General features: G+C 42.4%; 1 protein-coding gene across 1 annotated transcript; it reads right to left on the bottom strand.

Moving 5' to 3' along the window:
• Positions 1-5,246: 5,246 nt before the first annotated feature.
• On the bottom strand, positions 5,247-100,188 carry LOC115470780 (dipeptidase 2-like). The gene is given in 15 exon segments (XM_030204306.1): positions 5,247-6,436; positions 9,346-9,481; positions 18,289-18,364; positions 41,018-41,102; positions 43,132-43,294; positions 43,604-43,617; positions 47,942-48,011; positions 56,423-56,451; positions 56,453-56,479; positions 56,481-56,556; positions 78,513-78,522; positions 78,749-78,878; positions 80,257-80,383; positions 88,658-88,895; positions 99,713-100,188. Coding segments are annotated over 15 exon segments (1,422 nt in total). The 5' UTR covers positions 99,768-100,188; the 3' UTR covers positions 5,247-6,250.
• Positions 100,189-112,957: the final 12,769 nt, after the last annotated feature.

Below are 112,957 nucleotides of genomic sequence, written 5' to 3'. Positions count from 1 at the left end.
CAAACAATCTCTTCTGATTATACTGCACCACCAGTAGATTGTGAAATACACAATTGCAGCTTTGTTTTGCTGTCCTAAAAATTCAAAAAAAGCATACAAAGCAATTTGCTGGGTGAAGTCTAACAAAATGTATCTTTAAAAAACAGCTTCTTCAATAACTGCTGCTTACTTAGGGGGTCTTTTACTTAGGTGCACTGGCGCTTTTAGTGCATGTTAAAAATTGGTTCACACTAAATGCTAAAGACACCCATAGGAATACATTGGCGGCTGTAGCATTTAGTGCGCACCTAAAAATGCCAGCACGCCTTAGTAAAAGACCCCCTTAACTCTCTATGTTCTAGTATTTGCTAGTCTTATCCTTCCAAGCGTAATAAAAGGAATGCTATTGTCAAAAAGCATATTCAGAAATTACCTGGATAAAGGAATTTAGAAGTTAACACTGCCTATAGAACTAATATTTCCCAGACTTTTGGAAATATTACTGTTCGGTTCCCTCGGATTAGAGAAGCTATTCTTCACTCAGTCCTTGGGGCGCACCTAGTCCCTTCAGATTTTCAGAATATCCGCAATGAATATGCATGAGAGAAATTTCCATGCACTGCCTCAATTGCATTCAAATCTAACTCATGAATATTACTTGTGGATAACCTGAAAACCCAATGGGACAAGGTGTGCCCCGGGTTGAGAATGTCTGAGGTGGGCTTCTCTGGCTGAAGCACAGCCCAAGGCAAAGTCAAGGAATTTTACAGATTGAGAATTTAAGGGATAATCCTTTAACTGGCACCTGGCAGGAGCCTGTTCTATAAGGGAAAATAGAGGGGCATAATCGAACGGTGCCAGCCATCTATATGGCCGGCGCCGCAAACAGCAGTCCCGAATCGTATTATTGAAAAAGATGGCTGGCCATCTTTCGTTTCGATAATAGGATTGGGTCTGGCCAAATGTCAGAGATGGCCGGGTTTGAGGTGGCCAGCATTGGTTTTCGCCGATAATGGAAACCGATGCCAGCCATCTCAAACCCAGCTAAATCCAAGGCATTTAGTCATGGGAGGGGCTAGCATTTGTAGTGCACTGGTCCCCCTGACATGCCAGGACACCAACCGGGCATCCTAGGGGGCACTGCATTGGACTTCAAAAATTGCTCCCAGGTGCATACCTCCCTTACCTTGTGTGCTGAGCCCCCCCAAAACCGACTCCCCACAACTCTACACCATTACCATAGCCCTTATGGGTGAAGGGGGGCACCTACATGTGGATACAGTGGGTTTTGGGGGGGGGGGTTGGAGGGCTCCCATTTACCACCACAAGTGTAACAGGTAGGAGGGGGATGGGCCTGGGTCCACCTGCCTAAAGTGCACTGCACCCACAAAAAACTGCTCCAGGGACTTGCATACTGCTGTCACGGAGCTCGGTATGACATTTGAGGCTGGCATAGAGGCTGGCGAAAAAAGTTTTTTGTTTTTTTTTTGGGTGGGAGGGGGTTGGTGACCACTGGGGGAAGTAAGGGGAGGTGATGCCCGATTCCCTCCAGTGGTCATTTGGTCAGTTGGAGCACCTTTTTGAAGCTTGGTCCTGAAAAAAAAGGGACCAAGTGAAGCCGGCGAAATGCTTGTCAGGGCCAGCTTTCTTTTTTTCATTATCGGGCGAAGCCGGCCATCTCCTGACCATGCCCCCATCCCGCCCCTATCCCTCCTTCGTTACCCTACTGACACGCCCCCTTGAAGTTTGGCTAGCTCTGCGATGGAAAGCAGTTGGCGCCAGCCAAAATCGGCTTTCGATTATACCAATTTGGCCGGGTTCAGGAGATCGCCGGCCATCTCCCGAATTGTGTCGGAAGATGGCCTGCGATCTCGTTCGAAAATAAGATGGATAGGCACCTACTTTATTTTACAGCATGGGTGGGCAACATCAATCCTTGAGGGACCACAAACCAATCTGGTTTTCAGGATTTCCCCAATTACTATGCATGAAATCATCTATTTGCAAAAATCTTCAATATCCCAGCACTATAGCACATTAACTTTCAATCTTAGACAGTACAACATAACCAAACCACTGAACCATCAGAGATGACTCATTTCACATGAACCACAGACCAGGGCTAGTCTTTCTTCCTCATCAGTTTAGTACTATGTGGATATGGTATTATGTTGTGAAAGCACTTCTTCCAAAAATTTTTACTTTATTTTATAAAACTTTAAAATGTATAAAGAGCTTAGTGGCTCTGAAATTTGATGGCTGAAACCAAACCTCTCCCCCCATCCTGCGATCAATCTCCATTACCCTCATCTCACCAGACCACCTGTAGACCCTACCTGGACCTACCTTAGGAATCCCTGGTGGTTTACTGCCCTCTTTGGGGGCAGGAATGAATCCCACTCTCTTTGCGAGACTGCCTCGGGAGGTCCTGGTCACCATTGCGATGGAGCAATGGCATGGGGCAAGAATGAATGGGATTTGTTCCTGTCCCCAAAGCAGAGACTAGACCACCATGGATTCCTAAGGGAAGCCCAGGGGAGGGGGGATGTGGAGAGTGAGGTGTGGGCTCAGGAGGCGGGCTTTTTTGGTCAGGGATGGGGGTGAGGCAATTTCAGTTTCTGCTGAAACCGATGGCTAATTGCAGTTGCAGATTCAGTTTTGGCTGAAATCGATTATCCTAGATTCAGTCAGGCTCTACATTCAGTTAGTATGTGCTACGCTTTAGCAAAAGGCCCCTGACTAATTGAAAAATGAAATAAAATAAAAACAAGCCTCTGTTGGTAACTATGATACTAGTATTATTTAAAAGAAAAAAACCTGAACTGAGGCACCTAAGTTAGATTCCTAAGGAGATCATTTTCAAGGTCATTTTTGCACAGAAAATAGTGGTACATATACTGAAATGGCTTTTTATACCCAGTCTTAGGCAGGTAAAAAAAAGTAGGTGCATGGTTTATACACTTGTTTTTACCTATGATGAGCAGAGATGTTTCTGGGGGCAGGGTTAAGGATTTTCAAATGTATGAGCATAAAATTTCTTGAAAAATTTGTGCATACTTATGGGGTATATGTACTGTCATGAGAGATGGGGGGGACCCCCAGTTAGACCCTCTTAAGTGTGCCTACTGTCAGATAACTTAGGTATAGTCCACCCTAGGACCATTAAGGTGAACATTAGGAACCTGCTCAGGTGGTAGTAACTGATCAGGGATGGCTACGTGGGTGGTGGCAGGCTAAAACAGAACCCATTCTGAAGTTGTTGAGCCCGTTCCCTGAACAAAGGAACACTGAGAAATGAAACTGAAAGACTGATCTGCATATGTTTTGCATAGGCTAACCAACTTGATGTTGACCTATCTTTTAGATCCTGTTAAAGGCCAGGGAGCCTACAGGAGTAGAGTGGGAATGTCCCAAGCTGGAGAAGACCCAGAAGGTGTGAAGTACTGAGAATTCAGGTCCTGGGAGGGAACCCTGACCAGGACCTAACAGCCAGGGAAGCCAGAGAGTCAGAGCTAGATCTCTCCTTGTTCAGAAGTGAGATGTCTCTTGGGGACATTAGTGGACCTTTTGAAGATTATCGTAGACCCAACTCGGTTGGAGCCTTGGCTTACACCTTTGGTAGGAGGTGGCTTATGTTGGAACCCTTGGCCTATACCTTTGGTAGGCAGTGGTTGTTGTGGAGCCTCAGCCTACACCTTTGTTAGGTGGCATCTTCTCCATAGTACTGAATAGGAGCTTTAATGCTGCACACATTTCAGCAAGATAATTTTGGAAAAGGAAGAATGAAATACTTTCCCTTTGAATCTGTTTTAACTTCAGCACATGCTAGCTATACCACTTGGAAAGCCTGTTACACATTACTCCCCCCCCCCCTTTAGTGCTTACTTAAGATCATAAATTTAGGCCTGCTCTTCCATTGTCTAATTTTATTATACAAAGTTTAAATGCCTAGTGCTGAAAACCAGTGCTAAGCTTTCAACTTTTCCCTCCACTCTAATTCTGCCTCTGTGATCATTCACTTTTACTAAAGCGTATTAAGTCATTAACGTGAATTAGTGTGCACCCCAGCAGCATGACAGTGTGCTCTAAGTCATTTATTAACTGATAAATGTGGAATGGTGCGGGGACAATTAACCCCCTAATTCTATAAAAGTTTCCAAAAATTGTCCACACAATTTAATTGAATAGAGGCTTTTTAACAAGCAATTATTGGTGCTAATTGGAATCAAGTTGTACCTGCATAAATATGTGTGTGATCTGTGCCTAAGTTTTACTCGTGTCCCAAAAATGGGGACATGGAAATGGGAGAGTCATGGGTGGAGCAGGGTGGATCATGGGAGTGTTTCCAGTTTCATGTGCAACTATAGAATAAGGGGGTTACATGTGTAAATTTAGTTGGGGGTATTTGCACCATACCTGTATTTAAGATCTATTCTATAAACTGTGCATAACTTTAAGCACTGCTTATAGAAGAGTGCTTTTTTTCAGCGCCATATATAGAATTCACCCCTTAGAGAGCAATTCTATAACAGTATACCAATTTTAAGTGCCCAGAATGTGCCTATTTTTAGCTTGTTCTACAAAGAAAAGTATATGCCTATTTTTCTTATACACGGTGTCCAGAAAAAGTGTGACCTCCATCATTTTTCCAAATAACCCTAAAACGTCCTACTGCAGCAGAAACTTCTGCCTGAGTACTTTATTTTTTAACAGGATGGAGATCCAGTGCATCGACCTCGCAAAACCGTTGAGCTCTTAATTAATGAAACCTCAAACTTCATTGAACCAACAGCTCAGTGGCAACAAAGACTTCATGAAGGTGTCAAGGTTCAAGGAGGATACTCTGAACACAAATTAGGAATTAATTTTAAAAAATCCCATTATCCTTAGGGCCCTGTTTACTAAGCCGCGCTAGAGGCGCTTTAGCGTTTTTAGCGTGTGCTGTGTAGACACCCACTATATTCCTATGGGTGCCTACACAGCATGCGCTAATTTTGTCCACGCCCTAAAAGCGCTAGTGCACCTTAGTAAACAGGGCCCTAAATGTTTAAACAATTGCAAAGTATTTTGATACTATTTTCCAGATACCATGTAGAATGTTAGCCATAACCGGTTATATACACGTGAACATTTATGCCAACCACAGAGCCTACTTTATTTATTATTTTTTTTGTTACATTTGTACCCCGCGCTTTCCCACTCATGGCAGGCTCAATGCAGCTTACATGGGGCAATGGAGGGTTAGTGACTTGCCCAGAGTCACAAGGAGCTGCCTGTGCCTGAAGTGGGAATCGAACAAATTCTACAATTTGGAATAGATTCTATAAATAGCGCCAAAAAAGCAGCGCTGAAAAATATAAGCTGTGAGCGCTATTAAATAAATGGATCAGCATTCTTTATAGAATAGTGCTAAGCACATAACCGATGCTGAAAGTCTATTCTTTAACAATGCATGTAAATTCTGGGAATGCCCCTGCCTATACCCCCTTGAAATTATGTGCTATAGGAGTTCCATGCACAGCATTATAGAATACAATGTGTGTGCAACTCCCAATTAACACCAATAATTGATTAACAGCCAATTATTGGTGCTGATTGGTTCATTAATTATGTTGCATGTGCAGATTGGCTATGCATGCTGAAATGCGTGCAAAACTTTATTCACCATCTATAGAATCCGAGGGTGCATAAGTGTGTGTCCTGCCCATGCTCCACCCAGACCCCTCCCATGTGAACACCCATCTACAAGACTGGCACATATAGAATAGTTCATCGCAAGATTGTTGTGATCTGTGTGCATAAGCGTCCACATATGCACCTAAATGACTAGAATACCACATTTACAAACATATTTGCCACCTAAATCTAGGTGGCTCCTTATAGAATTAACCCCTTAATGTGCAGTGCAGTACCATATGTTAACTGTTAATAGAGTAGATGATGTGGATAGATGGTGTTAAGTGCTTCAACATTATTTGCAATGTATTAACTGATAATGTATTTGCAATTTATGTCAGTAAGTGTATTGTCCCTGCGCTGTTGGGAAAGATGATGAGTATACCCCAGCGGTTAATTCAGAGGCTTTTCTGATTCTGCAGATTCAAAGTTAGGCTTCTAACCCCTTTAAAAATCAGCTTATATCTATTCCCTTTTTTTGTACTTAGAATATTTTTTCACATATTCCATGTGATTTGGGTCATGAGGGTAATTAATGCTTATTTTACAGCATTCTTACTTTATAAGTCATCCAACACTGAACAGAGAAGAAAAGTTACCAAATACACACTAGGACAATGAAAAGAATTAAACTGAAATACAGTTTGCTGGTGTATAAGGAAGGTGTTTTGTTTCTGAGAGATTTTCCATACTGTTTGAGATTTAAGCGGCATGGATTCTCTACTTCTTTGGTTGGAATTTCCACTTCACTTGGCTTCAGTGATGCACTGTTGTTACGCACCTAGAAAAAAAAAAGACAAAGTATTATTAAAGGTTCCTAGCTCCTTCTTCCTTAGTTTTGCTCATTAAGGGGGCCTTTTACAAAGCCGTGCTACTGTTTTTAGCTCTCGGTAAAAATTACTGGCGGTCAACACTGAGATAATGGGCATCTCAGTGTTTAACGCCCGTTGATTTTTACCAAGAGCTAAAAATGCTAGCGCGGCTTTGTAAAAAAAAAAAAATCCAAGGGAAAAATGCAAGAAAACAAGACATTGGGATATATGAGGGGGCCAGCATTCTTAGTAGACTGGCCACACAGACATCTCAACAGAGCAGTGAACTTCACATAAAAGGTCCCAGATATGCATCTCACCATTACCCCCTTATATTGTATGTTAAACATTCTGTTTCCAGCTGTACACCACTACAGGAGTAGACTAGTGTTTAGAGTACCAGCCTTGACATCCAGTGGTGGCTGGTTCAAATCCCACTGCTGCTTCTTGTGTTCTTGGGCAAGTCACTTAACCCTCCATTGCCTCAGGTACAAAATTAGATTGTGAGCCCTCCAGGGACAGGGAAATACCCAGTATACCTGAATGTAACTCACCTTGGGCTACTACTGAAAAGGAGTGAACAAAATCTAAATAAATACAATAGCCCTTTTTTCCTGCAGGTGTCACCTATATGTAAGTACTATAAGGTTTTGGAGGGCTCACACTTTCCACCGCAATTGTACCAGTTAGAGTGGGATTAGGGCCTGGGTTCCCTTCTCGAAAGTCCACTCCACTGACCACTAGTCTACTGCAGGGAACTGCTTGCTGCTCTAATAGGACTGGCCATAACATCTGAAGCTGTCATGGTATGTACTGTTTCTTTCACATCTTTGGGGGATGGGAGGAGGTCAGTGACCACTGGGGAGTAAAGGGGACACATGGCTTAAGCCCTCTACTGGTCATTTTGTCATTTAAGGCACTATTTTGTGACATAGGCATGATTGAAACAGGTCTAGACCAATACATCTAACTTTTAGCCCTGGACATTTTTGCTTTGTTCCATTATGGCAGAAAAATGTCCAAGTTTTGGGAACATCCAGATCCCGCTCCAACCCCCCCCCCCCCCCCAACATGCCCCCTTGTGATTTAGATGCACTGCAGAGAAAACGTCTCAAAGCCACATTTCAAAAATCACAACTTGGATATTTTTCAGAGAAAAATGTCCAAATGCCACTTTATACTATTTTTGAGACATTTTTCTCTTGTAAATGAACCCCTCCACATTCCAGCAATCTGAAATCCAGAAACAAAAATTCCTTCACTGTGTGGTTCTATCAGCTGTCTCCCCAGTACCTCTGTAATATGCACACTGAATACATTCCAGGAATTATGTGCCAAAAAAATGAATATAGTGAACCAAAATGATACAACATATTAAACAGGACAATATTTGAAGTATTCTGGAAATATATATACAATTATTTAGCACAGATGTGTAAGTCCTCCAGATATAGGAAAATACCTACTGCACCTTAATATAACTCTCACTGAGCTACAACTGAAAAAGGCATGAACTAAATCCAAATCCAGTACCAGGCATACTGTGAAGTAATACAAAACCCAACAAAAATCACTTAGGACCTATAGAGCAATTCTACCATAACACTAACTTTCAGGAGTCACCGTAAATTGCAGTGGGCAGAACATCATCAATATACCTATTGGAAAGCTAAACAAGCTGGATTAGTACAGATCAGTCCTACATAGACACTCAGTGCTAACAGAATACCCAGCCTTTTTCATACATGATCACAAGTAGACCCTCATCAAGTATAGAATAAGTAATCACAAACTAAAAATAGAAATATGTAAACAACAATTAAACTGAATCCTAAGAAGACAGACTCTGCATACAATGCAAAACCAAAGAAATAGAAACAGTGACACATCCCCTTGTACTGTGGAAAATCTAGAGAGCAGATGTAAATTTCAAAAAACTAAGATATTTCAATTGCTACATTAAAAATTAGCAAATAAAACAAAAAAACAACAAATAAGGTGATATCTTCTTATTTGACTAACATAACATTATTGGCTAGCTTTCGGGGGCCAAAAACTCCTTCTTTAAGTCAGGATGAGCATACTGTTACAGCAGTATCCTGTACTGACCTGGAGAATTAGGTTTTGGTCTCCGAAAGCTAGTCACAACAATGTATTTAGTCCAATATAAAGGTGTCACCTTATTTTTTTATAACCATTTATTAACTTTTTAAATGGACTAACATGGCTGCCACATTACTTCATCCTAAATTTAAAATAAAATTATTTTTTCTACATTTGCTGTCTGCCCATTTAATTTTTCTAATTGTGTTGGTCCTGGTCTCTGGTTACTGCTTCCCTGTTTTCTTTTAACTCTCTTTCCATGGGTCTCCTGTCCATGTGTCATTTTTTTTGTTCTTCTGTCTTCTTCACCTCTTCCATAACAACTAACATCAACACTAATCTGTTCCTTTCAGCTTTCTTCCATTTTTTGTTAACTAGCCTTCAGATTTCATTCATATTATCCAGCCTTCCATCTCCCTCTTTTTACTGCACCTACCTACAGCTTTAAATCTCTTTTCCTCATTTTGGCCCTCCCATTCTCCTTTCTCTTATTCCCCAGTCTTTCACTAGCTTTTTCCTCTCTCCCACTGCCATTCAGCATCTCCGCTCTCTCTACCTCTGCCATCCAGCATCTCCTCCTTTTCTGTTTCTATCACCTGCCATCCAGCATCTTCTCTCTCTCTCTCTCTCCCACCACCATCCAGCATTGCATCTCCCCTCTCTACCCCTACCATCTGATCTGAAATATTAAGGATTTATGTGTTCCATTAGAATTTAGAAGCTATTTAATCATTGGATCCATGTATCTTACACTATAGGATTTTTTAATCCTTACTTTTTCAATGTTCTTGAAAACACGAAGAAAGTTTGTCCTCAGTACTCCCTTTAATTCCTCCTCATTCCAGCTTCGATTCAGAAGCTCCTGGATTAAAACAGGATACTTTGAAACATCTTCCAGGCCTTCAGGAAACCTTTAAAGAGAGTTTCAAAATATGCCACATATTCTATTATTTACCAAGACTCAGTATCAAAGAAGTAGAAAGTATATTGAGATCATTTAGCATATTTATTTATTTTTTTAAATTTATATGTACAATACATCATCCCCTTGATATTCAGCCAGCAGCGGTCAGCATTCTTTTAAAACACTGATCGTCGTGGGCAAAATTATCTCTCAATATTCAGTGCTCAGCCATGTCCGGGCACTGCCACTGAATATCGGGGGATAATTTTGGGCAGGTTTGGCTCCATAACTTATGTGGGCCCAGATAATATTCAGTCAGGCCCTGCATAAGAGTTATGTAACCTGGCTGAATATTGGGCCAGGACCAGCATAAGTTTTAACAAACGTTTTTTTTAAAAAAGGTCCCTGGAGCCCTCTCTCCCCCCCCCCCCAACAATACACCCTCCTTCCCTCCCCCCTCACCAAAAAGAAGCCCCCCCCCCAGAACCTCCCCAATCCCCCAACCATCTAGGTAGTCCCCCCCCCCCCCCAGGCCTACCTATATCCCTAGTGATCCAGCAGTGGTCAATGGGGGGCAGGATCACAGCCCCCTTGCTCCTGCCCCTTGCGGCGCTGATGCAAAAAGGCTGCTGAAGCCTCTCACAGCAGCTTGCTGTACTTCCATGTAGTACAGCAATTTTGCAATGGTGCTGCAAGGGGCAGGAGTGAGGGGGCTGCTCTCTGCTCCCAATGACCACCACTGGACCACTAGGGAAACAGATAGGCCTGGGGGGCCTACCTGGACTGGGGGGGTTTCTTAGTGGTGAGGGATGGAGAGAGGAGGAGGAGGAGGGGGTATTGTTGGGGGGATGGGAGGGGGCTCCGAAGTTTGTTTTTTAATAAGTTATGCAGGGGCCAGCAGGAATATTCAGTGGCACTCTCCAGTTAAGTGCCGCTGAACATCCCCTCTTAGGCAGTGGGCAGGAGAGACCCCTGCTTGAATCACTTTGAATATCAGCCCAAATGCATAATCAAAGTCCTAACAACATAAGAATAGCCATACTGGGTCAGACCAATGGTCCATCTAGCCCAGTATCCTGCCTTCAACAGTGGCCAAGCCAGGTCACAAGTACCTGGCAACCCAAATTATGGCAACATCCCATGCTACATATCCCGGGGTAAGCAATTGCTTCCCCATATCTGTCTCAATAGTAGACTATAGATTTTCCTCCAGAAACTTGTCCAAACCTTTTTTAAACCCAGATACGCTAACCGCTGTTACCACATCTTCCGGCAAAACGTTCCAGAGCTTAACTGTTCGTTGAGTGAAAAAATATTTCCTGTTATTTGTTTTAAAAGTATTTCCATGTAACTTCCTTGAGTGTCACCTAGTCTTTGTACTTTTGGAAAGAGTAAAAAATCAATTTACTTCTACTCGTTCTACACCACTCAGGATTTTGTAGACCTCAATCATCTCCCCTCATCAGTCTCTTTTCCAAGTTGCCCCCCCAGTCTACCCGACTCCCCTCCTCCCCCCCCCCCCCATTGCACTGCTGGCTATGCCCAGAGAAAGAGCCTGCTAAAAATTTTCCAGCACACCACTGGATAGGGGATTGGCGATTGAAAGAGGGAAGAGAGGGGTGGGATTAGGAATTTGGAATGTTGTTGAATTGGAACAATTTGGGTGGGTGTGGGTTGTGGAGGGTGCTTTTGGGGGCTATTTTTGTAGTGAAGTGAATTGTGTCAGCGTTGTCATTCTGAAGTGAAAACAGGGAGAGCTCATTCTGTTGGAAGGATTTGCTGGGCTGTCGGTGTTGGAGCAGGAGTTGGCAGTTCAGAGCAGCAGGGCCGTGCTGACCCGGTAAGCGAGGTAAGCATGGCAGGGGGGCGCTTCCCTCTGGGGGGCACCGCCGCACCATGCTCACCTCGCTCGCCCTCCCACAACATTCCTTTTCTTTTTTTTCTTTTTAAATTTACCTCCGTGGTGGCGGTTCCGGCAGCGCAGCGTCAGGGAAGGAGGCGGCGCTCCCGACGTCTCTAGCCTTCCCTTCGCTGTGTTCCACCTTCTTCTGACATCAAGGATGATGTCAGAAGAAGGCGGAACACAGCGAAGGGAAGGCTAGACGTCAGGAGCACCGCCTCCTTCCCTGACGCTGCGCTGCCGGAACCGCCACGGAGGTAAATTTAAAAAAAAAAAGAAAAGGGATGTTGGGGGAGCGAAGAGGGTGGGCAGTTGAAACAATGGGAGCGGGGGGGCAGGGGAGAAATGATAGCATGGATGCGAAGGGGGAGGAGAAGAGGGCGGGCGGGCCAGGGTGGGACATGGGAGAGAGAGGAGCATGGATGCGAGGGGGGGTCATGGAAGGGAGAGAGGGGACTTGCTGGAAAAGGATGAATGGAGGGGGCAGGGGACAGAGGAGCATGGATGGGCATGGATTGGGAGGGCAGGGCTCAGGGAGAGAGGGGAATTGCTGGAAAAGGATGAATGGAGGGGGCAGGGGACAGAGGAGCATGGATAGCCATGGATTGGGAGGGCAGGGCTCAGGGAGAGAGGGGAATTGCTGGATAGGGATGAATGGAGGGGGGCAGGGGACAGAGGAGCATGGATGGGCATGGATTGGGAGGGCAGGGCTCAGGGAGAGAGGGGAATTGCTGGAAAAGGATGAATGGAGGGGGCAGGGGACAGAGGAGCATGGATGGGCATGGATTGGGAGCGCAGGGCTCAGGGAGAGAGGGGAATTGCTGGATAGGGATGAATGGAGGGGACAGATGGGCATGGATGGATATGGATTGCAGGGCAGGGCTCAGGGAGAGAGGGGAATTGCTGGATAGGGATGAATGGAGGGGGCAGGTGACAGAGGAGCATGGATGGGCATGGATTGGGAGGGCAGGGCTCAGGGAGAGAGGGGAATTGCTGGAAAAGGATGAATGGAGGGGGCAGGGGACAGAGGAGCATGGATGGGAGGGCAGGGCTCAGGGAGAGAGGAGAAATTGCTGGACATAGAGGGGAGGGAAGAGAGATGAAGGAGATGAAATGAGGGAAAAGGAAGAGAGGAGAAAAACTGCACATGGATGAAGAAAATAGGCAGAAGCTGAGGACCAGAAATGAAGAAGAAAGGAGGAAAGGAAAGAAATAAATGGAAAGGAAGCCCTGGAAACGGAGTTAAGAGGACAGATAGCAGGAGAATCAGATACTGGGCCAGCATGATCAGAAAAAGAAAGTCACCAGACAACAAAGGTAGAAAAAAATCATTTTATTTTCATTTTGGTTTATTCTATAAAGTATGCCTAGTTGCGAGGACAGGTGCTCTGCATATTCTATAATCTGCATGGGAATTTTGGTTTATTCTATAAAGTATGCCTAGTCATTTTTAGTGTTTGGAATATATCCACTTTGAGAATTTACATCTGCTGTCTTATTTTGCAATGTATAGCAATTCTTTCTAAGAATATTGCTGACAATTCCTGTCAGTGTGGCAAGTGGTGAGCGATCATTTTCACGGAGGGGGGGGGGGGGGGGGGGGGGGGGCGCCGCCGCCACCACCAACTGATAGTCTGCAGGGGGGGCGCCAACTGATAGGCTGCAGGGGGGCACCAGAGACCCTAGGCACGGCCCTGCAGAGCAGTCTCACTTCTGGTCTGAAGAGTTGTGGGGGCAGGAAGTTGTGAGGTGGTTCTTCTTCACTACACTGCTACATGCTGGAATTTGGTATACTTTTACATTTACTTATTCAGGGAATTGCGAAGGAAGCACCTGTGTTAATCTGAAACGTGAGTTACTCCGGTTGCGGAGGTTGGGGATAGCTAGTTGCTTGGGTTTTCTGAGGTGTGCTTGTTGTTTAGGCATGGTTTAATGGTGCCCAGGAAGTCGGGGGGGGGGGAGGGGAGGGGGAGTTAAGGCTTCAGGGAAAAGTAAAAGTAAGTCTGTGAGCAAGAATGGGAACCAGTGTACAATGCCTAAAAATGTGCAGCATTTAGCTAAAGGTATGGCAAAGGGTAATTTGTCAAAAGGAAAAGCAGTGAAAAGGAAGAGAAGTGCTAGCTTTTCAGGTTCTTTGAGTCAGAGGTCTGCAGGTTCTTATAACAGAGCAGGAGACAGTACTGCTGGTAGGTAGGTGTGCAGTCAGTTTGAATTTATCTCTCAGTTCAGCAGTTGATTTAAGAAGAGGACAGGATTCTGTGTCTTTCCAGAGAGAAGTGATGCGTGCAGTGAGCTCTATGATACAGCCTACTGGACATGGTGAGTTAGATATTATGAAGGATCCAGGTGAGGGTGAAAGTGGCTTTGGAATCGGGGTCTGTGGGGGTGGGGGTGCATATGAGGATTTGAGTTTGGGTAATGGAAGGCGGCGGGTAGAGGGAGGGACGGTGGGTGATGGGAGGCATAAATGTTTACAGCAACACTTGAGGGATAAGAAATTTTTGTCAAGGTTGAAGCATATGGTGAAGAGATTAGAAATGCAAAAGAGGCAGTGGAGTCACTTTGAAAAATCCTATGGAAGTCTGGGAATTTTTGGATTTTCGGGATTCTTCTGCGTCATCTGCTGATTTATCTTAATCTGGGGAGGATGTTAGGATGAGGAATAGTGATGCTGGTAATCAGTCTGTGGATGTGGGGGGGTTAGAAAGGATTTCACATGTGGGACATACTTTGTGTGAGATTGCACCCTTAGATTGTGTAATATCCCAAAAATGGCAACAAGTTTGTGTGAAATGAACAAGTAAATATTACTGACAAAGTAACCGAAGATTTGCGAGCTTTATGAGATGTGTTTAGTAACAGACAAAGAGCTCCTTTTACAAAGCTGCGCTGCCAATTAGTGGCACAGAAGCACATTCTATTCCCATAGGCTTCTTCACATTCAGCATGCCGCTAAATCGGCAGCGCAGCTTTGTAAAAGGAGCTCTTTGAGGGGCATAATCGAATGCGAACGCCCATCTCCATGGATGTCTATCTCTGAGAACGGGTATGTGAAGGGGCGGGACAGACCGTATTTTCAAAAAAAATGGGCGTTCCATCTTTTTTTTTCGATAATACAGTTTGTGCCGGGCAAATGCATTGGATTTGTGCGGATTTGAGCTGGGCAGTTTTTGTTTTTCAGCGATAATGGAAACCGAAGGCGCCCAGCTCAAAAACGAACAAATCCAAGGCATTTGGTCGTGGGAGGGGCCAGGATTCGTAGTGCACTGGTCCCCCTCACATGCCAGGACACCATCCAGGCACCCTAGGGGGCAGTTGTAACATTAAAAAAAAGTCAAATACCTCCCAAGTCCATAGCTCCCATCCCTTGGGTGCTGAGCCCCCCAAATCCCCCCCAAAACATGGCTGAAGGGGGGCACCTACATGTGGGTACAGTGGGTTTTGGGGGCGGTTTAGAGGGCTCCCATTTACCACCACAAGTGTAATAGGTAGGGGGGGTGGGCCTGGGTCCATGGGTGAAGTCCACTGTACCCACTAACAACTGCTCCAGGGACCTGCATACTGCTGTGATGGAGCTGGATATGGCATTTGACGATGGCATACAGGCTGGAAAAAAAAGTTGTTAAAGTTTTTTTTTTTGTGGGAGGGGGTTAGTGACCACTGGGGGAGTCAAGGGTGGTCATCCCCGATTCCCTCCGGTAGTCATCTGGTCATTTAGGGCACTTTTTTGGGACTTGTTCGTGAAAAAAAAAGGGTGCAAAAAAGTGACCTAAATTTGCGCTAAAAATGCCTTTGTTTTTTTGATTATTGGCCGAAGGCGCCCATCTCTCCTCGGCCGATAAACATACCCCAGTCCCGCCATTACCACGCCTCCGACACGCCCCCGTCAACTTTGTTCGTTCCTGCGACGGAGTGCAGTTGAAGATGCCCAAAATCGGCTTTCGATTATACCGATTTGGGCACCTTTGCGAGATGGGCGCCTATCTCCCAATTTGGGTCGAAATCTGGGCGCCCATCACTTTCGAAAATAAGGCTGCTAGTCTGTTACTAAACACATCTCATAAAGCTTGCAAATCTTCTGTTACTTTGTGTGAAATGAACAAGTAAACATTACTGACAAACTTGACCAAACAAATGTTTACTTTCAGACTCACAATAACAGACATGAGAAAGTTTAATGTTGATCCCACCAATTAAATTGCTATATTTTGCTATAGTGGAATACAGTAATGGTTTTAGGATATCCTTCACACATAATTTATTTGATAAGAAACAGCATTCTCATACCCAGAACAACATGTTAATAAAAAAAACCTTTCATTTATTTTGGGAACAAATGAAAACAAGATTTAAAAACCACCTATCATGCTGGTTTGTAAAAGGAGCCCAAAGTAAGTAACGCAGAACATCAATTAAGACCTGGCACTGTAATTGCATGAACTGAAACCTGGGGTTGAGCAACCGCAGGGAAAGTGGTGTGAGCACCACAAGTATTCTTGGTTTCCAGCTAATAACAAGTAGAAAGGTAATTTTAAGAACAAAGGAATGGAAATCCAGTTGAAAAGACGATAATATCAAAAAATTGTGGTTAGCAACTTCAGAAGACAAGCACCAAGGCATTAAGGACCTCTTATCAAGCCGCACTTGCAATGCTGACAGAGCCCATTCAAAGTGACCGGGTTTTATCAGCATTGCTGCACCGGGAAAGGATGATGCAGCTTGATAAAAGAGGCCCTAAGCTGGTCAGTCTGCCATAAGCATAAACTTTCAACTTGAGTGTATTTATAGCTTTATATAAACAATAAATGCCATCTTTCAAACTGTATACCTATGGATAAACAAAAACATCGAAAAACCCGAAACGTCTGCTCTGAAGAGTAATGTCTAGTGTTCTTCCTCTAAATTTCAGACTTAATCTCTTTCCAGTGACTATTTCAGGTCTACTTTTTCGATATTCAAACCTCAGGGCCCTGTTTACTAAGCAGCATTATAGGCGCATTAATATTTTTAAAGCATTTTAACCATGTGCATGCCTACATTATCCCTAGAGGCACGTACATGGTTAGTGCAAGTGCTAAGTGTAGGCACGCTAAAATCACTAATGCACCTTAGTAAACAGGGCGCTTAATATCTAAGCAATCGCTGGGCTTTGAGAATTATAGCTTACTAGTAAAAAAGGCCCATTTCGAAACTCTATGAAACGGGCGTAAGCAAGGTAAATTCCCACCCATCCTCCCTTCCTTCCCTCCTGAGTTCCATACCCCTCCCCCTCCCTCCCGAGTTCCTTACCCCTCTCCCTCCCTCCCTTCCTTCCTTCCTTCCTTCCTTGCTGAGTTGCAGAACTCCCTCCCTCCCAGTTCAAGTGCCCCACCCAAAGCACATCCACACACCCACCCCCACCCACACACATGTCCCTCCCTCCCAGTTCAAGGGCTGTCAAGCCCCTCCCACCGTGTTCCAGACTACCCCCTCCTTCACATTCAAACCCCCCTCCGCTTTAATGTCCCCTGCACCCCCCTACTGCGACCCTTTGTACACCACCCTTTCCTCCAAAATACCTCCCCTGAAGCCGTCGCGTACCTCTGCTGAGCTGACGGATCAAGTTCTATTCTTTCTCGGCTGCGGGGAGTGGCTTCATGATTAAGCATCAGTGGAAGTTTCTGTGCGTGCGTCTGATGTCAGACGCACGCACAGAAACTTCCACTGATGCTCAATCATAAAGCCATGCCCCACAGCCGAGAACAGAACTTCGGATCCGTCAGCTCAGCAGAGGTACGCGACGGCTTCAGGGGAGGTATTTCGGAGGGAAGAGTGTTGTACAAAGGGTCGCGGTAGGGGGGTTCAGGGGTCATTAAAGCAGAGGGGGATTTTTGAATGTGAGGGAGGGGTATTCTTGGACGCGGTGGGAGGGGCTTGGCTGCCCTTGAACTGGGAAGGAGGGACATGTGTGTGGGTGGGGGTGAGTGTGTGGATGTGCTGTTGGGGTGGGGGGTTTGTTGATGCGCCAAGCAGGGGGGGGGGGGGTGTTGCACCACTCCCTGCCACTTGCTCTGAAGTGGCAGGGAGCGGCGCAGTGACAGCTGATTCCCAGGCAAGGGGAGGAGTAGGGAAACACGCGGAGCATGTTTCCCTACTCCTCCCCTTGCCTGGGAATCAGCTGAGAATGTGGGCAGAGCTATTACGATGCCCACAGACACCTCTGGCTTCAGGCTTCACTGCAAGGCTGCCGGTTTCAGAACGTTGGAGGTGCTTTTTATTATATAGGATGTTTTCAGAAAGTTCTCATCTAGGGCTATATTTGTTGTTGGAAATTTTAAAAATAAAATAAAATAATTTAGCACAGTCAGTGTACCCACAACCTTCTGTGTTAAAGAACCAAACCACCAAGCTAGTCAGTCACCCCCCTGTTTACAAAGTCATGCGGCAATGCCAACACAGCCCATACTTGTGGATGGAAACAAAAAATTTCTGCCGCTAAAATTTTAGGCTTTAATTTCTTTTCAGTGGCTATTTATTTGAGGTCCATTTTTTCGATTTTCAAATAAATCATTGGGCTCTGTGAATTACTACTAATCTTTTCAGAAAGCTCTCATCCACGGCTACATTAAAAAAAAATCAGTGCTTTAGCTTTAATTTGATTTTTTTCATGTACAGTGTTATCACAGTTCACACAAAGTCAATGTCTGAGTTTGTAATGTTCTATTGTTTAATCCCCCCCCCCCCCATTTTCATGCATCTAATGGTTATAGCTCTAGGGGGAGCCACACAATTTGGGGGGTCCACATATATTATAGTCTTGCGCTACTGCACAAACTATGATTAATGTGCCTGTATTTTGAGATCTGTGAATTCTGAGTAAAAGATTTCATCCATTCCATACAATAGACCTTGGAGTACTAAATCAGTTCTCTTACCCATCTGCTCCATCATAGTCTCCACCAATTCCTATCAGCTCTGCTCCAGCAATTTTCTTGATGTAATCAAAATGATCTGGTAAAATACATTGAGCGGTGTAAATTCATGATAACAAGAAGAACCAAAGAAGTTAATTTATAGCAATGTCTTTTAAATACAAAAACAAAACTTTCATTCCATCAAGTTAGACAGATTTCTATAAGTCATCAATTTTTTTTGTATACATTTGAAAGCTTATTTGTTTGAGAAGGCTTTCCAATAAAGAGCAATGTTTGATAAAAACTGCTGCTAATGTTTATTTTTTATGTTTGTGTTGGTGTGTTTTATGATTTCAACTACAAAGGGTAATGCTTTCTGGTGTGTTTTTACTTCTGTTTTATGTGGATAATAATATGTATGTTGTATTGTAAGCCACTTAGAATCTTGATATAAAGTGAGATACAAAATTTTTAAAAATATGAAATTGTAGAGAATGATGTCGTAGATTATTTGGAAAATGGAACAACAAGTGAAAAATTGCAGGAAGATCTTAGAAAACTGGAAGACTGGGCATCCAAATTGCAGATGAAATTTTAATGTGGACACATGCAAAGCGATGCACATTGGGAAGAATAATCCGAATCATAGTTACCTTATGATAGGGTCCATCTTAGGAATCAGCACTCAAGAAAAATATCTAGGTGTCATTGTAGACAATATGCTGAAATCTGCCCAGCATGCAGTGGCGGCCAAAAAAGCAAACAGGATGCTAGGAATTATTAGGTAAGGGATGCAAAATAAGACCAAGAATATTATAATGCCTCTGTATTGCTCTATGTTATGACCTCACCTTGAGTACTGTGTTCAGTTCTGGTCGCCGTAGCTCAAAAAAGATATAGCAGAATTAGAAAAGGTTCAAAGAAGAGTGACCAAAATGATAAAGGGGATGGAACTCCTCCTGTATGAGGAAAGGCTAAAGAGTTTAGGGCTGGGAGGGGATATGATTGAGGTCCATAAAATCCTGGGTGGTGTAGAATGGGTAGAAGTGAATCGATTTTTCACTCTTTCAAAAAGTACAAAGCCCAGGGGACACTCAATGAAATTACATGGAAATACTTTCATAACAAATAGGAGCAAATATTTTTTTTCCACTCAAGGAAGTTCTGGAACTCACTGCCAGAGGATATGGTAACAGCGGTTAGTGTATCTGGGTTTAAAAAAAGGTTTTGACAAATTCCTGAAGGAAAAGTCTATAGTCTGCTATTGAGATGGGCATGGGGGAAGCCTTTTTGCCCCAGGATTGGTAGCATGGAATGTTGCTAATAATTGGGTTTCTGCCAAGTAGTTGTGACCTGGATTGGCTACTGTTAGAATCAGGATACTGGGCTAGATGGACCATTGGTCTGACCCAGTATGGCTATTCTTATGTTCTTATGTAGAGCTTCACTTGTCCTTCACTATTACCAAGTATTTTCACACACACACACACACACACACACACACACACACACACACACACACACACACACACACACACTGTGGTTTCTACATTCCTCCCTCTCCTCAAGTCACTTCACTGGCTCCCTATCCATTTCCGCATACAGTTCAAACTCCTCTTATTGACTTATAAGTGCATTCTCTCTGCAGCTCCTCAGTACCTCCCCACTCTCTTCTCTCCCTACACTCCTCCCTGGGAAACTCCGTTCACTGAGTAAATCTCTCTTATCTGCACCCTTCTCCTCCATTGCTAACTCCAGACTCCGTTCCTTTTATCTTGCTGCACCATATGCCTGGAATAGACTTCCTGAGCCGGTACGTCAAGCTCCATCTCTGGCTGTCTTCAAATCTAAGCTAAAAGCCCACCTTTTTGATGCTGCTTTTAACTCCTAACCCTTATTCACTTGTTCAGAACCCTTATTTTATCATCCTCACTTTATTATTCCCTTATCTCTTGTTTGTCCTGTTTGTCTGTCTTAATTAGATTGTAAGCTCTGTCGAACAGGGACTGTCTCTTCATGTTCAAATGTACAGCGCTGCATACATCTAGTAGTGCTTTAGAAATGATAAATAGTAGTAGTAGTAGTAGTACTATATAGCTCAAAAGATTCCCTGTTTACTTCTACCTCTCCTCCTGGGGAAAGTGGTTGGGACTCAATAGTGGTGTCCCTAGACCCTTCAAGAGAGGAAGAGAGATTGGATTCCAGCAGGATTCTGATTGAATCAGGAGGTGATCACTTTATCAAAAAGAGAGTAAACACTCTTCTCGTTTTGTGAAAATGACCCAATTTCCTGGGATTCTATCACGCCTAGCATTCCGTGCTGAAATCCAAGCATATTCTATAAACAACACACGTAACTTATTGACTTATCAAACCAATCAGCATTTTAACAGTACTTAACAAGCATTATGAGCACTAATTGTCATTATAAGAATTTACGTGCACAACTTGCTAAACATTCTGTAACACACAGCGCCTAAATTCTAATGCATGGATCCAAAAAGGAGTGTGGTTATAGGCAGGGAAATGCGCATTTTGTGGGAGTTCCAAAATTTGCATGCACTGTTATAGATTATGCCCCTCTGTGCCTAAATCTACGCACCAGCATTTACACCACATTTCCCTAGGTATCAATGGATGTGCATAGTTCTAGACGCTGAGATATCAACTAAGCATATTCTATGTACTGCACCTAAATCTAGGTACCGCTTAGTGTTTCTGACTAATTGCCATAGATTTCATGATTGTAAACTATATATTGTGCCTTAGAGTTTTTTTTGTTTATTGATATCAATGGAGTGAAATAGCACATAGTCAAATTTATTTACCCTTTTACAATACTGCAATAAACCTTTAGGTTATTATTGAAAAGCACCTACTTATATATTTATTTTAAAATATTTATTACCCACCTATCTATAATAGTTCTAGGTGGTTTACATCAAAAATATTCAAACATTGACAAGACACAAGCAGATATATACAAGAGATCAAAGCATAAGTGTTAGTTTTGGGGCTTGCAGGCAGTATATATGAAATTATCGAAGGAGTGTACATTCTTCTGTCTCTGGAGGGCACACAATCTAACGCCCCCCTTTTTTTACAAAGTCATGCTAGTGGTTGTTGTGCGGTAATTCTGACACAACCCATTGAAATTGAATGGGCTGTGTCGGCATTACCGCACTGGTAGCCACTAGCGCAGCTTTGTAAACAGGAGGGTAAGTTTGTACATGAAGCAATTGAGGATTTAGTGACTTGCCCAAGATCACAAGGAGCTGCAGTGGGATATGAACCATCTCCTCTGGTCCTCAGCCTGCTGCTCTAACCATTAGGCTACTCCTCCACTGGACCTCCAAGGAGGTAATTCTATAAAGAGATTACTAACATTTATGTAAATGCCAAAATTTGTGCATATGTATCAAAAACACTTCATTTGTTCTGTGTTCAACATCACTCATATAGCAAAACTAGAAGGAAAAGCCTCAGAAAATTCAGGTTTTTAATCTTTTGAGAACCTGTCAGCATCGATTACAGGCAAAAACCTTCCTTTATCAACTCCTAATTTTTCAAAATTATTTTTCTTAATAATGATCAAATACTTAGAGGGTCTTTTACAAAATGGCAGTAAACCTGATGTGGGCTTACCACTCACTGTTCCAGAACTACTGCCAGCCCAACGTGGCTGCTGGTGGTAGTTGCAACTGGAGCATGCACCATTTCTGATGCTCCGTAAAAAATGTTTCTGTAGCAGGGTGTGAACCCAGCAGTAATCGGACATCACCGCACGCTGTCCGGTTACTGCTGGTTTACTGTGGGAACCCTTACCACCTGCCTCAGGGGTCACAGTAGTGTTTGAAAAGGATTCACTGAATGAACAAGACAGCACAAAGTCTCAAGATACTTGAAACCACAAGACCAACATGAACTGCCAGCACCATGCAGCTCAAGCTTGCAGAGAGCCGTGTTGTGGTGGGGAAGCAGGAATCCCACGGGTTCTTCTGCAGCTGAAGCCAGGTGAGGGGAAAAAAGACTAGATATAGACTAGGGGGGAGGGTACATGAGAGAGACTGGGTAAAGGCTGAGGGGGTACATGAGAGAAAGCAAAGAGAGACTGGGTGACTAGGGGGGTACATTGAGAGAGAGAGACTGGTTGAAGGCTGAGAGGGGACAATGCACCATCGTATTTTGCCACTATTTGAATAAACATGCGGCAAAATATGATGGTGCATGTTTTGGCCCTCCAAATGTTATAAAATATAAAATGTGGCCCTTGATAGAAAAAGGTTGGACAAGCCTGGCTTTAAGGTTATGAGACAACTTTGTCTTTAAAAATTGACCCATTTATTTTTAGAAGAACCCCAAGTATTGTGGCTATGTGACATAACTAATGGGCTCTGCAACGTGCTTTCCAGCCCTGTTGGAAATGACCCAACGTATACAATAAATATGCTAACTCAGTTAGGGTGTTGTAAAATTCAGAGACTTGCTAGCAAAAAGAGAGGCCATCATGCATTATAGGTTAGGAAGAGAGGTGTGCAGAAAGAAATGTGCACTGACTTCCATTTATTATTTCAGTGTTTCAGTTTAGTATGCATTTACATGAAATAATGTGCATTGTTTAGTGTTAGCATGTGTTATTTAATTTTTAGAACACATTTAGTACAGGCAAAATCAAATAGCGGGCATTAAAATTAATTGAAACCAAACCAAACAAAAAGGCAAATCCCAAGTAGAGAAGGCACTTTTAAAAAGCCATGTTTCCAGCTGCTTCCCGAAACTTGTCCGATGGTGAGTGGCAGAGAGAGTTCCACAGTGCTGGAAATACCCGTGGGAAGGCCCTCTCTTTGTTAGTTGTGAGTCTTTAATCTCTTTGTGGCAGTGTTATTAGGCACATTTTTGGCAATCACCACAAAATGACTTGACTCCAATCTACACCAGAGCCAACTTATACAGATCCCTTCAATTCGATTATTTTTAATCATATTATCATCATTGATTATTATATCTTAACCTGCTCTCAATTGTATGTTATGTATTATCATTCTACTGTCCCTACTTACCTGAATTCTTACACATTAATCTGTAACATTATGCCAAACCTCTTACTCTGTTAAAAGTGATGCCTTTGGAACATAATGTAAGCCACATTGAGCCTGCAAATAGGTGGGAAAATGTAGGGTACAAATGCAGCAAATCTAATATAATAAAACGCACCGTGAACATTCTGAGGACAAAGATTCTGAAGTCACAGCACACGATAAAGGGTTCATGGTTTCATGGTGGTGAAGCCATCCGACATAACATGGACCTATCAGAAGGGGCTTGCCCACTAACAAAGCAGAACTGTTACCAGGCAACGGAATGCGACATAGAACTCACCTATCAGAAGAAAAAAACAGAAGAAGGGAGGAGCATTCAGCTGTAGAATGGCTCATTGTCTGAGCAGCACAGAGAGCAGACGAACGCCGCTGGAAACAGAGAATATCCCAGAACTGGGTATGTACACAAATATTGTTGTTGGACCCGGGGAAACAGGAGTACAGCGTGCCCCTCGCCATCTGCAATATGCGCCGCTACCTGCAAAAATTAAACCCAACCTAGCCTGCATCACAGACTGACCCAGGCGGGGGGGAGGAATAGGGAAACTTCCCTACTTCTCCCCAGCCTAGGATTCGGTACAGACTGGCTGGCAAACTGCTTGAATATACAAAACCGCTAACTCCTTCAATATACAAAACCGGAGGCAACAAAGAAAAAAAAACATTATCACGCACGTGCACATAACTGGAACACCTCCCCCCCTTCACCTTCTCACGAACCAAGCAACCCAGAATGTGCAAAACCATCCCCGCCTCAAAAAACCCGTCACCCACCTCGAGGATGCACACACCGCGCTGCTTCCTGCTGCGCATTCGTCCTGCATTCCTCCTGCATCGTTCCTACGCTGCTGCCCTATAACGAACCGAAAGAGTGGCGTACTCTCCCTTCCGCAAACCACACCACCCAAAACAAGATGCCGCTGCTTGCCACAAGGACCAAAAATACCGTTAAAACCGACGGCCCCAGACAGTGCTGCTCTCCCGCCAACCAACAAAAAACATCCCCGGCATAAGGCAACCCCTAACCCACCTCAAGGATTCCCCGACCTCAATCACCCCGGGAAAAGACAGCGCCACTTCATACAGTGCTTTTCTCTTCAAAGGAAAGACTACAGGAGAAAAAAAAAAAAAAACCTACATGCTAGCACCCGTTTCATTTGTTTCGGAAACGGGCCTTTTTTACTAGTAAATAAATAAAAAGGCAAATGGCAAATATCTGTAATACCCCATGGGAATGGGTATTACTAAAGTAATAGATGTTTCCAAAGCCCTGGGGGGATGGAGTGGTAGGATGTCTCAGGGTAGGAGGAGGCCCAGCCCATGGGGAGTAGTTTAGAATAGAATGCAGAGTGGAAAGATTTACCCTTATCATGAATGATAGTGTCACCCACCTGTCCTGCGAACAACACACAGTTCAATTATCCCTCTGATATGTAGTCGTGTGAACCGAGGTTTACTGTGTGCAGCTCACAAAAAGGCAAAGTGAACATAAACAAACATCATCCTGAGAAAGATGTTACCGGATGAATGCATTAAAGATAAGTATTAATTTTTGTAAATAGAAACAATTTGATTTACATTAATCCAAAACCACAAACTCTGGAAAAGAATAAATATATTATTTATTTTAGTGCAAATTAATGATTATATTGCACCTGGTAATTCATAACTATTAGTAAAAGTTGAATAGCATAAATTATCAATGTCTCAATATCCTACTGGATCCAGCTATTACACTCTAAAATATGTTTTTCCTTTCAATAGGACTTAACAGAATTACATACAATCACAGGCAAGTATTACACAGCTACTAACACATCTTGCATGAATTATCTTAATATTTTTCCCTTTTGAGCAATTTCCACTTCTTTCTTTTTCTTATTTATTTCCCATAGGAATTTCTTTAAAGGTAAGTATCCAGGGTCACGTGACGCTATGGTGAAGAGAGGTTGCAGGTGAATCTCTCTCCGAAGCCTGCCTGAGAATCCCCGCATTTAAAGGAGAATTAAACCCTTCTAATTTGCAATAATCGCTAGAAAAGGACCCAGGGCAACAATCTGGTCGAGCAGAACGAGAGAAAAACTAGATATGGCGACGAAAGCAGCCCAAAAAGAAAGACAGAGGGGAAGGACGGCCGAAGACAAAATGGCGACGGCCTTCCCCGAAACAAATCCATCGGTGTCTTCGGCGTGGGTGGCTGAGATCACCTCCGAATTAACGGGGGTGATGGAAGATCTATTAGATCGTCGGCTGATTCCACTTGACCAAAAATTGGATACTAAATTGGAACAGTTGAACACGAAAATAGAGGATTTGACTAAGGAATGTATAGCGTTCCAAACTACAGTCAGCGAAGTGGAAAACAGGCTGACGGGAGTGGAGGACTCTCAAAAAACTGTGCAGAAAACGATATCCGATTTGGAATCTAAAATTGAGGATCTGGAAAACCGTTCCAGACGGAATAACATCCGATTGGTTGGCTTACCTGAAGCGCTCGGGGGAAAGCAGCTGGAGAGGATTCTGGAACAATGGCTGACCAAAAGTATTGAATTTCCAGCAGAGCTTGGTCCTTTAAGAATTGAACGTGCGCATCGGCTGGGAGTTCGCCAGATGAACGCTGTTAAGCCACGAGTAATTATCTGCAAAGTACTCAATTTTATGCACAAACAATATATTTTGCAGGCAGCAAGATCAAATAACTCTCTGACCTATGAAAAAGCAAAAATACTCTGCTTTCAAGACTACTCAGCAGGTATTGCAGCCAAGAGAAAAGCGTTTTCTACCGTGTGTTCAAAATTATTTGCTTTGAAGATTCGTTTTAGCCTGCAATATCCGGCTACATTGAAAATAACACATGGGGGCAAACTACGTTCATTCACATCTGAAAGGGAGGCAAAAGACTTTATTGCGCAGATAGAACACTCGGATAAGGCTGTTCCTGAGGATACAGAACCTGTGTGAGCCCGAAAAGAACGGCAGCTACGAGGCTGGGCGAAATCTAGCTCTGGATGCGATTAACTATATTCAACAAATTTGAAGCAGGAGAACTCTTAAGGGGCAGATACCATTGAGAGACTCTGGCACAGATGGTGGTAGAACTGCTATTCGGTTTTGTTGGTATTTAATTCTTTATGTTAATACTGTTATGATGGTTATGCTCAATATAAAGGGGGGAGTTTAAGAAGGGGAGTATACTTAGAAGTTTAAAAGGTTGGGAAATGTTAAAATGTTAAAAACGACATAATAAGGTTCTAGAAGAATTAAGAACTAACAGTAATAAGGGGAGAAGGTGGGTTAGCGTTAAAAAGTGACGGCTTCATATAAGGAAGCACATGGTAAAGGGAGACGGGGAGGGAGAGGGAGGGATATGGGAGGGGGGGATTGGAAGCGGAGAGAATTGATGTGGAGGGTTAAATATGTCAAAGAAATGGAAGAAAAGACGCGGTGTACCATAAAATGCATTAACATCAGACTAAGAGAACAGCTAATATGTGATGAGATGGGGAGCCATAGGCTGGGATGGCTTCTCATGAATTTAAATATGAGTTTGTCAATTAAGGATAATGTGAACTTATATTACACAGGATGATTAAAATTGTCACTTGGAATATAGGTGGTATACACTCCCCTATTAAAAGATCTAAAATCTTACAGCATTTGCAAAGACTAAGGGTAGACATAGCGATACTGCAGGAAACCCATTTATCTGATGAAGAACACGCAAAGTTGGTTAAATGGTGGGTGGGAGACTGCATTGCTTCACCAGCGGTGGGCAATAAGGGGGGTGTGGCCATCCTTATCAGGAAAGGAGTGGTGACCCAAATTCATAATCAGCATAAAGATACAATGGGTCGCTTTGTGTTTTGTAAGGTTACTATTGCCAGGAAAAAAATAATTTTAGGTAGTGTGTATGCCCCAAATACATTGGACCTTAAATTTTATAAAAAAGTAACTACAACCATTGCCAACATGGAGGCCCTACCGGTGATAATGGGTGGGGACTTTAATATGCCATGGAATCCACAAATTGATAAATCTCATCCATCAAAGGCACGAGGGGAAAGGAACACTAGAGGTTTACCTGACATGTGCAATACATTAGACCTTTTAGATGTATGGCGCACGTTGCATCCAACAGAGAGAGAATATACACACCAATCAAGGGCTCATCAAACCCATTCTAGAATTGATTACCTGTTAGTGTCACGCAAGATTTTTACCGATATACATGAAGTAGAAATTGGCCCTTGTGTGATTTCAGATCATGCCACAGTTTGGATGACTTGGCAATTGGGAGATAATAATTCTCAAAGAGGGGGAAATTGGTCATTTCCTAGTTACCTTTATAAAAGCGGGAAATTTAGAGAATATTTAATAGCTAAATGGGAGGAGTACAAACACTTCAATGAAGGATCAGTACTAGAGGCGCCCACGTATTGGGAGGCAGCAAAGGCAGTCATCCGAGGGGAAATTATCAGCTATGTTAGCAATTGCAAAAAACAACGTGATAGAGAATTATTGAGATTAGAAAAACAACTTTTACGCTTGAATACTCGATATGGGCAGAACCCGGCTCCAAAGATACATAAAGAAATAATCTCAGTCCAAACAGAGATAAATGCAGTGCTGCATGAGAGGGCAATAAAGTCCCAAAGTTATTATCGTTTCCAACTTTATAAACATGGGAACAAAAGTGGTAAATTCCTGGCTAAACTGATTGCACCACAATCAACAGCAAGACACATAGGTGCTATTAAAGGCAAAGACGGAAAACTAATAAACAAGGATGAAGAAATCAATAAAATTTTTCAGGTTTACTACCAACAGCTCTATAGTGCTGGGGAGAGTCAGGGTTTACAGAATGATCTTTACTTGCAAAATATTGAAACCCCTTTGCTAAGACAGACAGAACTCCAACAATTGAACGAACCCATAAGTTGTGATGAAATTGTTTGGGCAATTGGACAAAGCAAATTGGGAAAGGCACCCGGACCTGATGGCTTAAAAGCCGAATTTTATAAATTGTTGGGAGAAAACATAGCCCCCATATTAACTGAGGTATTTAATGAATGGGTGATGAAGGGGAAGTTACCGGAAAATCTTAATTTGGCTCAAATTATAGTGCTGCCAAAGCCTAAGCGCGATGCGCAGCATGTATCCTCCTACAGACCTATTTCACTACTGAATTGTGAAGTCAAATTATTTGCAAAAATATTAGCCAAGAGACTAGGGGCGGTACTACCAAATTTGACACATGAAGCACAGGTGGGGTTTGTGCAGGGTCGATCTGTAACTAAGAACTTGCGAAGTATTTTACTATCTTTAGAACATCTTAAAGGGTCTGCAGAAAATGCTTTATTGGTCAGTTTTGATGCCGAAAAGGCATTTGATCGTGTGGAATGGCCTTTTTTATTTTCAGTTTTAAGTAGATATGGGTTTTCGGGATGGTTTGTACAAGCAATTAAAGCACTATATACCACCCCTAGAGCACGGATCATGGTAAATGGAAAGGTATCGGCAAATTTTGAGATCACGAGAGGGACACGCCAGGGATGTCCACTCTCCCCGTTACTATTTGCATTATACTTAGACCCGTTGATACGAGACATAATTTCAGTAAGATCCATTAGGGGAGTGGAGATTGGATCGATGAAATTTAAAATTGCAGCATTTGCGGATGATTTGCTGGTAGCACTTACTAACCCAAAGACATCACTTGCAGATCTTCTAGAAACAATTAAGGAATTTGGAGATCATTCAGGATTCAAATTAAATTTGGATAAGTCAGAAGCCCTGGCGATACCAGTTAATACCAAATCTCTTTGGAGAGCAGAATTCCCGCTGAGATGGGTAGAGGGTTCTTTTAGGTACCTGGGAATTTTGCTTGCTTCTCAGACAGGAGACATATACAGCCTAAATGTCAATAGATTGTTCAGTCAAACAGAACAACAGCTGGCAACCTGGAAGATGTTACCGGTGCCACTAATAGGTCGAGTTTGTCTCATACGAATGGTAATATTACCCAGATGGCTATATGTATTACAAGTCCTGCCATTGAGATTATTACAGAAAGATATCAAACGATTCTATCGAATGGTAGGACAGTTCTGTTGGGCAAAGAGAAAGGCTAAACTGAAGTTGCAGTTGATGCTGGGGACCTGGCAGCAGAGTGGATTGGGATTGCCTAATTTACAATACTATAATCTGGCAAGCCTGTTGCGGTTAGTGAGAGATTGGATTTTTTCTGCAAACACACACACCCCGCTAGAATTAGAAAAGATATATTTTAGTCCCTATAATATGGTGACCTTGCTGCATCTCAATAACAAATCGGTGCCAAAGAAATTTAAGGGTAGTATAATACTGACTCCTCTACAAGAGGCATGGAAATACTTGGGGGCAAAACTGGGGGGACAACCGAATATGACAGAACTGTTGACCATAAGGGGGAACCCGTTGTTTACGCCAGGATTGGAAAATCAGGTGTTTCGGAGGTGGGCAAGGAGAGGGCTCACATGTCTAAAAACGATAATAGATTTAGAAGGGAAAATTAAACCTCTAAGTCAATTAATACCCACTGACGCTGCAAACTGGGAGGATGTGTTTGGGTATGGTCAGATAAAACACTATATACAGACACTTGATGCAGAAGAGCTTAAGTTTCAATTGGGGGAGAAAATTAAACAGTTTTATGATGAAATATCAGAGGAAGCCCCCACAATTTCGCAGCTCCACAAACAATTGTGGACTTTGAGGTCAGATAGAGATTGGTCACAACTTCGCCGTAGGTGGGAAGCAGATACAAAAGTAGATTTATCTAATTGGGACATAGCAGCATACATTCGGAACATCCCTAAACTGATTAATGGAGCAAATTATAGAGAATGTGCATTTAGAATAATACACAGAGCATACTTCACACAACGCCAGTTCTATAAAGTAGGAGGGATTGACACACCAACCTGTATGAAATGCACACTGGAGGAAAACTCGTTCTATCATGCATTTTGGGAATGCACAAAAATACAGTTTTTTTGGGAAAAGATACTGGCATTTATGAATTCAATCATTTCACGTACTATAGTGGGCACTTCAGTGCAATTACTATTGGATTGCCCAGGAGCATTCCGTGGCCTTACGGCAGATGAAATATTGTTAAGTCGCAAATTATGTTTGGTAGCCAAAAAGTGTATTTTGCAATGTTGGACTTCGGATAAACCCCCAGATTACTGGCAATGGCGAAATCAGGTGCATCTTTTAATGACATGGGAAGCAAGAAATGCAAAAGGCTCATGTCGTGGGAAAAAATGCTTCCTTAAAGTTTGGGGGCCTATGCTGGATACCTTAACGCAGAGAGGCCGGAGTCTTGTACTCAATAAGCTTTGATAATATTATAGAATAATGGTACACATACCTGAACTCATAAACACAATGTAACTATTAATGAATATCAGGGGGGAGAGGGTGGGGGGGAAGAAGGAAGGGGAGAAGGAGGGGGGAATATAAAAGATGCCTGTGATGTATATTTAACAAAACACCCCCCCCTTAAATGTACGTTTGGCTGTTAATGAGCATGTTTGGGAGGGTAGGCAAAGGGACCAGGGGAAGATGCATAAAACTATTGATGATGGAATTTATTGATGTATACAAGTTAATATGCTGTATTACTTATAATGCCCAATGATAGATGTACTGGCAATGTTAAAATGTTTATAATGTTGAATCATCAATAAAAACAGTTGGGAAAAAAAAAAAAAAAAAGGTAAGTATCCATTAATATTATTTCAAACCAATCATATAGCCAAGAAATAATTTAACTATTTTAGATTTTCCTTTCCTCAGATTCTCAGTTCCATAGAGTAAGTATGTATATGGAATGTGAATGCAAAGTGTGTGTCTCTCTCTCTCTCTCTCTCTCTCTCTCTCTCTCTCTCTCATTCACAGTACATCTCAACCTTTCCTCACATTTATTCATGTTCACTTACCCCTCATTTCACACTCTCACTCATTCTCCCAACCCATTAGCATACCCTTACTAATACCCACCAATTGCCAAGTACTCACTATTCGCTTGAAATTTCCACCCCATTTCTCCTATGCATAATTCCCTGCTCCCTAACACTCTCCCATTCAATCATCAAGTCCCAGTCATCTTCTGCTCTGTTCCCCTTCTTCCATCCCTAGACCTATTCTGCTCTGTTCCTCTTCTTTCCCCATCCCATCTTTTTTCTTTTCTGTTCCTCTTCTCTCACTAGTACCATCCACTTTCTGCTATGTTCATCTCTTTCCCTTTCCCACTCCCATTTATCTTCTACTTTATTCTCTTCTCCCCCACCCTCCATGTTCCATCCATCTTCTGTGTTTTCCAGGGTCTCCTGCCTATTTGATATTTCTCCTCACTCCCTGCCCACCATCATTTTGTGTTCCTATCTGTCCTGTCCTGCACCTCCCCTCTGTGTTCCTGTTCCTCCCCCTGTCCAGCTTCTCCTCCTCACTTCCCTTTCTCTGGGTCCAGCATCTCTTCATCTATCTCCCCTGTCCCCTCCCCATGGAATAGCATCTCTCTCTCTCTCTCTCTCTCTCTCTCTCTCTCTCTCTCTCTCTCTCTCTCTCTCTCTGTCCAGAGTCCAGTTATCCTTATTTTTCCTGTAGTACTTAGCTGGAAGCCTTCTGAACTTTGGATCAATTCTTCTTCCCTGGTAGTCTCAGCTTTGTCTTCATCTAACCCTGTACTTTAAAAATAAACGGAGAGAGTCTGCCTCCCTGCAGCGTATGTACTTTAATATTTGCCTGCTGCTACTGGAACCTCAACTGTATTCTAAAATAAGAAAAATAAAATAAAGTCTCTGAGTCTTTTCTTTTTCCTGACTTGTCCTAACAAACATTTATTTCTTTTCCCTAACTACGGAAAGAGCAGTTGTTGAATACTTGCCATATAACACTGACCATGCCACTCACACACCAGCATGCAGAATTCACTCAGCCCTAAGAGATTTTTATTTCAGTTACCCCTTCACTTTTACCCTTCCAACATTAAATGGCTGTCCAACCTGTTTGGTACAGACTTCAAATCCCAAATTATGAGTTTCTGATAACCCCTTTTCTAAAAAACTGTTATTTGTTCAGGAGATTCCTTTAGAATTTTTATCATATCAATTTCTGTTAATATCTCTTAAGCCCAATGAAAGATCATTAACCTTTAAGGCTTCTCCACATTTGGTTAGAATAAAATAATTTTAAATGTTCTAACTATCTCCCCCCCCCCCCCCCTCTAAATAATACAGGAAGTCTTCACTGACCCCTATGAGACACAGCCATTTTCCTCTTGCAGTTAAGAAATCACAGACTTCCTCAGGTTACAATAAAATCTTCTTATCCTTCTAATATTCTCAATCAGAGTAACCTCAAACAGTCTTTTATTATTATTTCACTCAAGATTTGTTACCAATCTCTCTCTCACAGACCTCATACACACAGCCACACAAAGAAGTAGGTCTTCTCTCATGGAAATCTTCCGTTGCTCTCTCCAAACTGTCACTAAGCAGATCTCTAACACAGTAGTGCAATCAGGAATCTCTATTTGAGACCATATTTCCATACAGGAATTCCATCAGGTATTTTAGGATAAAAACAATATATAAACCCTTTGTTTTGGACTCAAACTTCACAATTTATGTCATAGCCATGGCCTAATGTTTATTCTCTAAAAATTCCCAAGAAAATTGAACCTTAAATACCCAAACTAGAACCCTTCAAAAATGGACTCATTTGCATGAATTCTAAGCTTCAAAACCTTATAGCTAATAAGTAAAAGTTTCCAGCATCTGAAATCTAATCTTGAAATGCATGCAATCCCCTTTTAAAATATATTTTCAGTATTTTTAAACTTGCCAGTGTCAGTGCAGGTCTCCATTGACACTACTGCGCATGCTTCCCAAAGCCTCCCTCAGCTCCCAGATGCCAGGTACTAAATAAATAAATAAAAAATTCTTCCCCTGGTTACAATAGGACGGAGGGGAGAAATGTTGGAATTATGCCCATGAGGGAGCTCTTCGGTTGCCTGATAGTCCCCTGCAAAGAAACCAGGAAGAGAAAAGAGGAATCCTAAGTGAGGAATGTGACCCTTGGCCGTAAAGGAGGGTTGTGGCTCCTGAAAACAGTAACAGGGATACTGTGTTTGCTACAGGTGGGCAAAGGAGAGATCCAGTCCTGAAGCAGGGGATCGGAGCTAGGGACAGCTCAGTCCCAGGACCAGGGTAGATCCAGAGGGGGTCACCGCTGGAAGAGGTTCAGACTAGAGGAGAGTCTGGACTTCAGAGATGTGCTGAGAGGAAAGAAACAGCCACTGAGAATAGGCATGGACAGGGCAAATAGATAGATAGATAGATAGATAGATAGATAGATAGATAGATAGATAGATAGATAGATAGATAGATAGATAGATAGATAGATAGATAGATAGATAGATAGATATGGGATATGCTGGACATGAACCCAAATGACAGGACTGCTATGGTAGCCTGACAGTTATGAGCAAAGCTAGGCCTCACAGTACAGGTCAAGAGGGCAAGTCACTGAGAAGCAAGTTAACAGGAGTGACAAAGAATCTCATGTCCTTTTCTGCTTCTGAAAGAGCAAAATGAGCTGACATGGGGAAATAATAGAAATATGCTTTGCAGGAGAATATGGTTTATAACTTTGCTAATCTAAGGGGAATTTTCTGTTAACCACGGAAGCAGGTGGTGGAGAAACAGAAGTATGATTGCTGGGAAGATGATTTTGCAAATCAGGATGACTTTGCTGATGTTAAGTAAAAATGCTATAACATGATGAATCTGCAATCACATTTTGATGAATCTGCAATCCCAATGAAAGCTGCTATAACACGATGATTTTGCATTTCCAATGATAAGTCTACGGGACATGAAGTTATAAAAGTTAGAATCATGGACCAAAGTAGCCAGAGAACTAATGTCAGTGGTCACGTTTGTGTCCCGGTTAGTCTCTCATATGAGAATTGATTGTATTACTCAGCCTGTCTGATTACATTCTGTATCCTTGATTGGTAAGTGGAATAAATAATTATTCTCATATATCCGTAGCCTTCTGAATCTTTTTGTCTCCTCACTTACTGGGTGATAAGTGCATTATTGCCTGGAGTGGTGGACACTGTAGGCGATGGGTAATTAGTAGTTTATTACTTGGGGAGGGCAAAAAGATAATACGATAGATAGATAGATAGATAGATAGATAGATAGATAGATAGATAGATAGATAGATAGATAGATAGATAGATAGATAGATATTTGCTGCCCATGAGGTATCCCTGTAAATATATCTGAGAGGAAAAGTGATATAGGATTTCTCCTGAGGAACACCAGAAGGATTGGATCTAAGTTGGAGTTTAAATGCTGTTTGGACTCTTTAGTAAAAGATTGAAGTACTGCCTGTTTCAGAGTTAGAAGAAATAAACTGTTTGAGTTTGCATAAGTTATGTCTATAGTGTATCTTTCAACACGAGGGTACAAGTGCCTCTCAAACCCCTGGATCGCTATTCCGAACCATAGACCCATTCCCAAGCTCAACTGCAGGTGAACTGTGATGGATGAGTGAGGTGAGAGTGGGCCTGAATGTGAAACTGACGTGAACTGAACTAATCTGCTTTGTGGCCCGAGGCCGGAGTTAGTGCCCGGGTGAGACCTGGGTTACATATTGTTAATATATGGCCTAGCTTTAAGGCTACCACTGGAATAGTGATGGCCAAAGCTATGCAGCCAAGAACAACTGGGAAAAAAATACTGACTAGGCCAAGAACAAGCAAGTGAATTAATATTTGAGAATCTGCTAAGAGCAGGTCTGAATAATGACTTCTGACACAAATTGGTACAATTTTTAAATCAAATATAGCATCTGTAATGAAAGATCAGATGAATAAAATGGAGCTTATTAGTTTTGGTATACAATGATACAGAGGTAATACAGAGTTCATGAGAAAGGTATGAAAAGTATTGCAGCCGGAAGATGTGAAACTGTTATTCTCAACGCTTCCCAAAACATGTTGATAATTAGCAGTAGCTGAGAACGGAAGGAGGTGGGTACATCAGATAGCAGATCGCATGGGAAAGTATGATCTCAGAAATTGCGAATATTAGGAGCTAGGTATCTCACCATTCACTTCTATGGAGAAGATAGAGTATAAAAGAGGGGAGATTTTGGCTCAGTTGAGAGTCTTCTCCGAAGCTTCTGTCAGACGGCGAAGCCCTGTGCGGCTGAAACCAGAATCTGATGTCTGTATTTGTATCAACTTGAAGACCTGTGTTTGGGTAAGAAATAAAATGTATCTATCTATCTAAACCTATCTCTGTCTTTATTTTTATTGATTCTATCTTCTCTTTACCTTACATTTAGCCTACAAGGTAGATCATATACAGTGACACTCTTATAAACATCTGTCTTTGCAGAAACTTAGACAGATGTTTAATAAGATTTATGTGGGAACATAAATGGCCCAGAGTATATCTAGATCCAGAAAACAAACAGAAAGCAGTAATTATGGGAATTAGTTTCAATTACGGCTCCTAATGCCACCCCAGAATAGACCTTGTGATTGGGTGACAATGGAGGTCAGAGAAACTATACAGAATCTGTTATATGAAATAAGTACCTTTAGTCCCCCGTGTGACGGAGTCAGAAAGAGGTCTATAAGAAGAGGTAATTAAAAACAGTGGTGAGTCCCGAACGCTGACAATACTCGCTGACCTTCTTCATCTTCTTTTGAACGCAAGAGGGGATACTTCATTTTGTGCGTTCAAATGTTCTCTGTTTCTCTCTGTCACTTTATTTTCCTTCTCTCTTCTTTCTCTCATACTCACCTGCCTCTCCCTACCGCTACTTTCTGTCCTTCTGCCTCACACAGACAATATTTTGTTCGGTTTTTCTCACCCTCTTTCTTTCTCCTATCCTGTCCATCTCTTTGATTTGCGTGATGTGCGCAAGACTGTGCTTGTTGTGTGAATGATGCATACCAACGAATCCAGGCGACTGCGATTTGGGGTTTGCTGTAAGCTTATTTCAATGTTCAAAATCTTTGGATTGGTCTTTATGCTAGCAATTCTCGCTTAACAATCCTTAGAGATTGCGCATTTTCTGCTTCCAATCACACCCTGTGTTCTGTCTTAATCCCTCCTTTTCAAATCCCTGTTCCCTGTTCTTATCATGTATTCTGTTCTTTCTTCTTCTGTCGACCTTATTTTCCTCCCCAACCCCTTTTCCTGTTCTCCTTCATCCTAACTTCTTCTACCTATCTCTCCTATTAGTCCCCTGGGTCTAATCCTGCTCTTTTCTCTTCTGTATGTTTCCCGTATCGGGGGAAGTCCCTTTATTCTAGGAGAACAGCACGCTTTCAAATTGCTCTCTCTCTTAAATCCTTTTGAATTCTCTGTTCTTATAACCACTCCTCAAAACTGACAGCCCCCACCTTTCCACATCTGCTCTTTCCTTCACTCTATTCCTCCTCATTCGTTCTGTTGGGCTTTTTTTTTTTCCCAGCTGAAAACAGTAATTACGGTGTTCAGCTTTGTAGCTGCTTACCGTCGTCCAACTGCTGTTTTCCTCTTATCTAATCAGTTCCTTCAGTCTTCTGAACTATGCTTTCTCTCTAACCACTCAGCCCGCAGCCCCCCCTTCCTGTCCACACTTTTCTCGGCTCTTTTTCATAGTGCAGCATGAATAACTGCGTAGTATCTCTTATTCCGTTCCTTTTCCTTTTGTATCTTTGTGTGTTTGCACTCTGTCTGAATTGTATTTTTGTGCGAACTATACTGTTCCGTCTCTGCTTTTCTTATTTCTCATTTCCACCTGTCAAAATCTTTATTATTTACTGCGTAGTTCCACTGATTGCTTTTTTTCACAGCTGCTCAGTCCTGTGCTCTCACCCCACCCCATAGCCATTTTTCTTTCCTTAAAGTCCAATCTGAATCCCTTCCTCCACAACATTTTGTTCTTGTCCCCCTTTTTCTGCCACAATAATCCTCCCTGCCTCCTCTCTGATGCTCTACCGACTCCTACACTATATGTCTGTGGTCCGTGTAAAATTTATAAGGTACCAATTGGGGTAACTTAATACCTTACATACACCTTTTTGGCTTCTTGTGCAAACCAGAAATCATTTTTTTTTATTTTTTGATTTCCTAGAAAATTTTTCTTTTTCCTTCTCCGTCCCATGTGGTGTGAGTTTTGATTCTCTTTCCGGAACAAAGCTTATTACATTACTAGTAACTGTCATATTTGATATATACTCCCTCTTGGGCTTCGAATCTGCCTTTGTAAATCTATTTAAACTCGCTCGAAGAGGTGTAAGTTCTAAACCCCTTTTTCTCAAATTTTTTTTTTAACATCCTTATCCAGGCTTCCGAAACTGCCATTTCTTTCTGTAGCTTTTAAAGGTTTTCCCTAACAAGTGCTGTAGTTCACTATCTCAAGGACATGAGAGTCTGGGAAGCTTGCCCACTTTAGCTGCCTTATCAGTCCAGCACTGCTTTGGCAGAGGAGGCTCTACAGTTCACTTTTAAAAGCGAAGAAAGTGATTTTTTTTTCCCTCTCCCCCTTTTCCGTTCGTTTTGTCCCTGTTCTATACTGAAGTGACACAGATATTCTTTTTAACTTCTCACTGTCTATCCTCTGTCAACTGTATTGCTCCTGAATCCATCTTTCATATCTTTCCAATCCGGTTTCCCCTCGAAATTGGTGGACTTATGCAAGGGTCCTTCCCTTAACGCCGAGGAGATTATCTGATTCTCTGGTTGTCTCCCACTCCCAAAATTGCTGAACTTTTGGGCGTTGCCCTCTATTTTATTTCATTTCCCTTAAACAATACACCGTCTGAGACTCTAATGCTTTCTCATTCTGTCTCTGAGCCGTGATTTTAACCCCGAGACAGGTTTTTCTTTCTTTTTGTGCTGCAAGTGACGGTTTGATAGACCTTATCGTGCCACACCTTCAAACATACATTACTTGACTTACCCTTTAAAAACCGGCTCTTTCCTTCTTTGTCCTAGTGGCCCCCCCCCCCCATGACTTATACTGTAAATGGTATTACTCACTTCCTAGATATATGTCTTAATAGTCCACTATAATGTATTTCTTGCTGAATGCTTAACCAGCAGTATTTTAGGAAGGCTGTTGCATATTTTGTTTTATTGTTCTATTTAAATGATATCATATTGTGCGTGGTTTCCAAGGCATATTAGATACAGACTCTTTCTGTAAAAATATTTGTGCTCAAATCTTCATAACTTTTACTTCCGTGATGGCTGCGCTGGTCCGCTGCTCATCTATAATCTTTACATGTTTATAACACTAATCTTATCAGCCATACAAGAAATATTAAGCTACGTATACCAAAACTGTTCCTTCCTGTTCTGCTCTACCACCTTCAAGCTTTCCTTTCATAGTTTGCTGTATGAGGCAACCTCATACTTGCTATCCACTTATTAGTGCTCATGATTGGATGCCAATGATGAGTACTAGTAAGGTCCAGGAATCCCGACCTGTTTAAGGATTCTGAATACCTACAACCTTAAACCCTGCAATCAGAGTACTATTTGTTGAGCCCATAACAATGCTTAATCAAAACCATTATTCCTTCCAAGGACCACTGAGACAGATACATTGGATTCTCTCCCCATGCACTATGCTACAGATACATTGCTATTACCCGCATACCTATATTTCATGGGATTTTGTAAATGAGCTCATGGATTAGTCCCATTCATAAAAACATTTCTCGCTACAGGTTTGAGTAAGTCTCAACCGAAAACTAAACCAAATTGTACCAGTTGATCTTAAGACTCAGATAATTTTATGGCCTCATAGAATACCTTCTGGAATGGATGGTACCAAGGTACGTTAACCCTGGTGTCACCCTATGGGATAGGGTGAAGAGGGGAATGTTAATATATGGCCTAGCTTTTAAGGCTACCACTGGAATAGTGATGGCCAAAGCTATGCAGCCAAGAACAACTGGGAAAAAATACTGACTAGGCCAAAGAACAAGCAAGTGAATTAATATTGAGAATCTGCTAAGAGCAGGTCTGAATAATGACTTCTGACACAATTGGTACAATTTTTAAATCAAATATAGCATCTGTATGAAAGATCAGATGAATAAAATGGAGCTTATTAGTTTTGGTATACAATGATACAGAGGTAATACAGAGTTCATGAGAAAGGTATGAAAATTATTGCAGCCGGAAGATGTGAAACTGTTATCTCAACGCTTCCCAAAACATGTTGATAATTAGCAGTAGCTGAGAACGGAAGGAGGTGGGTACATCAGATAGCAGATCGCATGGGAAAGTATGATCTCAGAAATTGCGAAATATTAGGAGCTAGGTATCTCACCATTCACTTCTATGGAGAAGATAGAGTATAAAAGAGGGGAGATTTTGGCTCAGTTTGAGAGTCTTCTCCGAAGCTTCTGTCAGACGGCGAAGCCCTGTGCGGCTGAAACCAGAATCTGATGTCTGTATTTGTATCAACTTGAAGACCTGTGTTTGGGTAAGAAATAAAATGTATCTATCTATCTAAACCTATCTCTGTCTTTATTTATTGATTCTATCTTCTCTTTACCTTACATTTAGCCTACAAGGTAGATCATATACAAGTGACACTCTTATTAAACATCTGTCTTTGCAGAAACTTAGACAGATGTTTAATAAGATTTATGTGGGAACATAAATGGCCCAGAGTATATCTAGATCCAGAAAACAAACAGAAAGCAGTAATTATGGGAATTAGTTTTCAATTACGGCTCCTAATGCCACCCCAGAATAGACCTTGTGATTGGGTGACAATGGAGGTCAGAGAAACTATACAGAATCTGTTATATGAAATAAGTACCTTTAGTCCCCCGTGTGACGGAGTCAGAAAGAGGTCTATAAGAAGAGGTAATTAAAAACAATATGGTTTAGCTGTTGTCTGCGGTAAAGAGGGATATAGTCAAAGCCTTGTTATTTAGTTTACTCTGAATCTGGAAAATTTGGTCTCATTGCATAAGTTACCAATTAAGTTACACATTATCAATCCTATAACTTCCAGTGTAACACACAACACTTATAAATTTGAAAATATCACAACTTTCCATACATAATGTCAATCTAAAGAAAAATGGCATGTCAGAGAAAAAGAAGGTTACACTGGTATTCACTACCTGGAAATGATCACTGAGTATTTTTTTCAGGCATATCAGGTGACTGCTGAATTAATCTGTTAAGAAGTACATTCGGGTTTCCTAAATCTTCCTTAGTGACCTCACTAACCCCCCTTTTTACAAAGCCACACTAGCGGCTGCCACTGCGGTAATGCCAACACAGCCCATTACCACGTGGCTTTGTAAAGGGGGTGGGGGGAAGCTTTCAGGACATCCACAATGCATGTACCTAATATAAATTTGCATATACTGAACCACCATTCTATTCAAATTATATAAAGTGTTCATTGTGGCTATTCTGAAAAGCCTGTGGGTTTAATAGGGAAGGTTTAGGAAATCTAGCTTTTTTTACTTTTCTGTATCTGATTCTACCTAAGTGTTGAATTCTGAATGTTGTCTGATAATCAGTTCTTTTAACAGATTAGACTAATTAGCTTCATACCTGCCACACTGGCAACAGTAGCCGTCTTGTTGCAAGCCACAAATTCTGAATGGAAATTTATCATCACAAGGCCTTTATTCTTTTTCTGCAAGAAAAAGGGCAAATAATGAGTGACTGTTTCTGGATGAAAAATACAGTGTGTATACAGCTGGCACCCAATGCCTATGAATAAAAGATCAGAAATGTATGTTTTCATAGTTTTTCCACGTACTTCATCCATGAATAGTAGACCCCTGTATATGAGACTGAAATGACACCTATTAGTTGATGACAGTCATCTTGTAGAGAGGAATCCAATGATAACACATTAATCCCCATACTAACCCTTGGATTTTATAAATAGTGCCCAAATTTGGGTACGATCCTGAGATCCATATGCTAATAAATTAATGAGCCATTAATCAATAATTGGCTAACAATCAATTATTGATATTAATTGGCACTAATTTGGATTTGTACACAGATCCGGCTATGCATGATCCTACAAAGACCCACGCCTACCTCTCACATGCAACCCAAAAGAGACGTGGTTATGGGATAGGCATGGGCAGGTCAGTGGCATTCCAAAGAATTACGCGGTGTTTAGAATTTGGGAGTTGTGTACCCAAGTTGTGCGTCAGAATTTACACAAGGTTTTAGTTGGTGTAACTCCTCGTGCCCAAAGTTGGGCACCAGAAAACATACTAAGCTCTATTCTAAAAAGAGTACTCAGCCCAAAGTCGTTTTTATAGAATAATGCTAAGGGCTAGATTCTATGTATGGTGCAGTAGCGTAGCTACGTGGAGCCATGGGGCCTGGACCCCTGTAGATTTGGCCCTGGACCCCCCTGCCAATGACCCTCTCGACCCCCCCTCCCGCTGCCAACCCTCCCCCACCGCTGCCATGGGTTACCTTTGCTGGCGGGGGACCCCAACCCCCACCAGCCAAGGTCCTCGTCTTCCGGTGCAAGGCTTCGTTCTGTTTCTGAGTCTGATGTCCTGCACGTACAGACTCACAGAAACAGAACAAAGCCTTGCAGATCAGCCAGCGGCCTGGGCATCTCTAGCGTTTAGCGCACACTTATCATTAGCGCGAGCTAAAAATGCTAGCGTGCTTTAGTAAAGGGATCCCTTATTTCTTTCAATGGTGTGAAATCTAATCCAGTATTCACTAAAAATCAGATATTGATGAGATATTTCTTTCCCCTTCTCAGCATGAAAATGCAAAGTTCCCTATATTTCTAACTGTAACAGATATTTTTAAGGAATTTGTTTCTCATAGCCTAGGTTAATAGGCAAGAAGGCACCTATTTTTTGCCATTTTAAATACACATGGGGTCCTTTATTAAAAGGTGTTAAGTCCTTTGCACACAGCACGCTGTAACAGGTTACCGCACAAATGAATTAAAGTGTTTTGCAGTAGTTTAGCTGTTACTGTGTGTTATATGTGTATTACTAGAATTTTTCTTAATTTTTCTGTAATGGGGTGTGGTATGAGTGGAGAGTGCATGTGGAAAGGATAGCCAGTTAGCACATTATATTTAGGATTCTATATATTATGCTAAGGTTTCTGTGCAGAAATCAAAGTGTATTCCATAACAACGCACATAACCTAATTGGTTAACAAGCCAATCAGTGCTAATAATTGCCAATTATCAAGCAATTATTGACACTAATTGGCATTAATTAGATTTTACGTGCAGAACTGTCTAAGCGTATTCTATAGCGTGCTGCATGTAAATTCTAAGTTGCATAGTTGAAAAGGGGGCATGGCCATGGGTGTGGAATGGGTGGGTCTACAATCTATGCGCGTTGTTAAAAATCACCCAGTCCGCACCTAATTTAGGCGTCAGCATTTACACCAAGTTTTACTTGGCATAACTGCCCCTGTATGCATTCAGTGCTCATACTTTTATGCCTGATCAGATGTTGATAAGATATTTTACATGCATATATTGACACATATGTCCTAAAATGACTTTATGAAATTGCCATAATAAATATTCTGAAAGAAACTGGGGCAAATAATTATTTCATAGCATCAAGAAAGAATATGATACATTAGCACATAAATAGGAATATAACATCAGATATATGTCATGGGTATAATATAGCTAAATCCCATAGGTTACTCACTAAGCTGTGTAGTATATCATCTGGAACATTTCTGTGATGTGGACAAACTCCAAAGGCTGAAGAGTGACTGAATATAACTGGTGCTTCAGAGATTTCAAGAACAGCTCTTGCGGTGGAGGCAGAGGTGTGTGATAAATCTATTATCATTCCAAGTCGTTCATTTCTTTGACCACTGTCTTTAAAAAAAAGGGCACAGTATATTTATTTATTTAATTTATGATTGCTCGACATACCACAGATATCACAAACTGTGCCGGCAGGTTTTGCGACCTCATTTTGGGTCCCAACCCACAGTTTGGGAAGCTCTGCGATAGACTGTCTTGTGTCAAGCTACAGTATAAAGCAGTATTAAAAATGCCTTATTCAATTAAATGCACTTCTTGGAAAGTTTTCAGCAGGTCAATCAATGAACTGAAAATGTTTCTGCACTAGCAGTGATTCATATGAATTCTGCCAATTTCATCTTAGTGACTTTTTCACAAATTCCTCATTTCACTGAATGGAAGCATCAGGGTATTTCAAATACTTTTTTTAATACCATGCAATTCTATGTTAATTAGTGGAATTCCTTATAAATCAATAGAATTTCATTTCTTGTTCAAACTGTCACGATTGTGGTCTGAGAGGGCTTCCCAATCCTGTTTTGGTGACCCTTCAGCTAATCAGGATATTGATCATCTTTATCCTAGAAGGTTTTCATATAACACTTGCATGGTTTACAGTATATTCCCCGTTCTAGATGGAAACTACTGAAAATATCACTAATCCTAAATTATTATTATTATGCCACTGTTTGTAATAGGATATTGATCCTGGTATGGAACTGCTGGCTCTGTGATCATGCAACGCACTGATATGTGGATACCATGGATCTGAATCCTATGTCAGACTGACTGAGTATCGTGATACTGTGGAGGCAAAGTTCACAGCCCCTGAGGGGAGGGAGTTTCACATACCGTGTTTTGGAAACACTCAGTGCCAGATGCACAAAGGTCCCCATTAAGAATCCCTCTGTATTTCCAAATCGGTAAAAATTACCGATTTGGAAATACAGAGGGATTCCCAAAGAGAATCGCATGCAAATAACTGCTCGTTACTTTTGCGTACAGGCTTATTTGCATGTGATATACGGGAAGCCAGTTGGCCAGCTGAGCATGTGCAGAGCAGCCCATCACTAAGCGTGGCTGTTCTGCACATACCACAGACTGCTGTCATACATGCAGACAAGCAGCATGTACAAAAGCAGTAGAGGTAACCTTTTTTTGTTTTTGTTTTTTTTTCTGTTTTAACTGGTATCTTTAGGAGCTCCATGATGTTCCCTCCCTTGCGACCAGGAGCAGTAGTGTGAACCAACAGTGCACATGCGATAGCAATTTCCCACCGTTGCTTAATTGCTTGCCATGCCGCCAATGTTTTTATTGCCCAAAACTATGTGGTTGAACTGCAGAACGTCTCTCTGGGCTGTCAGCAAGCTGTTGATTATAATGCAAATCTTCCCCGCTAGTTTGCTGGAGCTGTCAGCTGCATATATTTTTTAACTCATGGCAATTTTAACAAATGGAGCTGCTGGTGAAACTGAAAATGTTGATTAACAGAACAAGCAAAGACCTTATACAAGCACTGTCCTTCATGGCTTTTATCCTTGTGGACAATCAGGTTTTTAAAACTGGCAGATCATAGTGCTTCATTTTTTTTTTTTGAAATAAAAAAAAGCTTTTTTAAGGACAGTTCAAGCAGAGGCAGTTGGAACTTTTGAACTATCAACAGCACGTGTCAGAAGCCGTTCCTTTGCCTTCTGAGCACCAGTACAACAGACTGTCCACAGCTCTCAACAACCCCAGCTAGGCATTACCAATAGCTCCAGACCTCCCATTAAATTTTCCATGGTAAAGTTAGGGGCTGTTTTGTGCATCGTTCGGAAAATGGATATGTATTGCATTGCATGCACATTTGAATAGTAATTAGTTCATTGGAATAACTTTGTATTCCATTTTTATCTGCTACCATGACATGAAAATAGTTTGGAGCAGGGCCGCTGAGAGGGGGGACGGGGGGGGGGCAAAATTCCCCAGGCCCAGGCTTCCAAGCGGGGCCTGGTGCTGGGGTCTCTCTCTCTCCTGTTCCTGACGAGATCCGGGTGATCGCATCCTGACAGGAGCAGGAGCAGTGGCGTAGCCACAGGTGGGCTTGGGTGGACCAGGGCCCACCCATTTATGGCTCAGGCCCACCCAACAGTAGCACATGTTTAGTGGTAACTGGTGGGAATCCCAAACTTCGCCAGCTGAAGATTTCCCCCTGATGGTAACAAAATCGCTACTCTCCACGACACCGGCACCTGCGCATGCTCAGTTTTCAGTGCATTACTGCTGCCAAGGTGGAAAGAAGCGTTTTCCCACCAGCTGAGTTTTTTTTTTTGGAGGGAGGAAGAACACTTGCTGCCCACCCAATTCTTGCCGAGGCCCACCCAAAATCTGTTGTCTGGCTACGCCCCTGAGCAGGAGAGAGAAAATTCTGGCACCGGGCCCTCCTTGGAGGCTGGGGAGGACCCGGAGGACCAGACAGCAGGCTGGTGGGGGCAGGGCACCCTGCCAGCAGAAAGATCTTCCACCAGAACTGCTCTTCTTCACAGTCTGCCACATTGCCTTCCAAGCTGCTGATTTTCCCCTCAGGCCACACAGCACAGTGAAAAAGAGCAATGCTGGAGGAAGACTCTTCTGCTGACAGGGCCTTGGGATCCTCGCCAGCCACGGCATTTACAGTTGCAGTGGGCGGGGGGGCAACGGCAGTGACAATCCTTGGGGGTGGGGCAGCAGTGGTGATCCTGGTGGGGTGGACCCAGTGGCGGCCCTGCCCTGGTCCCAGCTCAGTCTCTCGGCGGCCCTGGTTCGGAGAACCCTTTTGTGCATGTCTCACAGTACTCCTTGCTCGCTAAACCAGCTAGAACCAGTTTAAAAAGCATATTGGTTTTGTGCATCTCAGCCTCAGTGCCAGAGCTAAGATCCCCTTGTTGGAACTTCTTAAAGATCCCTAAGAAATTATCCCAGGCCAAAGGCCATAACTGGGATAAGAGAGAGGGGGATAACCTCTGGCCACTTGTAAATGAAGTTTGGGGAAATTATAGCTCAGGAGCACTCTAAGCTGAGCAGGAGTCCTCCAACTGCATTGCTGCCTCTGTGTGAGTGTGGGGGGGGGGGGGGGGGGGGGGTTTTTGTGTTTTCAATGACTAGAGAAAGACAGGTTCCCTGGAGTCCTGCACAGCTTGCTTGTTCCTCACTACTGAAAATGTGATAGTGAAACAGCACCCCCCCACTGGCAGGACTGTATGTGGAGGACTCTTGCTCAGCTTAGAGGGAACAATGCTCAGGAGAGTCCAGTTCTGATACAACTGCATATCCAAAGTTGATGGAGAATGCCTGGATGGAGTGGAGGGGGGAGGGAGGGGAGCTAAGCCCTGTGTTCATAAAAATACACACTTTAATATTAAAAAGTATCATCAGTAGAAAAGTATCCTATATAATAAAACGCACCTCCAACATTCTGAAGCTGACTGCATGGCTGAGGCATTCCTGCTCTCTCTGTATCCATCTCCTGAATTGACATCACATACTTCCGGGTTCATCACAAGCAGAAGTGACCAACCACACAAGGTTTCTCAGCTTCAGAATGTTGGAGATGCATTCTATTAAATAGAATTGGTCAGTTCCTTGAAGCACAGCCAGAGCTCAGCATCCTGCACAAAATTGCCTGGTGGGCAGTTTTACCGCCCAATTGGGCGGGTTTTCGCCAGCGGCAGCGGGAAAATTTCGCCGGCCGCGGGATGTGGTTTTTTGGGCGGTTTTCCCGTCACCGCTGTGCAAGTTCGGCGGTTTTTTTCCGGGGCTTCTATTGGTCCAATTCGGTCCAATAGAAGCTTTTCCGGGGCTTCTATTGGTCCAAATTGGACCAATAGAAGCCTTTCAGGGGCAGAGTTGACATCAGGACAACGTAGGGGGCGGGGCTAGTGACGTGGGAGGCGGGGTTAGTGACATGGGAGGTGGGGTTAGTGATGCGGGACGGGGTTAGGTGATGCGGGGGCGGGGTTGGTGACACAAGGGGCGGGGTTCGGTGACGCGGGAGACGGGGATTGGCTACGGGCGGTTTTTGGGCGGGTTTACGGCTCGTTTGGGGCTGGGAAAATTTTTCCCAGCTGGCAACCGTGATCCTGCACAGTAACACTCAGACACCAGAGAGAGAGGGGGGGGGGCCTGACACCAGAGAGAGGGAGGGAGGGGGGCCTGACACCAGAGAGTGGGGGGAGGTATCTCTGTCACACACACATACTCTCTCTCTCACACACTCTCTCTCTCTCACAGTCAGTCTTTCTCTCTCTCACTCTCCACACTGTCTCTCACACACTCTATGTCTCACACTGTATCACATTCACTCTCTATGTGTCACACAGTCACTCACACACTCACTTGGTCTCATACACTCAGTCTCACAGAGAGTCTATGTCTCACACACACTCTCTCTCTCGCACACACTGTATCTGTGAAACACACTCTCTCTCTCTCTCACACTGTGTCTCACATATGCACTTGCACACACTCTCATTCTCACACACACACTCTCTCTCTCACACAGACACACGCGCACCCAGACTCACTCTCTCTCTCTCTCACACACACTCGCACATTCAATCTCTCTCTCACACACACAGTCACTCTCACATACACTCTCTCAAACATACATACTCCGAGGAAAACCTTGCTAGCGCCCGTTTCATTTGTGTCAGAAACGGGCCTTTTTTACTAGTTAATAAATATCTTACTTTTCCAAAATCTGTCAGACTGATATTCCTTGGATAAAAATTGTGTACACCAACTGAAGAAGTTTCTGCCCTGTAAAACAACGGAACAAGCACATAAAATGTACTTTTAAAGAGCCATTAGTTTAGATAACATTTTATGGAAGCAGAAAATAAACAAAGACATGAAGCAAATAAAATGATTTCCTGCCTAGCAAACCTTAAGTGGTGAAATAGGTCCAGAAGTTTCATGAACTGAATGAAAATCTAATAGTTCATCAATCTGCTTCCCTGCTAATGTTTCATGACTGTACTACTAAATTATCTAGACTGCTCTATTCCATTTGCAGACATTCATTTAAACGGGGTTAAAAGACATAATGATGAGGGTATATTTCATTCAATTCTGTAAGTGGATGCTCCCTTTTAGGCTGCGTGGGAGCACCTTTCTGTAAGGCATCTGGGCACCTGGATTCTGTTGTAGAATGAAGGAGTGGTGTAGGAGTGGAGGAGTGGCCTAGTGGTTAGAGCACCAGTCCTTACAATCCAGAGGTGGCTGGTTCAAATCCCACTGCTGCTTCTTGTGATCTTGGGCAAGTCACTTAACCCTCCATTGCCTCAGGTACAAACTTAGATTGTGAGCCCTCCTGGGACAGAGAAATATCCAGAGTACCTGAATGTAACTCACCTTGAGCTACTACTGAAAAGGTGGAGCAAAAATCTAAATAAATTAAAAAAAATATATTAGCTTAAAACTGCATTAGTGTGCACCCATTTACACCAGCTCAATGGCAGGTATAAATTGTGCACACCTGCTGCAAGGCAAGTAGCTTACAGTATTTTATAATTTGCATTCATAAGGGACAGCCCAGCAAATGACTCTCTCATAGTAGAATTGGAAAAGGTAAGCGAAGGGGCGACGAAAATGATAGTGGGATGGGACCGACTTTCCTATGAAGAGAGGCTGGAAGGCTAGGGCTTTTCAGCTTGGAGAAAGAGACGGCTGAGGGAGATATGATAGAAGTGTATAAAATAATGAGTGGGAATGGATCGGTGGTGGGATGTGAAGCGACTGTTCACGCTATCCAAAATACTAGGACTAGAGGGCATGAGTGTTGAAGCTACAGTGTGTAAATTTAAAACGAATCGGAAGAAAATTTTTCTTCACCCAACGTGTATTAGACTCTGGAAATTCGTTGCCGGAGAACGTGGTACGGGCGGTTAGCTTGAGGAGTTTAAAAAGGGGTTAGATAGATTCCTAAAGGACAGTCCATAGACCGCTATTAAATGGACTTGGAAAAATTCCGCATTTTTAGGTATAACTTGTCTGGAATGTTTTTACGTTTTGGGGGAGCGTGCCAGGTGCCCTTGACCTGGATTGGCCACTGTCGGTGACAGGATGCTGGGCTAGATGGACCTTTGGTCTTTCCCAGTATGGCACTACTTATGTACTTATGCTCTGCCTACATGTATGACACCTCTCAACTGGCAATTAATTAATGAATCTATTGTGGATCAAGCTCTCATATCACTACAGTTCATTCCCACCATCTCAATTCTTCACCACCACACTTCTTCCATCAATAGCTTAATACATATGCAATCTTCCTTTTTCTTTTTCTTTGTGACCCAATAATTTAAAGCTGAGCTGGCGCTGAAACGGCGAAAGGGGCCAGTTCCTTGAAACAGCCCTATGATAGGGCGAAACGTGCATGTCGAGGGCGATAACATCAGCCCCTGGGTCCCAAATATCTCACTAAGATGAGTATGTGATCACTTACATAAATAAGATATAAATAAATAAAGGAGTAAATATATAGAAATAAGGTGAAAAATGTGAATCAGTGAAGAAATATGTGCAGGTTCTATCGCCATTATTGATTCTTGGCGGTGTGCACAACTGAGGTCACAAAGAAAAGAAAAAGGAAGATTGCATATGTATTAAGGTATTACTGGAAGACGTGTGGTGGTGAAGAATTGAGGTGGTGGGAATGAACTGTAGTGATACATGTATGACACAGCAGTACTTATATGCATACTTAAAGTGACACATTTTGTTCATTTACTTGTGCAAGACATGTATAATATGCACATTCATTTATAGAATTGCCTTTTATGTATGCACAAGGTCATTTCTTTTGTATAATCTCAAATAGCAGAGGTGTGTTAGCTGTAAGAACACAATTATCCTTATTTCCTGTCCACGTAGCTAGCCCAAACTGCAAAGATTTTTAAATGATTTTGCCACAAGAAAAGTTCATGCATTTCCTAATGATATCTGTCCATATTCTGGAGACAGTTATATTCTTAGAATAATATGATTGTTTTTGTTTGTTTATTTATTTATATATTGGGATTTATTCACTGCCTTTATGAAGAGATCCACCCAAGTTGGGGTACAGCAGGTCCTGTTTAACATAAAATTTACAATAGTAAAATGACCAAACATAATACAATAAGGAGCCCTTTTACCAAGGTGCGTAGAGCTATCGCATGGGTAGTGTCATTACCTCTGGGTGTGCCCTGGTGCCCTGCAGTAGTTCTGGATTTGCTGCACACCGTTTCCTGTGCTAGAAAATCATTTTTAGTGCGGGCGCGGGAGTAGGCGTTCCAAGCAGTAATTGGGCAGCATGGGTACATTGCAGCATGCTATCCGATTACTACACAAGTAGCGTGTAAGCCCTTACCACTTACTAAATAGGAGACAATAAGCATTCAGGTGGTAATAGCGCTGCGCTATTTGTAAATTAGCATGTGGCCATTAATGGAAAAAAAAACTGAAATTTGCCCATTTTACAGCTGTGCTACCCACATGCTAAAACTACCACCAGCCTCTTTTAGCATGGTCTTAGTAAAAGACCCTTAAATGAGGTAAACTTGGAAATCTGGTATCAGTACAATACAAACAATACCATAATAGATGGCATGGAAAAATATTCAATTAACATAGATATAATACAGTGTCGGCATAATACCAAACAAACAAACTAATAAGCAAGCAATACAACATTCAATAACATAGATAAAATGTTAATGCTTTCTATCTAGCTGAAGGGGCCAAGTGCAGATGTATAGATGGGGACAAAATGGGTAGTACAGAGTCAATTGGGATAAATAGATGGGTGGCTCAACTGAGGCAAAACCTTTGTATGGTTAAACAAGATATGAGGAACTGGTCTAAATTACAGGGTGTGAAGCAAGTTAGTCCAGGTGCGGAGTGAGTGTATAGTCAGCCACCACATGTATTGAAGGCTTATGAAAATAGCCAGGCTTTCACCTAAAGTAGAGGTAGTCTCGAGTTAACTCTTTGTTTCATTCTCATACCTATAACATTGTAAGGTCTCGTATATATATTGCTCAGATGGGAAGCAGTTCATGGAAACATGAAATGAAGATGACAATCTAGAATTTAGGAAAGAATTGCAAAACTATACTAAGATATGCTCAAAAGAGAGAAAATGGAGAGGAAAATACTTAAGCAAACAGAAAATTCAGCAGAGAAAGCTGAGAGAAAGCATCTGCTGCTTACAGCAGAACTGTTAAAAGGATGTCTATATGGTGTCCATACTATAAAGGAAAGTAGGAACCTACATTAGTAAAGCAGGTATACACATGTCTATAGTTTAGGCATGAACATTTATGCCAGCCAGAGAGCTGATGCATGTGCTCCTGCTCAAACGCCAGAGATACATACGTATCTTTTTCTAGTATTCTAGAAATTACAGGCCCGATATTCAGCCAAGGGCGATCAGCATTTTGCTACCATTGGCATTAAACCCAGAAATTCAATGCCAAAGCCATGTCCAGGCTTCAACTTTGAATTTCTAAGTGCAGACAACCAGCTAACTCAAAGCCAGTTAAATGCGATATTCAGCACTTAACCGACTATGAAGAACCACATAAAGATAGGATTGCTTCTTATGCGGTTTATGTTATCACACTTAACTGGTTAAGTGCTGACCCTGGAATGCAACCAAAATAACGGGGCATTTTTACTGGCTTATCCACTATCTGGTTAGCCTCAGACAGGTGATTTAAAAGGCCAGGAACCTCTCTTGGCCATTTAAATTATTTTGAATATCAGGCCCTACAGGATATATATGTGTGAGACCTGCCAGACTGTGCCTATGTAAGATATGTGTATAATTTTAGAATAGCACATAGGTGAATTTTTGGCTTTTATGCATATATGTGCACACATTCACATATATGCCATTTTTCTAAATATTTACACACATAATTGGTATGTACATGTTGGTACCTATTTTATAGAATTATCCCCATTGTCCCCCAGATTCTATAAATGGTGACTACAGTTGTACATGAAAATCAGTGTGCATAGCTGATTTGCATGTGCAACTTAATTGTTTAACAAGTAAATCAGTGCTGAAAATTGTCCACTAACAAGCAGTTATTAACACTAATTGGCATTAATTAGAATTTAAGTATACAACTTTCTAATCATATTCTGTAAAGCGATGCGTGTAAATTCTAATGGACGGATCACAAGAGGGGTGTCACAATGTCAGGAATAGCAAGTGAGCCCTTGTGCTGATCCAGAGACCAGCAGTCAGAAATCCCAATACTTCACCCACAGTGACCACCGTTCCACAGGGGTTCAGGTGGCCAGCAGGACTTAGGAGAGGGACTGACAAGAGGACTCAGGAGGCAGGAACAGGCAGAAATCTAGGCAGGCAGCAAACCATCAGAGGTCAGGTCGAAGCGATGGTCAAGACAGGTGGCAATCCAGTAGAGGTCAGGTCCAGGCTGAGGTCGAGGCAGGCAGCAATCCAGTAGAAGTTGGGTCCATGCTGTGGTCAAGGCAGGCAGCAATCCAGTAGAAGTCAGGTCCAAGCTGTGGTCAAGGCAGGCAGCAATCCAGTAGAAGTCAGGTCCAAGCGGTGGTCAAGACAGGTGGCAATCCAGTAGAAATCAGGTCCAGGCAAAGGTCAGGAGAAGAACCAGAATGCGTCAGACACCAGGAACGAGTAGCTGAGGCAAAGAGAAGAGGGAATCTCCTGGTTTAAAAAGGGAAGGCATCTGACGTCAGGATAGCAAGCCCAGAGTGTAGACGCGCACGAATGTAGGCACATACAAACATAGGCATGTACAAATGTAGAAGTCAGAAGGGAAGTATTAAGTACATTTGAGGGGAGAACATCTGACTCCATGCTTGATGTTCCAGGTACGTGACAAGGGGTTTGTGGACACTGGAGGGTTATGGGCATTCCTAAGAATTACACACATTGTTATAGAATATGCCCGATCTGAATCTGTTAAGCACAGGCATTTACACCTGGTTACTGTTGGTGTAAATTGTTACACTTAAATTTTAGTCACAGGGACAGACTTGTATTCTATAATCTGTGAATAACTTTAGGCGAAGTTATAGAATAGTGGCTAAGCGTGTTTTTTTCTTCACTGATTTTTTAGGTGCCAAGTAGAATTTGTTTTTTATATGCTTACAGGTCCACAAGAGCAGCCATAGGAATTTCTGAGAAAATTCTGGAAATCATGTTCCAGTAAGTTCTCTCAGGACAACACCATCAATTTGTGTAGCTGGTAAACTGCTGGTCTTTCTTTATAGAATACATATTACAGGCATCCAACTTGATTTTCCATGACACGCATAGAATATGTTTTGTGAATGTTGTTTCGTCAAGATCACACGTCTTCATCCTGATATTTTTGTCATAATCTTGTACCTGTTACTTATATCAGAGCAGACATTCAATTATTGAGCACGTGAAAAGCAATTCTATAACTGAGTCAATGCAGTTGCATGTGCTTTGTGTAAGTGCACTACGTGTTATTCTGCACGGAAGCACATAAGTGTTTTAGGGCACAATGATCAAATATCCCAAAATGCACAGTACTAGTTAGTATATATATGATATTATAATTGCAATCATGCAATATGAAACATTTATATAAACAAATATGTCATCCTCCAAATTTTATAGTCCTAATTCTAGTGAGCTGTGTAAATAACCAAGATGTAGTTTATTTGCTAAAATTAAAGGGCCCCTTTTATAAAGGTGCACTAGCATTTTTAGCGCTTGCTAAAAATTAGTGTGTCTAACCATGTAAATACCCATAGGAATATTATGGGCATCTATATGGTTAGCATGCACTAAAAACGCTAGCACATCTTTGTAAAAGACCCCAAAATAACTTACTTCACACATCCTTAGGGATATTGTTCAAAAGTTTGGATTTCATATTATCTAGGCTGAGCATCATGTAATTTCCAGCCTTGACACAGTGAGGTCACTGCAAGGCATCTTTGTTGTGACAAACATAATGGTGTAGATGGTGTGAAATGGACTAGTAGTTCTCTCAAGTAGTTAGGGGCAGCTTGATTCAGGCACTTGAAAAAATGAATATAAGAGTGTAAATGTAATTCTTGTGGCCATTGGGAGCAGTGTCTCAGCAGGGCTGAGACATGTCTTCTGACCCCAGCCCCCATCAACAACTCGGAAGCTTTTGACAGTGTCTGTCAACAAAATAAGGAAAGATTTGCCTGTGCTAAATCCATGATAACTCATCCCCATTAGCCATCTCCTTCCCATGTTACAAATCTATCATTCTAGAAGCTACATTTTAGAACAGTAGAGATGAAACTTTAGGCTGCATTTCAACGTTCCTTTCAAAGTAGGGCCCCTAAGTCCTTTCCTGTGATCTTTCTGCTAGTGTGATTGTAGATTCTTGTTGTCATATTCTCCTGGGCAAACCTATCTTTGGACATACTTGGATGCTTATTTATTCACCCCTCAAATGAGTTAATTCCCCCCCACAAAACCCTATGGAGTTTCTCATAGTAATTTGAAGTCTTCAGGCCATCATAAGTACCTTTGTCCCTCTTTTGATAGCACAGGGTCTTCATACCACTCTTCAGGGTATATTTACTAAGGTGCGCTAGCATTTCTAACGCACCTTTAAAGTTAAGGTGCATTAAACGCTAATGCACCTATACATTTCTATGGGCACGTTAGCGTTAACATGCATAAACCATTTACATGCGTTAAAAACACTAACGCGCCTATAGCGCACCTTAGTAAACAAGGCGTTGATGTCTTATAGGGATCCTTTTACTAAGCTGCGGTAAGCACTAATGCATGCTTACTGCAACTAACAATGCCTTACCACAGGGCACATTCAAGTGTCCAGCAGTAATTTGATCTGCATATGCCTAGTGAATACATAGGAATATATGGGCATCTCTAGCATTTAGCGCATGCTTATTTTTAACACGTACTATAAACATTAGCACGCCTTTGTAAAAGGAGCTCTTAATTAGCTCCAGTGATTTAATTATTGGAGTTAAGCACTTAATTGGCACTAATTATGATTTGAGTGCCAATCTGGCTATGTGCTATTCCTTAACAATGGGTACAGGTAGTGGTAAGTGCTCACCCAGTAATTTTTTTTGAATTGCTGCACTCTAATGCTAACAATAGCGCTCGGCCATATATTGAAAAAATAGAAATAAGCCCTCTTTCACGGCTGGAGTAAAAATGGGCTTAGTGCATGGGAGACACATGTAAGGGCAGTTAAGCCTATTTCTTAACGCAACTTAGAAAAAGGACACCTTAGCACTGCGTAGTACAAAAAACAGAAGAAACCAGTCTTCGCAAAAAAAAAAACACAAAAAAGCAAACAGCGAAGATGACTAACAAAGCAAAATAATCAAAAAATTAAAAACAAGAAAATAACAAATTTATATTTAAAAATACAAATACATAAAAAGTAAAAAAATGAAAAGGACAACACTTGTTCATAAAAAAATTAAAACACTTTATTAGCCAAAGGATAGCAGGGAGAAAGGGACTCGACACAGCTGTGTTTCGGCCATACAGGCCTGCGTCAGGAGTCTCTCACCGTGTGTTGATTTTTAACTCTATCCAATTGTAAAGGGAATATCTGTGTCTCTTTTTGAACTATAGCGTTAAATAATCCTTGAAAACAAAGTCAAGCATAAACCATCAGAGTAGCGTCTCGTCTCTGTAAAGTCACCTTAGCACTGCACCACAGCACCTCAGCCTTCTTTTCTCACTTTCTAAATGAATGTCCATTTACTGATTTTAATTGCTGATTTCCTGGCATTATACCTTGTATATGTCAACACTAGTAAATGGTTCACAAAGTTTTCTGGAAGCAGGAAGATAAGATCCATAGGCCACACTAGTTTGATAAAAGTGAAGTAGATATCTTCAGAAACCCACTTATTTTTTCAAATATCTGTAGCTACTACTTTGAACACATTATATTTTTTTACAATCTACTGCAACCCTTTCACGGTTAGTTTTCTTTAAAGCTCTATAGTCAGCATACATTATCTGAATCCACCTCCTGGACACAAGTAAGAACAATAGACAGCTGAATAATGAAAAGTAAACATATAAATTCTTAATCTTGTTCCTGTCATAAAAAGTACCTGCACTTTGTAACTGTGCTTCCTTATTGTTAATAACAGAGAAAGGAAATGCATGTTTCTGTGTTTACCATGGAGTATTGCATGTGTGTGTTAAACCTCATATACCGAACCCCCAGATCATAGAAACATCCTCAGAGCTCCCAGACTGCTGTCAATGGAATGGCCTCCTTCAATTCCAATTAAACAAGCGATTTTATCACTCCTCTGCAATACCTAGGATGGGAAACAAAAAAGCAAGGTCATTATCATGGACTAATGCAGACAGAAAGCCAGTGTAAAAACATTGTGTTAAAACCCAACGCACAGTTTGCAAATGGAAGTACCCCTGTAGCAAATAAAGCATTTCTCCCATTAATCAAAGTCTGAATCACCAGATCATTTTCTATGGAGATTTGTTTCCAATTCTGGGATAATTTTATATTAGGACACGTATAAATGCTAAAATTCTATAACCTGCACATGTAACTTGTCTGACACCCCCCACCCCCACCACCACCACCACCACCCAAGCTCCTCCCAGGTCCACGTATTCTGGAATTGAGCGCACAACTTATAAAACAGTGACGAAGGGCAGTTATGTGCATAATTGCTATATGATGCCAATTATAGCCAATAATTGGATGTTAATTGGAGTTATATTACGAGCACAACTGACATGTTGGGCAGACTGGATGGACCGTGCAGGTCTTTATCTGTTGTCATCTACTGTTATCTATGTTTAAAGTTCAAACAGACACTTATTTTATAAGGGCAACATAGCTGTGTAGCTTTATAAAATAGATTTTAAACAGGTGAAGGAGGAGAGTGATAAGTTGGGAATAAAGATTGGACTGGTTTAGTTGAAATTGGCATCTTGTATTTACTTTACAGTTATGCTTCTCTATTTTGTATTCTGGATGTCATTAATAAAAATGATTGAAACATAAAATAGATTTTAGAACAAGCACAAACTGAAATGCACACATTTGCACCTGCTTCAAAGCTACAGATGTTCATTTGTGCATTTCAGTTTGTTAGTTGTAAAGTCTCTTGTGTGAACCCATGTATTTTGTAAATATATGTATCCCCTTCAGTTCTCCCTGTTCACCTCAATGGGTGGCAGTAAGGGCTTCCCCCCTCCACCAAATGGCCAGGCAGCAAGTGCTTTACTTGCTGCCTGGCCATTTTCTGTAGGTAAGTGAGATTTCCCTTTTATCAGCTTCGGTAATAAGGGATCTTGGCGCGCATTTGACGCCAGCGTCGGCCCCCTTTTGCCACAGCTTGGTAAAAGGGGACCTCGAATAGTTAGATAGATGAGCTATACATTAAATGAAATAAATATGCTGTGCCTGAGCTCCACTGCAATTTCAGAATCATTCTGGGAGTAGCAGAATGGGTCAGGCAGCTCTTTGTCTCCAGAGAGGGATTGTACAGCGACAGAAAGAGCTAGGCCGACAGAAATAAAATAAGCTTTAGGTGCCCTTTTACAAACAGGTGGTAGGCAGTTACCATGTGAAATGTAATGCTAGCGTGACCATTATCACTCTAGCATTACATTTAATTACTGGCCTTTTCTGCTTCCTTTTGTGCATCATGATATTATATTCATTAATACTTTGGAAGTAGACTTTCCTGCATAAGGGGCAAAAAAAAGAAATGTGTTGTCTGCTCAGGTTTTTAATAATACAAGACTTTCAAATGGATCTTTAGGAAGACACAAATATAGCACAAAACGTAGAATGTAAGAAATGCCTTGTAAAAGTCTTCACACCCTTGTGCATTTTTTTACATGCTATTGTCTAAAGAATGCAATTCAAAATTCATTAAAGCAGGGCTTTCCTCTGCTTAACACACTCTCTGCTCTTTCAACATGAAATATTTTTAAAAAATTAAGAAACCAAATTGGCTTGATTGTGTAAGTCTACACACCCTTTCTTAGGAAATTCAAATTTGCTTCATTTCCAATTATTTGCCTAATAAGACAAATAATTTAAATAGAGCCCATGTGTGTCTGAGCAAAGTTGTCAAACAGACTAAAATATTCCTGGATGAAGAATTAAGCTGTCTGTTGTATGGAGCAAATTTGAAGCAGATGTCTAAATATGATGAACACATAGCTGCTGAAAGAACTCAAGGGTAAAGTTATTCAAGGGTAAAGCTTAGGGGAAGGCTATAAAAAATTGTTTGCTGTGTTTGAATATTCCATAGGGCACTGTCAAGTTCATCATTCTAAAACAGAAACTGCTTGGCACCAGAAAGACACTGCTCCAATCAAAATATTCCTCCAAAGTTATTTGTAGCATTTGTTTCCCACATTTTCCCACCAATTTGCAGGCTCAATGTGGCTTACATTTACCGTGGTGGCAATTGCCATTTCCGGTTGGCAGAATTACAAATGGTATTGCATTAAGGTGCGTACATACATTGTTAAGAAGAATGCATTATGGTACATACATTGTAGAGAAGAATACATTATGGTATCATAAATAGCTTGGACTGTAACAAGTGATAAGAGATCGGTTCTGTCTAGTTCATGATCAGTCTTATTATTTATGGTTAGGATGGTTGTTTATGGTATGCCTTCTTGAACAAGTCAGTTTTCAATAGCCTTCGGAAGGTAGTTAGGTCTTGTGTTGTTTTTATGGCCTCCGGTAGTGCGTTCCATAGTTGTGTGCAGATGTAGGAGAAACTGGTTGCGTATGTGGACTTGTATTTAGTCCTTTGCAGTTGGGGTAGTGGAGATTGAGGAATGTGCGTGCTGATCTTTTTGTGTTCCTAGTAGGTAGGTCTATAAGGTCTGACATATAGGCTGGGGCTTCTCCATGTATGATTTTGTGGACCAGGGTGCAGACTTTGAATGCAACTCATTCCTTTAATGGAAGCCAGTGTAGTTTTTCTCTTAGGGGTTTGGTGCTTTCGTATTTCGCTTTCCCAAATATGAGTCTGGCTACTGGTTTTGAGCAGTTTGAAGCTTCTTAATAATTGTTTCTTTGCATCCGGCATAAATGGCATTACAGTAGTCTAGGTGGCTTAGCACCATTGATTTTACCAGGCTGCGGAATATTTCTCTAGGGAAGAAAGGTTTGATCTTTTAAGTTTCCACATTGAGTAGAACATTTTCTTTGCTGTATTTTTCGCATGGTCTTCGAGTGTGAGATTTCGGTTGATTGTGACTCCCAGAATTTTCAGACTGTCAGAGACCGGAAGGGTGTAATCTGGGGTGTTTATGGTGTTGTGTCTAGTTGTATTGTATTGTGAAAATAGGATGAGACATTGTGTCTTTTCTGCGTTTAGCTTTAATTGGAATGCGTCCGCCCATGAATTCATTATTTGAAGGCTGTGTTTGATTTCATTTGTGATTTCGGTTAGATGATGTTTGAACAGGATGTATATCGTGACATCATCTGCATAGATGTACGGGTTGAGTCCTTGGTTGGATAGCGATTTGGCTAAAGGTGTCATCATTAAGTTAAAGAGGGTTGGTGAGAGCAGTCATCCTTGTGGTACTCCACATTTGGGTTTCCATGGTGTTGACGTTTTTGATTTTGAAATCACTTGATAAGTTCTTGCTGTTAAGAAGCCTTTAAACCATCTTAGTACCTCCAATCCTAAAGTAGTCTAGGATGTTCGAGAGTATTTGGTGGCTGACCATGTCGAACGCACTGGACATGTCAAATTGTAGGAGCAGCACATTGTTTCCGGTTGCAATTAATTGTTTAAATTTGGTTATGAGAGTGGTTAGCACTGTTTCAGTGCTATGGTTGGATCGAAATCCTGACTGTGATTCATGTAATATTGTGAATTTGTTTAAGTAGTTAGTGAGTTGTTTGGTTACCATACTTTCCATTAGTTTGACAACCAGGGGGATGGATGCTACTGGTCGATAGTTGGTTGTGTCGTTTAATTTTTTCTTTAAGTCTTTGGGTATAGGTGTGAGTAGTATGTTTCCTTTGTCCTTGGGGAAAAGTCCGTGTTGTAGCATGTAATTCAAGTATGACATAAGTTCTGTGATGAAGCATTTGGGGGCGGCCCTTATTAGATTGCTGGGGCAAATATCCAGTTTGGAGTGGGTTTTGGAGACTTTGTTGATTGCTTGAGTGATGGTTTCTTCGGTTAGTATATCGAAGTTAGTCCAGATTCGATCTGCTGGGTATTCATCAGGAGTTGGGCCAAGGCAATCCATAAATTTTTCGTGATCAGTAGTGTTAAGTGGTAGCGTGGATCTTAGTTTTGTAATTTTCTCATTGAAGTATTTGGCGAGGTTGTCTGCCAATGGGGTGTCTGTGCTGGTTGTGGTAACTGGTGTGGTGTCTATTAGCTTATGCACGAGTTGGTAGAGTTTATGTGTATCTTTGAAATCAGGCCCTATTTTGGTTTTGTAGTATGCTCTTTTAGTTTGTCTTATTGAGTATTTGTATTTTCTTTGTAGTTGTTTCTAAGCATCTTTTATTTTTTTCCATGCTCGTTCAAGTCTCCTAACATGTGTTTTTAATAGTTTCAGTTCTTTGTTGAACCAAGGTATTGAGTTTTTTCTTCGTGTAGTCCTTTTTTGTAGTGGTGCAATTTTGTCTAGTGTGTTCCTACGTCTGTCGTCCCACTTTAGTAGAAAGTGTTTGGAATCTGTTTATGCTGTCCATTCATTTTTGTAGATCTCTTGCCAGAATGTTACAGGGTGAATTTGGCCTCTCGTTGTGTAGGTTTTGGGTTCTTGATTGGTGTGCGTACCTTTTTTCCGCCACTGTAGGGTAAGGTTTAGTTTATAATGGTCTGACCATGGTATCTCTGTCCATTTTGTATCTGTTAGTGTGAGGTTTAGGTCTGAGGATAATTTGTGTGTGATGAGGTCAATTGTGTGTCCTTTGACATGGGTTGCTTGCATGCTAAGCCAGCTAAGGTCCCATAACTGGAGGAAGTCCTTGCATTCGCATACATTGGTAGCATTAGAGTCCTCTAGGTGTATATTTATATCCCTAATTATGATTAGATTGGAGTTAGATACACAGGTGTTCGATATAAAATCCATAAAGTGTGATTGGCATTCTTGCCAATTGCCTGGTGGTCTGTAGAACAAAGCCACATTTAAGTTGTCAATCAGGTCAGTCCTCTCCATCGGTGAACGCGGGCTCACTCTATGCCGGTGGAGTGGGAGCCATCAGTCAGTAACTGGGGCCTGGCTGCCACGCGGTCCTGGATGTACCTGTAAGGTAGCCTTATCCGGCTCCCAGCGATGTCCCGACTCGGGCCAGGCGATCGAGAGGTAATGTAATGCACCCTCACTGTGGACCTCAGGATCTTACCAGACTCTGGTGTGAGGTGCTACAAGTAAGGTCCTAAGCAGGAGGGTGTACAATTCACTAACCTCGTCTCCAGGTCTCACAGGCCAGGAGAGGAATAAAACTAATTTTAGGATTTAGATGTTTGTCGCCCCCAAAATTCAATGGCACCAACACAGGCTGGTAACAATTTACACTTTGCTTTATTTGAAAATAACAATTATTCTAAACTATACTGGATATTCAAAAACACATTTGTACTAAATTAATAATACAAGTTCTTTCCCCCCCCCCCCCCCCCCCCCCAAATAAACAGCAATATGATTAACACGTGTTATTCTTTTTCTTTACAGGCTAAATTTCAACCACAGCTAAATGAGATATCTCAGATAAGTGCTTTTCTTTTTCTCTTCTTAAAACACTAATGTTAACTGATTCCTTTTTCTTAATAGTTTTTACTGTTCCGGTCAAGAATTTGATTCTTTCTGTTTTCTTTTTATATCTTTCAGGACTCCCGCCCTTCAACAGGAATTCAGGAACACCAGGTAAGTATAGACCCTTAAATGTTTTTGTCCCCGAATCACTTAGCTGTTTTCCTTGATGTGAATATTTCTCAAAAGCGCTGCGACCTTTCTTGCGTGGGGGCCCAGTTGGTCACTCTTCCAGATCCTTCTTCGTTCTGCTTTTCCAGTTCTCTTGCTCTTCTCCCTAAATCTTTCTTAAACAACATAAAAGGAAGAAAACCCTACCTCCCTGATTGATTTTCCATTCAATTTCCCTAGGTGTCAGTCAATGCACACACACACACACACTACCCTAACCCTTCAGTACATCCAACATACCTCTCAATCACCAAACAATCACTAACAAATCTAAATCTATTTTCAGTAACCCTCACTTCAATCCCATTCCTCACTCACCCAAATATTTTATTATTCCTCACTATCCTTCAACTCTTGCACTTTAGGGGCCTATGCAATCACTCAAACTCAGACATCCTGCTGGACACAACCTCTCCGTCCGGCAGCTTCAGCTCCTCTGCCCAACTGTCAGCTGCGCCATTGCCTAAGCAAATGAACCATGGCCAGAGTTCTGGAGACCCCTAGCCAATCAGCTGTCCTTCCCAAGGTTCCATTTTTTTCTGCTGACCAACGGAACCCTGGGCAGCACAACTGAATCTCCATTTTAACCTTTATTTTTCCCATTGAAATCAATGGAAAAACCAAATAATTTAAAGAAAACCACTCAAATTTAACACCAAATTACCCCAAATTTTCCCCAATAACTACACTCCTCATTCCCTATTAAATCATGTTTTTAAAATTTAAATTTAACCATTTTTTACGTCCGCCCCATAACTATCCTCCCAAAAACCCCTTTAAAAATCTCGAATTTAATTAAAATAAATCTCAAAAATTCAAACAACCCCTTCTTAATCTATCCCGTAGAATTCAAAAATTTAACTCTCAATTAACCCCTTTAAACTAGCCCCCCTCAAAATCACCCCCTAAAAATATTTAAATTCAAAAACTAACCCCCCAGAAAAATTCACAAAAATTCCCCGACCCCAAATCTGAAAACAAAATTCAAAAAACTTAACCCCCTGAAATTTTAAAAATAAAAAACGCAATTTACACATTTTAAAAACAAACTAATTAAAATTCCGGGCCAAAAGACCCCTTACCTTAAAGCGGATTTTCTCCACACGCAAAGACTCCCGTTGGTTCCGGTCCCACTTGTCCCAGTCCAAAAACGGAGTGAAAATAAAAAACGAGGCTAAAAACCACCATTCTTCTGGAGCTCCGTCCTAAAAATCGAGGCCCAGGCTTCTAGGCCTCACTGGAGCTTTGATAAAATGAGTTGGTGTGTGCTCCCGATTCGTGCATGAGGCGCGTGCCTCACGAGAGCACGCCTGCACGTTTTTCTCTTCGCCAGCCACCAACAACACCATCACTGCCTCCACTCGCCTCTCTCCCGCTTGCTTCTCCTCGGGATGGTCCCACGATGCTGCCTCCCACCGGAGCCCCGGAACATCCGCTGCGCTGCCTCCTGCAGCGTCCCGGCCCTGACCGTGCCTCACCAGACCCCATAATGGCCTGAAACTGGCCGCGAACCCCCCCCCCCATGAATGACGCCGTTTTCCCCCCCTTGGTGCCACACAGTACCCGGAGCGCTCCTCGCGCTCCAGTTCACATCTTCAGGCCCTGGAAACTCGCGGCACCGCTTCCTGCAGCTCTTTTCCGACATGCCCAATCCTGGGCCCCCAAAAATCGAGATGCTGCCTTCTGTGGCGCCGCTCCCCGCAGTGCCTCTCTCCTCCCATGCTCTCTTTTCTTGCACTCCCGATCCGGCCCAAAACAAACCCCGAAGCCTCGGACCGCCCAGGAAGCTCCTTCAGTGCTCCCGCCTCTGAAACGGCCCCACGAACCAGGCCCAAACAGCCACAGCCCCCAAGACCGACTCCGAATGCCTCTGCTGCCCAGGCATCCATCAAAACAGCCCCCAGAGCCCCCAGGTAAGTAAAAAAAATATATATTATTTTAACCCCTAGGTTACAGTAATTCAGGATCTGCGGTATCAATTGCTCCATGCTTCAGCGATTTCGGATCAGTTTTGGGCCGATCCAGCATTCGCTTAGGGTCTTCGGAGCCAGCTGCTCCTGCAGCCACCTATATCGTGGCCATCTTCAACAATTTACTTTGCTTTCTGGGGTTTTTTTTACTAATCTGTTTTTTTTACTGTTCAAGACTCTTGAGGCTTGATGACTTAAGGCCCCAATATCTTGAAGTATAACCTTGGCACACCAATCACCCGAAATCTCTATTATTTTTATGAAGTCTCTTTTATTGAATAAATCACTGCTAATTTACTCACAGATAGATGTTCTGAGGTGCTGCTCCAGGACACAGAGACTCCTTAATCTGAGAGCTATTGGGGGTGAAGATCTGAAGAGAGGTAGATATATTGCAGGGGGGGAAGGATAGTTGAACAGGTAGAAATGGTCCAAAGCTGGGTGACTAGAATGTGCAATATCTTATTAGAGAGGAGATATTTTCAAGGTAAAAAAAACCAGGTTCGTTACAGGGAGTTTCAGCAGGACAGAGCTGTCTGGAATGAGATGGTACATGCTCCATGTCTCTGGCTAGGTGGTCCGAAAGCCTCATGGCTGAAGGGACAAAGAGGTGTGTTAGAAGCTAGAAGCTGTGGGTTAAAGAAACTGCTGTGAAAGGCCATGGTGAGGCCTAAAATTACTTTCAAAGAACCATGGAGGTCTCTGGCTGAAACTGGGAAAAATGTTGTTCAAAAATGTCAAGATTACTCTACAAACATGACCCATGGGTGGCCAGAAAGAAAGGGTAAAGGGATTTTGGATTTAGCTCATGCCTTTCTCAGAAGATCAAGTTGAGTTACATTCAGGTACAGCAGGTATTTCCCTAAACCCCAAAGGCCTTATGATCTAAATTTGTGTCTAAGGCAACAGAGAGTTAAGACCCCCTTTTACTAAGGAGTGATCACATTTTTGGTGCATTCCTATGGGCATCTCTAACATTTAGCGCACACACAATTTTAGTAAAAGACCCCCTAAGTGACTTGTCCAAGGCCTCAAGGAGTTTTAGTGGGTCTTAAATCTACCTTCCCTGGATCTGTGCCCACTGCTGTTATCATTGGGCTACCCTTCCACTTCTCAAAGAAGCTACTGTTGATAAAAAGTCATATTAAAAAAACAGCAGAATCTTTCAATCTCAAAGTAAAATAATATGTATAGCATAAAAAAATACAACACATCACCATATTAATACCATTCCTGTGGTTAGGAATAGTAATAGCAGCATTATATTGTGGGGAAGCTTTGACGGCACAAGGGCAGAGAGGCTTGTGAAGACAGAGAAGAAGATGGATGGTACAAAGTGAATGCAGATCCTGGAGAACAACTTGTTCTAGTCTGTCATAGACCTGAGTCTGGGGGGAGGATTCACCTTCAAGCAAGATGATGATCCTACACATAAAGCAACAGCAACAGTGGAATAAGCAAGTGAATATATTTGAGTGGCCACTCCAGTCCAGACCTGAATCCAACAGAAAATGTGTGGCAAGACAAGAAGACTGCAGTTCACAGATGATCTCCAGTCAACTTGAAAGAACCTTGGCCATTCTTCCAAGAAGACTCGGCAAATACTGAACCTCCCCATTATACAAAGCTGGTAGACACTTCTTAAATTACTCATGGCTGTAGATGCTTCCAACAAGCACTGAGGCAAGGGGAATGAAGACTTATGCAAGCAAGCCATTTTGGTTCTTATTCTTAATTATCTTTGGAATATTTCTATAATTGTTCTTGAATGTTGAAAGTGTATGATTGTTGCATAGCTCGGTGAAACAAATTCCTGTTTTAACAAATTCTGAATTGTATGTTTTAGACAGCAGAATGTGAGAAAAATACAAGGGTATAAAGACATTTAGGGACCCTGTAATATACTGTAAACCCATTTCAAATTCAACTGGCTTCATATAAATCAGTCGATACTTTGCACCATGGATCTGCAAGTATGTTTTCAAAAGGAAACTCCTCCACAGGATTTCTCTTTGAAAAGTCTAGTGAACCGATGCTCAGAACCAAACGTGGGCACTAGAGGTGATTAGTGCCGGACTAGCGCCCATATTAGTGAGCGCAGAATGCTCAGAGGCTGTAGCGTGGGAGACAAGCATGCTAAAGATTAGCGCAAATAGCATGCTAATGTAGTCAAAAAGATGTTAATGAGATCATATCCTATTCCCTCGCAATGCTCAGAGAACGATGCACAAAACAAAGTCGCCTTACCGCTGAAAAAATAATGCCAGCTCAGAGCAGGCATTAGGGTGTTTTAAGAGAGGATTTTTCATGATTTTTTAAAATCTGTCAGTTTTTATATAATTTGGAAGCAAAAGAAAGCCCCTAAGCACTATTAGTGAGAGATGAATTTGTGTGAGTTAGAGCAAACCCAACAGTGAAAGCACACATTGGCACCTGTTTCCTGCATTTAAATATAAGCCTTCCTAAGGTTAAAAAAAAAAAAAAAGAAAAATTGGATCGCTTATATATAAAGGTGCAGAAAACAGACACCAATGTGTGCTACACTTTTGAGTTTGCCAGGCAAACTGTTAAGACCTAGTTATTTTATTCAAAGGATAGGAACTAATTGAATCTTAGTGCAAACAGGCTGATGTTTACTCCCTAATTCTATAGCTGGTCACCTAAATATAAATGCCATTTGCACGAGTATATTTATAGAATATTGCCATCCATTTGGGTAAGTGTACACCTATACATATCAACGGCAGCCCTGTGTTCAGCACTGTTCTATAATGTATGCATGAAACATGCTAAGCACATAAATCCAAAGGGGTACTCACAGGGGAGGACCATGGGTGACCATAAGTGTGTGTAAAATACAGAATACTATTTATTTATTTATGTATTGGGATTTATTAACCACCTTTATAAAGAGAGTCACCCAAAGCAGTGTACAGTAGATACAGTTTAACATCAATCGTACAATGTATTTATTTATTTATTTATTTATTTCATTTCTATCCCACATTATCCCAATAGATCAGGTTCAATGTGGCTTACAACCTATTGTGAATAACAGTACAAAGGGTGATGCAGGATAGTATACATTAAGTAGTAATAACAAAAATAACTGAGGATTGAGTAATTACAATACTACTACTACTTAACATTTCTAGAGCACTACTAGGGTTACGCAGCGCTGTATGTAATATGAAAACAAATGCTAGATGTAAAAAGGTAATAATTTATAGTCATTCGTGTGTAATAACAATTAGAATGGAACTGAGAAATTGAATAATTGTACAAGTAGGGGTTTAAATTAATTATGATCATCCGTGAGAAATTGCTTAAACAGAGCATCTTTAAGGTATTTTTGGAATATCAAATAATTAGGTTCCCATGTGATGAATTTTGGGAGGGAAGTCCACCATTTGTTATAGATTGACTTGTAGATCACATTTTTGCAACTGGTATAGTGGAGGGTTAGATAATCGCTTGAATCAAGGAGAGCATTGCAAAGTGGGAAATGAAGTTAAAGGTCGCATATAATCAGGGGTTAAGTTAGAAAACAAACGTATGTAGTATAAATGTTATTCTGGCTTTGAGTGAGAGCCAGTGTAACTTTATAAGCAAAGGAGTTGCACTTTCAAATCTTGTAGACTTGTAGACTAATCTGGCTGCTATATTTTCAGTTGTCTGCAATTTTTTTCAAGGATGATTCCTTACAGCCAGCATAAAAGAAATAGGCAGACCCAATAAGGGGAGGTGCCCACAAATGAACCAAAGGCCATCAAAGACTAGGGGGAGGGGTTAGGAGAGAGTAGGGAGGGGGAGGGGTTAGGAGAGAGTAGGGACAAAGAACAGCTACAGGGGAATTAGGTGAGGAAAGAGTTAAAAATAAAGGGGAGGGAGGAGGAAGGGAGGGGCTGCAGAAAGTAAGGATACAGAGAAGGAGTCATTTTGAGACTAGTGAGCACGGGAGGAGCAACGCTAAACTACAGTGTCAACTTCGTTGCTACTTTGCCTCGCTTGGTAACATTTACCATCTGCACTATACTCACCACCATCGGGGCTGTCACAAATGTGAATGTTTCCTTGTCTGTGCTCACCTCACCTTCTGGTGGCCAGAACCGGTGGCTGCTATGGACTGTCACACGTTCCAAATTTCAGCCTAATCCGGCCCAGATCTTCCGGGCTGCCAGACTTGCTTTTCTTGTTTGTACCTGACCAGCACCCATAGTTGCCTTGTGATTCCTGCAGCTGCTCTTCAGCTGCTGATGGGCTTTATTAGCCATCTGGAAACTTCTGTGTTTGCCTTTGCATAGTCTAAGGCCCCTGGTATGTTGGTGCTTTTGTTGCACTTCTGCCTAGTCTGGTTTATTGTCTGGTTCTAGTTAGTCTGTGTGTAGTTTAGCTTAGGTTTATTGCTTATTTCCTTATCTTGTTTCTGGTCTGTATTCTTCTCTAGTTCCTGTTGTCTGTGTTTCTTGCTAGTGGCTGCCCGGCAGCTTTCAGTCCTGATTCTTTTCTGTCTGTTTTTCTTGCTAGTGGCAGCTTTCAGTCCTGACGCTTATACCTGTCCATTTCCTGCCCTGTCTAGTAAGTCCTGCCGGCCGCCTGCAACCAGGGGCTCAACTCCTGGGGAAGGGCGGCCAAGTGCAGGTGAAGTCTAGCTGTTTCTGTCAGAGTTCTGTCTTGTCCCTGGTGTGGGGTGGTTTTGCCTGCCACTGCCGCTCCTTGGCAGTGGCCCAAGGGCTCACAAACCTAGTTTCTGCCTTGAAAACCTGACAGGGGCACTCTTATAGGGTTAACAAGCTGCGAGGAACAGACCACTCATCCTTTGCTAGCGACTGCAAGTTGCATACCGCAAAGCACATTGTGCAGCACAACAGGGTACGTCTGTTTCACTTGTCGTAAAAAATAAAATCAGGCATTGAAGTGTGGTTCCTCTAAAAGGAATGTCGACAGCGCTATCGCCTCCATAGTGGGACACTTCTAATATTGCTGCACAGTGCTACAGATTTGGGCCATCACTAGCGTACGGGGGCAGGGTGCTCGCAATCAGGGAAGTACCTTTCGAGCCATGAGCAGAACGCTAATGGCTGTGGCTTCTTTTCTGTGCTGTCCCTTGTTGGTGCGGTTCAGCGCTGCTTGCTGCTGGTCATTGTACTTAGGCTTGCGCTCAGGAGCAGCACTATGGCAGAGGAAAGAGCAATATTGTTGGGCATCCACGTTTTGCCCCTGTATGTGGTGTTCTCTTGCTCTTAGAGCTTTGCATCTGGGATTCGCTGCTTCGGGGGGGGGGGGGGGTTCCCACAGCTGTCCTGATTTACAGCATGTGGAGGTGCCCTCGTTTTACACCATTGGGGCAGAGGCTTGCGGCTGCACAGCAAATTAGGGCCAAAACAAAAACAAAAAATAGGGTGCCTGTTTTGCGAGCAGGGAAGCCATTTTGGGGTGTGCATGCATGGATGCCCATGTGGTGCATTCCGTTGTCCCTCGCCATTTTGTTTCCTTAAGGCCACCACACCCTTACTTCCTAATTGTTCCAGCTCTCCACTGGAATCACTGATAAAGTTACTCTCCTTTACCTGGCACATATCAGAGGCTGCAATACTGAGAAATAGGCTGCAGAGGGCAGCAGAGCTACAAAAAAGGAAATAAAATAAAATAAAATAAACCCAACAGTATACAGTACACAATGAGAGTACACTTCAACGCTTTTATTCGATCCAGAGATTAGGAGTAATATTTTTAAAAATTAAAAATAAATGAAGTTTATATAAACAAATGGTTCTGGCTTCAATGTATTATCAACGACGACACCCAGATTCCTTTCTAGGTCCATAACTCCTAACGTGGAACCTTGCATGACGTAGCTATAATTCGGGTTCTTTTTTCCAAAATGCATCACCTTGCACTTGCTCACATTAAACGTCATCTGCCATTTAGCTGCCCAGTCTCCCAGTCTCGTAAGGTCCTTCTGTAATTTTTCACAATCCTGTCACGAGTTAACGACTTTGAATAGCTTTGTGTCATCAGCAAATTTAATTACCTCGCTAGTCACTCTCATCTCTAAATCATTTATAAATATATTAAAAAGCAGCGGTCCTAGCACAGACCCCTGAGGAACCCCACTAACTACCCTTCAAATATTTGAAAGGTATTAATCCGCAAACGAACCTTTTCCGGAGATACGAAGGCGGTAGAACGAGAGGACATGAAATGAGATTGAAGGGGGGCAGACTCAAGAAAAATGTCAGGAAGTATTTCTTCACGGAGAGAGTGGTGGATGCTTGGAATGCCTTCTCGTGGGAGGTGGTGGAGAGGAAAACGGTAACGGAATTCAAACATGCGTGGGATAAACATAAAGGAATCCTGTTCAGAAGGAAAGGATCCTCAGGAGCTTAACCGAGATTGGATAGCAGAGCCAATGGTGGGAGGCGGGACTGGAGGTTGGGAGGCAGGGATAGCGCTGGGCAGACTTATACGGTCTGTGCCAGAGCCGGTGGTGGGAGGCAGGGATAGTGCTGGGCAGACTTATACGGTCTGTGCCAGAGCCGGTGGTTGGGAGGCGGGCTGGTGGTTGGGAGGTGGGGCTAGTGCTGGGCAGACTTATACGGTCTGTGCCCTGAAGAGCACAGGTACAAATCAAAGTAGGGTATACACAAAAGTAGCACACATGAGTTGTCTTGTTGGGCAGACTGGATGGACCGTGCAGGTCTTTTTCTGCCGTCATCTACTATGTTACTATCCTTCTCTATTGTGAATACTGCCCATTTAACCCCACTCTCTGTTTCTTATCCTTCAACCAGTTTTTAATCCACAATAGGACTTTTCCTCCTATCCCATGACCCTCCAATTTCCTCTGTAGCCTTTCATGAGGTACCTTGTCAAACGCCTTTTGAAAATCCAGATACACAATATCAACCGGCTCCCCTTTGTCCACATGTTTGTTTACTCCTTCAAAGAATTGAAGTAAATTGGTCAGGCAAGATTTCCCCACACAAAAGCCGTGCTGACTCGGTCTCAGTAATCCATGTCCTCGGATGTGCTCTGTAATTTTGTTTTTAATAATAGCCTCTACCATTTTCCCCGGCACTGACGTCAGACTCACCGGTCTATAATTTCCCGGATCTCCCCTGGAACCTTTTTTAAAGATGGACATTACATTGGCCACCCTCCAATCTTCCGGTACCACACTCGATTTTAAGGATAAATTGCACATCACTAGCAGTAGCTCCGCAAGCTCATTTTTCAGTTCTATCAGTACTCTGGGATGGATACCATCCGGTCCAGGAGATTTGCTACTCTTCAGTTTGCTGAACTGCCCCATTACATCCTCCAGGTTTACTGTGAAGTCAGTAAGTTTCTCCGACTCGTCCGCTTGAAATATCATTTCCGACACCGGTATCCCACCCAAATATTCCTTGGTGAAGACCGAAGCAAAGAATTCATTCAATCTCTCCACTACATCTTTGTCTTCCTTGATCGTCCCTTTTACCCCTCGGTCATCCAGCGGCCCAACCAATTCTTTTGCCGGCTTCCTGCTTTTAATATATCGAAAAAAATTTTACTATGTTTTTTTGCCTCTAATGCTATCTTTTTCTCGTAATCCCTCTTGGCCTTCTTTATCTGCGCCTTGCATTTGCTTTGACACTCCTTATGCTGCTTCTTGTTATTTTCAGACGGTTCCTTCTTCCATTTTCTGAAGGCATTTCTTTTAGCCCTAATAGCTTCCTTCACCTCACTTTTCAACCAAGCCGGCTGTCTTTTGGAGTTCCTTCTTTCTTTTCTAATTCGCGGAATATGTTTGGCCTGGGCCTCCAGGATGGTATTTTTGAACAGCGTCCATGCCTGTTGTACAGTTTTTACCCTCTCAGTTGTCCCCCTAAGTTTTTTTTTTCCACCGTTCTTCTCATTTTATCATAGTCTCCTTTTTTAAAGTTAAACGCTAACGTATTTGACTTCTTGTGTATAGTTACTTCAAAGTTGATAGTAAAACTGATCATATTATGATCACTGTTATCAAGCGGCCCCAGTACCATAACATCCCTCACCAGATCATGCGCTCCACTAAGGACCAAGTCTAGAATTTTTCTTTCTCTCGTTGGCTCTTGCACCAGCTGCTCCATAAAGCTGTCCTTGATTTCATCAAGGAATTGTACCTCTCTAGCGTGTCCCGATGTTACATTTACCCAGTCTATATTTGGATAATTGAAGTCACCCATTATTATCACATTGCCCATTTTGTTTGCGTCTCTGATTTCTTTTATTATTTCTGCGTCTACCTGCTCATCCTGGCGAGGCGGACGGTAGTACACTCCTATCACCGTCCTTTTCCCTTTTATACATGGAATTTCAACCCACAATGAATCAAAGGTGTGATTTGTGTCCTGCTGAATTTGTAATCTATCTGAGTCAAGGCTCTCATTAATATACAATGCTACCCCTCCACCAGTCCTGTCCACCTTATCACTACGATATACTTTGAACCCCGGTATGACAGTGTCCCACTGGTTATCCTCCTTCCACCAGATCTCAGTAATGCCTATTATATCCAATTTTTCATTTAGTGCAATATATTCCAACTCTCCCATCTTATTTCTTAGACTCCTAGCATTTACATATAGACATTTCAGAGTACGTTTGTTGTTCCTATTTGCATGATGCTTAGTACTTGACACTACTGATTTGCCATCTTTTGTCTGATCTTTAGTTGTATTTAAGGGCACCTGGCCTACCATGGTCTGTTGTGCAACCTCACTATCCAGAAACCCTATCTTCCCTGTCTGTGAGGTATCTTTGCAAGACACCTTATCCCGAACCATGCGCTTTTGAGCGACTGTCGGCCTCCCCCCCCCCCCCCCCCCCCGTTTGTAGTTTAAAAGCTGCTCTATCTCCTTTTAAATGCCGACGCCAGCAGCCTGGTCCCACCCTGGTTAAGGTGGAGCCCATCCTTTCGGAATACATCACAACTCGAGGAAGAGGGTATTATATGTAAATATACAACAAAAAAAACCTCTAGATGTGTGTCAAAAACAATGAAAGAAAGAATTTGGAAAAAAGAATTTATAGACATATTCTCACTCCTCTTACGGGATCAGGATGATGACAGCAATACTTTTAGGGAACATTTTACATCACCATTTGTACGTGACAGAAAACCTTGAATAGTTAAATCCATCACAAATTGGATGTCAGCATTCCATATTTTTATGACAGTCATGGTTGAGAAAGAGCCAGAAATGAGTCCTTATCTGGTAAGAGACATGGACTCCATCATTAGAGCGCATAAGTGCTACGGGGAGTGGGCATGGTTAATTACGATATAAAATTCAAAAAGAGCATGGCAGACGACCCATCCATATCATGGAAACATAGGGTTGTAGATTTATGTCTTGATGAAATGTCGGCACACAGGCCTTTCATGCAGGATGGGGATATAATCATATAGACACAGCAGGGCACAGGCAGTGGCAATCCTTTCCATTATCAGGCGAAGCCAGCCATCTTGTAACCACGCCCTGTTCCGCCCCCGTCCTGCCTTCTGTACCCTGCCAAAACACCCCCTTGAAGTTTGACCGGCTCTGCGACAGAATGCAGTTGGCGCTGGCCAAAAATCGGCTTTCGATTATACCGATTTGGCCGGGTTCAGGAAATCGCCGGTCATCTCCTGATTTGTGCTGGAAGATGGCCGGCGATCTCTTTCGAAAATAAGCTGAAACATATGTGTATACTAGCAGATATAAGGGATATATATCACAATTTATTTATTTATTTATTTATTTGTTACTTATATCCCACATTTTCCCACACATGCAGGCGCAATGTGGCTTACAGAGAATTAAATAAGAGTACAAACTTAACAGCTTAGGCAAGCATAAAGAAGTAAACAGGGGGGAAGAAACTAACAAAGTGAACTAAGTAGGGTAAGGGACAAGGGATGTTTTAATCAACATGGTAAATTGAGGGGTACGTCTTAGCAAAGAGGAATGTCTTTAATAACTTCTTGAAAAGGGCATGGTCCACTTGAGTTTTAAGGTGACGAGGTAACGTGTTCCAGTATTTGGGACTCCAGTAACGGAAAGACGAGGCGAAGATTTTCTTATACTTGACTCCCTTACAATTCGGGAAATGGAGGTGAAGATAGGACCGAGCAGCAGGGTTGGCATTTCTAGGCGGAAGGTCAATCAAGGGGAACATGTATTCCGGGGCATCCCCATAGATGATTTTATGTGTTAGGGAGCAGATCTTAAAAGCAATGCGCTCCTGTACAGGTAGCCAATGAAGTTTAAAGCGTAGGGGGTCAGCGTGTGCGAAACGCCGCTCGTTTAGGATGAGCCTCGCCGCGGTGTTCTGAGCCGTTTGGAAAGTTTTCAGTAAGGAGGCCTGGCAACCCACATAAATACCACTACAATAGTCCAGGTGGGATAGGACAAGCCAGTGGACAAGGGTACGGAACAAGTCTCTGGGAAGGAGGTATCTGATACGTCGAAGCCTCCACATGGCCTGGAACATTTTTTTGGAGACCAAGTGTACATGATCAACCAGCTGGAGATGTGAATCCAGGTGCACTCCCAAAAGTCTCAGGCTGTTGTCAATCGGGAGGGCAGAGCCCAGAACTGGAAGCATTGTGTCTGTTACATGAGCGTGCTTGGACGAGAGGATGAGACAATGAGTTTTTTCCATGTTTAGCCTGAAGCGAAACACCCTGGCCCATTGTTCTAAAGTGGAGAAGCAGGCATCTATGAGGTTAGCAACTTCTGATACTGTGGATTGAAAAGGGATGTAGACTGTAATATCATCCGCATAGATGAAAGGGTTGAGGTCCAGATTTGCAAGTGCTGTGGCTAGAGGCATCATCATTATATTGAATAGGGTAGGTGAGAGGGGAGAGCCCTGAGGGACCCCACAAGAAGCATTCCACGGTTCAGAGGTGTGGGAATTCACCATGACCTGATAGGACCTTGAGGTCAAGAAACCCTTGAACCAATGCAAAACTGGTCCTCCTATACCAAAAGTATCCAGTAGATGGAGCAGGAGTTCATGATCCACCATGTCAAAAGCACTAGACATGTCAAATTGTAGCAGGAGAATCTTTCGTCCAACAGATAGTTCTTGTCGAAAGTTGGATAAGAGGGTAACCAGGACAGTCTCCGTGCTGTAATGAGCTCGAAAACCTGATTGCGAATGATGGAGGATATCAAAATTAGTTAGAAATTCGTTGAGCTGAACATTGACCAGGCTCTCCATCAGCTTGATAACTAGAGGTATCGAAGCCACTGGGCGATAGTTAGAGATGACATCTGGCTTGATCTTTGAATTTTTTGGGATTGGAGTGAGAAGGATGTTTCCATGACCTGGCGGGAAAAATCCTGCGCTTAACATATTGTTAAGGTAACAAGTCAGTTCTTCAATGTAACAATTTGGTGCGACTTTTAAAAGATGAGTCGGACATACATCTAATTTGCAGCATTTATTTATGAATTTACGTAGAGCAGCAGTCACGTTATCGGGTAACAGACGATTGAATTTGGTCCAAAAGCGGTCAGCGGGGCAAGCACCCGAAGGCACGTCCAAGGATGCCAGAAAGTCATCCACGTCAGAGAGACAGCTGACGGTTGAAGACCGCAGGGTAAGAATTTTTTCCTTGAAGTAAGATCCAAGTTGTGTAGCTGAGGGAGGATCAACACTGGAGCGTTCTAGCTTGCGAGTATCTAGAAAGGTGTTTAGTAGTTGATATATCTGTCGGATGTCCCGGCCAGCCACCTGCATCTTAGATGAAAAGTAGGTGCGCTTTGCAAATCGGATGGCATGTTTATATTTGCGGTGACTACTTTTCCAGGCCTCCCGAGCCTGATCAGATTTACCTTTTCGCCAGGTTCTTTCCATACGTCGTACCTCACGTTTCAAAGCTCTCAGGTCTATTGAGAACCAGGGTGATAATCTACGAATGTGCGAGGATTTGTGACGCAGGGGTGCAATTGTATTCAGCACTGCGTTACAAGTGTGGTCCCAGTCAGTGAGATAAGTGGGCGAGGATGGTTGCAGATCCGAGCCATGACTATAAAGAGACCTCCAGAACAAGCTGGGGTCAATGACCCCTCTGGTGTAATGTTGGTGAGAATGACGAGGCCGGAGGGGGCCTGAGGTTTGCCAGACCTCTGACCAGAGATGATGGGAATGTGAGCGTAAGAGGGTTCAGTAGCAGTTAGGGCAGAGTGCAACAGGGCTGACAGGTAGAGAATTTGGATTGTAGAAGATGAGAACATGATTATTCCAGGGGGTAGCAGGAGGTGAGATGGACGAAGACTGTAATCCAGCAATTGAGATGAGAGGGACAGCTGATATGCTAGAAGGTTGAAATTAAATCCACAGGGGAAACCACAGGTTGCAGGTTAGCGTAATAAGTCAGTCCAGTCCTGCACTTAGGGCGAACTGTGAAGCACTGCGAACTAGCTGAGTAAATGCTGAAAGTTGAGCTACCATGAGAGTTAACCTACATGGGAAGGAGGCACAGGGGACAGGGCATTTGTTTATGAAATCCTAGTCATAACACAACTTTGGGAAGCTAGTTGTATTAAATCCATTTTAATAAATACATAGTTTTGCCTCCAAGGTCTCACAGTGGCAGTATAATAAGCATTTCTCACTCCTTTGAATAAGTATTAAAATGAGATACAGAGAGCAGAGTAGTTGCAGGATAATTAATATGTTTCTTATTTGCTGTTTTTACTTTAAGTTGTAAAGTACCGATCTAATTCAGATCTAATTGGTCTCCCCACAGTGAGTGCAACAAACGCCTCCCAGCCACCTCCGAGCAGAGTAAATAGAGCCCAGGTTACTCTCCACAGACCCACACTTAGGGCAAACAGGAACAGGAGGAAGGGAGATGCGCAGAACAGCTGATTAGTTATAGGATGAGGCTCCTTCTTCTTCCTTGACAGCGCGAAGACGGACTCCTCCTTCACCAAGCGTTTTAGGCAGTTTAGTTTAGGCAGATGAGACGGGGCTCCACCTCTTCCGGAGCAGTGAAAAGCGGCAACAGCATTCAATATCGACGGCAGATTTGAAGGAAGGCCACTTCGCTTGAACTTGCGGGAGACCGTTAAATTGCGGCCTTAATGCTGTTGCTGGAGCATGACATCTACACCCCCGTCCTAGGGAGATCGACGGTAACAGCGGTAGTGATGAAAACAGCGATGGGAACCACTCTCTAGCAGCGAGATTGAATAGCGATCAGCTTGAATAGCGATCAGCTGGGAGGAGGAGGTATATATATCGGGGAGGGCCGTTAAGAGAAATTACAATGGATGTGATACATCGAAGATGTCCTATTAATTTAGAATGGGAAGATAGAGGTATTGGAAGAATTTCTACAATATTTGAATGAGTGTGACCCTAATATAACATTCCCAGTTCACATTGGTAAAAACTGTAAGAATATGTGAAAGACAAGTGCTGCATGCATTAACTGTCAACAATTCTATGAGCTATGATGTCATTGGATATAGTGTAATGTCTTGTGGGTGTGTCTGAGTCACTCTAGTTGCTCTGAGAGTGAGTCAGTCTGTGTCAGCATAAGATGGTGTTAGCAATCTCTCTTCAAGCTGTATGATAACCAACTGACAGAATTTTTGTATTCAGTAGTTTTACCATGTCTACTGCAAGTATGATGTAAATAGTTATCTGAAGAAACTGTAAGTAAACATCATTTTTGTTTGGAAGTTAAAGAAGAGAGAGTAATTGAATCTTTTATTCAAGAGTCTGTGTGAAAGAGAGAGAGAGAGAAAAAAAATGGGAGTTAACACTTCTAAAGCTCTGCTGCGTATGGGCTAAATCTGCTGAAGTAAAAGTCTATTTTTCATTTCTCCCCATCAAAAACAAGGTGAAATTCCTTGATGTAAAGATAACCAATAATGCAGGAGTGTTAGAAACTAAAATGTTCCGGAAACCAACAGATAGAAACACTCTATTACATTACTCAAGCCACCGCCCTACTTCATTAAAGAATGGAATCCCTGTAGGACAAGTTTTAAGAGTTAGACGTATATGCTCACAAAAACAAGAATATATAATTGTACATTATGCATCAGCCTTTATCAGTATTTACATTAGTATCATTGTTATACTCAATGTTGCTACAAAAGATTTAGGGGCCCTTTTACTAAGCCGCGTAGGCCCCTACGCGCAATCAACATGAGCCAAATTGGAGTTACCGCCCTTGCGGTAATTTCAATTTTGGCGCTCATCCACTACACACGTCTGAAAAATATTTTTTATTTTCTGGTGCACGGCAGCTACGTGCGTCAAGTGGCATTTGACGCGCATAGACCATTACCTCCCGGTTACTGCGTGAGACCTTACCGTTAGGTCAATGGCTTGCGGTAAGGTCTCAGACCCAAAATGGATGCGCGGCAATTTTCATTTTGCTACACATACGTTTTCTGCAAAAAAAAAGGCATTTTTAAAAGGTGTGCTAAAAAATAATTCTGCATGCGCCCAAAACATGCGTCTACACTACCGCAGGCCATTTTTCAGCGCACCTTAGTAAAAAGACCCCAGAATTTGAAAGAATAAGGTACTACCTTCAGAAGATGTAACAAGCTGGAATTCTTCATATGATTCACACATGCGTTTGATAAGATCAATTTGTTCCAGTGTCAGACGCACAGCATCTTGGTTTTGGGCATTACACATGATGTATGCTGACCAAAACTAGAAAGAAAAATAGTGTTGTTCACAGTAAACAACATTATAGTTTTAGGGCGGGGGCATTTTTATAACTGTCATCACAGGTGAAAATTATGGTATATTTTCATTCCATTAACTTTTGCCAGGTTTTAAAAGTGGAAGTGTATGTGTACATTAACCTTGAAAATTATCTCAGGAAAATTAACCAAATACATTTATATCTACTCAATTATATATCTCATATCTTTTGTGTACAGCTTTTCAAAAATAAGATACACACATACTTTTGAAAATGCAAAACCGTTCATTTACCCCCCTCCCTCCCCCCCCCCCCCCCCCCCGATTCTATATAGCACAGTGCATTTTTTCTAGCAAAAAAAGGTGCTGGTACTCAAATGCCAGGCCACCCTTCAGGGGTGGGGTGATCACTGAGGGACCCACCCCACAATAGTCAGGCCACCTGTAACCAGTCACAGAATCTATAACAAGGCAGAACTGCTGTGTAGAGCCTGAGCCCTTTCATTTAAACTTGGGGTTCATGGGTCAATTTTAGCAGACAATGGAAAAGACAATGGGGGTACTCAGACAATCAGACAATGGGGGTACTCAGTACCCCCAAGTACCCCTTCAAAAAAAGCCCTGATAAAGCATGACTTAAGTTGTACGCACAAATTCGGTCATATTCTCGATTTGTGTGCACAGCTTAGTTAACAAGCCATTCAACTCCGAAAATTGCCAATTAACAAGCAATTATTGACTAGGTCAATGGCTGGTGGTAAGGTCTCTAGACCCAAAATGGACACGTCAATTTTCATTTTGCTGCACGTCCGTTTTTGGCAAAAATTTTAAAAAGGCATTTTTTTGCAGGTGCGCTGAAAAATGATTCTGCGCACGTGCAAAACACGCATCTAGACTACCGCAGGCCATTTTTCAGTGCACCTTAGTAAAAGGATCCCTAGGTCTCACTGCATAAAATGGGACCTGTGCTAAAGCAGCATTTTTTAGTGATAGAATAACATGTCTCGATTATACAAAGTCAGGATGTATATGTCTAAAATTGAACAACATGCAGGTGGAAAGGGGACATGGTTTGAGCATGTTTGGGGTAGGACTAGGGTGGGCCTAAAATATACATGTGTATTTCCTATGTCAGAATGAAAATGAATGTCTATATCCTAACAGATCAACATCAGGATTTACACCTGCTATCTAGGTTTCAGAAAAGTGCCCCTATTGAGCAGCACTCCATATGTAAGGATAATCCTCTATCTGAGAAGCAAATTACTGTAATTCCTTCACTCACTGTTTCTAACAATAGACCACTGCAACCAGAACATCATCTTCAGAAGCATTCCTCTGTCCAAGGCTACCTTTCAGCTATTCAATTACAAAACGTGCATACCTGAGCACCAACATGACCATCCTTAAGTTTCTTTATATTTGTTTTGGTCTTGGTTAAATTCCTTAAGTTAGCTTCACTCAGCCTGGTTTGATACAATATCCTCAGCTGCAGCGGCAGGTCATTGTGGCTAAAAGCAGTAAGAAAGACAGGTATGTAATCTGCTTTCCTTAGGACTCCTTAATTTACTTTTACATTTCTGTGGCATCAGTGTGATTTTCTGGAGCTGTTTACAGTGGATGGGGAAAGTTTCAATAGTGATTCACTCTCTCTTTTACTTCCTTAATAACAGTAGCTTAATTTTTTCATGTGGTTTCTGTATCCACCTGTTCATTCCTCGTTTCCTTGATAACCTGCTCTTGTGGCTTCTCTTTGATGACACAATGTACTTATTATTGGTTTGACCCTGACCAAGGCACATCCATTTGAACATCTAAATAAAAAAAATGTTTCCGCTGTTTGTATGTTTGGGAAGCTTGCCGGGTGCCCTTGGCCTGGATTGACCGCTGTCGTGGACAGGATGCTGGGCTTGATGGACCCTTGGTCTTTTCCCAGTATGGCATTACTTATGTACTTATGTTGCTTCTGTTGATGTTCCTCAACCAAACTTGTGAAAAAATAAATGTTCCAATATTACAGTTTTTAAATAGCAAATATTCACCAGCAGTTTAATGGCATGCCATTTCTATATAAAACACATTCACTCTAATGCTTTTGAAACATAAGTTGTGTGCATTTTAGCCATTTGAGAAAAGTTATGAAAAAGGACAAACAGCTGACATGCAACTCTACATTTTTATCCAACAGATTACACACTGGAACAGTGTATCCCCCCTGTAGAACAGCTTGAATTGTCATTTGGTACTTAAAGAAATGAGATTGTCCCTGTCTACTAGCTGAATTTGTGTGTTTAATGAGTTTTAATGTAATTTAACAGTTAATGCGGAGCTTCAAAAAACAGTCAGCACACCACATTAACAGCATTCATTAAGGACCAAATTCTATAAATGGTGCCCAAACTAGGGTGCCAAAAAAATGAGCACTAAACACTATACTATAAATGGCACTCAAAGTTGGGTGTCGTTTATAGAATAGCGCTTAGCGACGGGATACGCACCCACCCTGGTGTAAATTCTCACACCTATATTAGGCATGGATCGTCCTTATTCTGGAACACTGGGCACAAATTCAAGGACTGCCCTGATCCACCCATGCTCTTCTTCTACTACTACTACTACTACTTATCATTTCTATAGCGCTACTAGACGTACGCAGCACAGTACACTTGAACATGAAGAGATAGTCCCTGCTCGACAGAGCTTACAATCTAATTAGGACAGACAATCAGGACAAATAAGAGATAAGGGAATTACTAAGGTGGGGATGATAAAATAATGGTACTGAACAAGTGAATAAGGGTTAGGAGTTAAAAGCAGCATCAAAAAGGTGGGCTTTTAGCCTAGATTTGAAGACGGCCAGAGATGGAGCTTGACGTACCTGCTCAGGAAGTCTATTCCATGCATATAATGCAGCAAGATAAAAGGAACAGAATCTAGAGTTAGCGGTGGAGGAGAAGGGTGCAGATAAGAGAGATTTACTCAGTGAACGGAGTTTCTCAGGGAGGAGTGTAGGGAGAGAAGAGAGTGGGGAGGTACTGAGGAGCTGCAGAGAGAATGCACTTATAAGTCAATAAGAGGAGTTTGAACTGTATGCGGAAATGGATAGGGAGCCAGTGAAGTGACTTGAGGAGAGGGCTAATATGAGCATAGCGGCACTGGCGGAATATAAGTCGTGCAGCAGAATTTTGAACAGATTGAAGAGGAGAGAGATGGCTAAGTGGGAGACCTGTGAGAAGCAAGTTGCAATAGTCTAAGCGAGAGGTGATAAGAGTGTGGATAAGGGTTCTGGTAGTGTGCTCAGAAAGGAAAGGGCAAATTTTGGTGATATTACGGAGAAAGAAATGACAGGCTTTAGCAGTCTGCTGAATATGTGCAGAGAAGGAGAGAGAGGAGATGGAGATGACCCACAAGGTTACGAGCTGATGAGACAGGGAGGATGAGAGTGTTATCTACAGAAATAGAGAATGGGGGAAGAGGAGAGGTTGGTTTATGGGGAAAGATAAGAAGCTCAGTCTTGGTCATATGTAGTTTCAGATGGTGGTAAGACATCCAGGCAGCAATGTCAGATAGGCAGGCTTTACACCTGCCTGGATTCCTGCTTTCTAGTGTGGAGAGGCAGATCTGGGAGTCATCAGGTAAAGATGATACTGAAAACCATGGGATGAGATTAGAGTACCAAGGGAAGAAGTATAGATGGAGAAAAGAAGAGGTCCCAGGAGAGATCCCTGAGGTACACCAACTGACAATGGGATAAAAGTGGAGGAGGATCCACCAGAGTATACACTAAAAGTACGATGGGAGAGATAAGAAGAAAACCAGGAAAGAACAGAGCCCTGAAATCCAAGTGAGGACAGCGTATGAAGGAGTAGGCTGTGATCAACAGTGTCAAAAGCAGCAGATAGATCGAGAAGGATGAGAATAGAATAGAGACCTTTGGATCTGGCCAGGAACAGGTCATTGGAGACTTTAGCAAGCGCTGTTTCAGTTGAATGAAGGGGGCTAAAGCCAGATTGAAGTGGCTCAAGAAAAGCTTGAGATGAAAGAAAGTCAAGGCAACGGCGGTGAACAGCACATTCAAGTATCTTGGATAGGAAAGGGAGGAGGGAGATGAGGCGATAGCTGGAAGGACAGGTAGGGTCCAATGAGGGTTTTTTAAGGAGTGGTGTGACTACGGCATCTTTGAAGGTATCAAGAACAGTCGCAGTGGAAAGTGAAAGATTGATGATATGACAGATAGAGATGACAGTAGGAGAGATAGTGTTAAGTAGATGGGTGGGAATAGGATCAGAGGAACAGGTAGTTAGTTTCAAGGAGGAAAGAAGATGTGTAGTTTCCTCTTCAGTGATTTCAGAAAAGGAAGAAAAGGAGGCAGGGGTTGGAGGGTTGAGAGAATGGACTAAGGGAAGGATCTGCATGTAAAATTTACATGCTTATCCCAGCACCTAAAGATGAATGCATACATTTAAATTGATGCCAATTAGCACTGATAATTGATTATTAGTGTCAAACTATCAGTGCTAATTAGCTCATCAATTAAATTCTGCACACAAATTAGGTCTGTTCCCAAATTTGGGATGCAGTATTTTGACCGCCAAACATAGAATTAGGGTTCATATGCCCAGTTAAATGCCTAGGATCCTACTTCCTAGGATGCAGTAAGAATTTGTAGTTACAGCATGCTAATTGCAAAAATCACCAATAACTACAAAGTCTCTAGATAAACTGCTGGAGGCATACTTAGCATCAACAATGTCAAAAGAAGCAGACAGGTCAAGGAGGAGGAGGACTGAGTTAAAGGCCCTTCTATCTGGCCAGGAATAAATAGGTCATTGGAGATTTTGGCAAGCGCTGTTTCTGTAGAGGGCAAAAACCAGATTGTGAATGCAAAGACAATTTTCTTACATTGTGCTAACTGAATTAAAAATAATATGATGCAGTTAGGTGACATTAACTTCATCACAAAGAAAGCAGGGGCGTCCTAAAGTAAAACTTGGACGTTTTCACCTGGATGTGTATTTTTTAGAATAAGGCACAAAAAGGTGCCTGAAATGACCAGATGACCACCGGAGAGAATCAGGGATGACCTCCCCTTACTCCCCCAGTGGTCACTAACCCCTTCCCGCCCTCAAAATTTTGTGCCAGCCTCAGATGTCATACTCAGGTCCATGACAGTGCAGGTCCCTGGAGCAGTTTTAGTGGGTGCAGTGCACTTCAGACAGGCGGACCCAGGCTCATACCACCCCCCTACCTGTTACGTTTGTGGAGGAAACAGCGAGCCCTCCAAAACCCACCACAAACCCAATGAAACCACATCTATGTGCCCCCTTCACCTGTAAGGTCTATGATAGTGGTGTACAGTTGTGGGTAGTGGGTTTGGGGGAGGTTGGGGCTCAGCACACATGGTAAGGGAGCTGTGTACCTGGGAGCAATTTATGAAGTCCACTGCAGTGCCACTTAGGGTGCCCGGTTAGTGTCCTGGCATGTCAGGGGGACCAGTGCACTACAAATGCTGGCTCCTCCCACTTCCAAATTTCTTGCATTTGGACATTTTTGACATGGACGTCTTTGGTTTCGAAAATCGCCGAAAGTCAAAGACGTCCATGTCTAAGGAGGTCCAAATCCAAGGACGTCCTTGGTATTTTCAAAACAAAAGGTGGACGTCCATCTTTTTTTGAAAATACAGTTTTCCCTGCCCCCCCCCCCCCCCCCCCCCTGGATTTGGATGTTTTACAAAGACGTCCAAATCCCAACTTGGATGTTTCTTTCAAAAATGCCCCTCATTGTAAAAGATATAAGAAAATACACTATAAAAATATTTTGGATGTAGGAGTGTTTTACTGACTAATAATGGCTATTTTTGTAGCTTGTTGTTCACTATTTAAAAAAAAAAGGTGACCAAGTTCCTTTTTCCTTATTGTTGAATGACATATTTAACCATATTTAACCATGTGGACTCAAATACTTGAGCTTTATCCCCCTGATATTCAGCTGGCAGCGGGCAGCGATTTTGCTTTCTGCTGCCAGTGTTAAACCTGGATATTCAGTGCTGGGCCATTTCCAGAGGCTAGCACTGAATATCCGGTTTCATTTTCGACGATGGCAACTTAACCGGTTCAGCCGATATTCAGCGCTAACTGGTTAAGCAGTTAGTTTTACTAAGCAGCGGTAAGCCCAACGCAGGCTTACTGCTCACTGTACAGGAATTACTGCCGGGTTACCACAGCAGCCCAGTGGTACTTCCCACCCCTAGCGCCACAAAAATGTATTTATGTTTGTCGCGCTGGAGTGTACCTGGCGGTAATTGGGCAGTGCCGCATGCTGCCTTGGTACCGCTAGGTTAACATGGGAGCCCTTACCACCACCTCAATGGGTGGCAGTAAAGGCTCCCCCCCCCCCCAAAATGGCCACGTGGTAAGTGCTTTACTTGCCACCCAGCCATTTCCTGTAGGAAGATGAGCCTCCCCTTTTACCAGCAGTGGTAAAAGGGGGCCTCGGTGCACGTGTTAAACACATGCCAATGCTAGCACCAGCCCCCTTTTGATGTAGCTTGGTAAAAGGGGCCCTAAGTGTTTTGCAGTTAAAGATAGGCTTGTCATTAAATAAATAAACTATAAAAAGATGGGCTCTTAACCCAGATGGAGCATGATGTACTGACTTAGTGCAGCAAGATAAAAAGAATGGAGTCTGGATTTGGCAGTGAAGGAGAAGGGTACAGATAAGAGTGAATTACCAGATGAACAGAATTCCCAGGTAAGGGTTGTAGGGAGAGACAAAAGAGGAGAGATTCTGAGGAGCCGCAGAAAGAATGTACTTGTAAGTCAATAAGGAGTTTGAACTGTATACAAACATGGATAGGGAGCCATTGAAGTGAATTGAAGAGAGGGGTGATATGAGCAAGAACATAAGACTAGCCATCAGTGACGATCCTAGGTCAGCTGCCACCCGGAGCGGATCGCCAATGTGCACCCCCCCCCCCCCTGGGTGCAGAATGACACTCCCCCTCCCCCCGGCGCAATGACACCCCCCCCCCCCCCCGGGTGCATTCTTAGCTGCTGGGAGCAGCCGCGCGGCTCTCGGCTCCCTGCTCCCTCTGCCCCGGAACAGGAAGTAACCTGTTCCGGGGCAGAGGGAGCAGGGAACCAGTGGAGCCAACAGGCGCGCGGCTGCTCTCTGTACCCCTCCAGCAGCGTGCACCCAGGGCAGACCGCCCCCACCGCCCCGCCCTTGGTACACCGCTGATAGCCATACTGGATCAGACCAATGGTCCATCTAGCCCAGAATCTTAGCCACATTAATTTCAGATGGTGGTGGTGAAACATCCAGGCAGCAATGTCAAACAAGCAGGCTGAGTCTTGGGCCTAGATTTCTGATGAAATTTCTGGTGTGCAGAGGTGGATCTTGGAGTCATCAGCCTAAAGATCATACAGATAACCATAAGAGAAGATCAGAGCACCAAGGGAATAAGTATAGAGAGAGAAGAGACGAAATCCCAAGACAGCAGCCTGAGATACACCGACAAATAGTGGGATAGCAGTGGAGGGAGATCCATCAGAGCATATACTAAAATTGAGATGGGAGAAATAAGAAGAAAACCAAACCAGAACAGAGTCCTGAAATCCAAATGAGGACAGTATATCAAGGATTATGGGGTCATCAACAAGATCACTAGAGATTTTGGCAAGGGCTGTTTCTTTTGAATGTAAAGGGCAAAAGCCAGATTGTAGTGGATCAAGAAACTTGAGATGAAAGAAAATCAAGAGAAAGGACAGTATGTTCAAATAGCTTGGATAAGAAACTATGGAGAGAGCTGGGACAATATTTGGAAAGGCAGGTAGGATCCAAAGAAGGGTTTTTGAGGAGTAGTGTAACCACAGCATGTTTGAAGGCATCAGGAAAAATTGCAGTGAAAAATGAAAGATTGAAGATATGGCAGATAGAAGCGATGACTGTAAGAGAGATAGAGCTGAGTAGATGGGTGGGAATGGGATCAGAGAAAAGAAAATATGTCGTTTTCCTCTCAGTAATTTTAGAAAAGAAAGAAAGGGTAGCAAGGGTTGAAGGAAGAGGGTGAGAAAGAAATGGGGGAAGGGGAGATGGAGATGACCTGCTAGAGAACTTTCATGAAACTTGTAATGGAAATACTCAACCATAGTCTAGGGAGAAAGTGAAAGGGGGGTTGAAGGTGAAACACTTTGAGGGAGTTCAATGTGGCAAAGAAATGATGGGAGTTGTTACCAAGACAGTTTGTCAAATAGATATAATAGTTTTCTTTGACTGGAGGAGCTCAATAAGAATTTGAAATGTATGAAGACAGTATGGGTGCAGGATTTTAGCCAAAGGCATTCAGCAGTGCAGGCACAGGAATGTATGAGGTGGATTCTGGAGGTCAGCCAAGGCTGGAATTCAGTATGCCTTACAGTACAGAGAATGGAAGATGCTAGAGAGTGTCTAGAGCAGAGGAGAGAATAATATTATAGGAAGAAACAGCCTAACTGACAGACTTGGATAGAATAGTGAATGAGAAGAAAGGGCAAGGGTTCAATGGCCTAAAGATTGTAAAAGTGTTGGTGGTGAGCATACTTTTTTCTCCTTTGTATTTTTAATTAGTGAAAAGTGCTTTGGGACTCTTTTCGTATTTCATTCATACTTTTGGTTCTTAGAAAAGTATGCCACCTTTTTTTATTATTTCCTTTGGTTTAAAATTGAGGCGTGTTTTTAAAACAAAATTACTCCCCACCCCGGCCTGAATTGTAACCACACATATTTATATCTGCTTTGAGGCTTGTTCAGATGTCGAGCACACTTTGCACACACCTGTGCACATTTTATAACATACATTATAAATTCTACAATTGAATATCCAGTAATGTAAAATGTATCACATTTTTTGGACCTTCAGAAGTGGATTCTTGGAGGCTCGTGTCTCATATCCCAAGCACCTCAAAAAGATTATGCACCATTCATTTTCATCAGGTCATAATATTTTTTCAAAATCTTTTTTTTTCTAAATAGGTGTATCTTTACAAATATTAGTTGTATTAATTGCATAATCTACTCAAACATGACTTTAAATGCAGGAACTGCTCAGTCAACTACCTATTTCTTTGACTTTGAACACAGACATCTATATAAGTCCACCTCTGAAGGCGCAAAAAAAGTGTGATACATACAGCACGGGCTTACTGCTCACTCTTTTGGGACTACCGCCAGCCCAACGTGGCCACTGGCAGTAGTCCCACCCTCAGCGTGCGGCATTTCTGGGAGGGAGGGGAACCCCGGAAATGGCTTGTACAGCGGTAACCCGGCAGTAATCAGGCATCGCCACGTGCTGCCCGGTTACCGCCAGGTTAGCGCTGGAGCCCTTATCGCCACTTCAATGGGTGGCATTAAGGGCTCCCCATCACATGGCCATGCAGTAAGAGTTCCATTACTGCATGGCCATGTGTGCCTGGAATCTTTTTACTTGCTGCGGTAAAAACGGCCCTGCGCGTGGGAAAAATAGCCCCTACTGCCAGCGCAGGGCCCTTTTTTCCCACAGCTTGGTAAAAGGGCCCCTGAAGGTACATACTTTTATCCACATGTCATACTATCAGGCCCCCCCCAAAAAAATAAATAAATGCTGTCTTACATGCAGAAATGCCTTTTAAAATTACTGCTGTGGAGGCCACAGCATTCTTTCTGTCTCTGTACATGATAATGTTGTGTTTATGTTCTAGAAAATACTCTCATATAACAGAAACTTTCTTTGTTTTTTTTAATTATTGAATCTGAAAACAAAAACATACCCATCAATCAAAGGGGCCTCCTCCATTAATTCCAGTGCCTTCTGAAAGTTATCAGAGGAAGAAGACACAACAGCTGGAAGCAGAATCCACAGAAGAAATCTCTGAGTTAAAGAGCTCTCTCTCATCCACAACATGTTAATTAGGTAAATGTTCAAGTTCCTGGTAGAAATTATGTTCCTTCTATTTTGCCTGTGGTTTGACTGTAGCATCTGGTCACACGTTTGTGGAGTGATGTGCTCTAAATGAGGATAAAAGACAGAAATTTAAAAACAGCAAATTAGAGAAGAGGTATATATTACCCTTTAGGCCTGCATAAATGACAGTCCTGACTTTAAATGGATATTTTACCTGTTTAAGTTAAAACTATGTGTTCAGCTACCATACCTAAATGGATAGAGCTGCTATATAGTGAGCACATTTCACTAATTAAAAATACAAAGGAGAAAAAGGTATGCTGAACACCAACACAATTAGAGTCTTCAGGCTATTGGATCCTCACCCTTTCTTAATCACTATGTTATCCAAGACTATCAATTAGGCTGTTTCTACCTATAATATTATTCTCTCCTCTGCTCTGGACACTCTCTCGCTTCTTCCAAACTCTGTACTGTAAGGTATACCAAACTCCAGCCTTGGCTAACCTCCAGAATCCACCTCAGACATTCCTGTGCCTGCAGTGCTCAGCGCCTTTGGCTAAAATCCTGCACTCGTGCTGATAAACAGAAAAATAATCTACTGATCTTTATGCAATGACCATGAGGCATATTTTCAAAGCACTTTGGGAGGCTAAGTTCCATAGGTTTCTATGGAACTTTGGGAGGCTAAGTGCTTTGAAAATGAGCCTAATAGTCTTTCAGTATTGATCCCTAAGGGGCCCTTTTACTAAGCAGCGGTAGGGCTACTGCGTGGGTAGCGTGGGCGCCTGGTGGTAATTCTGAGGTTAGCGTGCGCTGTTTCCCATGGTAGAAACTAATTTACTACTTTCTACTATGGGGGCATTCCGGGTGGTAATTGCGAGTGCAGCCACATTGCCGCATGCTGCCTAATTACAGCACGGATAGCGCATTTGATCTTTCCGCCAAGTAAATAGGTAGCGGTAAGGGCTCAGGCAGTAAATACTCATGCATCATTTACTGCCCCATTTTAAAAAGGCCTTCTTACCCGTCACAGTAAAAAGTGGCCCAGCGCATGCCAATTTCACACATCCAAACTAGCGCAGGCCACTTTTTGCTGCAACTAATAAAAGGGCCCCTAAGTAACTGAAACTTCCCCCTCCCTGATATTTCAACACCAAGGTCTGCGTTGACTTTCAAACACTGACCACAGCAGTTACATTTAAACCAGGACACTCAGTACGAGGTGGAAGCGACTATTACGAGGTGGAAGCGACTAGGTTTAGACTTATGGGGACAATTGGTGGAAAAAGGAGGCTTTATAGCTTTTGGAGAATTGGCAGAAACATACCACTTGCCTTCTAAGGATAATTATGCTTATTGTCAACTTATCCACTTTCTTGGCACCAAGGGAGTCAGGGATAAATTGTTTAGAGAAGTGACATTTTTAGAGGAAATGTGTGTAAGAGATCTGGGTTCTAAGGGCTTGATATCCTTGTTATACAAACATCTGAGGGATTCACTCCCGACAACCAGTAGACACCGCATAAGTTGGGAAAAAGAATTAGGCACCTCATATGAAGAAGGGGAATGGGAGCGTATGGAGCGTGCTTCGGCTTGTGTCTCCCCTGCAGTTAACATTCAAGAAAACACTGTTAAAGTACTGTACCGCTGGTATCTAACACCAGTACGTCTGAATCGAATGTTCCCAAAGGTCCAACCTTTGTGTTGGAGAAATTGTGGCCAATTGGGCACCTTAGGCCACATTTGGTGGACATGCAAGAAGGTTAAGGCGTTCTGGAAAGCGATACAGAACAGACTTCAAAGGTGGGTTGGATCTAGTATTCCTTGGGACCCGGCAATATTTTTGTTTAATCGGCCTATTCCAGGGATACCTGCAGAAGGGAAGGCATTGGCGCGGGCTTGTTTTTGTGCAGGTCGTGTGATCATTGCCAGATCCTGGAAGCAGTGTCATACCCCTTTAATAGTGAAATGGATATATCTGATGGAGTATATAGCTGAACAGGAACGACTATTGGCACAGGAGAGAAAAGCAGTGCCAAAGTGGACGAAGATATGGACCCCTTTTGTGTCGAAAGAATAGTCTCTGGATACGTCAGGGCATGTATTGATTCAAATGTATATGAACCTTGTGGGGGCGGGGGGAGTGGGATTAAGTTACTTAGTTTATGCTCTATTTAGTATCTTTTTTCACTGTACTTCTAATGTTTAAAAAATGACTGGACTATATTTGGTTGATAATAGGGGTTCCTGCTTTTGTAGGACCTTTACTGCAGATGAATCTAAAATGTGTGACAATGTTCTGCCATATTGTTTTCCACAATGTATGTTTGCTGGATTCATTAATAAACGTCTGGTTTAAAATTTAAAAAAAAAAAAAAAAAACCAGGACACTCAGCACTGGTGCTGAATCTCCAGGTATGAGGCAGATGCCAGACGTTACTGCTAATATTCAGTATATGGACATGTTAGGGCAACTATTTGGCTCTCCCAGGGGCCCTTTTACAGACCAGGGACTACTGCCAGCCCAACGTGGCCGCCGGTGGAAGTTCCAGGTAGTGGAAGGTAAATAAAGTGTAAATTCTTAAGAACATGTAACATTTTGGGGCATTATAAGTCGAATCATATCAATAAGTACATAAGTATTGCCATACTGGGAGAGACCAAAGGTCCGTCGAGCCCAGCATCCTGTTTCCAACAGTGGCCAATCCAGGTCACAAATTATTGAACAGTACCTAGAGAAGAAAAGATACAACTAGAATTTAGAAGAGGAAGAGCAACAGAAATTGATATTTTTGAATGGTAGGTGAAAGAATTATTTAAATGAAAGTTCTGTATCTTTGTTTTAGTGACTATACCCAGGATGTCATAATATTATTATTATTTTAATTTAGCTCACACCATTTAGTAGTAGCTCAAGGCAAGTTATATTCAGGTACAGTAGGTAATTATCTGTCTTCTAAGGATTTATAAATTAACCGGCCAATATTCAGAGTGATTTATCTAAACAGGAAAGGCTCTTGTCCAGTTAAATCACTCTACCTGTCCCAGTCATTGATCTACAATGACACTTAACCAGAGAGTGCCACTGAATATCAGCACAATCACGGCAACTCTTTACTTAGTGCTGGGACAGTTCATGTGCAGAGTTATCTGAGTGGAATGGAGAAAGTAAACACAAATTGATTGTTTACTCTTTCAAAAAATACAAATAGTAGGGAAACACCATTTACTTTGTAATACTTTCAAAACAAATAGGAGAAAATATGTTTTCACTCAATGCACAGTTAATCTCTGGAAGATGTGGTCAAAACAGCTAGTATAGCTGGTTTGGAAAATTCCTGGAGGTAACGTCTATAAACCATTTATAAGGCAGGCCTCAGGAAAGCCACTACTTATTGTTGGGGTAGTTAGCATGGAATCATGCTGCTTTGTAGGATTCTGTCAGATGTGTTTTGTCAGTAGGGTGATGTATAAAGAGGATTGAATTTTGGTCTTTGTTTAAAGGGACTATGTATCAACCTGTTTCTAATATCCAGGCAGATGCCCACCTGAGCACCAACAATCATCAGACAGTATGGTTTTATAATACAACTGAAGCAGTCACTGAATTAAATGGTACCCATGACAATGGTTGCTTTTTGTGCCCACTTCCTCTTTTGAGTTAATGTATTAACATAGAAACAGAAAATGATGGCAGATAAAAACCATATGGCCTATCCAGTCTGCCCAACCATACCAACTGCTAATCTCTGCTATCCTTTCCTTTAGAGATCCTCTGTGCTTGTCACATGCTTTCTTAAATTCAGATACAATAATACTTGGCTCTATCACCTCCACTAGGAGGCCATTTCTTGGATTACTGTACTTCTCAGTCTATCCCCTTTCATCTTCATCATTTGCTCCCTCATTCCAGTGCTTATTTTCAATCCCCATATGCTTTATCATGAAGGCCACTGACCACTTTAGCAGCCATCCTCTGGACTGACTCCATCCTGTTTATATCTTTTTGAAGGTGCAATCTCCAGACCTGTGAATTCTAATCTAGGTCTCACTAGAAATTTTTACAGACACTTACCATCTTCTTTTTCTTGTTAGCCATTCCTACTGGAAGACTAACAGACTGATCAAAAACAGAAGCATGGAAGCTCTCCAGGTATCAGTACCCAAGGCAGTCATCCTGCTAGGCCATCACTGGTGATAGCCTTGAAATCAGCTAAGACAGTATGAAGAGACAGAAAGCTTAGAAGTCTGAGGTGCTCATTTTCAAAGCAGATGGACACCTTAAAATGTTTTAAAGTCCATCTGCTAAAGATGTCCAAATCCTGATTTAGAAAGTCAGAATTTGGACATTTCACACTGCAGTTTATCAAATAGCAAGGGGGTATGTTGTGCGCATGTTTGGGACGGACTAGGGAGAGCTCAAAAGTAGGATGTCTAACAGTGATTTTCTAATGGAAAGAAACGTCCATGTCTAAAAAGGACATTTTTATCTTGACCTGTTTCAGTTGTAGCATGATATGATAAATTTTCAAAGTTATTAATTTTGCTGGATACAGATATATAAAAGTGTTTTGCAAAAGCTTTGAAAATAACTTGCTCAGAATCAGAAGGGAATGGATCGGGTAGTAGCTTTAGCCTGCCATGAACAATGGTGGATTTTCACTTTACAAACTATGAACCCTAAAGGACTTAATGAGAGCATTGAATGGAATACTATTATTTGATTTGTTTCATCCGTATAAACTTCTATTATGTCTGTGCGATCATAGGCTTTGGTAAAATCTTTTTATATAAAGTTTGTTATTGCAGTGACATCAGTAAAAGACACTTCCGGTGCGAAGTTTTAATAGGGGCGCCTATATAAGCTACAATAACATCTGTTAGAAGGGTCTCACAGTGTATTCTTGATATACAAATAAAGAGTGAGGACAGCCTTAACCCTAGTCCCTGAAGAAAGTACTTGAAACCCGCGGAGTTGGGCAGTTTCAGGGGAAGGCGGTTGGACATTTACAGTTTTGCCCTCATTTTCAGCAAGGCAGCTTTAAGAAAGATAAGTGAATTGTGATTTGAATAACTACGCCATTCTTGTCTCATTTGATGACACCAGGTGCAGGTTGAAACAAGTGCTATTAATTTGGTATCGTGGAAGATACCATATTAATAGCACTTGTGTGGTTTTTTTGTAAAGTAAAAAACACAAAAAAAAACCTTAAAATAGTAACCCGATGAAAGAAGTGCTATACCACCAGTTAGCAGTACTATTGTCTGCTTAAAAGAGTGGGTAATATCTGAGGGTACGCTACAAAAATATAATATATTTATGAATGGCTATAATATTTGTGACACTGAAGTATTTCTTGGTATAGATAGCAGTAGTCCTGGTTTCTATAGTAATCATATAATTGATTGTTAACAGCTTATTAACTAATTAATTTGCCTGGGTTGCCCAAATTTGGGTACCATATATATAATTTGGGGGTATGAGTTGTACCATGAACATAGCAGTGTGGTGTGGTGTTTAGAGCAAGGGAATGTTGGCTGAAATATCTGCCACAATAACAGCGTGATTCATTGTTCTTCTACAGCAGCAGGAAGTGTCATAAGTGCTCTCCAGTGGTACATGTTGCCGCTCCTTCTCTGGTCACTTTCCTGCAGAAACAGCTCTCAGCAGCAACATGAACCGAACTTACTTCAGGGTTTGCAGCTGCCTGCAGATGCCACCAGGGTGATCAGCAGTCTCTCCCCCTTCAGACTACAACAGCTATGGGAGCTGGATGAACTCCATCTGTTCTGTGCTGGCCTAACTATTCCTGCCAGTGGTCTGATTAAACAGCTGATCAGATTATACTGGAAAGATAAAAATTACATCAGGACAGCTTTTCCCCTGCAACCAGACTTCTCTACCAGCTTATGGCATGCCAGCCCTGAACCTCAGGAGAACCAAGGGGTACCAACCCAATATACATTTACCCCAATTTTCATCTTTTTACATATGGGGGTAAATATTCAGCACTCTGATGAACACATTAAAGAATGTGGATAAATTATAAATGTTTAACTTATTTTTCCTTACACTTTCAGCAACCATAGCAAAGTCTTTTCTTATTACTTTTATTTACTTAGATAAAGTAGTGTGGTTGCCATGTTAGTCCACTTTAAAGGTAATAAATAGAAATACAACAAAATAAAACAAAACAAAGGAAAATCAGGTAATGTCTTTTTTATTGGACTACAAACAGTATACAGTGAGAATTTGTACACCTCCATTGGGCAAACATTGGGACCCTTTTACTAATCAGCGGTAAGCCCAATGCGGGCTTTCCACTCACTAAACAGGAAGTATCGCCGGGCTACCGCAGCATATCTGGCATCATATCCGGCACTGCAAAAATATATATTTATTTTTGTAGCGCCAGAGTGTACTCAGCGGTAATCGGGCAGTGCCGTGTGCTGCCCAGTTACTGCCGGGTTAGTGTGGGAGCCCTTACCGCCACCTCAATGAGTGGCGGTAAAGATTCCTTCCCCTCCAAAATGCCACGTGGTTACTTGCTTAAAGGCAATTTCCTGCAGGAAAGAGAGACTTGCCTTTTACCCACTGTGGTAAAAGGGGGCCTCGGCGTGGGAGAAAAACACGCACCGATGCCAGCGCAGGCCCTCTTTTGCCGCAGCCTAAAGGGGCCTATTATAAGGTAAAAGCTAATTCATTTTTATTTGCATTTTTATTGTTATAGCTCTATACTGCCAGGTTACTGATTTTGTTCTTTCCTGTACTACATGCTTTATGGGCTTAATTGTTTGATGTTTTGTCATCTTTTGTGGCTGTAAGTTTATGTATTTGCATGGTTTACATTTCTCCCTTGATATTTTGATATATTTGTTTTGCTGTATTATATCATAGGTTTCTATTTATTTGTTATCACTTCTATATCTTTTTTAACATTTGTATGGTATTTATGTATATATGTTTTTATATAGACTCCTGAGGAAGGCCTTTTGAGCCAAAACATGGCCCATGTCTTCGTTGTTTGTTCTTTGTAGATATGAATTAAAGAACTTTAGTGCACTATTAACCCTTCAGAAGCTTGTCAAAAAATGTATTGTTAGTCCAATATTTATTTCTATTTATTACCTCTGTTTAGATATTATTCATATATTTTATACATATTTTCAGCCAAGCTATGCATTCAAGTCTGAGTGCTGAAACTGCTGGCATAATGTTATATGGAAATGCTTCTTGGGGTGTCTAAGATGGAAAACTCCTGCAGAGTAAAAGGTGAAACTAAACTGCAAGATGACAACTGGTTGCAGATTAGCAAAGCTAGAAAGATCTATACCCCAGCTTCAGGAACTGAATAGCTAGTTAAGAAACCCTAGAAGTGTAACAGGAGGAACTGGAACTCACAAACCCCAAACCTACAGGATTTGCAATCATTGCTCATAGGAAGTGAGGCGTAGTGGTGGCTGAACATTCCCGAAGAGCGTGGGAAGTGTGTTGCTGGGTACCAAAATCTAAGTCATTACAGCTCTACTGTTAAGACTCGGCATGACTAGTGACTATTATCTAATGCAGCTCATTCATGATGACAAAAATGCTGCTGCTAAACTCCCTTCCCCCAATAAAAAAAAATCTAAACTGACTTAGGGACTCTTTTACTAAGCAGCGCTAAAAAGTCTTTCCTGTGCGCTCAGGCCACTTTTAGCACTGCCAACAAATGGCTGATTTTTCTATTTTTGCAATAATGGCCATGCACTAATTGTCTCATTAGTGCGTGACAGAGGCATAGCCAGACATCGATTTTAGGGGGCCTGAGCCCTAAGTGGGGGGGGGGGGGGGTCACTTGTTGCCCCACCTGCCTGCCACTCTCAACTCCCACCACAACCTCACATACCTAGGCTGGTGGCGATCCTAAAGCCCACCAGCAGAATCCTTCCTGAAACAATATTCAGTGCTGTGATGCCTGTCCCGCTTTCCTGCCCTGACACGCAAGCTCGGTTTTAGTGAAATTGAGCATGTGCAAGCCTGACATGAACACGGGGGAGGGGAAAGCAGGACAGGCAGCCTGGTGCTGAATATCACCGCAGGAAAGCTTCTGCTGGCAGGGATCCCTGCCAGCCAAACCAGCAGACTTTGGGGGCCCAAATCCAAAATTGAGGGGGCCCAGACCCCCCCCCCCCCCCCCCCCCGTGGCTACACCACTGGTGTGTGTGAGCACTTATTGACACCTATTTTGTAAGTGGTAAGGCCTCATGCGTTAAGCATGTATTAATCGGTTAGCAAACAGCAATGTAGCTGTTATCCTTAATGCACTCAATCAAGAATAAAGGCCAGGCAGGGGCGGACTGACCATTTGGGCAACTGGGCAATGCCCAAGGGCCCAGAGGCTTTAGGGGCCGACGCTCTCCCCCTTCCCCCACAACTGCCGCATACTACAGCTCCACGGTCCCACCTTGAAAGCCCAAGCCCTGGTGGTCTAGTGGCCTCTGTGGGGGCACATAAGAACCACATTCTTTCCTGCCCACTGCCGTTGTTCTGTCCGGCGCTGCCATGTTTTAGAAATGGCTGCCAAGACTCCCTGCAGTAGTCTCGCAAGACTGTCGAGACTCACGAGACTACCACAGGAAGTCTCGGCGCCCATTCTGAAAACACAGCAGCACCAGGAAGAATAGTGGTAGTGAACAGGAAAGAGTGGGATTCTTTCCTGCCCCAAAAGAAGCCACTAGACCATCAGGGCCCTTCAAGGTAGGACCAGGAAGGGCCCACAGAGGCTCAGGGGACTGTAGCTTGTGAGAAGGGAGCTGCAGCAGTAGGGGGGGGGGGCTGTAGTATATTGGAGGGGACGGCGGCAGTGCAGTGGTAGGGGGGGCAGCAGGCAGCAGCCAGGGGGGCCCAATGACCCTTACTGCCCGGGGGCCCAGATCACTGTCCCTGAGGCCAGGGCAGAGAAGCTCAAAGTCTACAAATGAATGTAAGGCTGTGAAAATTATTTAAATTTACATTGTTGCTTCCTGGAACATGGGATGATTTTCCAAGGGCTACTGGAGCACAGATGGCACCTCCTCAAAGAAGAGGCTAAGTATCTTCTAGAAAAGAATGGCTATCCCTGCTACTTCTGGAGAAGTAAAATGTTGGGTGGAGTCAAGAATAATAAATCTGGGGGAGGAGGAAGGAGAAATCCCATTATGTGGGCCCACTAGTGTTAATCTGGCTCTGAATACCCCACAGCTTGTGTATACTCCAACTGCGACAAAGAGCAGAAACCAAACAGCAATCATCACCAAAAACAAATTAGAATTACAACAAGGGTGGGTGGGAAGGAAGGTTGCTTCCAAGGAGCAGGGAGAAAAGACCAGCAACTCAGGGTAAGCTTCAATAAATAATACTGTGCACAGCCCTCCTCTTGACCCCAGCAGAACCAATCACAGCTCCAGGATTCAGCAGGTCTTTATATTCAAAATTAAAGTAACCACCTCCCGCTTTCGATATCTGGGCATAATTGCTTCAAATCGCCTAAATCATCTATATGATCTTAATTATCTGCAGCTTTTGCACTCCTTACCTCAGAAAGATCTTTCTACTGAATGTCCCAACTACTTCTTCTCATGGTTGGGGAGAATTTGGGGAGAATTTCCTAAAATACTTTCTTTTATTTATGATCTTACCAATCTCCATTCCTAGGAATTTCTTTTATGAAATTAAGATTATACATTATGGGCCCTGTTTACTAAGCCACGCTGTGGGCACGCAAACATTTTAGCGCACACTAATGCTAGAGACACCCATAGGCATATAATGGCTGTCTCTATTGTTAGCGTACATTAAAAAGTAGCACGCCCATCTTCTTTTTACCCCCAAACAATTAGGTGGTCTAGACCTACCAAATTTACAATGGTATTTTTGGTTTTCCTGTCAGATTTTAGAAACACCCATAACCCACCCATTCCATGTCCACTTTTCAACTAAACGGCTTAGAATTTACACACACCATGTTACAGAATACACATAGACAGTTCTGCGCATAAATTCTAATTAATGCCAATTAGTGCTGATAATTGGTTGTTAACATCCAGTTAGCTACGCTGATTAGCTTGTTAACCAATTAGCTTATATACATTGTTATGGAACAAACTTTGATTTCTGCACAAAAATCTCAGCACAATATACAGAATGCCGGGGCATATGTGTTATTATATATATATAACATGTAGTGTTTGTGGATTATATCCAGAAGCATAGCCAGGTTCAGCCAGGTTGATGGCGCAGGGGGAGCGAGAGCAGACTTCCGCCGGTGCCGGTGTACATTTGCAGTGCTGCACAACAAAAAAAAATAGGCGCTGGCACCAGCAGAACTCCATTTAGGGGAGAGGCCGCTCCCCTGGCACCCCACCTAGCTACGCCACTGATTATATCTCTTTTACTGATCACCTAGCTCTCTTACTTCAAGTATGCTTCTCCTCCATGTTCTCACTTTTTCTCTTTCTCTCATATTGTTGATGCCTATATATACAGAATTGGTTATTGGTTATATATTGCAGCCTTCCTCAATGATGCTTGCATAATTTACAATGTTTTTTTATTTTATGTATTTTTGATATGCTGCAGTGTTCTTGTTTTGGTTACTATAATAAAAAATTATTTGAAAAAAAAATTAAGGTAACCAATGTGGCTTACCCACTCAACTACACATGCTCACCCCCCCCTTCCACCTCCCCTCCACTCCACTTCTACCCTCAGCTTCTGGAAGGTAGCTGAAAATTCCACCCAAAGCAAACCCATCTTGAGGCGAGTTGCCCCTTTCAAGGTTAACCTGGTCCCTCGTGACCAACACTCGTACCAATTGCTTCCTTCAGTTAACAGGGTGAACCACCATAAAGAGTAAGTTCTAAAAATTGCTAAAAAGAAAAACATAGCAATACTTACTATGGTAGACATGCCTCAGAACATCTTTCTCTTTCAGCAAGTTTCTCCTTTCCATGAATAAGGTTACACAAAGAGGAAAAATAAAAGCCAAGGCATTTGAATATTCTGAAACAGGATGTTCTTATCTCTAGCTCAGCCTCATGCAGCCACATGCACACAAGTGATAAAACTTATCAGGTAATGAAAAGGCATGCTGGGCTCTGTAGAAAATAGGTCTCATCAGTCTTTTGCACCTTGAGCTTTTGCAGGGATAGCAGTCTAGGTACTGCCTGTGGAGAAGGCAAAAGCATTGATCATCATCAATGAAAAGGAGAAAATATTATTTTTAAAATGTCTCCAAGCTTTCACGAGCAACTAATGTTGCAATCCAATTTCTGGAAGATTACTTTTCAGAAATGTTAGCATTTCTGCCTGTGTTTGTGGTGTCTTTCAAGTGAGGCAAGCCAAGAAGAAGAGAAAACAGTAAGAAGACTGATACAAGCTGTGCTGACTGGCAATCTTTGTGTGGTTCATTCAGATCAGCTATCAACAGCAGAGGCAAAATACGTAATCAGTTTCAAGGGAGGGCTTTCTGTGTTTCTGGAACTATTTGACTTGTGTATAGTTTTTCTAAATTATAAGTACACATTAAGCCTGGAGTCATAGTTGTCAGCCTCTTATTGGTCATTTGGTACAATAATATTTTTAAAAAGCAATCTGGAGAGCAATCAGACAGCTAAGAGAATATCAGATATAAACGGGAGCATGCACAGAGAGAACTGGCTGTTAAACCCAACCTGGACATGCCTCCCCATGCAATAATAGTAAAATTGCTGTGGTTTCAAGAAGCCAACTACATGTTACACCTTGCCCTGCATCAGCAGGAATGTATTTTTGAACATCATAGAATTTGAGTCTTTCTGGATTGAAGTTTAGAAATGCCACACTGTCGTAGAGATCTGCTGCATTAAAAACATGAGCTCACAAATAGAGGGGAAGGAGCAGGGATATGGTACCTTGCAACGTTCATGATGAACATGGATGGTAAACGCAACTATTTGCAATCGTTTCCTGAAACTCATGCATGCTTTTATGAAAATTGTGGACTTTACTCTTCAGCAATGCAACTTGAGAACCCCCCCCCCCCTAAAGAGAACTCCACTCATAAGAGAACTCAGAGCTGCCAAGTTATCCATTCCAGGAGGGAGACTTTTTGGCTGGTCCTGGTTTTAAACTTACATCCAAAAGTGTAGTATTTGTAGGTGTCCATTGAACTCAGTGCCCCAGGTCCCATGGTGCACTAGGATAGGATTGGCAGAAATACCAAGCGAGCCTTCTCCAGAGTAGCCCCCACACTCTGGAATGCACTGCTTGAAAGGCTCCACTTAACACAAGAATATCTCTACTTCAGGAAGCAGGTGAAAGCTTGGCTCTTCAACCAGGCCTTTAATGGAAGAAGTAACTAATTTGTTAGTCTCACTCACACACACAAGGAGTGACACAGGCTGCACATACTGCAGCAGGACATGTTTATCAACTCCTACCCTAGCTGAGATAATATTTAACCATCTCTCTGACCTCAGATGCAACTTTTTTTCTAACTGTTCTTATTCTCTTACCTACCTATATGTTCCATCTTAGCTTTACCCTTCACTATCAATTAAAATGTTCTATTACGTATTGTGTTGACATTATAAGTAGTATACCATGTCATACTTTATATTGTTATTTGAATACTTTTACTGCTGTAACTGCATATTGCTCATGTTTGATCTATTCTTACTGTATACCTCCTTGACAGGGGGATGATCAGAAGCAAACGCCGGCGCTAGAGGCTGTTAGCGCCGTACTAGCACTGGTGTTTGCTATTGCCCCATGATGAGAGTCCCCAAGCGCGTGAAACAATGCGCTCAAGGGCTCTGAACGCAACTAGCATGCAAATGCATGCAAAACATGGCTAAACATATTCACCCCCAATGATCAGCGACCAGCGCGCCAAAGATTGGGTCGCTGGCTGCGGCAAACCCTATCTGGCGTTAGGGTTTGCAGATCATTGGGGAGGAATGGTGAGCCCTGTCCAGCATGCATTTCCCAACAAAGCAAACCTGGACCCCCCAGTGACAGGGGGCTGGAAGTCCGGTGGGTCTCCAGCCCCCCTAACCCCCCCAGCAAAGGTTCCCTGGTGGTCCAGTGATCAATCTGCCCCCTCCCTCTCTACCCCCCACCCCCTACCTTGTGGGTTGGAGGAGGGAGGTAGCCTGCCTCCCTCCTCTTCCTTCGACGTCGCAAAATGGCGGTGCCCAGCCCTGCCCCGTGTATCCTGGGATGCGCTGGGCGGGGCTACACACCATATAAGGGAGATCTCTGGACCACCAGGGACCCTTTGCTGGGGGGTTAGAGGGGCTGGAGACCCAACGGATCTCCAGCCCTCCCTGAACCTAGGGGGGGGGGAATCGTCGGGGGGACCGAAGGTCCTGCAGACCTCCAGCCCCCTGTCGCTCGGGGGGGGGGGGGGTTGGTTGCCCACTGGGCCACCAGGGACTGTTTGGGAAATGTTGAGAGAAGTTAGGGGGCAGGGGTAGTTGGGACCTGATGGTCCCATGGACCTCCAGCCCCTGTGTTTGACAGGTTTGAGCTTTTGACAGCCCAGACCTGTCAAACAAGTGCGGGACGATTGTGCTGAGCACATGCTCAGGCACAAGTCTCAAGTACTTCTACCCCATGCATGCTTAAATTTGCATGCAATTATCTCTGATCATAGGTCTAATAACACCCCTTTCTGTTACAGCGCTATTTTAGAGGACTGTTTGGAACTGCATGGGGCTTTTGATCATCTGCTTGTAAGTGAATTCCTTCAAAAAGGAGATAAATAAATCCCAATAAATAAATAAAATCCAGGACTGGCCAAAAAGTCTCCCTCCTGGAATGAGTAACTTGGCAGCTCTGTGAACTAAGAACACGAATTTTCAAGTGTTTAAGGAGCACCTGGCTTGAGGATACTCCTGCATTCCTGCTAAAGTGGGGGCCCAACAACTAGGAGTACCTAAGCAGCTCAATGTGCCCAGAGGTGAAAGTGAGGCAGACAGAAATGATTTGAGGAGTCGGATAAAGAATCACATGGCAAAGGACTGGAATCTGTCCATTCTGTGAGCAGTTGGCACAGCGCCCAAGAGGATGTAATTCTATCAGAATCTGAAGTTATTGGGCAAGACTGAATGTAGGCTAATATATGCAGAGAACTCTGAGGGTCTGGTGAAGGTGGTATATGATTGCACTAGGGCATTTCATCTGTTGTGTTCTTTGTATCTTTGTTCTGGGGAGGGGAGGGGGCATGATGTTTTCATTGTGCAAAAGTGTAAGTGAGAGTGGGAGTGGGATGTTTGACCACGGAAAAGAGTCTTTTTATCTATAAACAAGCTTTTTAATATTCTTGTCTCCAGGATTTGAATTTCCGTGGTCAAACATCCCACTCTCACTTACACTTGTGTTTTCCCGTGGGGAGTTCGAGTTCTCCGCTTGGCTGCGGATTCTTCTGTTCATTGTGCAGAAGGAAGGAAATTGGGTGTGTGAGTGGGGGTGAGATAGGGGATACAGGAAGGGAGGTGAAGAATAATTTAAAATCACAAGTTTACTGTAAACAAGGTAAATACATTTGATGGAGTCCTCTAATTATTGAAGATTGTATGATCTCATATGGGGGGAAGAGTGATTTTATGATTGCTACATAGAATATGGGGCGGTAACTCAATTTGATAAAAAGGAATACAAGTTTTAAAGCAGTTGAAGGAGGAGGTCTATAAAATAAAGAGTGGAGTTGAACGGGTAGATGTGAAGCGTCTGTTCACGCTTTCCAAAAATACCAGGACTAGGGGGCATGCGATGAAGCTACAATGTAGTAAATTTTAAACGAATTTGTAATTAAACTCTGGAATTCGTTGCCAGAGAATGTGGTAAAGGTGGTTAGCTTAGCGGAGTTTAAAAAAGGTTTGGATGGCTTTCTAAAGGAAAAGTCCATAGACCGTTATTAAATGGACTTGGGGAAAATCCACTATTTCTGGGATAAGCAGTATAAAATGTTTTGTACATTTTTGGGATCTTGCTGGGTATTTGTGACCTGGATTGGCCACTGTTGGAAACAGGATGCTGGGCTCGATGGACCTTTGGTCTTTCCCAGTATGGCAATACATACTGTAAGTACATAAGTAATGCCATACTGGGAAAAGACCAAGGGTCCATCGAGCCCAGTATCCTGTCCACGACAGCGGCCAATCCAGGCCAAGGACACCTGGCAAGCTTCCCAAACGTACAAACATTCTATACATGTTATTCCCGGAATTGTGGATTTTTCCCAAGTCCATTTAGTAGCGGTTTATGGACTTGTCCTTTAGGAAACCGTCTAACCCCCTTTTAAACTCTGCCAAGCTAACCGCCTTCACCACATTCTCCAGCAACGAATTCCAGAGTTCCCTCATAAGTACTTATGTACTTATGAGGGCATTGATATAGCTCTCCTTCAAGAAACCAAACAGGAAGGTATAAAACTGAAGCAGGGACCGTGGGAAGAAGTGTTTCAATTTTCTTATGGGTCAAAGAAACAGGGGGTTATGACTTCAATTAGAAATATTGTACTGTTCACCTTGTTGAGACTGGTGGGGATTCTAAAGGTAGGGTGAGTGAGTGAGTAAGTGAGTGAGTGAGTGAGTGAGAGTGATGAGAAATTTGTCAGTAGGGATGTTATGATATTCTCTTTGCACACTCCTAATGGATACAAAGGTTTTATTTTTTTCTGGAAGTGGGGGGGGGGGGGGGAAGGTTCCAGTTAAAGCAACAATTAGCAATGGGGAGGTTATGTGGGGGGGATAACATGAATTATGTGTTACAGTAACTGGATCGATAGGGAAGTCATCCCATCCTCCTTATCATTTTCGTTGCCCTTCTCTGCACCTTTTCTAATTCCAATATTTCTTTTTTGAGATACAGCGACCTGAATTGAACATAATATTCGAGGTGCGGTCGCACCATGGTGCGATACAAAGGCATTATAATGTCCTCATTTTTATTTTCCATTCATTTCCTAATAATGCCTAACATTCTATTTGCTTTCTTAGCCGCAGCAGCACACTGAGCAGAAGGTTTCAACATATCATCAACGACGATGACTAGATCCCTTTCTTGGTCCGTGACTCCTAACGTGAAACCTTGCATGACATAGCTATAATTCGGGTTCCTCCTTCCCACATGCATCACTTTCCACTTGCTCACATTAAACATCATCTGCCATTTAGACTCCCAGTCTCGTAAGGTCCTCTTGTAATTTTTCACAATCCTCCCGCGATTTAACGACTTTGAATAACTTTGTGTCATCAGCAAATTTAATTAACTCACTAGTTACTCCCATCTCTAGGTCATTTATAAATATGTTAAAAAGCAGCAGTCCCAGCACAGACCCCTGGGGAACCCCACTAACTACCCTTCTCCATTGAGAATACTGACCATTTAACCCTACTCTCTGTTTTCTATCTTTTAACCAGTTTTTAATCCACAATAGAACACTACCTCCTATCCCATGATACTCCAATTACCTCTGGAGTCTTTCATGAGGTACTTTATCAAACGCCTTCTGAAAATCCAGATACACAATATCAACCGGCTCACCTTTATCCACATGTTTGTTCACCCCTTCAAAGAATTGTAGTAGATTGAAGAGGCAAGATTTCCCTTCACTAAATCCATGTTGACTTTGTCTCATTAATCCATGCTTTTGAATATGCTCTCTAATTTTGTTCTTTATAATAGTCTCTACCATTTTGCCCGGCACTGACGTCAGACTCACCGGTCTATAATTTCCCGGATCTCCTCTGGAACCTTTTTTAAAAATCAGCATTACATTGGCCACCCTCCAATCTTCCGGTACTACGCTTGACTTTAAGGATAAATTACATATTACTAACAATAACTCTGCAAGTTCATTTTTCAGTTCTATCAGTACTCTGGGATGAATACCATCCAGTCCAGGAGATTTGCTACTCTTCAGTTTGTAGAACTGCCCCATTACATCTTCCAGGTTTACAGAGAATTCATTAAGTTTCTCCGACTCATCAGCTTCGAATACCATTTCTAGCACCAGTATCCCACCCAAATCTTCCTCGGTGAAGACCGAAGCAAAGAATTAATTTAATCTCTAGCTACGGCTTTGTCTTCCCTGATCGCCTCTTTTACTCCTCGGTCAACTAGCGGTCCAACCGATTCTTTTGCCAGCTTCCTGCTTTTAATATACCTAAAAAAATTTTACTATGTGTTTTGGCTTCCAACGCAATCTTTTTTTTTTTAAGTTCCTCTTAGCCTTCCTTATCAGCGCTTTGCATTTGACTTGATATTCCTTATGCTGTTTCTTATTATTTTCAGTCAGTTCCTTCTTCCATTTTCTGAAGGATTTTCTTTTAGCTCTAATAGCTTCCTTCACCTCACTTTTTAACCATGCTGGCTGTCGTTTGGTCTTCCATCCTCTTTTTTTAATACGCAGAATATATTTGGCTTGGGCTTCCATGATGGTGTTTTTGAACAGCATCCACGCCTGTTGTAAATTTTTGACCCTCGCAGCCACTCCTCTAAGTTTTTTTTCACCATTCTCATTTTATCATAGTCTTCTTTTTTAAAGTTAAACGCTAACGTATTTGATTTCCTATGTATACTTACTTCAAAGTTAATATCAAATCCAATCATATTATGATCAGTGTTATCAAGCGGCCCCAGCACCATTACCTCCCGCACCAGATCATGCGCTCCACTAAGGACTAGGTCTAGAATTTTTCCTTCTCTCGTCGGCTCCTGTACTAGCTGCTCCATAAAGCAGTCTTTGATTTCATCAAGGAATTTTACCTCCCTAGCGTGCCCCAATGTTACATTTACCTAGTCAATTTCGGGGCAATTGATATCACCCATTATTATTGTGTTGCCTAATTTGTTGGTGTCCCTAATTTCCTTTAACATTTCTGCATCCGTTTGTTCATCCTGGCCAGGCGGACAGTAGTACACTTCTATCACTATCCTTTTCCCCTTTACACATGGAATTTCAATCCATAGGGATTCCAAGATGTGTTTTGTTTCCTGCAGAATTTTCAATCTATTTGATTCAAGGCCCTCCTTAACATACAATGCTACCCCTCCACCAATTCGATCCACCCTCTCATTACGATATAATTTGTACCCTGGTATGACAGTGTCCCACTGGTTATCCTCCTTCCACCAGGTCTCAGAGATGCCTATTATATCTAATTTTTCATTTAATGCAATATATTCTAACTCTCCCATCTTATTTCTTAGGTTCCTGGCATTCGCATATAGACATTTCAAAGTATGTTTGTTGTTCCTATTTGCATCATTCTCAGTACTTGACAGTATTAATTTGCAATCTTTTGTCTGTTTTTTATTTTTATTTAATGACACCTGATCTACTATGATCTCTTTTGCAACCTCACTATCAGGATACCCTAGCTTCCCTGTTTTGGTGGTATCTTTGAAAGATACCTTATCCTGAACCATGCGCTTTTGAGCGACTGTCGGCCTTCCCCCCGTTTCTAGTTTAAAAACTACTCTATCTCCTTTTTAAATGCCAATGCCAGCAGCCTGGTCCCACCCTGGTTAAGGTGGAGCCCATTCTTTCGGAATAGGCTCTCCTTTCCCCAGAATGTTGCCCAGTTCCTAACAAATCTAAAACCCTCCTCCCTGCACCATCGTCTCATCCACGCATTGAGACTCTGGAGCTCTGCCTGTCTCTTGGGCCCTGCGCATGGAACGGGTAGCATTTTAGAAAATGCTACCCGTGAGATTCTGCATTTGAGCTTTCTACCTAAGAGTCTAAATTTGGCTTCCAGAACCTCTCTCCCTCATTTTCCTATGTCATTGGTACCCACACGTACCAAGACAGCCGACTCCTCCCCAGCACTATCTAAAATCCTATCTAGCTGACGCCTCAGATCCACCACCTTCGCACCAGGCAGGCAAGTCACCAGGCGATCCTCACATCCACCAGTCACCCAGCTGTCTATATGCCTAATGATTGACAACAACCAAATACAGACTCCTGAAGCAGGCACTTTTTGCAGAAATACTGTACCCTGTCAAGTCATGCTGTATCAAGCTATTAAAATAGAATAAAGTGTCTTGTTATCATTCTTCATCTCGTCTCTGTGATCCTTTGGAAGAGTCTTGTTGATCACGCTACTCTCTCCTCACTGAAATATTTAATTTTTAACATGTTTTTGTTTTTCTGTATATAGACCTCTCATGTAGGCATTTGCGGAAACATGGGCTGTGTCAGATCCATGGATAAACTTTGCTTCCTCCTTTGATTGACTCCACCTTTGTTATCCATCTGTGGACAGCTTCACGGTTCTGTTACAAAGTTATATGTCGATAAATTTAGATGTTTTTGACCATGAAAGAAATTTAGTTCATAAAATAGCAGAAATGTTATTAGCCTTGAATTTCTGAGGTTTTTTCCTCTTAGTAGAATAACCATTTTCAGCCTTTGCATTATTTATATATTTTTGTGCACATTGGCAGAACCATAATTCAGAATTTTGGCACACAATAGTAATACTAATGCAGGATTTATATTCATCAAATTATGTTTACAGTCTAATGCAGGTTGCACAAGAATGTACTAGAGATTTCTAGCATGTCACACTACAAAATAACAATCCATTCAGACATATGCAATTTAAGATCCCCCATATTTATATTCTATTCTATTCTATTCACGGTGCTTTTATTCTGCTCATTTCCATAAAGATTCTAAGCGGATTACAAGTAAGAAGTCAATACATATTGCTGAGAATTACATAACCTGAAGCATAATCTAAATATGGATTGACTAAACTAAGCCTTAACATATTTAGAAAATAAATGAGATTCAAAGATTTATGAAAAGGAATATAAGAAGATATTGTTCAATTTTTTTATGGAACAACAAATAATCACCTATGGACCAAATTTCAAGCAGCAAGGTGTTCCAAACCAAAGCTGCTTCATAGCAAAAGATTAAGATAATATTTTTAAAATACCTTATCCCTTTAACATCTGGGAAATATAATGACAAAGATTTCCCAAGTCTTAACTTTCTTGTGTCATTTGGAAATACTATCATTTGGCTCAAGTACAGAGGAGCTTGGCTGTACACTGTTTTAAAAATCAAATAACTAAGATTAAACATAAAAGGCAGATTCAGTAAATGGTGCCTGAAAAATCAGCACAAAAAAAACACTGAAGCATTATTCTATAAGTAATGCCTAAAGTTCAGCGCAGTTTATAGAATAACGCTAAAGCATTATGTTACATGTAAATTTAGGCAAGCTCATTTGCATCACCAAATGTGTTGCAAATGCCCATGCCTAAATTTACACATGGAGCACCGTTATTCTGTAACTACGCACGTAACTCAAAGCCACACCCCCGTTTCCTCCCAAAATGCTCATGACTGTACCCTTTCCATTCCACCTTTTTTTGAGCCGCATTTAAAGTTTGGTGCGAATCCTGTGCCTATCTTTACGGGCATAACACCCAATTAAATCTAATTAGTGCCACTAATTGCTTCTTAAAAGATCAATTATTGGCACTAATTGGCTCATTATCCTATTGAATTGCCTGTGCTTAATTGCTTCTCCTGGCCACTGAATATTGACCCCTTTGAGTATAAACATATGCATTCATCCCTAATCCTCTTTAAAAATGTACAAATTAAAGCAAAACTCTCATTAAGAGCAAAAATCCTTTGAATATTGGGCCACTATTTCTACAGCCAGACCTATTTTAAAGTAATACAAAATCCTATCATAAAGACCCTCAGAAGGGTGCTAATTTCCTGTAATTCTCTGGGTACTGACTGAATATAGATTGTATTCATCTGTTTTCTCATGCTTCAAAGAGGTTCAGGTGGGAAAGGGTTCAAGATGCCAGTGAGAATGAATGTATTGAGCATCTCCCTGCTGAAATGAAATTAGTTTCCTTAGTATTTCATCATTTTAGTGTTCTCGTCAGCCATTTTAGCCCAAAGGAATGGGAAAAGGGGGGAGGAAGATCCCCTCCCTCCAAGACTTCTGTAACTCTCATGATGCAGAAATATTTGAATAACTTTGACAGCCATGCTCCTGGAAGTACAACCCAACCAGCTGAGGATGATATCTCCTTGTTACCACCACACATAGATTATAGGATTGTCGAATGATGGGAATGCTGTAGAGGAAGATGAAGTAGGATTATCATCTCCCTGAATGGTGCTTGCATTAGAGAAGTGGAATCTACAGTACTTGCTAATCCAATAGATTTAAGGAAAGACATTGACGAGGAGAGTGTGGAAGAAAGCCTGAGCCCAGACGGTGAGGCCATGGAAGCTACTAATGAAAATAATATCATTACAACTGGTCAGTTTGGACATATGTAGGGGTGGAGGGGGTTAAAGGGTATTATTATTGTATTAAACAGGCACGATGTGGTCAATATTCATCTAGCAGCGGTGTTTTGCTAATGGTTGCTGGCATTATTCCTGGATATCTAATGCCGGGCCATGTCAAGGCTTTGGCATTGAATATCCATTTTTTGTGGAGCCAGCCAACATATAGCCGGTTAAGTTGATATTCAGCACTTAACTCACCATGGGTTACCGCATAAAGATATGACTGTTTTATGTGGTTCCATTTATGCAGTTGCCCTGGGCAGTTAAGTTTTCACTTAGGTGCTAACCACTAAATTTCAGTGATGATAACCGGTTAAGTGCCACTGAAAATTAGTGGACAGACCCGAACAAGCGATTTAAGCAATCAGCAGCAGGGCCCACTTTATTCATATGGGCCCTGCTACAGATAAACTCGAGCTAAGCTTTAGTAAAAGACCCCATTACTAGTTTTGTAACTATACAAAACAAAAGGAGTGATAGGGAATCTCCCTAAAATATTCCCCACTGGAAATTATTTTAGGTATGAAAAGTTGTTCATCTTCATAATGAAGATGGAATATAATTTGCCACTTTTCAAGGTAAATTTGGAGGGTCATAATTGAACGGAAACGCCTATCTCCATGGGCGTTTATCTCCGAGAACGGGTCTGTGAAGGGGCGGGCTGAACCGTATTTTCGAAAAAATGGACGTTTTTGAGCTGGGCGTTTGTTTCTTTTAGCAATAATGGAAACTAAAAACGCCCAACTCAAAAACGTCCTAATCCAAGCCATTTGGTCGTGGGAGGGGCCACGATTCGTAGTACACTTGCCCCCCCTGATATGCCAGGACACCAACTGGGCACCCTACGTCAGTGCGGTGGACTTCAGAAAAAGCTCCCACATGCATAGCTCCCTTACCAAGGGTGCTGAACACCCAACCCCCCTCCCCCAAAACCCACAAATGTACAACACTACCATAGCTCTTAGGGGTGAAGGGGGCACCTACATGTGGGTAAAGTGGGTTTTGGAGGCCTCCCATTTACCAGCACAAGTGTTACAGGTGGGGGGAATGGGCCTGGGGCCACCTGGCTGAAGTGCACTGCGGTACCCACTAAAAGTGCTCCAGGGACCTGCATACACGCAGGCCTCTAGGACTGGTTGCTGCTATATAATCTTGGCACACCAGTTGACACCTGAAGACTAATCTGTACGAAAACATCCTTTATTGGAATAACCGCCTTTACTCACAGTTAACTGCAGATCAGAGGTTGTGCCCCACTGGCAACGAGTCTCCCTGGTACTGAGATGAACAGTAGGTCAGAACTGGCAGAATGCTGTACAATGCCCTCATTCAGCCACATTCAAGGGAAGAACTAAGTTGTCTAACGTGGCTAACACAGGAAAGGGAACTAAAACTGACTTACAAAAATGGCCACTACCGCATGGACTACAACAGGAAAAACAACAGGGCACACTGACCTAGTAGGCAGGGGGAAAAGCACCATGGGAGAAGAGCCTACCAACTACCAACATTGTGAGACTGTAACACAAGCTAATGAAATCATGGAGCCCAATACCCTAAACCCACCACAATGCAATGCTGATGTGACCCTGTACTGCACCCGAGAGCCACATCTGACCAGGGAAAGGCTGTGACAGGATCGAACACATTCTGCTGTCATGGAGGTGGGTACGGCATTTGAGGCTGGCATACAGGCTGGGAAAAAAGTTTTTAAAGTGGGGTTTTTTTTGCTGGGAGGGGGTTAGTGACCACTGGGGGAGTCCAGGGAGGTCATCCCCGATTCCCTCCAGTGGTCATCTGGGCAGTTGGGGCACTTTTTTGGGACTTGTTCGTAAAAAAAAGGGTCCAAAAAAAGTGACCCAAAATCAAGGTAAAAACGCCTTTTTTTTCTATTATCAGCTAAAGACGCCCATCTCTCCTCAGCTGATAACCACGCCCCAGTTCCGCCTCCACCATGCCTCCGACACGCCCCCGTCAACCTTATTCGTTTCCGCGATGGAGTGCAGTTGGAAACGCCCAAAATCGGCTTTCGATTATACTGGTTTGGGCGCCTTTGCGAGACAAACATCTATCTCCCGATTTAGGTCGCACTATAGGCGTTTTTCTCTTTCGAAAATAAGCTGGATAGTATACTCAATCAGTCCAGGATTTATTTTGTACATTTTCAGCTATCAAAAGCTTTCTTATAGTCACTTCATGCTATATAGGAATTTCTGCCTTTCTTACTCCTGGCCTTGATGGTTCTATTCAGCATCAAGGGCCCTTTTGACCTATTATATAACGCTATTGTCAATAAATTTTTCTGGTGTAGGTATGACCCTAAAATATCACACTTGATGGAAAAAGAGATCCAAAAAACTACATGTACAACACAAAATAATAAATCCAAATCCCACCCTTCTCACTATGGCATTAATCATTTTTTTAGGAGGAAAGACCTCAGTGGCTGCATAACCCCCTATGGGAACAATGCCCTATATGGAATATGGTAAGCAACACAATAGCTCCATCATCATTGGTCAAGACCCCCCCCCCCCCCCCCCCTTATATAACATGTTAAATTCATTCACATACTGATTCAATTCAAAAACCCCAAGTGGCAATTTTATTTGTTGAGCTAAATAAAGTGTCAAATTTAGGGACCCTTTTACTAAGCAGCAGTAGGGCTAACGTGTGAGTAGCATAAGCCAAATCGGCACTACCACAGGGGTAGCACAGGCGCCCTGTGGTAGTTTCAAAGTTGGCACACACCGTTTCATGTGGTAGAAAATAATTTTCTACCGCGGGGAGGCATTCCTGGCAGTAATCGGCAG

The sequence above is a fragment of the Microcaecilia unicolor genome, chromosome 5 (assembly GCF_901765095.1).
Source record: "Microcaecilia unicolor chromosome 5, aMicUni1.1, whole genome shotgun sequence".
NCBI lineage: Eukaryota > Metazoa > Chordata > Amphibia > Gymnophiona > Siphonopidae > Microcaecilia > Microcaecilia unicolor.
This window is presented reverse-complemented; position numbering and strand designations above follow the sequence as displayed.